The sequence below is a fragment of the Pleurodeles waltl genome, chromosome 6 (assembly GCF_031143425.1).
Source record: "Pleurodeles waltl isolate 20211129_DDA chromosome 6, aPleWal1.hap1.20221129, whole genome shotgun sequence".
In the NCBI taxonomy this organism is placed as follows: domain Eukaryota; kingdom Metazoa; phylum Chordata; class Amphibia; order Caudata; family Salamandridae; genus Pleurodeles; species Pleurodeles waltl.
In genome coordinates, this window is record NC_090445.1 from 767,095,972 (window position 1) to 767,240,150 (window position 144,179).

A 144,179-nucleotide genomic window follows, 5' to 3' on the forward strand; every position below is an offset into this window, starting at 1 on the left:
AGCTATTACTTGTGCTGGGCAGACAACTAATAATTCAATTTCCAGCAGGAGGACTGAGTGGGAAGCCCTAAAGGTTGTGATGGGGGAGAACCTCTCTAAGGTCTATGGCATTAGACGGAGCCTGGAATAGGACCTGGTGGAGGGTGAGGAGGTATTGACTAGAATATTACGACAGGTGGGAGGCCAGCAAACAGAGGATAGGGCACTCCTAGCAGGGCAATGTAGTGTAGCAAAATTGTGGGATAGACCGGACTGCTACACAAGGTAGGAATGTATGGACAGCAGCTTCATAGAAAGGGAGACAAGTCAGGTGAATATTGGCTTGGCTGCTTAAAAGAGAGAGAAACCTCCCCGTTGAATCTGTCCATCATTCGTGCAGATCAAACTTACGTAACAGGCAGGCTTGGACAAAACATGTTGCTATGCAACCACCTGATGGGGGTGTATGGGGTGACTACTTAGGAATGGAATGAATGGGATGTTAGCCTTCCTAGAGCAAGTAGTTGTGTCCAGATTACAGAGGCCCAAAGAAAAGAACTAGAGGGGGAATTCCAGATAGAAGAAATACAAATGCCCCTAGGCGACATGGCTTAAAGTAAATGCCCGGCCCCTGAGGGTTTCCCGGTGGAGTATTATCAAGATTACTCCATACACTGATTCCCAAACTCCCAGAGACTTTCTTGGAGGCTAAACGCTGAGGCACACTACTGTTACCTATGTTTCAGGACCTTATCATGATGCTCAATAAGCCAGATAAGGACCAAAGAGACCCAGTTTCCTACAGTACACTGTCCATACTGAATGTGGGTATAAAGACACTTGCAAAAAGTGCTCATGAGGAGATTGTGGCGTGTGGTGATGCACCTGGTAGGTGATGACAAATACAGCTTCATGCCAGGATGAGGTACCCATATAAAGCTCTGGTGCCTATCTCATTTGCAGCAATCTGACCAAGGGATGGACAGTGAAGCGTGCCTGGTGGTGCTAGATAGTGAAAAGCCTTTTGACACCCTAGGGTGGTAGTACTTATGGGAGTTGTTGACACATATGGGATTGGGGACAGGATTCTTATCCTGGGTGCAATTACTATACACAGTGTCAATTGCTAGGGACCGGACTGCGAACATAGGGCCTCATTATGACTCTGGCGGCCAACAGTACACTGGCGGTAACAATGCCAACAGGCTGGCGGTGTTCCGCCAGTGTATTATGACCGTGGCGCATTAGCCACAGCCATACTGCCGGCCCCTCCACTTGACCACCAGGCGGTCATAATCCCCAGGGTAGCGCTGCCCTGGGGATTATGAGTCCCCAATGGCCAGCCTGTCCATGGAAATGCTGGCAGTAAGGGGGACTCGGGTGGCCCCTGGGGCCCCTGCACTGCCCATGCACTTGGCATGGGCAGTGCAGGGGCCCCCACACACAGCCCCATCGCGCATTTCACTGCTGCACCCGCTGCACATCAACATTGCCACCGGCTCTATTATGAGCCGGCGGCAATGTTGATGTGACTTTTCCACTGGGCCAGTGGACGGAAACGCTGTTTCCGTCCGCTAGCCCAGCAGAAAAGTCATAATAGGGAGCCACCAATACCACAAGCACGGGTGGTATAGTGGCGCCTGTGGCTTCCGCAGGTCTTTTCGAAAGACCGATGAAGTCGTAATGAGGGCCATAGTGTTGGATGTTCTTTCTATAGGTAGGGGTACGAGACAGGGCTGCCCCCTGTTCCCTATCCTCTTTTCACTGGCCATGGAGCCACTGGTATTATGTCTGAGACAAGATCCTAGAGATTGGGGTGTATGGTTCTGGGATACCATTCATATCATGTCAATGTCTGCAGACGATACCCTCATTTATCTGAGTCAGCCGGAGGGCTTGCTGCCGGTGCTATCGGGAATACTGAAGGACTTTGGGCAGGTGTCCATTCTGCATATCAACAGACAGAAGACGATCCTCTTTCCCCTGGCAATCTTGGTGACCCGACCGAGGACTGACCTCCCCGAGGGTGGATTATCCTGGGAAACTGAGAAGTTCTGGTGTTTGGACATACAGGTAGTGCATGACCCGGGAGCGCTATATGACTTTTTAATGGGCTGAGTTGTGGACAACTTTAGCACTTCCCTATGGTTCTGGAACACACTGCCGGTGTCAGTAATGGGCATGGTTGCTTAGAGTAAAATGGTGCTGCTGCTCAATGTCTGTATGTGATGCAGGGCTCCTTCAGTGACCTTCTGAACTCCCTGTTCATGAAGCTCAATAGCCTCCTGGTGTCATTAGTGTGGGTGGGTAAGAGGAGTAGAGTTAGATTGGATGTCCTAAAATCAGACCCTGACAAAATCGGGTTAGGGCTCCAGATCTGCAGTTGTGTTACATGGTAGAGCTCCTGCAAAATGCAAGTGTGGACAGTAGCAACTTGGACAAGCAGAACCTGGCTGGCCTGGTGGAGTATGATGACCACCCCATGCTATTGATGTGCGGCCTTAGAGTGCCAGAGGACTGACCATATATGGTGGAGAAAGTAGCAAAGGTCTAATAACAAGCGGCCACACAAGCTTTAGGTAGATACCCGGATACTAGGCTTCTCCCCCTCTGGTGACTAAGGCCTTTCCTGCATATAGAGACACTGACTGATATGATCCAATAGTTGGCAGGTGGTGGTCAGAGGGAAGAGGCCTGTACCGGAATGGCACCTCTGTGACAGTGGAAGAGGTTTGACCTTTGTTTTGGGTGGGTCTAAGGCAATTCCTACAATACACCAAACAGGCTGGCTGTAATTACCGCCAAATTATGACCATGGCGGTGAGAACTCCCATAGACTGCCAATGTAGCACACCATCCACCAGGACGGAAACACCATGCACGCCGGCGGTCGCCATCAACAGCAGGTGGTAGACAAAGTACCACCCAACATATTAAGACCCTACAATCCACCACGTTTTCCGGGATGGTACCAACGCTATCAAAAGCCTGGCGGAAACACATCACTGAGAAGAAAAGACTCACCATTGGAGACACAGGGAAGAACAACGCCGCCATAGAAACCAAACTGCAGGTCTTTCCGAGGATCTTCTACATTATGCTCCACCTGTAACAACAACGCCAACAAAGATGACGACAGTGAGTACAGCTGCCTAGCACACAAGGGAGGGAGGGAGGAAAACGAGTGTGACACACATGCCCAACACACACACACACCATACACGTCTAGCTGCACATGAAAAACAATTTGCACCCGATACACAGCAGAATAATGCAAGGACAACAGGAATGCAACAAGACAAATGTATTAATATCAACAGCTAAAAAATAAACCAATTGTCCATGAAACAGATATGTACACATGTACACAAAGGGACACTGCCCATGCAATGTTCAAAGGGCCCACATGGCCACAGGGCACAGTCCAAGGCCCAACTCAAATCCTGACTTCATTCAGATAGAACTCTGCAGGGGCATCAGTTTGCAAGTGGGCAGGCACCTCAGGGGGATGGGGGGCACCTCAGCCCAAGTCAGGAAAAAGCCCACTGGTTCTGGAGGGGGCTCCATTCCCATTACTCTGTCCTGGGAACTGCAAGGCCACAGTCCTGGAGTGGGTGACTTTCCCACTGGTTCTGTAGGGGGCTCCATGCCCATTACTCTGTCCTGGGGAGTGCAAGGCCACAGTCTCTGGAGTGGGTAACTTTCTCACTGGTTCTGTAAGGGGCTCCATGCCCATTACTCTGTCCTGGTGATTGCAAGGTCACAGTCTCTGAGGTGGGTGACTTCCCCACTGGTTCTGGAGGGGGGCCCTCGTACAGCTGCCCCTGGAGGATGGCCTAAATGGCTACCGCTGGTGGTGATGGCTGCAGTGTGGTGGCAGATAGAGGTGCCTCCTTGGAAGCCTCTACAGGTGGTGATGGCTGCAGTGTGGTGGCATATGTAGGTGCCTCCTGGACAGCCTCTGCAGGTGGTGATGGCTGCACTTCCTCAGCTTGCGGTGGGGGCTCCGTGACCGGTGGTGGAGGTCTTACCCTGACAGCCTCCGCTGGAGTAGAGGGCTTTGTCCTCTCCATGACATGGGGTGTGGAATCCTTACCCTTCCTGGCAGGGGTTGATGGTTTCCTCCCCTTCATGGCAGGTTGTACGTGGTCCTTAGCCTTCCAGGCAGGAGTCAAGGGCTTCTTTCCCTTCAAAGAAGGAGGTGTAGGCTCCTTCCCTTCTTGGCTGGAGGTGTGGTTTCCTTCCCACCACGACCAGATAGTGCCACCACTGGACTGTTTGGCTGAGGTGCTGGGATGGGTCATTGGGACCCTGCCCTTACGGGAAGGACAGGGGAAGAGGTCAAGTTGGGTAAGGAAAAGCTTCTTAGGGACAGTGGGGCAGGGAGGAGGGAGGAGTGATGGGAGTGGAGGTTCAGGGACTGGTTGTAGGATTTGGGTGCAGGTGCATGGGCAGTATGCTGATGTGAGGTGGATGGCTGTTAGGCTTGTGAGTGCTTGTGTGTGTGTCCTTTAAGGGGGGATAGAAAGGGTGGGAGAGGACACAGGGGACGCATGCATGGATGTTGTGTAGGTATCTACCAGAAAGGTATGTGTGCTGTTTGGTGTGGTGATGCTGGTGGTGGATGTTGATGCAGTGCTTGCAGGTGTGAGTGTGGACGTGGCTAGGAGGGAGGTGGAGGAGGAGGGGGAGACAGTGGAGGCAGTGGATGTTGTTGTGTCTGCAACTGTCTGGTGTTTGCGTGAGTGCTTGTGGGATGAAGTGTGGTGCTTGTGTTTCCCTGTGCCAATCTTGTGTGTTGTCTTGTGTGGATGCTCGTCTGTATGTGTGCCTGGGAGGGGTTGGGGTTTAGGAGACAGGGATTGGGAAGTGGTAATTGGAGGGGGGACAGTAGAAACAGGGACAATAGCTGCCATCAGAGAGGAGGCCAGGGCCTGAATCGATCCCTGTTGGGCTGTCAATCCACCGTGAATGCCCTCCAAGAATGCATTGCATTGCTGCATCTGGGATATCAGTCCCTCTGGATGGCATTCACAATGGTTGACTGCCCTACAGAGATGGATCTCAGGAGGTCAGTAGCCTCCTCACTCAGGTCAGCAGGGCTCACTGGGACAGGGTCTGAGATGCCTGGGGAGAAGGAGATGCCTACCCTCCTGGGTGAGCGGGCACGGGCAACTCTGTGAGGGGATACTGGGAGGCTGGTGCTGGTAAGGGGGTGGTGGTTGTATCTGCAGCTGGGGTGGCCACAGAGGTGTCCGCCACCACCAGGGAGCTTCCATCGGAGGAGGTATCTGAGTCTGTGTTGTCACCTCCCGTCTCCGCCGTGGTGCTCCCCTCGCCCTCAGTCCCACTGGTTCCCTCGGCATCGGTGGACTCTGCCTCCTGGGTCCTGTAGGATGCAGCTCCCTCTCTCGCCTGTGCCCCTGCTCCTCCACCAGATGATCCTAATGAACACAAGGACAGGATGCCAGAACAAAAAAGGGGGAGAGAGAGAGAGAGAGACAAAGGAAACAATGGGTCAATGACTGCACCCCAGTTGGCATACACAGCACCGTCACACACAGGGAACAGGCTTAAGCACTATACACTGCACTGCCAGTGATATGGATAGATGCTAAAGAATGATGAGGGCCACACACCGCCAACTGCACCCCTCCTGGTACTCATGAAGCCCTGCCTGAAATGGAATGCTAACAAGCTAGGTTACCTGCATTTGATATGCACATATTACCCTAGAATTGACCCACGCTGCAATGTCTGGCCTGGCCTTAGGGGCACCTACTAACCCACATCCACCACCCAGATCCCACCCAACCTGCCACATTTTGGAATGATACCCACTGTACTCACCCCCTTGTGGCTGCTGTGATTTCCTCAAGCGCCCATCCAGCTCAGGGTAGGCCACCTCCAGTATGTGGGTCATCAGGGGGGTCAGCTTCCGACAGGCACCCCTTCCTCGTTGGGAGGCCATCCCCAGCTGGGCCTCCGCAGTCTTTGTTGCCTTTTGTCTCCGGTCCTCCCACCATTTCCGACAGTGGGTGCTCCACCTGCCATAGACCCCCAGGGTCTGCACGTCCTTGGTGATGGCATGCCATAATCCCTTCGTTTGATGGGCGCTGACCTGCAGAGGAAATACAGACAGAAGAATACCATTAAACAAACAGTCCAGCCTGTCACACAAATGGCCCACCATATCCGTTTCCATCACCATCGGCACACACATCGCCCGGTGCACAACATGTACATTACCACAAGACATTCCCCTAGCCCCCGATGACACGATGCTTGCACACATATCCCCATGCATCCGTCCCACATGCATTGTGCCCAATGTGTACTCACCTGTTGGTCTCGAGGCCCATACAGCAGTCCGTACTGGAGTAGGACCCCATCCACCAGTTGCTCCAACTCCTCCGAAGTGAAGGCTGGGGCCCTTTCCCCAGTCACAGGGGCCCTGGTGGGTTTCAGACACAAGTCACCGCAGCACAAGCAAGTGTAGGTGTTCTCCTGTTGAAGGTCGGGAAACAAGTGAGGAATCAGATAGGAAATGGCGGTCACATCTGCAGTGGTGTATGCCGTCACAGCCGGCACAGATCCCCATTGGCCACTGTACTCCATAGAGCCCCATATTATCCAATGAGGAATTGCATGGTGGTGCAAGACCACCTTCCGCCACGACACCCAACGTTGGCGGAATTACCTCACTTCCACCTGTTCCTACATACAGGACAGGCGGTCACCATTTCAGGAGGGGGACAATGGTCATATCGACATTAGCTGCGTCACAGATTAGATTGGCACGAACCTCGCCATTAACACTGTCCAATTACATAAGTGCACCAAGTACACTGAAGTAGTGGTTCTATTGTTCCAATTGTGACAGCCTATTCACTCTTGTGCCCCTTAGATATCTACTTCTGCAGATGAATAGGAGGTGGAGACATACCCCCATGTACAGACCCCTTGTGGACTTGGCTACACTGGAGGACAGGCACATTATCATCACCTATAGACTGGACAGGGCCAGAATCACAGAGCTGGGTGCTCAATTGGAGCCAGACCTGATCTCATCTATCCGTCATCCCACTGGGATCCCCCTTCTTGGGCAAGTGCTATCAGTGCTCCATTTCCTGGCAACTGGTTCTTTCCAAGTGACAGTGGCAGCAGGAATGTCACAGCCCATTTTCTCAATTGTGCTTGCAAGAGTCTTGTCTGCCCTGGTGAGACACATGTGCAGCTACATTTCTTTCCCAGAGGTGGAAGATTTGGCCACTGTGAAGGCTGGATTCTATGCAATGGGATATCCCCAATATTATTGGGGCGATTGACGGGACACATATTGCATTTGTCCCCCCGCCAGAATGTTTCGGTGTTCAGGACTCGTAAGAGTTTCCACTCACTGAATATGCAGATGGTGTGCCTGGCGTACCAGTATATCTCCGACATCAATGCTAAGTATCCTGGGTCAGTGCATGATGCCTTTGTTCTGAGGAATAGCAGCATCCCAAATGTGATGGCCCAACTACAGAGGCCCAGGTTGTGGCTAATAGGTGAGCCACTATGTTAGTGAATGCCTTGGGGTCTTTCCCTCCATAGAAGTGTGTGAGGCTAAATGTGGTCCCTTAATAGTTGCAGGTGACTCTGGCTACCCAAACCTATCATGGCTGCTGACCCCTGTGAGGAATGCCAGGACAGGGGCTAAGGAATGTTATAATGAGGCACTTGGGCAAACCAGGCGGATCATCAAGAGGACCTTTGGCCTCCTGAAGGCCAGGTTCAGGTGCCTCCATCTGACAGGTAGATCCCTGTGCTACTCACCCGGAAAGGACTGCCAGATAGTAGTGGCATGCTACATGTTGCACAACCTGGCCCTCAGACGACATGTACCTTTTCTGCAGGAGGAGGAGACTGCAGATGCCCCTCTGGCAGCAGTAGACCCTGAGGACAGTGAGGATGAAGAGGCTGAGGACAACAGAACATCAGTTATCCGTCAGTACCTCCAATGACACACAGGTGAGACAGTGCAACTGCACATTTCTATGACTATTGGTGTATTCTGTGTGGCTGTAGCATGATGGCATTAACTTCCTTTGCATCCCAACTTACTGTCACCTATGGCTTGTCATTTTACAGATGTTAGTGATATAACAAATGTGTACCGATGTGCTGACTACAGTCATTATTTCTATGCTCCCACAGTGTACAGTTAATTTGCAGTAGATGTGACTATTTCCATAAATGCACATTTTCAATTCACAAAACACTGGTAGTCAAGTTGTTTTCAAGGGTGTTTATTGTAGAGCTAAGAAATTGAGCGGAAAAGTGCAATCGAATGGGGTGATGATTGAGGAAAGTCCAGGGTATTGTTCCAGTCTGTTTGTAGCACAGGTGCAGTGTCCAAGTGGCCATAGGAAAAGAGCAAAGGCAGTTCAAAGTGGACAAGTTGACAGTGTGGGACAGAAGGGTGACAATCAGGAGAGTCTCATTTCCTGGTGGTAGTCTTGGCAAGTGTCTCTGGCTTCTGTCTGGTTTGTGGGGTGGTTCACCTTCTACAGGGGGACAGGTGCTAGTGGCCTGTGGGTCCTGTGGCGGGGCCTCCTGCCCACCAGGTGCAGCAAAAGTGGAGGACTGGTCAATGGACTGGCTAGTGATAGGGGCCCACTGGTGTGCTGTTGCCTCCCTCATAATGTTGGCCATGTCTGCCAGCACCCCTGCTACGGAGATCATCGTGGTGTTAATGGAATGAAAGTCCTTCCTGACGCCCTGAAACTGTCCCTCTTTCAGCCACCTGTTCTCCTGCACGTTGTCCAGGATCTGGCCCATGGTGCCCTGGGAATGTTGGTAGGCTCCTAGGATCTCAGAGAGTGCCTCCTGGAGAGTCGGTTCCATGCTCCTGTCCTCCCCCTGTTGCACAGCAGGACTCCCAGTGTCCCTGTTGGCCTCCACCCGTGTCCCCTGAATGCTGTGCCCACTGCCACTGACCCCAGGTCCATGACTGTCCTGGGTATGAAGTGTGGACTGGGGTCCCTGTACAGGTGGGCACACTGCTGATTGACGTGTCCTGGGGACAGAGGTGTGAGTACACTGGTTTGGTGCTGTGGTGTTGGATACTGATGGGGGAGGCTCTGTGGTGGACTTGGGTGACCGGCTGTCCAGTGGTCCCTGATGGGCCAGGTAGGTCATCCAGATCCTGAAGTCCAGAGTTACTGTCATCACTGGGGGCATCTTCTGTTGGGGGACTGGATAGTCGAGGCACCTCCTCTCCACTGACATTGGCTTGTGTACTCGTGGGGATGTAAGTGATGTATTATGCTTCATGTGTATGACATACTGTACATCCCTGGCTTCTCTCTATCATTGCTAGTGCCCTGCCACCTTTGTTTGTGTATGGTGATGTATTGTGTGATTGTTAGTTTCCCTATGCTGTGCATGCTTTTGTGATGGGTGTCCATGCAGGGCTGGGAGGGCTGTCCATGCATTGGTATAGCATGCAGGGCTTGGCACTGGGGTTAGTCATATGTGTAGGTGCAGTATGTGGGATGTGGTGGAGAGAGGATGAGGGTGTGAGATGGCAAGCAGGTATGGGGTGATAAGTGGTCATTGTTGACTTACCAGTGTCCAGTCCTCCGGCTACTCCAGCGAGTCCCTCATGATGCAGTAATGCCAAGACTTGCTCTTCCCATGTTGTGAGCTGTGGGGAAGTACATGGTGGTCCACTGCCAGTCCTCTATATGGCAAGCTGGTGCCTTGCTGCTATGGAACGTACCTTCCCCTGTTGGTCGTTCCACCTCTTCCTGATGTTGCCCCTTGTTCTTGGATGCTGTTCCACGGAGTTCACCCTGTCCACGATTCTCCGCCACAGTTCCATCTTCCTTGCAATGAATATCTGCTGTACATGAGCTCCATACAGCTGAAGCTCTACCCTGACAATTTTGTCCACCATGACCCTTAACTCCTCATCAGTGAAACGGGGGTGTCTTTGTGGGGACATGGGTGTTGTGTGGTGTGTGTTGGTGAGAGTGTGTCGAGTAATGTTGTGGGGTGCGTGAGGGATGTATGGGTGTAAGTGGTGTGTGTGTCTAGTTGTCTCAGTGGTCTTGGTGTCAGTCTGGTGGCAATGATTTGTATTTGTAAAGGGTTGTGGGTAATGTGGGTGTGTGTTTTATAGTGGTGTTGGTGTGTGGGTGTGGTGTGTGTATGGGTGTCAGGTGTGTATCTTTAGTATTGGCCAATATAGTGTTGTTTTGTATGTGGGTGTCCATTCTGAGCATGGGGGAGTGTACCAATGGTTTACCGTCGTTGAATGTCCGCCGTGGAGATTTGTGGGTCATAATGTGATGGGTGTTGTTTTGTTGGCATAACGGTATGGGTGTTGGGACCGCCACTTTAAAACTGACCTTTGGGCTGGCGGGTTTGTGTATGTGGCTGTATTCTGTCGGATTGGTGTGTGTGTGTCATAATATGGTGAATGGATATTTGCCACCGCGGTGGTATGTTGCCGGCCGTCACCGCGGCAGTAAGCAGGATTTACTGCCAATGTCATAATGAGGGCCTGTCACGGTCTGCACAATGCTTCTCACCTTTGACTGAAGAATTTGAAAGAGCACCCGGTCTTCTGCTGGTTCTGGACTGACCAAGATAAGGGCGACCCTTTCTAATAGCCATTGTGCTGCTTGACAGGAAACACCAAAGCAGGCCGTACCCTCCAGAAGGAATTCCAGAGGAAAAAAAAAAAAAAAATGTGGGAAAAACCTCGAAACAGGAACTCCTGACAAAGAGTGAAAAAAGGAAAAAAATTGAAAAATCTCAATCAGAGCAACAGGAACTGGAAAAAACACGACAAACAGGAGCGAGGATCACCACCAAGAGGAAGTGTTTGCAACGGAAAGAAGTCCAGGACTGAAAGGCTTATATACTAGGAGACAGGAAGTGACAAACAGGAAAAAAGAGGGACACCATCTTGGATTGGGAAAGCCACATAGGAAGAATGGGAAAAAAGTAGCAGTATAAAAGGAAAGAGAAAGAAGGCATGCTAGGAAAAAGGAAAACAACATGGACACCAGAACAAGAAAAAGAAGTGAAGGTGGAAAGAAAAAAAAAAGGAAGAAAGAATAGGATTCTGACCAGGTAAGTGAAGGAAAAAAGGTATTAGGTATGCAGGCAGAAAGAGCGGCACGACAAATCAAATCAAATCAAATCATTAACATTTATAAAGCGCGCTACTCACCCGTGCGGGTCTCAAGGCACTAGGGGAAAAAAGGGGGGGTTAACGCTGCTCGAACAGCCAGGTCTTTAGGAGTCTCCGGAAAGCGGAGTGGTCCTGGGTGGTCCTGAGGCTGGTGGGGAGGGAGTTCCAGGTCTTGGCCGCCAGGAAGGAGAAAGATCTCCCACCCGCCGTGGAGCGGCGGATGCGAGGGACAGCAGCAAGTGCGAGGCCAGAGGAGCGCAGGTGGCGGGTGGGGACGTAGAAGCTGAGGCGTCTGTTGAGGTATTCCGGTCCCTTGTCGTGGAGGGCTTTGTGTGCGTGGGTGAGAAGTCGGAAGGTCATCCTTTTGCTGACTGGGAGCCAATGCAGGTGTCTCAGGTGTGCGGAGATGTGGCTGCTGCGGGGTATGTCTAGGATGAGGCGGGCCGAGGCGTTTTGAATGCGTTGCAGGCGATTTTGGAGTTTGGCTGTGGTCCCGGCGTAGAGGGTGTTGTCGTAGTCCAGGCGGCTCGTGACGAGGGCGTGGGTCACGGTTTTTCTGGTGTCGGCGGGGATCCAGCGGAAGATCTTACGGAGCATGCGGAGGGTGAGGAAGCAGGCGGAGGACACGCGTTGACTTGCTTAGTCATGGTGAGAAGAGGGTCCAAGATGAAGCCGAGGTTGCGGGCGTGGTCTGTGGGGGTCGGTGCGGTGCCGAGGGCCGTGGGCCACCAGGAGTCGTCCCAGGCGGACGGGGTGTTGCCGAGGATGAGGACTTCCGTTTTTTCAGAGTTCAGCTTTAGGCGGCTGAGCCTCATCCAATCTGCGACGTCCTTCATACCCTCTTGTAGGTTGGTCTTGGCGCTGGCGGGGTCCTTGGTGAGGGAGAGTATAAGTTGGGTGTCGTCGGCGTAGGAGGTGATGATGATGTCGTGCTTGCATATGATGTTGGCGAGGGGGCTCATGTAGACATTGAAGAGTGTCGGGCTGAGTGATGAGGCTTGAGGTACGCCGCAGATGATCTCGGTGGGTTCTGAGCGAAACGGAGGGAGGTAAACTCTTTGTGAACGGTTTGCGAGGAAGGAGGCGATCCAGTCCAGGGCCTGGCCTTGGATCCCAGTGGAGCGGAGGCGGGTGATTAGGGTGCGGTGACAGACGGTGTCAAAGGCAGCCGAGAGGTCGAGGAGAATGAGGGCGACTGTTTCACCGTTGTCACAGGGAGCATGAACTGTGCTTACCCGACCGTGACAAAAACAAAGACAAGCAAAAATGCGGGCCACGGCGATGCCGCCGATCCGAGTATCAGAGCGTCAGTCCGATTGCGGCGCGCAGGAGGGATGCCACGGAAGAGCATGGCATCACAGTAGGTCCCCTCCCTGACGCCACAGGTTTGTCAGGAAAATGAGAATAAAAGAGGCGAACCAAACGGGGTGCATGGACAGATGAGGCATCCTCCCAAGATCAGGCACTGAGGGGATAACCCTTCCAGTCGCTCAAAAACTTCAGTCTATTCCAAGAAAATTGAGACTCACAGAACTCGTGCACCTCATATTCAGGATGGCCATCCACAGACAGGGGAAGTTGTTGAAAATGTCGGTTGTATGGATCAGGAATGAAAGGTTGTAACTGGGACACGTGAAAAACAGGATGAACTCTCCAAGTATGAGGCAGCTTTAGTCGAACAGCAACAGGATTCAACACTTGAAGTATCCAATAGGGCCCATGAAAACAAGGTTTTCATTTTTTTGAGAAAACTATGAAGGCAGAAATCTGGAGGAAGCCACACTGCTTGATACAAAGGTGCCTTCTGACATTGACGAACCACCATCTGTTTGCGGATTTATCGTGCAAATGAAGTGACTGCAGGAACAGACAAAGTTTTATGAGGAATAGTGGAAAAGGCTCTAGGATGGAAACCATAGGTGCAATAAAAAGGTGTTGCTCCGACTGCGTTATGTACTGTATTGTTATAGGAAAAATTAGCAAGGTATTGCGGAAGTTTCTGATTCACACGTTCAGTCTGACCATTGGTTTGTGGATGAGACCCTGAGGACAAGGACACATCAATGTTTAATAAAGCACAAAAGGCTCTCCAAAATCGTGACACATATTGTGGCCCTCTATCCGAAATAACCTCTTGTGGAAAACCATGGAGGCGAAAAATATCTAGCAAGAATATGCGACTCATTTCAGGGGCTGTGGGTGATTTCTTTAGGGGTGTGAAATACGCCATCTTGGTAAAGGAATCAACAGTTACCATGACGACCTGGTAACCAGAAGTAGCTGGTAGGGAATATATGAAATCTGTGGAAAGGGTGCACCAAGGAGCTGAAGGAATAGGTAAGGACATCAATAAACTGCTGGTTTGGGGTATCTTGGTTTGGGCGCATACAGGACATACTGATACATAAGTTTCAGCATCGTTCTTAAGGGAAGGCCTGTCAAGCTTTGGCTTACCGTCTAGACCAGAGGGAGATTGGGTGCAACCTCGGTTTTTGCAGGTCCGGCTCTGGCTGAGGTAGGGGCGACCCATTATGGTAGCCACGGTGCTGTTGACAGTATACGCCAATACAGTCCGTGCCCTCCAGAAGGAGTCCCTGAGGAAAAACCCCAAAGGGGAAAAAACCTCCAGATGGGAACTCCCTGGAAGAAAGGAAGACACAAAGAAAAATCAGAATCTAGAACCAGGCCAAACGCAGGAAAAAACAAGAGAAAAAAATGGATATCAGCGAGAAAACCAGCAGGAGCGTAATCACCGCAGAGCAGTGTTGCAACGCAAAGAGAAAAGAAATCAAGGCCCGTATATACCCCTAAACAGGAAGTAAGGAACAGGAAATGGAAAGTCAGCCATCTTGGATTGGGGAAAAAGTAATAGAACAGATAGGAAAAATTGCCACAGGAAGAAGGGAACAGGTGCATGCAGGGAACCAGAGTAGAGAAAGGTATGATGGGATAGCCGTAAGAAGGCTTCCCACCAGAAGAGAAGTAGAAAGATAATAGGAAGCCCAAGAAGAAACCCTAGGTAAGTGAGAGGCTGAGGGGGGGTGCCCAAGGGCCTCATCTATGTTGCTCACGCCACGCAAAATGCGCGGCGAGAACAGAAGCCAGATTCCGGGCTCCTGTCCCTGCTGCAGTGGCAAGGACAATGTAAGGCTGAAAAAATGGGGTGCAGCGGGCCCCGCGGTGCGCGAAATTGACCGCGGCCCGCCGAGACCCGACCACGCCGCCGAGATGCGCTGCTCAACAGTAGGTCCACCCTGAGGCCTCAGGTTTGTGAGGAAAAAGGCGGAAAAAAGGATGGACCAAGAGAGGGGCATGCACCGAAGTGGCATCCTCCCAGGAGCATTCACTCATAGGATAGCCCTTCCAATGGATGAGATATTGAAGACGTCCACGGAAATACTGGGAGTCACAAATCTCCTGGACTTCGTATTCCGGCACATTGTTAACCAATTGAGGAGGAGGAGGACAGGAGAATTGTCTGTGAAAAGGATCAGGTATGTATGGCTTGAGCTGAGAAACATTGAATACTGGGTGTATTCTCCAAGTCTGGGGTAGAAGGAGACGGACAGAAACAGGATTGATTTTTTGAAGAACGAGAAAAGGACCATAGTACCGGGGTCTAAACTTATTTTGGTTTAACCGTAAAGGTAAGAACTTGGAGGAAAGCCAGACCTTATCTTTAATTTGATAAGACGGAGCCTCACAACGTCTCTTGTCCGACATTCTTTTCATTTGTATCTTGGTGGCTTGAACTGTAGACTGTAAGACACGTTGTGTGGTGCGTAGTCGTAGAACAAATGTTGTGATGGCAAGAAGTGTAAATGATTCTCTGAGCACACTAGGAAAGGCTTTAGGATGGCATCCATATGAAACAGAAAAATGGGGAAGCCTTTGAAGCACTATGTAATGCTTTATTATCTGAAAATTCGGCAAGGGGTAAATACATGGACCAGTCATTTTGTGTAGCATTGCAAAAACTTTGTAAATACTGTTCAAGTCCTTGATTTAACCGTTCAGTTTGACCATTAGTGTGAGGATATAAACCAGAAGAAAGAGCCACGTTGATCTTGAGTGTTTTACAGAATTGTCTCCAAAATCGTGAGATAAATTGAGGACCACGGTCTGAGAGAATGACTTGTGGGAGTCCATGAAGTCGGAACATTTCTTGTATAAAGATTTGACTTAGTTCTTTGGCTGTGGGTAACTTTTTTAATGCAGTAAAATGTGCGATCTTAGTGAATCTACTGTCACCATTATTACTCTATTCCCCATTGACGGAGGTAGAGAACACATGAAGTCAGTAGATACTGTGTGCCATGGAGATGGTGGAACCGGTAAGGTACGGAGCAATCCCGCTGATTTATTATGGGTGTCTTTGCTTGAGCACAGATAGGACAAGAAGTCACATAGCTTTCAGTATCAGCCTTAAGAGTAGGCCACCAAAAGGAGCGCAGAAGGAGGTCTTGGGTGGTCTTGATTCTGCGATGACCTGCAATAGGGGAGTCGTGGCACATCCGCAGAGCTTCAGTTTGGACTGTTCTAGTAGGTAAGAACAACGCTTACTCATAAAATAGTATTCCTTATCCTTACGTAATAATGGACGTAATTTATTCATTTCAGGTTCTCCTAGATTGGAATACTCAGAGTGAACCTTGTCAAGAAAGGATTGCACAACTCCAATGATCTTATCAAGTTCAATTAGGTTTTGTGTGGTAGAATCACTACACACCACATAGCGTCATGATAGAGCATCAGCCAGGATGTTTTGAGATCCAGGGATATATGTGATGTAAAAATAGTATTGGCTGAAGAAAAAGGCCCATCGAGCTTGACGGCTATTGTGACATTGAAAGTTTCTTAGACATTGCAGATTCCGATGATCGGTTCTAGCCTCAAAAGGTTCTTTAGATCCCATGAGTAATTGTCTCGATTCAGTACAAGGCACATTTAAGGTGAGCAATTCCCATTCTAACACAGACTAATTACATTCAGAGTCGGAGAGTATGGGAGAGGTAAAATACGGGGTGTGCCAGTCCATCATCGCAGAGCAGACCCTATGGCTCTTTCTGAGGCATCAGTGACCACAATGAATTGTTTGGTGGTATCTGGATGCCGTAACATAGGAGCTTGAGTGAAGGCATGTTTTAGCATTTGGAAGGCTGTTTCCGCATCTTTGGTCCAATGAAAACCTATCCGTAGATTTCCTTTTTTAAGGGTTTGAGTTATATGTCTGGTCTGCGGGGCGAAATCGGCTGTGAATTGATGATAGAATTTGGCCAGACCTAGAAAACACTGAGTTTGTTTTATGGAAGATAGAGACGGCCAATTCAGAATAGCTTGAACCTTGTCTGAATCCATATTAATTCCTACTTGGTTGATATGGTACCCCAAATATCTTACTTCAGTCTGATCAAATTCACACTTTTCTGGCTTGCAGAAAAGATGGTGTTGTCTAAGCCTTTTTAAGACTTGGAGCACATGTTTTGTGTGTTGTTCAGGATGAGTAGAGAAGATAAGTATATCATCTAAATAGGCAACCACTGTTTGGTGTAAGAGATCAGAAAAAATGGCGTCCATAAATCTCTGAAATATAGAGGTAGCATTGGTAAGACCGAAGGGCATCACCCAATATTCAAAAAGGCCAAAAGGGGTTCTGAAGGCTGTTCTCCATTCATCACCTTCCTTTATTTTTAAAAGATGGTAGGCTCCCCTATAATCTAGTTTCGTAAATCTCTTAGCTCCTCAAACTGCTTCTAGAATATCCTTGATGAGGGTCAACGGGTAGCAATCTTTTATGGTAATTTTATTTAATCCTCGAAAGTCTTTCATCTTCTTGGGCACGAAAAAGAGGGGGGCCCCTGTGGGAGAAGAAGGAGCAATCAGACCGCTCTGAATATTTTCTTCTTGGTATATTCTCTGTGAGGCAGAAGTACAGGTTTATCAGGTTTTTGAAAAACATCAGCACACTCCAGATAATGATTGGGTACTCCTTGAAGGAGGTTGTTGGAACAGTTTATTTTCTTTGACACCATTTTCTTTGGGGACCAATATGTTCCTGCAGAATAACAATGTTGGCAGAAGTGGGAGGTTAGAGAGATTGCCCTGGTTTCCCAGTTGATGTAAGGGTTGTGCCGGGTGAGCCATGGTATATCTAGAATCATGAAGAGATTCGGTGAAAAGATCAAATCAAAAGAAACATATTCCTGATGCTTTCTGAATTGTAAACACAGGGTAGGTGTGGTATCAGTAACAGGACCAGAAGCTAACAGGGAACCATCTACTGTGTGGACTTGTTCTGGCATATCCCTGGATATCCAAGGGATCTTCCTTTCCAGAGCCCATGTTTCATTTAAATAGATTCCACTGGCCCCACAGTCCAACAAGGCTAAAGCTTTTTCTTCATGGCCATCTTCTAATAGAAGGGAGATAGGTAGGAAGAACAGCGCTGTTATTTCTTCCCGGGAAGAACAGATGGAAAGTATATCAAAATATCCCGTTCTCCCCCTTCTCACAGAGGACGGGAACTGGTGTTTCCCAAGGATCTTGCCGGGCGTATGGGACAAGCACAAGTTAGATGACCGGAAGCACCACAATAAAGACATAGGCGTCATTACAACCCCGGCGGTAAATGCCACATAGCGCCGTGCTGACTGCTGCCAATATACCGTGACTGCAGCAGTATTCCGCTATGGATATTATGACCCACACTAAGAAATCCGCCACTATAGAGACACCCACACAAGTCCGCCAGCCCAAAGGTCAGTGATAAACTGGCGATAGCAAAACCCACACGTTACGCCAACAGGAATACGCCCACAGTATCATGACCCACAAATCACTGCAGAGGTCTTTCAACCGCGGTAAACCATTAGCGGTACACACCGCCGTGCTCAAAATACACACACGCTTACAAAACACCACTACATTGGACAATTCATACTACAAACACCTGACACACATACACACACCACACTCAATCTAATATGAAACACACATCCCCATTAACCACAACCCTTTCAACGAAAAAAAGATAGCAAGCAGAGAGAGACAAGCCAAGAGCACCCACTCAATCGGAGGCACAAAACATCATCACCCATACACCATCCACGCACCTCCCAACACATCACCCCACACGTCACCCCACACATCCTCACACATATCATTCACACCACATCCATGGCACACCACATCCATGGAACCCATGGCAGGTTCTCAGAGGAGGAGCTAAGGGTCATGGTGGAGGAAATCATTCGGGTAGAGCCACAGCTATTCGGATCACAGGTGTAGCAGACGTCCATTGCAAGGAAGATGGAGTTATGGCGGAGAATCATGGACAGGGTCAACGCCGTGGGACAGCATCCCAGAACAAGGGATGACATCAGGAAGAAGTGGAACGACCTATGGGGGAAGGTGCGTTCCGTGGTTGTAAGACACCAGGTAGCGGTACAGAGGACTGGCGGTGGACCACCTCTCCCACAACTAGCAATATGGGAGGAGCAAGTATTGGCAATAATGCATCCTGAGGGCCTCGCAGGAGTGGCAGGAGAACTGGACTCTGGTAAGACAAACCTTTACTATTATATCCCCCACCCTAACTGCATGCCATCACAAACTCCTACCCCTACCCTCACCCCATCACTCCACCACCTCACACATACCCCACTATCACAACCCACCCATCCCAGTACCAAGCCCTGCATGCCACAACAATCCATGGACCCCCATCATAGACCTGCCTGGATACCCATCACCACAGCATGCCCATTAGAGAGAATCACCTTGCCCACAAAATCACCATGCACACAAGGCAAAGCTGACAGGGCAGTCACAACCATACAGGGAAACACACCCATGCACAAGATGGCACACGCAGATACAACACCACTGCATTTGCATCCCCACAGGACCCCTACTCAACATCACTGGAGAGGAGGTGCCAGCTACATCCAGTCCCCCCCGAAAAGAGGCCCACAGTGACAACAGCAGCTCTTGACGACAGCAGCTCTGCACGCCTGAATCACAATGACCAACCTGGCCCATCAGGGACCTCTGGACAGTCGGTTACCCTGCCACAGCCCCAACCCACCACAGAACCTTCCCCCTCAGGAAACACCAGCACAGCACCCACCCAGAGGGCCCCTGCCACTGTCCCCAGGACATGTCAATCAGCAGTGTGTCCACCACTACAGGGACCCCAGGCAACCCACAAACCCAGGACGATCAGGGACCTGGGGTCAGTGGGCACAGGACAACAGTGAAGCTGGGAGGACTGCTGTGCGACAGGGGGAGGACAGGCCCGGGGAACCCACTCTCCGGGAGGCACTCACCAACATCCTGGGAGCATACCACCATTCCCAGGAGACCATGGCCCAGATACTGGCCAAGTTGCAGGAGACCCAGCGGCTGCAGAAGGGACAATACCTGGGGATCAGGGAGGACCTCAAACACATCTACACCATCCTGGTCACCATTGCAAGGGTGCTGGCTGACATGGCCAACATGTGGGCATCTCCTTCGCCCCAGGCACCTCAGGCCCTGCCCCAGTCAGCCCTGCTGCCCTCACTTAGAAGGCTATTGACCTCCTGAGGTCCCTCACTGTTGGGCAGTCAACCATTCTGAATGCCATCCAGGGTGTCGAGAGGCATTTGCAACAAACAAAGGCATACCTGGAGGGCATTCACTCTGGCGTGGCAGCCCAACAGAGAGCATTTCAGGCTCTGGCCTCCTCCCTGATGGCAGCCCTTGTCTCTGTCTCTAGCCTCCCCCCTACAACTTCCTCTACCCAGTCCCAATCCCCTCAGCCCCAGCCTATCCCAAGCACACCTTCAGACCAGCATTCACCCAAATCAACACACAAAAGTAGCTCAGGCAAACACAAGCACCACACTTCCTCTCACAGGCACTCACACAAGCACCATCCCCATACAGACACACCGACATCCACTGCCTCCACTGTGTCCCCCTCCTCCTCATCATCCACCTCCCTCCCAGTAGCGTCACCACTCACACCTGCATGCCCTACATCCTCATCCACTACCTCCCTCACAGCACGCCCATTACAACACACCCTTCACGGACAGTCACCACCCCCACATCCGTGCACACGTCCCCTGTGTCCTCTCCCAGTGTGTCTGTGACCCCTCCTCCCAAAGTACACAAACGCAAGCACCCACCCACCCAACAGCCATCCACCTCACAACAGCATCCAGCCCATGAACCTGCACCCAAACTCAGCAGACAGACGCCTCCTACAACCAATCCCTTTTCCTCCACTCCCAAACCCTCTTCCTGCCCCAGTGACTCTAAGAAGCTTTTCCTGGCAAACATTGACCTCTTCCCTACCCCTCCCCGTCCTTCTCCTCGGGCCAGGGTGTCCAGAACTCAGCCCAGAACCTCAGCCACCAAGTCGACATCCGCTGCGGTTCCAGCAGCTAACAGAGGCTCAAAGGGGGCACCCGTCAGCCCAGCCAGTGTGCCACCAACCCCTGCCAAGGACAGAACCATTCCGCCACCTGCCAAGGTGAAGAGGGGGACAGAATGCAGCAAGGGGAAGGAGCTCCAACCACCCAGCAAGGCCACCCCAAAGACTCCAGCTACCATACCCAAGGTGACACCACCATCTGCAAAGGTGAGGAAGGGGCAGAAAACACCAGGCAAGGCACTTCAGCCGTCGGAGGCTGCAGATGAAGGCCTGGTGGCTACCAGCACAATCAACAGCCCCGCCAACTGCAACGCAGCCAGCACCGCCAGCAGCCCCGCCTCTAGCACCTCCACCTTCACCGCCACCTGCACCGCCGCAAGCACCACTACTGTCAGCAGCAGCACCCCCAGTGGGCAGCCGTCCGAGGCTGCAGGAGAAGGGCTGGGGCCTCCCTCCACCACTGGCAGCACCGGCACCTGCACCACACACCACAGCCAGCACTGCCACCGCCAGCACTGCCACCTGCACCGCTGACAGTAGCACCACTTCCAGCAGCAGCAGCCCCAGTGGGCAGCTGTCCGAGGCTGCAGGAGAAGGGCTGGAGACTCCCACCACCACTGGCAGCACCCCCACCAGCACCGGCCCTACCACCAGTTTGCAGCCTTAGCCAACGCAGGATAGAAGCTAGCCCTGTCTTCATGGACTATCATGCAACCTGGTCCCTGCAATCCTCGTGCCTCAGACACCCAGGTGAGTGACTGTGAACTGCCACACCCCAAGTGTTGCATCACTGGGCACAAGGCCCCCTCCAGAACCAATGGAAAAAGGCATCCACTCACCCTATCCTTGGCACGATGAAGCACACTGGGCACAAAGCCCCCTCGAGAACCAGTGGAGATATGCATCCACTCACCCAATCCTTGGCAGGATGAAGCACACTGGGCACGAAGCCCCCTCCACAACCAGTGGAGCAATGCATCCACTCACCCAATCCTTGGCAGGATGAAGCACACTGGGCACAAAGCCCCCTCCAGAATCAGTGGAGAAAGGCATCCACTCACCCCATCCTTGGCAGGATGAAACACACTGGGCACATAGCCCCCTCCAGAACCAGTGGAGAAATGCATCCACTCATCCAATCCTTGGCAGGATGAAGCACACTGGGCACAAAGCCCCCTCCAGAACCAGTGGAGAAAGGCATCCACTCACCCAATCCATGGCAGGATGAAGCACACTGGGCACAAAGCCCCCTCCAGAACCAGTGGAGAAAGGCACCCACTAGAGGGACTGTGGCTTTGAACTCACCAGGACCAAGCAGTGGGCAACCCTCCCACTTGAGAGACTTGAGAGACTGTGGCTTTGCACTCCCCAGGACCAAGCAGTGGGCAAACCACCCACTAGAGAGACTGTGGTCTTGCATTCCCCAGGACCAAGCAGTGGGCACACCACCCACTAGAGAGACTGTGGCCTTGCACTCCCCAGGACCAAGCAGTGGGCAACCCACCAACATGAGAGACTGTGGCCCTGCACTCCCCCGGACCAAGCAGTGGGCATGTAGCCCCCTCGAGGAGCAGTGGTGTTCTTCCATCGTCCGGCCGAGGTGCCCCCCCTTCCCAACCCCCTAAGGTGCCTGTGTGTTTTTGACCTGATGACCTTGCAGTGTTCTCTCTGTATTGAGGTAGGAGTCAAGTGTGGCTTGGCCCATGATTTTTGGCCCAGTGGCCCATGGACATTTTGAATGGACAATGTACCGCCTTATGTACATATTGTATATTTTTGTAAATACTGTTTCTCTATTTATTACATAAATCTGCCTACTTCTAAAATATCACTGATTTTACTATATTCCTTTTGTCCTTGCGTTCTTCCAGGGAGTAACGGGGTATAAATGTAATGTTGTAGCATGTGTTTGTGTGTATGGTGTTGGGGCTGAGGGTGGGGGTTGGGGTGTTGCGTGTTGCGTGTGTGTGCCACTCTCTTTTTCCTCCTCCACCCTCTCCTGTGTACTAGGTGCGGTACTCACTGTGGTCGTCGCCGCCGCCCTTTGTATTCCTGGTAGATGAGGAGGTAGACCAGCATGGGCAGGACCTGCAGCTTGGGCTCCATGGCGTCCTGGTTCTTCGTTTGTGTCAAGCGGTGAGTGGTTTCCATTCCAAGTCCTGTTTCCACTGTGCTTTTGATGGCCTTGGTACCACCCCGGAAAAGCTGACGGATAGGCGGGTTGTGATGGGGTGGGCGGTACATTTTCTTCTGTCTGGCTGCTGGTGGTTGTTGCAACGGGGTTTGTTGCTACCGCCATGGTGGTTGGAGTGTTACAGTGGCTGGCTGTTTTGGCGGTTTCCGCCGTGGTCGTGATCCCATTTTTTTTTGCGTGGCCTGTTGGCGGTATTACCGCCGCTTTAACACCGACCGCCAGGGTTGTAATGAGGGCCATAGTCCCTTCCTGCATCTGGTTTCACGTTCGCTAGCTGATAAGGGTCCACAAGCCATGTCAATTTGCATAGGTTCTTCCTCCGACGGTCCTTTAGTTTCAGAACGTGTTTCTTCATAACGATGAGGTGGTGCACAAGTACTTTCCGAGGATGGTATACGAGTTTTCTTCTTTTCCATTTTGCGTTCGTGAAGATGATATTCTATGGCTAGAGTTAAGTCCATTAAACTCTGAAGATTCTCTACTTTTGCAGAATGTACTAGTTCATCTTTGATCTCCTCCTTAAATCCCCTTCGATAAAGAGTGACAAGGTTACGTTCTACCCAAGAGGTTTCCACTGCCAGTTGTCTAAATCCTGTGATGTATTGTAAGACGTCCTGACTTCCTTGTTGGATGTCGTATAAGGCTTCTTCTGCAGAAGTTTCGAGTCCAGGACGTTCAAACATTTGTTTGAATGCAGTGATGATTGCGGGGTAATTTGACAGTCGGGAATCGTTGGATGTTACCAAAGGAGTTGCCTAGGCTAAAGCTGGACTGGAAAGAGCACTGATTAAGTATCCAACCTTGGTTTTCTCTTGTGTGACTTGTGACGGTCTAAATGCAAAATAAACCATGAGGGCATCTAGGAATTCATGTAACGTATTACGGTTCCTGGAAAAACGGGGTGTAGAGGCAGAAACCGTGGGAACATCAATGGTCCTGGAGGTCAAGGCTTGGCGTAGGGCCGTGTTTTCATTCCGTAGCTGTTGTAATTCTTGCGCTTCTTGCTGGATAGTCAGGAGCATGGACTGGTTTGTTAGTACTTGTTGAGGGGTCCTCCATGGTGCTAGACCACGACCTGAGTTTTTGGTGTTGCAATCTGTCAAGCTTTGGATTTGGCTTCCCGTCCAGACCAGAGGGAGATGGGGTGCACCTTGGCTCTTGCAGGTCCGGCTCTGGCCGAGGTAGGGGGGACCCTTTCCGGTAGCCACGGTGCTGTTGACAGTATATGCCAATACAGTCCGTGCCCTCCAGAAGGAGTCCCTGAGGAAAAAGCCCAAAGGGGAAAAAGCCTCCAGATGGGAACTCCCTGGAAGAAAGGAAGACACAAAGAATATTCAGAATCCTGAACCAGGCCAAAATCAGTAAAAAACAAGAAAAAAAACTGGATATCAGTGAGAAAACCAGCAGGAGCGTAATCACCGCAGAGCAGTGTTGCAACGCAAAGAGAAAAGAAATCAAGGCCCTTACATACCCCTAAACAGGAAGTAAGGAACAGGAAAAGGAAAGACAGCCATCTTGGATTGGGAAAAAAGTAATAGAACAGATAGGAAAAAATGCCACAGGAAGAAGGGAACAGGTGCATGCAGGGAACCAGAGAAGAGAAAGGTATGATGGGATAGCAGTAAGATGGCTTCCCACAAGAAAAGAAGAAGAAAGAAAAAAGGAAGCCCAAGAAGAAACCCCAGGTAAGTGAGAGGTCGGGGGGGACCCAAGGGCCTCATCTATGTTCCTCATGCCGCACAAAATGCGCGGCGAGAACAGAAGTCCTACTCCGGGCTCCCATCCCTGCTGCAGCAGCAAGGATGATGTAAGACGGAAAAAAGGGGCCACAGCGGGCCCTGCGGTGCGCAAAATGGACCGCGGCCCCTGCCGCGACCTGACCCGACCGCGCCATTGGGATGCGCAGTGCAACAAAGCCACCAAAAAGAAAGTTGAAGCAGCTCCTGGGTCTTCTTGACTCCTCAATGCCCAGCTACAGGAGAATCATGACACGGCTGTAATGTCTCAGTTTGTACCTTTTTAGTGGGTAAAAAAATGGTGTTTGCTGATAGAAGTACTCTTGTTCCTTTTGTAAAAGAGGTGTCACTTTATTCCACTCTTCAAGTGGAAGGAACTGGTACTCAGATTTAACGTGATCCAGAAAAGATTGAGTGACCCCAATGATTCGACTGGACTCAATGATGTGTGGAGAAGAGGTATTAGCGATGTCAGGATATCGATGAGATAATGCATCTGCTACTAGATTCTGGGACTCTGGTATGTAAGTTATCACAAAGGCCCATCTTGCTTGACGACTATTACGGCATTGGAAGCTTCGGAGACATTGTAAATTGCGATGGTCAGTCCTGGCTTCAAAAGGCTCTCTAGTGCCCATCAAGAAGTGTCTCCATGACCTGCTACCTTGAGAGCAAGTAATTCTTGTTCTAGGACTGAGTAATTGCATTCTGCTTCTGTCTGAGAGAGATAGAAGATGGGATGTTCCAATCCGTTGTTGTCTTGTCTTTGAAGGAGAACTGCTCCTATGGCTCGTTCTGAAGCATTGGTCACTACTATGAATTTCTTAGTAGTATCAGGATGTCGCAAAATGGGTGCTTGAGTGAAGGATCTATTTAGATTTTGAAAGGCCCATTCAGCACTATCGGTCCAGACAAATCCCTTCTTCATGTTTTCTTTTTTAATAGCCGGAGTGATAAAACTTTGATGGTGGGCAAAATCCTGAATAAATTGTTGGTAGAAGTTTGAAAGCCCAAGAAACCACTGAGTTTCTTTTACAGAAAAGGGAGAGGGCCAGTCTAGGATGGCTCTTACTTTGTCTGGGTCCATGGCTGTTGCTGTCTGACTGACGCAGAACCCTAGATACATTACTTTGGTTTTGTGGAATTCACACTTGACCAAATGGAGTACGGAAGGCTGTTTTCCATTCATCTCCTTCCTTGATGCGCAAAAGTTGATAGGCACCTTTTAGATCTAATTTAGTGAACATCTTGGTTCCTTGGATGGCGTCCAGTATATCCCTAATTAAGAGTAAGGGATACCAATCCTTGATTGTTATTTTATTGAGTCTACGAAAGTCGACACAAGGAAGCAGATCTTTCGTCTTCTTAGGAACAAAGAAAAGAGGAGCCCCAACAGGAGATGAAGAAGGAGCAATTAACACATTCCTTAAGTTGTCATCTAAGTACTCTTTGAGTACCTTCTTTTCTTGATCAGTCAATTAATACATTCAAGCTAATGGAACCACTTTGTCCGGAACCAAAGGAATAGCACAGTCATAGATATGATGAGGAGGTAGAATGGAATTGCTTGGTTTCTTAAAGATGTCAGAGTATTCCTGATTACAATTTGGTACTCCCTGAATCGTATTAATAGTGTTATCAGTATTCTTAGAAGAATGATAGAACCCCTTGGGAGACCAATATGAGTTGATAGAATAGCAATTTTGTTGACAAAACTGAGATGTCAAAGATATTGTTTTTGTTTCCCAATTGATATATGGGTTGTAACTGGTTAACCAAGGTATCCCCAAAATCATTGTGTGGTTCGGCGAGGATATGAGATCAAAAGCTACATGTTCTTGGGGACTTCCAAAATGCAAACAGAAAGTAGGAGTAGACTCCACCACAGGCCCTGCGATAAAAGGGGAGCCATCTACAGTGTGTACGGAATACGTGGAATACCTTTATCTTTGGCCCAGGTCTTGTCCAAATAGATTCCACTGGCTCCACAGTCTACAATAGCAAAGAGTTGTTCTTCCCGATCTTGTGAACACTGTAAAGTAACTGCTAAGATAAACAAGGTGGACATACTTTCTCTTGAGTAACACATAGATGGTACTTCAGCTCCTCCCGTCCCCTTCCTCCTTACAGGGGACGGGAGTTGGCCTTTCCGGAGGTCTGGAAGGAGGAACAGGGCAACTACGAATCAGATGACCAGCCTTGCCACAATAAAGGCAAAGACCCCTTCATCTTCTATCCTCCTTTTCAGAATCATTTAGAGGACCAAGGACATGATCAATCTGCATGGGTTCTTCCGTGGGAGATGGAGAGACTTCAGAATGGACGTTGTCAGATTGCCGACTGATGGTACGATTAGCTCCAGACTGATATGGTACTCGAGTTCTTCTTCTTTCCATCTTGCGCTCTCATAATCTATATTCTATATTAATTGCTTGGTCCATTAATTCTTTTAAAGATCGGGTTGGAGTGGAATGCACCAATTCATCCTTGATTTCTTCTCACAGTCCTCGGCGGAACAAGGTTACAAAGGTGCGTTCCACCCACGTGGTTTCGGCTGCCAACTGTTTGAAGCGGGTTTTATATTGTAAAACGTCCTGATTACCTTGCTGTATACCACATAAGGCCTCCTCTGCTGCTGCTTCCAACCCAGGCCTACCAAACATCAGCTTGAAAAGTTTCAAAAAAGAAGGATAATTATTCAGGACAGGATCTTCTGCGGAGACCAAGGGTGTCGCCCAAGTTAATGCAGGGCCAGACAAGGCACTAATTAGATAACCCAGCTTGGCATCATGGGAGGAAAATTGTAGCGGACGAAAGGCAAAGAAGACCATTAAGGGATCCAGAAATTCTTTTATTTTATGCGGATCCCCAGAATATCCAGGTGTCGAAGTGGACATGGGAGTTACATCCATTGATCGGGAAGACAGGACTTATCGTAGTGCAGTATTTCTAGCCCGCAATTGCTGTAACTCTTGAACTTGTTCTTGGACTGTCTGCAGCATGGCTTGTGCATTTTCTACTACGTCTCTCTGTGGTCCTTCCATTGTTGTGTCACAACGCTGATTCTTTTGGTGTTGCAATCTGTCACCGTCTGCACAATGCTTCTCACCTTTGACTGAAGAATTTTAAAGAGCACCCGGTCTTCTGCTGGTTCTGGACTGACCAAGATAAGGGTGACCCTTTCTAGTAGCCACGGTGCTGCTTGACAGGAAACGCCAAAGCAGACCGTACCCTCCAGAAGGATCCCAGAGGAAAAAAAAGCAAAATATGTGGGAAAAACCTCAAAACAGGAACTCCTGAAAAAGATGAAAAAACAAGAGTGAAAAAAGGAAAAAATTGGAAAAATCTCAATCAAAGCAACAGGAACTGGAGAAAACATGACAGACAGGAGCGAGGGTCACCACCAAGAGGAAGTGTTTGCAATGCAAAGAAGACCAGGACTGAAAGGCTTATATACTAGGAGACAAGAAGTGAGAAACAGGAAGAAAGAGTGACACCATCTTGGATTGGGAAAGCCACATAGGAAAGAATGGGAAAAAAGTAGCAGTATAAAAGGAAAGAGAAAGAAGGCATGCTGGGAAAAAGGAACACCAAGAGGAAAACAACATGGACACCAGAACAAGAAAAATCAATAAAGGTGGAAAGATTAGAAGAAAAAGGAAGAAAGAATATGGATCTGACCAGGCAAGTGAAGGAAAAAAGGTATTAGCTATGCAGGCAGAAAGAGCGGGTGTGACTGGGAGCACGAATTGTGCTTACCCGACCGCGCAGAAAACAAAGACAAGCAAAAACGCGGGCTGTGGCGATGCCGCCGCTCCGAGTATCAGACCCTCGGTCTGACCGCGGCAGGCAGGAGGGATGCCACAGTAGAACACGGCGTCATAGGGCCTTAGCCCCTACTCTGGGGGGTATCTATCTAGGAGGCCGTCAAGCACATATTTGAAGTCTTCTGCCCAGATGATGGCATAAAGTTAGCAACTCCTCCTTCTAGCGTACCAAAGAACTCACCATCATCCACATTCAGTGCATAGACATTAAGGAAGCACAATAACACCCCATCCAGCACACCATACATCAGTACATACCTCCCTTCCACATCTGCCAGGCAGCTGCACAGTTAGAATTGGATATTAGGTGCCACCCAGATGTTGACCCTCCTAGTGTAGCTTGAGTAAGTAGAGGAGTAAAGCTGGACCCTCCAATTATTTTCCAATTTCTGTGCCTCCCCGTCCACCAGATATGTTTCCTGAATCATTGCTATATGTGCGTGCAGCCTTTGCAGATTTGCAGATAGGAGTTCTCTCTGTATCGCTTGACAAAGGTATTCAGTCCCCTCACATTCCAAGTGACCATATACATAGTTCCTAACATTATGTCAGTTCATCTTCCCAGTTCCTGCTGGCCCAGACCAGTCTCTCCCTCGTCCCCTCGCCAGGCACCCACAGCAACCGGGTAACCCTTGCATGCCCACAGTGTTATCATTGGACTACATAACGTTGCATAAACCAAAAACTACCAAACACCCCACCCTGGATAACCACTTGCTAACTAGAACTGTGTCTCCCCACCCATTCCAGACACCCACAGCTCTTGTAACTTATCAATGAAGTGAGCATGACCTCTATAGCATGTGGCGGAACCTAGACCGTAGACCCCCTAAATATCTAAAGAGTATTGTGGGTGGCAGGTGCACCTCAGGAATGACTACACGTGATCATCCACACTATTTGACTGCTAACTGCCCTCCACTACAGCTGCACACACACTCCTAAACAGGTAGTCACCATGCATCTCCCGGTACAAACACCACTACCTCACAATACACTTCACTCCACACTCACCACTCTAACAACAAGAGGAGGGAAGATAGAAGGTAATAGGAGTAGGTAACTAAAGGAAAGTAAGTAAAGGAAAAGAGAGTGGAGTGACTCCTGGGATCAGTCATTGCCCTACCATTAATTGCAGCTCCAAGAACTGCCCAGCATATCAATTAGGCATCATTTACATATCTCTGTAAGAGTCACTTTGATCCCCTGTGGACCACTGCATTACATGGTCCATTGCTGGCTTATCCATTCAGCTTTCACAGCGTCCCCTAGAACCGCACCAAACTGCTGACTCATTGCCTCCATCCATCATCAGCTTACCATCTTAGGGCCTATGTGGTAGGACGTTTCAGCAAGGCTTCCACCATGTCCAAGCCACTCTCAGCATAGGTAACATCCATCATGTCCGAGCCACTCTAAGCAGAGGTAGCAGAGGTAGCGGATGTAATCATCTCCACCAAGGCTCTGGTCTCCACCCTCTTCTGCCACTGACATTCCACATTCTGCACAAGCATACCATCTTGTTGCAAAACCTACACAGGTTTCCGAGGCCGACCTTGTCCTGCGTCTGCCCCATCGCCTCCACCGCCCATCCAGTCTGGCGTGTTCACTGGGGCCTAGCACGGGCTCAAGCGGAGAAGTGTGCTGAAATAGGTTCATCCCGATGAATCTCTAGCCAATCCCACACTTTCTCTGGCTTTGCCCAAAAATGTGATTGCCCCTCGGACACTACTTTTAATTTTGTAGGGTATAGGAACATGTATTTTAGTTCCATGGCCTTCAGCTTCTGTTTCACTCCCCCAAACTTTTGTCTCTGCCATTTCACTCACAGTGTATAATCAGGGAACATTCAAATAACGCAGGCTTCCTGTCTGAAGGATGCATCACTATCCCTGTAGTTATGGATCTTTGAAATTATTGTCCACAGCACCCCCTCCCGACTACAGAGGCAGCACCAGGGCCCTGTGGATGCAGTCCACCACAAAGACAGATGACAAGTCAGCCTCCAGCAGCCTTGACCTAAGCCATCATTCCAGAAAGAGTTTTGGACCTTTCACCTCCTCTGGGAATCCCACAAAGTGCAACTTACATCTCTGGGAGTGGCCCGCTGCATACTCTGTCTTCATTTCCAGCTATTGCGTCTGTGCCATGATGGTGGCAACCTTTGTCTTGAGGGCAGTCATCTCCTCTTGCAGCTTATTAACTTGCCAAGGATCTCTCAGCAACCTTGTGTAAGTCCACCAAGAGCAAGTTCACATCCAGGGAGACGATTCAACCTTTGCTTGCACATTAGCACTGGAGGCCCTAATCGCTGCCAGCATGTGCATTCTTGTGGAACCCTGTGGATCATGTAGTCCTCCCTCACTCTTAGCGATCAGGGCACCACTTGGACCAGAGGTTGCATATTGATTGATTTTTGTCTGATGGACACTATGAAGCACTCAGTCCTTGAACATTTTTTATCCATGGTACAGTCACCAGTGCAAGTCACAATGCTTGATAAGGTCCAGAAGTCAATCAGTCTCTCTGTACCTCAGTGCGCTACTCCTGTCCACCCAGCAGTGTTCAAGTGTGTATGTGAGAACTGGGGGTAGTGTCCAGATGCCCCCTGCACATACCAGCCTAAATCTGCAGTATCACCAAAGGCAGGGAGCCATTTTGGTCCACAGCTCCTGTAAACCTCATGTCACATGGGGGGCCCAGTTCCTCACCTCAAGTCGACATCCTAGGCCCCTTTTTCCACCTTGAGCTACCAAGCCCCAGGGGCAGCAGTAGGACTATCTCATTGGGCCCACTTCCTGCCTCAGGCATCTTCAGTGCAAAATGGATGGCACCTATCCGTGGGGCTCAGGTGGACGATTCACACAGGGACAAGTACCCCAGCAAGGTCAAGCAACAGCTCCTCTCCCGGGTGCCCGGCAGCCTTGTGGAGCCCTGCCCAGAGCTCACTGCAGCATGGACCCCATGGGGCTCTGCACACTAGTGCAGCTCCTCGCCTCTTCTGACTTCTCCGTGGAGTATAGTAGGGCAAGTTCAGGGCCAGCACATGCCCGCCATAGTGTTGTAGCCTCTGCCAACCTGCACTGTCGGCTCCTTCCCCTGATGATGAGCCTCATGTGCCTGAGGCATCCCTCCACTCAATACCCTTTCCGCCAGCTTTCCAGGCTCCAGAGCCCGTGTCAATTGGCTTTCGAGCAGGGCCCACCACTCGCTGTGCATGCAGGCCATATAGTCACTGCAGGCACCATGCGGGGATACCACTCAGTCACAGACATCCCAGTGCTTATGGTGGCCCCAAGAGTGATCAACAAGTGCCTTAACTTTGTTTGTGTGCAGCAGCGCACACTGTGGGTTTTGCCACTGCCTCAGAGTGGCAGGATGCTAGAGGATTCCTGTCACAGGTCAGGACCCTCCTACTAGTGCTATCAGTCAGCTATCTTGCCAACCACACCATGAAAACAGGAGTTACATAAAACATTAGATATTAGAGTGCAGGGAGTGTCCTTGATATACTTTTCTCACCTGATGTGGGGTAGTGAAATTGTTTAGCTTCTTACGGTTGGTGAAGGTGTCTGAGAACTATTCTGATGGTGCCTGGTGAGGGGACAGAGTTACAGTGGAGGAGCAGGGAGATCTAATGTTGACATGTCAGGCAGGTAAAGTGCCTGAATGTAAAGGCAGTGAAGTGATAAGGTTGGCGGTAGTGAGGAAGCGTTTGTGCTGTCGTTCACTTAATGGTTATTAGGAGAAGTGGAGGTAGTCTGGAAGATCAAAGATGGTGCATGGGCAAAGGTGTGTTTAGGCATGACCACAAGTACTAAAAAGATAAAAGCCAACCGTTTCAAACTCGGCATTGACAAGACCAAAGCAACTCACCAGAAGACCACAAATGATCAGTAATGTGGCAGCCAGATTGATTCTCAGCCTCCCACATATATCTAACATCACACCACACACTCATTTCAAACTCCTCACACTCATGTTGAAGGCACTACACACTTTTGGCCCCACTTACCTGACCAACCGTATCTCCTTCCAACAACAACCCAGGCACTTATGCTCTGCAGGACTTTGACTCTCACATGTTCCACACATACTCAAACCGAGAACAGGAGGCAGGGCCTTCTCTCGCTTTGCTCCTAAACCATTGTATGACCTCCCACTTCACTTTCCCTCTGTTTGTGAATTCTGGAAGAAGCTGAAAACCTAGCACTTCAATTAACCTGTGCTCCTAGGCTGGGTTAAACACACACACCTGCTCAGTGCCAGGATACTCTCATGGGTCAGAGTGTGCCATTCAAATACATATCACTGTTCTAGGGGAAGAGGTTATAACATAGGGGGGCCGAAACAAGCATGCAGAATTAATACAGGTCGCCAAATTTTTGTTAGGATCTTGGTAGAGTGCAAATGTATTTATTTACTTATTCATTTTTTGCATTTATTTATTTGCAGTTTTATATAGTATGAACAACCCCAAGACGAACACCAGAGCAATATCTAAAGGTAGAAGTAAACATGTTTTATCCAACAGAATTAAATATGCAGTCGTAGGTTTAGTGAAGGAGATTAAACAAGATCCAGCAGGACACATTATGCAAATCAAAATACATGAAAAGTGAGATATCCGTGTTCGCACTCTTTTAGATATTTATCAGATTAACAGTTATTAAGTCAAAAATATCGACCTTTGCATATGTGCGCCTGGAGCATTGGTTTTGTTGTGCAAAAAGAGACAATTGGAATGCAGCTCAGATTCCCCAGTGTGGCGGTTAAAGTCCCCTAGAAGCAAACTAGTTTTTCTGCTACGAGTTCCATCTGTTGCAAAGTGGAAAGGGGATCATTCTTTTTTTTTTTTTTTTTTTTTACTTTCATGAACTCTTGGTATTGGCAGATGATTAAATACCCAGCGGAGACCAGCAGTCTAATACCCGCTGAGAGAAGTCAGCGAACCATGTTTCAATTAGAAACAGATCCATAATTCACGTCGATATTTAACCAATGATCTGCAACAAAAAGGAGTTTACAATGATGGAGATTTATCATGAGGTCAAGAGGGTGGTAGCAGAAATGGTGTTGGTCAAATACAAGTGGAAATCCTAATTTCACTGACAAGGGCAAATATTTCAGATGAAGCTAGATAAGGACAGAATTGTTAGGAGAAGGAATACCTTGGAGGGCAACAGAAGAGAAGAAATAAACGATTCATGTTTTGAAGGATTAGTTATTAATCATCATCTGACATCTATCTTTTGATGGAGCAAGTGAAAAAAGTTTGGTCTCTGAGTAAGTGGATGGAAAAGAGCATTTGGTTATTGCCATGAAATCAAGGCACAGACAATGCAAATAAAGTTTCTATTCTCTGAGCAACGGAACTTTCCACTGAGACTCATAACGTATCTGGTGTGAGTGCAGGGAAAGCTTACACCTTTGTAATGTATGTGGTATCTATTCTGTACGTGAGGGAATCCTGCACTGCTGAAGTCTAGATGGTAGTTGTCTTTGTGAGGGCCGCATGCACTTATAGTGCACTTGCAGTAATTATTCTCTATGCCTTCCTGAAGCTTGATAACATTTTGTGCTGTGTCCAACATTTTCTCTGTATTAAACAGTAGTTAATCTATTTAATTTACGTGGTCCATGATGAATATCACAATCTGGAGAAGAGTCCAGTTCTTCTGCAATTACATGGCTGGTCAATGTTCTTCATAATTGAAAGAAAAACACGATAGTCTGTTTAAAAAAACGTGAATGCTAGTTAAAGAACATGCAAACAAGGGAAGATGACAAATTCTCACATGGATGCCCGCAAATATCAACAATCGAAAAATTAACCACGAAGTGTAGGGGTCACAAATCCTATATGCGAGAATTTCAAGATTGCCGATGTGGAGGGATAAAATGTGAGAGAGGAAAACATTCTAGTTGCTGTAGGCAGGACAGGAAAATGCACGAGCATGGCAGAAAAGGCAGCAGTGGAGTTGGGTGTGGTGGAGAAGGATGTGGAGGTGACAAGTGCGACGGGAAGAGCAGCAGTGGAGACAAGCATAGTGGCTGAGGTTGTGGAGGTGATGAGTGCTGCAGGGAGAGCAGCGGAGAAGACAAGCTGGAGGAGGAGGACAAGCAGGTGTCGAGAATGGCAGGGGAGAGGAGCAGTAGAGCCAGGTGTGGAGGAGGAGAACGCAGAAGCAGGGAGTCTGGTGGAGAGGGGAGAGAAGGAAGACCTGGAGAAAGCACAGAACTATAGCAAAAAAGGGGGCTAAACAAATAGCGGGAGGTTTGGAAACAACGTCCTGGTCCTGTGTATACTACTCCCAACAAACCTATAAATCAAAAATATACACACAGTTCCTCTCCTAAAAAATATGTAACCATAAATCACAGGTCTCTGGGAGTCAAAATATTTGAAGCAAAAGCCCTCACTCACCATTCGGTGACATGCTTCATCATAGGTCTGTGCTCCTCGTCAGGCCGGTGCTGCAATGCCTGACGGGCCCCATGGGGGGGCTCTTTGCCGGAGATCTTTTGCAAATGATAACAAGCCGGTCAAAACGAGTGCTGATCAAGGATTGGTATGGAAAAAAGAAAAAAGCAGTTAAAAATGACTAGAGGTACAATGTAATCTACTTAGATGTCTGACCTTTGACATGATTAAAAACAGAAGTTGGGGAGAGAATGGAACAATGTCTAAACTCCCCAAAAAAACAGGAAATGTTCTTGGTAGTCACTAAGGCGGTCATTACAACATTGGCGGTAAAAGCTGCATACCGCCGTGCAGAAGACCGCCAACACACCGCCGCGGCCGCGGAAAACCGCCACAGTCATTATAACCCACAGCACGGAATCTGCCAAAATTCAGACACCCACACAAGTCCGCCACACCAAAGGTCAGTGATAAACTGGCGAAAACAAAACCTCCACCGTCATGCCAACAGAAATACGCCCACACTATCACGACACACGAATCCACGCGGCGGTCTTTCAACTGCGGCATTCCATTGGCGGTACACACCGCCGCGCTCAAAATACTCACACTTTTACAAAACACAGCCACATTGGACAATTCTAAATACACACACCTGATACACATACACACACCACTCCCACACACCCATTACAATATAAAACACACACCCACATCACCCACAAACCTACGACCAAAAATCACGAATGAAGGCCAGAGAGAGACACCACCATCAACAATACTAGCATCCACAGGCACACAACACCATCACTCACATAACTTCCACGCACCTCACACTACACACCACTACATATCAGCACCCTTATCACCCCACACACCACCCCACACATCACCTACACCACCCCATGGCACGGCAAAGACACCCCGGGTTTTCGGAGGAGGAGCTCTGGGTCATGGTGGAGGAAATCATCCGGGTAGAGCCACAGCTATTCGGATCACAGGTGCAGCACACCTCAATTGCAAGGAAGATGGAGCTATGGTGAAGAATAGTGGACAGGGTCAACGCAGTGGGAGAGCACCCAAGAAAGGAGGACATCAGGAAGAGGTGGAACGACCTACGGGGGAAGGTGCGTTCCGTGGTCTCAAGACACCACCTTGCGGTTAAGCGGACTGGCGGCGGCCCTCACCTCCTCCCCCACAACTAACAAGATGGGAGGAGCAGCTCTTGGCGATTCTGCATCCTGAGGGCCTCGCAGGAGTCGGTGGAGGAATGGACTCTGGTAAGTCAAATCTTAACTATTACATCTCCCACCCTACCTGCATGCCAGCACATACCCCCACCCTCACCCCCATCACTCTAACTCCTCACAAATGTCCCAACATCACAAACCACACATCCTAACCCCAAGCCCTGCATGCAACAACAAATCATGGACACCCATCCCTAAAGCATGCCCACTGCACATACACCCCCCTAAACCATCATCATACAAGGTCACACACAGGAATGCAAGCACTGGGGTACATGGTCACCCACCCATTGCACACCATGCCACACACTGATGTAATAAACATCCTTTTATACTCCTGCCGGACCCCAGCCCAATGTCACCGGACAGGAGGGTCCACACATGTCCACACCACCAACCAAAGAGGCCCACAGTGATGACAGCACCTCTGTCCAACTGGATCTAGATGACCAGCCTGGCCCATCGGGGACCTCTCGACAGTCGGTTCCCCACACCCATCACAGGCCACCACAGAGCTTCCCCCCTCTGGAAACACCAGTACAGCACCCACCCAGAGGGCCCATACCTCCGTCCCCAGGACACGTCAATCAGCAGTGTGTCCACCACTACAGGGAACCCAGGCTAACCCACCACCACAACAACAACAGGGACCTGTGGGCAGTGGCAGTGGGCACACGGTCCAGGGGACGGAGGCCCAGGAACACAGGGGAACTGGGAGGGCTTCTGTGAGACAGGGGGCGGACAGGCCCAGGGAACCAACTCTCCACGAGGCCCTCTCCTATATCATGGGAGCCTACCACCACTCCCAGGAGACGATGGCAACGGTACTGGCCAAGTTTCAGGAGACCCAGCGCCTGCAGGAGGAACAGTATATGGGTTTCAGGGGGGAACTCATAACCATCAATTCCACCCTGGGCACCATTGTAGGAGTGCTGAAGGAAGTACTCAACACCAGGAGGGAAACTGTGGCACTATAAGGGGCACCTGACACTAGAATGGACGATGAACTGCCCACCACCTCCGCCGGCGCTAGTGGACAGGAGGCACCGCTACAGGACCACCACACCAGCACCCCACCCCCTGCAGAGGGAGTACCACCTCGCAAACGGTCCCTGAGATCCAGGAACAAGACAGAGAACGATGCCCAGACCCCGCCAAGAAATGAGACCACCCTGATTGTCATCGTACTGTCCCACTTTGTCACCCTGTCCATCCATAAACTGCCCCAGCTCCACTTCCTATGCCCATTTGGGCAATGCACCTGTGAGACTAATAGACTGGACTCTGCCATGGACATTCCTCCGCCATTACCCCTCACCATTTTGCTACCCCCTCCAATTTGGAGCACTAAAATAAACACCCTGAAAGGTACAAAACAATCTGGAGTCAGTCTGTGATTTCGGAATACTGTATTAGCAATTACTGTGGCAAAAAGCTCTTTCATTTGTAATGTCAACATACCTATGTCACACAGCTCTAGTCCATGAGGAATCAAAGCAGATGTCACACTGTGGGACCCAGATCTGTGAAATCGTAAGGGAAAGTGACAACTCAGTGACCATACACTGGGTGAAAACGACAGACAGTAGAGAGGTAGTAGTGTTTAAGTACATGTAGTAGGCAGGAATGTATTCTCACCTGTGTTTCACTGGAAATATTGCTGGATCACTGAGTCCCTGTTGTCCATGTCTTCTTCCTCTGCTTCCTCGTCCTCTACTGTCCACAGGCTCCACAGCTGCAACAACACCACCATCTGGACCATCCTCCTGCAGAAAAGGCTCCTGTCGTCGCAAAGCCAAGTTGTGAAGCATACAGCAGGCCACGATGATCTAGCACACCTTCTTTGGTGAGTAGAATAGGGATCCACCTGTCATATGGAGGCACCTGAACCTGGCTTTCAGGAGGCTGAAGGTCCGCTCGATCACCCTCCTAGTTCACCCATGGGCCTCATTTGTAGCGTTCCTCTGCCCTTGTCCTGGGATTCCTCACTGGGGTCAGTAGCCATGACAGGTTGGGGTAACCAGAGTCACCTGCAAATGGCGAGGGACAACTGTTAGACATGCACTACCCTGGAGGGATATCCCTAGACCCAGACAACCATTCCCACTGTCTTGCTTCCAGGTGCTCACCTAATAGCCACACATGGTGCCTCTGGAGTTGACCCATCACATAAGGGATGCTGCTATTCCGCAGGATGTAGGCGTCATGCACTGAAAAAGGGAACTTAGCATTCACATGGGAGATGTACTGGTCGGCGAAACATACCATCTGTACATTCATCGAATGATAACTCTTCCGGTTTCTGTACACCTGTTCACTTCTGTGGGGGGGTACCAAAGCCACATGTGACCCATCAATGGCACCTATGATGTTGGGGATATGTCCCAGGGCATAGAAATCACCTTTCACTGTAGGCAAATCCTCCACCTGAGGGAAAATGATGTAGCTCCGCATGTGTTTCAGCAGGGCAAACAACACTCTGGACAACACGTTGGAAAACATGGGCTGGGACATCCCTGATGCTATGGCCACTGTTGTTTGAAATGACCCACTTGCAAGGAAATGGAGTACTGACAGCACCTGCATTCGAGGGGGGATTCCTGTGGGATGGCGGATAGCTGACATCAGGTTTGGCTCCAACTGGGTACACAGTTCCTGGATTGTGGCACGGTCAAGCCTGTATGTGATTATCACATGTCGTTCCTCCATTGTCGACAGGTCCACCAACGGTCGGTGCACCGGAGGATGCCGCCATCTCCTCACATGTCCCAGCGGACGGTGCCTATAAAGGACAACAGCGAGCGCAGAGTCAAACAACTCAGAGGTACGCACCCACAGCTGACACAGAACATCAATCATAATCTAAAAAGTGGCCTGTATGTGTGTTGAGTCTAGGCCAAGGTATGTTTGACGCAGTTGAAAATGAAGCCATGTGGGCCCATGAAATGGCTGCTGCCTGACCTGTAAAGTAGGACAATGGGATGTGAGGTAACTGCGCTGGCGTTTTACACCGTCACGGTAGGCGGTCGAAGACCGCAGTGCAATGCTGCATTGGTTAACATTGGACCCTATGGGTCCAAGGAGCCAATGACGATGTACGCCGGCGGTGACGGTATGCAACGCTGCGGACGTGACCGCCATTTTCTATCTGTTCAATCACTCGATACCTGATCTTCGACAGGAGAGGACCTACACTGCAAGTGCTGCTGTGACCTCGGTCTGGAGACAATGGCATGAGTGTCTGTGGAAAGGGCCCCTGCCTTCACATCGGAGGAGTTGGAAAAACTCGTGGATGGGGTCCTTCCCCAGTACACGCTACTCTACGGTCCTCCAGACAAACAGGTAAGTACACTGGGAGCATGCTGTAGGGGCTATGCCTGTGTGGCGAGGGGTGGATGTAAGAAGGAAGGGGGGAAGAGTGCGGCGTGCATGAAACGACGGTGAGTGCATGTGCCACATGGCAAGGGTAGGGATGGGGGCCAATCACTTTGACGGTGCGGTTGGTAATAAGTTTCTCTTCCCCCGTACAACTCATGTAGGTCAGCGCCCTCCAGAAAAAATATATTTGGCGTGCCATCGCCAAGGACGTCCGGACCCTGGGGGTCTACCACAGACGGAGCACCCACTGCCTGAAAAAATGGGAGGACATTCGCCGCTGGAGCAAGAAGACGGCGGAGGCTCAGCTGGGGATGGCCTCCCAATGTGGGAGGGGTGCCTGTCGTGCCATGACCCCCCTGATGTTCAGGATCCTGGCGGTGGCGTACCCGGAGTTGGATGAGCGCTTGAGGGCATCACAGCATACACAAAGGGGTGAATACACTCTCATTCTGCTGATTTAGTGCGCAGTGGAGGGGTCTGGGTGGGGGAGGTGGGCTGTGGGTTTCCCTAGGCCAGGGCGAGTTCCGTAGGCAAGGCCCCTCCGTAAGGCAGGCCATGTGGCACCCCACCGGTCCTCTGTAGAGTGCCAACTACACCTAGTCATGCCCCTGTGTCATCCATGTGTGCAGATGTCATCCATAGCCTAATAGGCCATTTCCCAGGAATTGAACATAGGAGCCCAAGAGCGCGGCGTAATGCAGGGGGCTTCTGTTTCTGCTGTGTCCGCCAACGGTAGCAGTAATGCATGCACTCAACATGTCTTTCCTTGGTCGTCCCCCCTTTTTGTGGTCTCCCTGTTCTTGTGTGCATTAGCATCATCAGGCGGAGGAGCAGTGGCACCGGAGCATGAGAGGGCTGCATCCCACATGGCCATGGAGGGCCACACTATGGAATCGGACTCCACCAGAGGGACGGAGGGCGAGGGGAGCTCCACGGCGGGGACAGGAGCTGAGATTAGTGACACAGACTCGTCCTCTGATGGGAGCTCCCTTGTGGTGGCGGCAACATCTGTGCCCCCCCCATCTACAGGTACAGCCGCCACCCCCCCTTCCAGTACTGCCCTCCCAGAAACCCCTCATCCTTTGCCCCGTGCCCGCTCACCCAGGATGGTGGGCATCACCTTCTCCCCAGGCACCTCAGGCCCTGCCCCAGTCACCCCTGCTGCCTTCAGTGAGGAGGCCATTGACCTCCTCAGGTCCCTCACTGTTGGGCAATCTACCATTTTGAATGCCATCCAGGGTGTAGAAAGACAGTTGCATCAAACCAATGCATTCCTGGAGGGCATTCATTCTCCTCAGGCGGCCCTTCAGCAAGCTTTTCAGACTCTGGCCTCAGCACTGATGGCAGCCATTGTCCCTGTCTCTAGCCTCCCCCCTCCAACTTCCTCCACCCAGACCCAATCCCCTGTACCCCAGCCTATCCCAAGCACACCTCTAGACCAGCATGCACACACGTCAACACACAAGGGAAGCTCAGGCAAACATAAGCACCACACATCCCACAGGCACTCACACAAGCATCATACCCATGCAGACACACCAACATCCACTGCCTCCACTGTGTACCCCTCCTCCTCGTCTCCCTCCTCCCTCACAGTCTCATCTACACTCACACCTGCATGCACTACCTCTACAGCCACTACTGCCATCACCAGCACACCCACCACCACACCCCGCTCACGTGCAGTCACCACCCCCACTACCATTCACACGTCCCCTGTGTCCTCTCCCAGTGTGTCTGTGACGCCCCCTCCCAAGATACACAAACGCAGGCACACACCCACCCAACAGCCATCCACCTCACGACAGCCTCCAGCGCATGAACCTTCACCCAAAGTCAGCAAACGAACACCTGCTACAACAACAAACTCTTCCTCCACTCCCAAACCCCCTCCAGCTACCCGTCCCAGTGTCTCCCAAAAACTTTTCCTGTCCAACCTTGACCTCTTTCCCACACCTCCCCCACCCCGTCCGTCTCCTAGGTCCCAAACTAGCAACTCAGCCACAACATCTCCGGGACCAGTGGTGCCTGTAGTCACCGGAATCTGGAGTGCACCGGCCACCAGAGCAGCCAGTGTGGCATGGAGCCACAGCACAGACAGTCCCCCACCTGTCAAGCATTAGAAGTTGGGCAGTGCCCGGCGGGAGAGGGGGAAGACTCCAGCCACCAAAGCCGCTCCCAGGGGTACAGGTGGGAGTGTGGAGTCAGTTGCGACACCTTCCAAGGTGGGGAAGGGGCACAAGAAAATCTGCAAGTCTGGGAAGAGCAGCACAGTGGAGAAGACGCTGGGCTAGAGAGGACCGCCAGCACAAGCCCCGCTGGGCTAGAGAGGACCGCCAGCACAAGCCCTGCAGGGACAGAGAGGACCGCCAGCACAAGCCCCGCTGAGCTAGAGAGGACCTCCAGCACAAGCCCCGCTGGGCTAGAGAGGACCACCAGCACAAGCCCCGCTGGGCCATGAAGGACCGCCAGCAGCTGAGTCACTGCAAAGGAGCCCGCCGCTCCAAGCACCGCTGAACAGGGCACCGCCATCTCAAGCACCGCTGGCCCATGAGCGCCAAGGGCACTGACGCTACTGAGTCTGTCACGGGCAGGATGAAGCCCCCTCCAGAACCAGTGGAGAGATCCATCCACCTCTGTCCTTAGCAGGATGAAGCACTCTGGGCACCATGCCCCCTCCAGTACCAGTGGAGAGATACATCCACAACCTCTGTCCTTAGCAGGATGAAGCACTCTGAGGACCATGCCCCCTACAGAACCAGTGGAGAGATGCATCCACTACCTCTGTCCTTAGCAGGATGAAGCACTCTGGGCACTATGCCCCCTCCAGAACCAGTGGAGACTGTTATCCACTTGAGAGACTGTGGCTTTGCACTCCCCAGGATGGAACAGTGGGCAACTCACCCACTGTAGAGACTTGAGAGACTGTAGCTTTGCACTCCCCAGGATAAAGCAGTGGACAACCCACCCATTGTACAGACTTGAGAAACTGTGGCTTTGCACTCCCCAGGATATGGCAGTGGGCAACCCACCCACTGGAAGGACTTGAGAGACTGTGGCTTTGCACTCCCCAGGATATGGCAGTGGGCAACCCACCCACTGGAAAGACTTGATAGACTGTGGCTTTGCACTCCCCAGGATTGAACAGTGGGCATGTGGCCCTCTCCTGGATTTGGCGTCGTGCAATCAAGCGGGTGAGGTGCCCCCCCTTTCCTTCCCCCTGAGGTGCTTGTTTTCATTCTCTCTGATGCCCCTGCAGTGTTCTCTCTGTCATGGTCAGGGATCTTGTGTGGGCCTCGCCCATACCGTGTGGGCCCAGTGTTCCACGGACTTAATTGGAGCACTACCTGGACTACTATGCTTGGTGTCTATTTTGTTAATAGTGTATATATATATATATATATCTATATATATATATATATATATATCGATATTTTTGCCTACTTGATTTTAATATATTACAATGGTTGCACTCATTTTCTATTGTCTTTGCATTCTTCCCAGGGGGTTGGGGGGTGTAACTGTGATGTATCAATATGTATTAGTGTGTGTGTTGTCGTGGGTGAGGGTGGGGGTGGGGGTGTTGCGTGTTACGCGTGTGTGTCCCTGTTTTTTCCCTCCCCTGTGTCGTAGGTGCAGGACTCACCGTGGTCTTTGCGGCGGCGTTCGTGCTCCTGGTAGAGGAGCAGGAAGACCCTCGCAGGGAGAATTTGGAGTTTTGGGTCCATGGTGTCCTAGTTCCTCGTGGGGTGTGTAGAGGTGAGTGTTTTCCCTTTGGAATCCTGTTTCCACCGTGTTTTTATCCGCAGTGAATCCTCCCTAGAAAAGGTGGCGCATTGGTAGGTTGTGATACTGTGGGCGGTACATTGTCCTCTGCCTGTCTGTTGTCGGTGACCACCGCGCTGTTTGTTTGTACCGCCGTGGCGGTCGGAGTGTTCAAGTGGCTGTCTTTGTTGGCGGTTTCCGCCACGGTTGTAATTGCAAAATCTTTACCGCCGGCCTGTTGGCGGTCTTACCGCCGCTTTAACACCAACCGCCAGGGTTGTAATGACCACCTAAGTCTCTCAGTATAGAGGTTAGTGAAAGTAGACACAGGATCCCATGTACTACTCATGCATCTTGGTCAACATGTTTTTCGCTAATAGTCAAAAGATGATCTGGTACGATTCTTCAGGACCGAAAACACCTGCCTAATCCTTCAATACTTAGTAGCCCGTAATAGGGAATATATAATTAACAGGAACCCTCCATATATTAGAGGATGGACCCCCTTGGGAAAAGCACCAAGCTTGCGTGGTCCGACATGGTTTGTGGGATTGCCACGAGTCACGGTACCACCTACATCTCCTCAGTGCTCCCGGAAAGCACAGAGCTCCCTGGAAGCCCAAGAACAGAAGCATCCAGTACAAGGTCCCAGAGACCTGAAGGCGTCATGGTCAAGAGTGCTGCGGCCCAAAGGTGGGACTGCAGCTTCAGGAGAGTGAAGCTTATTTTTAAGTCACTAACATTGTTGGCACCTGTTGTATGTATCGAGGGGGAAGACTGGTGAAGAAAGCATGGTAGCCTACTAATGTTGGGGGAGACTACCTAGGCAGCTGGAAGGTGGCCTGAGAAGGAGGAATACACAGCAGGCCAGATGTACAACCGCTTTTAGCAGTTGCAAATGGAGAATCGGGCTGTTTGCTACCACTAAAAAGGATTGTAGTATGTATCACTCTATTTTATTAGTTGGTAACCTGTTACTGACTCACAAACTAGGGTTTGTGAGTTGCTATTAGGAAGGATCGTGCCAAGTGCATCCCTTTCTAATAGCGAGTCGTGGGGGGGGATGTACGTTTGTTTTACGACCTGGGATGTGATTGCAAAACAATTGCAGTAAGCACTGATTTCAAATTGGCGGTAACCCATTTGAAAACGTGAAGGGACCCCCAAGGGACCCATTCCCCTTTGTGAATGAGGGCACCAACATTTTTTCAGAGTAGGCAGTGTTCCCACAAAGAAATGGAAACATTTCTTATTTTTTGGGGGGGGTAATACATCCCGTTTCCCTTTAAGGAAAATGTGCTGCATTTCAAAAATACAACCTGCTTTATTCAAAAAGCCCTGTGATGTCGCGCCGCGTGGTGCGGCGCGAGCCGAATGTTCGGCACAAGCCGGGCGTTCGGCTGGGGCCGCACAGCGCGTTTCTAAAACGCGGCGCGCCCCCAGCCTTTCATGCACTTTTCGAGGCCCCAGGCATTGCATGGGGCCTCGCTCTATCGTTTTCCACCGCCTTGCTGGGGTCTCCTGACCCCCCGTTCCTGTTCTTCTTTCTTCCTTCTTGTCCTCTTTCTTTTCTTCTTTCTGGGGTCTTTTTGTTGTACTTTTTTTATGTCTTCTTCCCTTCCCAGGTTACCTTTCTCTTCCCAGCATTCATTGTTCCCTATTCTCTATGGTTTCTATTCTGTTTTGTTCTATGTACCTCTCCCTGTCTAATATGGTGTCCTTTTACTTCCTGTGGGTCACTTCCTGTCCTTTGGTATATAAGGGCTGTGTTTTCTTCATTTCCTTGCGCTGCAACACTTTCTGCTCAGTTAGTGTCTTCGCTCCTGATTTCCTCCCCTTTTGGTTCTGGATTTCAGCATTCTGTGTTTCCTGACTTTTGCTCCTTTTGGATTCCTGTTTGTTTGTTCTTGTTTTTTCCAGGAATCTTCCTGTTTGGAGGTTTTTCCCCTTTTCCTAAGGGTTTTTTTCCCTCTGGCGCTATTTTCTGAAGGGCACGGTCTGTTCTTGGCGTCTCCATTGCCTACAGCACCGTGGCTACCAGAAAGAGTCGCCCCTTTTTGGGCCAAAGTCGAACATTGAAGATCCACGCCACCAGATCTGCAAATTCCAGGCGCAAGCAGCACGTGAGTCGTGACAGATTGCAGCGCCCAACCATTCCGACGTCCTCAAACACCATGGATGACTCAGTGGCGGCTGCTGCAGATCCGGAACAATCTCTTTTGACCACGATTCAGCAACAAGCTCAGGAATTGCAACAACTACGCAATGAAAATGCTGCGTTACGACAGGCTTTGGCTCTCCGCACCAGTGATGTTCCAACTATCTCCGCTTCCACCCCTTGTTTCTCTGGTGAACCAACCAAGCTTCGCGAGTTCCTGGATGCATTAACAGTGTACTTCGCCTTCCGACCTACCCAATTCTCCCACGACAGGACCAAGGTGGGTTATCTTATCAGTGCCTTATCCGGTCCAGCCTTGGCCTGGGCAACCCCAATGGTGTCCTCCAACGACCCGGTATTGTCGGACTATTCCACCTTTGTGAGTCGCTTCAAACAGATGTTTAGCCGTCCTGGATTGGAAGCCTCTGCTGAAGAAGCCCTATGTGACATCCAACAAGGCTCGCAAGACGTCCTGCAATATATAACCCGTTTTCGTCAGCTGGCGGCAGAGACCACTTGGGTGGAACGTACTCTGGTAACTTTATTTCGTAGAGGACTCAAAGAAGAAATAAAGGATGAACTAGTACATTCTACCAGAGCAGAAGAGCTTCGTGGCCTGATGGATCAAGCACTGTCCATCGAATATCGTCTTCAGGAACGGAGATCGGAAAAGAAAAGGAGTAGAGGGTTTTCCCAGCCAAGTAGCTCACGAGCTTGCCTACAGCGTTCCGAGGAACCTCGCACTCCTGCTAGAGACATCGAAGGGGAACCCATGCAGGTGGATACTACCCGAGGTCCGCTCTCTGCTAGTGAACGAGAAGACAGACGCAAGAGAGGGTTGTGCCTGTACTGTGGTTCTGCTGGTCACATGCTTCGTACCTGTCCTGTACGTCCGCCCAGGCCTTCGGGAAACGCCACCTCCCGTCCTCTGTAAGAAGGGAGGGGACGGGATCTACAGCTATACCTTCCATCAGCTCCTTTAATGACAATACAACCGCCTTGTTCATTTTTCCTGTCCTGTTACAACTTCCTGACGGTCGTCAAGAAAAGACTATGGCATTACTAGATTGTGGTGCTAGTGGTATATACATGGACAAGACGTGGGCTGCTGCTCACCAAGTTCCTACACAAGCAAAAGAAGTACCCGAACAGGTACACACCGTGGATGGATCCTTGATATCCTCGGGTCCTGTAGACACCACTACCCTGATGTTAAGTCTACAGGTGGGAAACCATCAAGAACACATTTCCTTCGATCTTATCACGTCCCCCAACCATACCATCATTCTTGGAATTCCGTGGTTCATCAGACATAACCCGTATATAAATTGGGTAACCCGGACAGTTTCTTTGTCTTCGCAATTTTGTCATGAGAACTGTTTTACTTCCGACAAGTATTGGTCTCCGAAAAGATCCTTAGATACTGAAGGTGCCACTGGTATGTCCATTAATACGGTCCAAGGGGTCCCAGACCACTATTTGGAGTTTCAGGATGTTTCCCAAAAACCGTCGAAACCTGTGCTACCTCCACATCGAGAATATGATTGTGCTATTCCATTGGAACCCGGCACAATTGTTCCTTTTGGGAGGATGTACTCTCTCACGGAACCCGAAAGAGAAGTTCTAAAAGAGTATCTGGCCGAAAATATACAGAGTGGTCTTATTGTTCCATCGTCGTCTCCGGCTGGGGCTCCTCTCTTTTTTGTGCCCAAGAAGACAAAGGATCTTCGTCCTTGCCTGGATTTTCGAGGTCTGAATAAAATAACAATTAAAGATCGTTATCCTTTGCCTCTCATCAGGGACATACTAGAAGCTATCAGAGGGGCTCAACGTTTTACTAAATTAGATTTACGAGGAGCTTACCACCTTTTACGCATAAAAGAAGGCGACGAATGGAAGACAGCTTTCAGGACTCCATTTGGCCATTTTGAATATAGGGTTATGCCGTTTGGTCTCACTAACGCCCCCGCAATCTTCCAGAGATTTATGGACTCAGTGTTTTCAGACCTTCTGAATCAGACAGTCGTGATCTATCTAGATGATATTCTTATTTATTCTAGAAATCCTGAACTCCATTCTTCCCATGTGAAACAAGTTCTTCAAAGACTTCGTGCTCATCAACTATTTTGCAAACCAGAAAAATGTGAGTTCGACATGACGGAAGTCAAATATCTGGGCTATCATTTAAGTCCCACTGGCATAGCTATGGATCAAGAAAAGGTACAAGCTATCCTAGAGTGGCCTTCTCCTTCTTCCATAAAAGAAACACAATGTTTCCTAGGGTTAGCAAACTTCTATCGACAATTCATTCTAGACTTTGCCAGACTGACTAGCCACATAACTCACACCTTAAAAAAGGAAAATTTAAAGAAAGGGTTTGTCTGGACTGAGGCGGCTGAAGCAGCCTTTCAAGAATTAAAGAGAGTCTTCACCCAAGCCCCCATCTTGAGACATCCAGATACCACCAAACAATTTATAGTCGTTACTGATGCTTCTGAGAGAGCCATCGGAGCTGTCTTACTCCAACGACAAGAGGATGATGGTCTTGAACATCCTGTTTTCTACTTGTCTCATATCCTTTCCACAGCTGAACAACACTATTCTGTACCTGAAAGGGAATTATTGGCTCTGAAAACAGCCTGCCTTGAGTGGAGACAGTTTCTGATGGGTTCCAAGGAACCATTTGAGGTGAGGACAGACCACCGTAACCTACAATGTTTATGAAATTTTGTATGCCAGAATAGTCGTCAGGCCCGCTGGGCCTTTTTCTTCAGTCAGTACGATTTTTTTATCACATATATTCCTGGATCTCAAAACATTCTGGATGATGCTCTGTCTCGCCGATATCCAGAGTGTACTCCTTCCTCATCTCAGTATCTTCTGGAACCCCGTAAGATCATTGGAGTGGCTCAGTCTTTCCTGGAAGAAGTACAACTGGAATACGCCAACCTATCGGACCACGACATTGAAGAACTAAGACCATTAATACATAAGAAGCAAGGATATTTTTATTATCAAAACCTGATATTCCTCCCCACTAACAAGGTGCAAGAAAAGGCATTACAAATGTGCCATGATTCACCTGTAGCTGGTCATAGAGGCATCAAGGCCACACAAGAACTTCTTTCACGATTTTTCTGGTGGCCTACCTGGAAGCTGGATGTGGAAAGATACGTTCAGGCCTGTCCCATATGTGCCCAAATCAAGATACCCCATACCAGACCGGCAGGATTACTACAGCCTTTGCCTGTTCCACCGGCCCCATGGCATACCATCTCTACTGATTTTATGTGTTCACTCCCACCATCAGCAGGAAACCGGGTCATCATGGTCACGGTGGATTCTTTCACGAAGATGGCTCATTTCACTGCCCTGAAAAGGCTACTCACTTCTCAAGAACTAAGTCAAATATTCATTGATCATATCTTCCGTCTCCATGGACTTCCACATACCATAATATCTGATAGAGGACCTCAGTACATTTCCCGATTTTGGAGGCATTTTTGTAAAACACTAAATATTAATAGAGCCCTGTCTTCAGGATTCCATCCTCAGACCAACGGCCAGACCGAGCGTCTGAACCAAGGACTAGAGCAATATCTTCGATGCTTTTGCAATTCTACCCAAAGTAACTGGAACACTTACCTCTCTATAGCAGAATTTTCCTACAATAACTCAGTCCATAGTGCCTCCAAGGTCACTCCCTTTTTCTGTTCATATGGTTTTCATCCTACCTCTTTTCCTACTTCTCCACAATCCAACTCTCCTCTACCCGCTATTACCTATTTCTCCAAACGCCTTCTCCAAATCCATAGACTAATTCGATCTAATTTGTTACATACCAAGAGATATATGAAGAAGGCTGCTGACAAGAGACGTGCTACCAATCCAGACTATCATCCGCAAGATAAAGTCTGGCTCTCCTCCAAATTCTTACCCTCACGTCTTTCTCAAAATAAGTTCACACCTCGTTACTATGGGCCTTTCCGTATTCTTCAGTTGGTCAATCCTGTCACTGTCCGTCTTCACTTACCTCATACATGGAAGATTCATCCGGTCTTTCATGTTTCTCAGCTTAAACCTTATGTGCCTGACCCTTACTCACGTCAGTTTCCTTGTCCACCTCCTGTACTCGTGGATGATGTTCCTGAATATGAAGTACAGGAAATTTGTGACTCTCGTCTTTTTCACAAACGCCTTCAGTATCTGATTCATTGGAAGGGTTATCCTCTCAGTGAATGCTCTTGGGAAGATGCATCTTCTGTTCACGCTCCTCGCCTGATTCAACGCTTTCACTGTTTATTTCCTCTCAAACCTGGCCCTTCGGGAGGGGGACCTACTGTCGCGCCGCGTGGTGCGGCGCGAGCCGAATGTTCGGCACAAGCCGGGCGTTCGGCTGGGGCCGCACAGCGCGTTTCTAAAACGCGGCGCGCCCCCAGCCTTTCATGCACTTTTCGAGGCCCCAGGCATTGCATGGGGCCTCACTCTATCGTTTTCCACCGCCTTGCTGGGGTCTCCTGACCCCCCTTACCTGTTCTTCTTTCTTCCTTCTTGTCCTCTTTCTTTTCTTCTTTCTGGGGTCTTTTTGTTGTACTTTTTTTATGTCTTCTTCCCTTCCCAGGTTACCTTTCTCTTCCCAGCATTCATTGTTCCCTATTCTCTATGGTTTCTATTCTGTTTTGTTCTATGTACCTCTCCCTGTCTAATATGGTGTCCTTTTACTTCCTGTGGGTCACTTCCTGTCCTTTGGTATATAAGGGCTGTGTTTTCTTCATTTCCTTGCGCTGCAACACTTTCTGCTCAGTTAGTGTCTTCGCTCCTGATTTCCTCCCCTTTTGGTTCTGGATTTCAGCATTCTGTGTTTCCTGACTTTTGCTCCTTTTGGATTCCTGTTTGTTTGTTCTTGTTTTTTCCAGGAATCTTCCTGTTTGGAGGTTTTTCCCCTTTTCCTAAGGGTTTTTTTCCCTCTGGCGCTATTTTCTGAAGGGCACGGTCTGTTCTTGGCGTCTCCATTGCCTACAGCACCGTGGCTACCAGAAAGAGTCGCCCCTTTTTGGGCCAAAGTCGAACATTGAAGATCCACGCCACCAGATCTGCAAATTCCAGGCGCAAGCAGCACGTGAGTCGTGACATGTGATTGTAGCCATTCCATAATGGGTTGCAATTTGCGACATGTCTCATGAATATTAATGAGGCAGGTCCCTTGGGACCCATCTGCAAATCACAAACATTGTCTGAGACATTGTTGGACATCAGATTTTGCGACTTGCAAATTGTGAATCACTAAAAATCGCAATTTTCAAGTCGCAAAAGTTGATCATTGTACATCTGACCAAGGGTGATCAGATCACCTATTTGGTGGAGGAACAGGTAAACGCTCATCAGAAGGAAAATAACAGCTTCACTATTTTGATATTGATGGCGGAAATCTAGAGAAGATAAGCATTGGTTTTCAGATATATTTTGTATTCTCCCGAGGGTCACCAGTGGGTGATAAAGGAATTCACAAATGCAAAAACATGAGAAACGGTTGCTAAACTGTGAAGGGAGGATTCCTGAACATCATTTATAATGTTTTCTTTAGTTTTTTACTTTATTCACTTTGTAGTTATGGAAAGATAAAATACCAAACCAGAAAACAGCCCAGTACAGTCTGAGCTGTGTAGATATAGGCCCTGATTCTGACCTTGGCGGACGGCGGAGGCTGTCCGCCAAGGTACCGCCGCCAAATGACCGCACCGCGGTCAGAAGACCGCGGCGGCCATTCAAACATTTCCTCTGGGCCGGCGGACGCTCTCCAAAAGAGCGCCCGCCGGCCCAGAGGAAATGCCCCTGCAACGAGGACGCCGGCTCAGAATTGAGCCGGCGTAGTTGCAGGGGTGCGACGGGTGCAGTTGCACCCGTCGCGTATTTCAGTGTCTGCAAAGCAGACACTGAAATACTTTGCGGGGTCCTCTTACCGGGGCCCCGCGGCACCCCCTACCGCCATCCTGTTCATGGCGGGTTTCCCGCCATGAACAGGATGGCGGTAGGGGGTGTCAGAATCCCCATGGCGGCGGAGCGTGCTCCGCCGCCATGGAGGATTCCCCCGAGCAGCGGAAAGTTGGCGGGGGACCGCCGACTTTCCGCTTCTGACCGCGGCTGAACCGCCGCGGTCAGAATGCTCGTGGGAGCACCGCCAGCCTGTTGGCGGTGCTCCCGTGGTCGGTGGCCCTGGCGGCCACCGGCCACCAGGGTCAGAATGACCCCCATAGTCTGTGAACCTGTAACACACAAGTTCTGACCAGAAGCGGGTACCACAGTTTAATAAAGGGATCACGAGTTTTTTACTGAACATCTATATAGCTCCAAGAACTGCGATCGATGTTCAGTTACCTCTGCCTCCCTAGTCACTTGGCAGCCGGCCTCCAAACTATAAATCAGTCCTTAACTTTGTAAGTTGGTCTTTAAGTGGCACATTTCTATTTGATGCAATGTGTGCTATGCAGGGTGACTGATTCAGTCTTCACAGTATTTGTATTATTTAGGGCTAAAATTACAAAGAAAAGGAAATCGTTGTGTTTCCGTCTGCATAACACCTTGATGCCATGTTTGTCATGCAGAAAAATAAACATACGAAACGTTCCTACATAAATAATTAAACCTTTAGGTATTTCTACTTACAAGATTTACAGTATTCCTAGCACGAGAGCACCAGGACTTGAAAATACCAAGAAAACAAAAACAGTCTATGGAACATTATATTTTTTTCTATATCTCTGTGGATTGAAACAATACCTTTAATGCCAAAGCCACTTGAAATGTCACCAGTGACAAAAAATGTAAGCACTTAGTACTACAAAAATTGTCGACTGTTTCCTTTCCCAGAAACATGAAAGTGTATTGTGTACTCTGATAATAATGTATGATAAATGGCAACTCTTCAGGTCGACCATTGACATAGACTTGTATATGTTTTCTATTACATGCCATCATGTTGTCAACAGCATTGCGTTCGGTTGGACTTCTCTACCAAACACAATCAATAAGGAGCACAGAACATTGAGGGAAATGTAACAATTTCCAGGAAATCATTTATGAGAAAGATATTTACTTTCACTCTTTCAAAACAACGTTTTTTTTTTTTTAAAGAAAATGCAATCCATGGATCGTTATACTGATATAAATGTGTGTGAATGAGGAATTGCATTTTTCGAATGCGCACTTCTCACAGTAATTTTTCGATGTGAGTCGTTTGTCAAAGAATGCTAGTTGACATTTATGTAACTGATATCGTTGCTGAAAAATCAATATAGCAATACGCAAGACAATAAAGAATGCTAGTTTGTGGTGCAATACATTTTAGAAAATACTTTAGCATTTAGGAAAGATACTAAACAATCTCATTGACTACGAACTCTAGGGTACAGTCTGAACCTACAGCACCAAAACCTAAAATATGTACTATTTACTTGGTACATATTAATGGGTCAGTCTCACATGTCAATCTCTTCCTTGACTATGTCGGCTTTATTTCTGTTTTGTTAACAAAACAATCTTCGGTAATGTCATCCGAATTTAGTGACGCATTTTGCCTGTGTACTTGACAGTATTATTTGAATGGCTGCCAATAATGTATTCCTGCCTGTGGATTCTCAGGCAATGTGTGGCTGTTTTTTTAGTTTGAATCTTGGTTTAAACCTGTAATTAAAACTGTTTGCAAAATAATTAATCATGACATTTGTCTGTTAATTTGTTTAGACTGCGTCCTTGTTAACAGGTTATTGGTAAGTCTGATTGCTTGCTTTTCTGGTGTTACTGATTGTTTTTTAGGGTCGAGCCATGACATCGACCCTGTTACATAGTTAATTGTACTTTTGCCAGTTACGTAGATAATTGCACTTTTACCGATAGTTTTCACTAGGAGCGAACTGTAGCAGCGCGATCGCGCTCTTTTTTTCCATTTAATGTGGCAAGAAAAGTCCAGTTGAGAGTTTACAACTGCTAATAGCTCTAACTCGGAGAAATGCGAGACCCTTTGCATTGCAAATGCTCTGTTGTCATCTGTGCTCCTGATCTCGTCTTGCTCTGTGAGTCAGGGGATGATTTCACCTTATTATCAGCGAAAGTGTAATTCATTCGCTGTGTAAGGGTACGTTTTTAATGAATGTTGGTCTTGTGCTCACTTTGAGACGGATTAGTGTGCTTAACGTTACCTAAATGCTCCTCACGACCACGTGCGTACACTACCATCTACTTTAATGTTATAACGTCACCATCTAGAACTTTGCACTTTCGTTCCTTATTACCATGTGCATTTGTAGAAAGTAATGCGCCTTGTCGGACTTTTTTTCATCTGTTAGCTGGTGGATATTATATCTGCATTAACAATTAATTGCCATGTTTTATTGTCTCACTTTGCTCTAGATAGATACATTTTAGTCAGCGTCTGTCCCAAAGTTCCAGTACTAGTACAAACACGACAAAAGCTCTTCGATTGCATACATTAGGCTATAGCTAAACTGACAAAAAAAATGTGCGCTTGGGCCTACCTGTTGGATTGTTGTAAAAGGTATCTCAGTGTTATTGGTGCCACATTGATGTACAGAACGTTAATCAGAAGGCATTTTCGGCCCTGGGGTCTATCTGCACATTTCCTTAACTCTTTGAAAACTTTCTGGTTGTTGAAGCTCTTTTATCCACATCAGACAAGTGTATTTGTGATTGTGTTTTGTGTTTCTCTAAATACTGGTGAGAAATTGGGTTACTGGTTGACTAGGGTATGAATCCAGGTCAAGCAGCAACCACTATCCTTGTCAAGGTAAGGCACAAGTAAACCCAAATTAACCTATGCTCAGCCGCTTGGCGGCCTGGCACAGAACAGTCAGGCTTAATTTAGAGGCAATGTGCCAAGTAGTTGTGCAAAACTTCAAACAGTAAAACAGTGAAAACACCACACACAAATATTCCACATCAGATTAGAACAATAGAGCAAAATGTAATTAGTCAAACAAAAGCAAAAAACAAAAATCTAATCAGTAGAACAGTTATGATTTTTCAAAGAATTACATGTACAACAGTGCTGTGCAAAATTATGCCTAAAAGCACATAGCACCAACTACAATTATGTAGTCACGCTGGACGGGATTAAAGTCAAAAGTTCAGGCTGATCACAATGGAGAATGGGTCGGATGCAGTCCCAAATTAGTCCTGCTGAAGTTTTATCTTCTCAAGTTTTGTGCTAAAAGCCCTGTTGTGTTGTAGAGGGCGTGGAGGGGGAAGGGGAGTGTCACAGAATGCTGTTGGTGTGGTGTGGAGAGCAGGCCTGGAATCACAGACAGGTGGGCTGGAGCTTCACATTGGCGATCCCTCCCTCCTGGTTGAGAGGGAGGGGCTGGTAGCAGCTCGCACTGATTTTCAGTGCTGTCTTAGTGAAAACGGGCCTGCTTTCATTCACAAAGAGCCCAAAAGCTTGATTAAAGCTTGCTGAGCCACACCAAGGGTCCAGGATCTGAGGGGCACCGTTTGGGGTTCAGGAACTTTCCACAGCTGGATCCAGGAACTGGTTGGGAAGCCTTTTCTGTCCCTAAGGCTCGGACTAGGAGACCAACAGACTAGCCCTTGGAGTCACTCTGGGATCCTGGGTTCAAGATGACGTTGCAGGTCAAGTTCTTCTTTGTCAGGTGAGAGGGCAGCAGGCAGCAGGTCCACACAGCAGGCCAGCAGTTCCTTTAGCGCAGCAGTCCAGGACATTGGCAGTCCATGTAGCAGTATAGCAGTCCTTCTTTCTTGCAGAGTATCCACAGGGCAGAAGTGTACTGAAGAGTTGGTGTCTGAGGTCTAGTGTTTATACGCAGTTGTGCCTTTGAAGTGGGGAGACAGTTTTAGAGGTATGCCTTTGAAGTGCACAGGTGCCCTGCCTCCCCCCTCTACAGGAAGTATGCAGCCCTTTGCATGGAGGCAGGACACAGCCTCTTCAAATGTAGATACGGCTATGCCCAGCTCCTCCCTCCCATTCTTCCAATGATGGCCCATTCAGCTACACTTAAGCACCCCATTGTGAGTGACTGTCTATGAGAAATATGAAAAGCCCAACTGTCAACCGTACCCTTCCGTGTGATCCAGAGACAGGCTGCACACCACAAATGGGTAAGGCAAGAAAATGCCAACTTCCTAAAAGCAGCATTTTCAGAAGTAGAATTTAAAATCTAACTCAACCATAAGTTAGGATTTTAAATTGTGATTCCAGAGACATCAAACATGAACTGGTCATCTACTCCCATTTGGAAATTACACTTATTGAATTTAATAAGGTAACTCCAATGTTCTTCTATGGGAGAGGAAGACCATGCAGTAGTTACAAACAAATGTCATAGTTTTTCATCCCAGGACATGTAAAACTTACAAATACATGTTCTACCTTCTCAGTACACTGCACCCTGCCCCAGGGCTGTCCAATGCCAACCTGAGGGTGACATATGTATAAAAAGGGAAGGTGCTGTGCATGCCCCTCAGTGCCCTTACGTCAGTATATTAGGGCACAAGGGGTAGCCACTTCAGTACAGTACTTTCAGTGCCCTTACAAACTTATGTAAGGACACCGCGGGTATGCAATACACCACAGTGCAGTGCATACCTCTCAGTGTCCTCGCATAGTTATTTAAGGGCATCAAAGGGTATGCAGTAGGGGTATGTGATAAATTCTGTTCCCCCGGTGGAGTCTGCAGATTTTTGGCCACTCCACATTACGCATGTAATGTGGAATTCAGCACAAGTTCCACCAACCACCGTGTGACAGAGTTTTTTCTTACATGCTACTCACCAGTAGTAAAATGGTGAGAAAGATTAGGCATCCCTTGGCATGATTTTTGGTCTCTAGGAGAGCACTCAGGGAGGTTTCCTCAACACAGATTGTTGCGATTGTTCACAGTCAAGAAGCTGCCACTTGAGTAGAAAATCTACTCAAGCAACAGCAAATCAGCTCGAGAAGCAGTGCCTTTTAGTGCACCACGTGGTGTAGTTTGTGCTGCATGGATTGAGCTCCCGGCACTAAAAATCAGCACGAGCAGCACAAAACACTTCTGCCAGTTTGCAGAACTCCACTGAACCTCCTGGGGTTTTCATGTGACTCCATGGAATTCCATGAAATGAAAGTCTGTGAGTTCCATCCTCCACCAGCATGAAGTGCACTACAGTGTAGAGCATAGAGCAGGGCATACTCCTTGATGCTCTTTACATGAGTAATGCTGAATTACTAAATGATTCCAATTCTGCTGACAGAATAAAAAATTCCACCCACACCTAGAAGATACTTGCTGCAGAAGCCAAACTGAAAGGCATGCACAAAAACCTGTATGCTCTAAAGGGTGTAATGAAGGTTGTTAAATGCTGGGATTCTGGGGCAACAGGAGTCTGGTGATAAGCTGATCTGAGATCCAACTGGGAAAAGAATTTTGATTCCCTCCAAGTTGGCCAGTATACTTGTGCACTTTGGGTAAAGCATTACCATCAATAATAAGGTCCACACATAAACAAATCTTCCCCGTTTTTTTTCTTACTATGACTAGACCCAGGTGGTAAAATTCACTCCGTTTGTGGAATTTGCGGAATTCTGGCACTCCACGCTACGTAGAGTAATGTGGAATTCCTAGGATATTTTTTCCCTGTAGATCGCATGAGAATTGTTTTTTGCACTCACTTGTGAGCACCACAATAGTCTCAGGCCACTTTTGCAAGTGCGTGCAAGATTTCGCACCCGCTTGCTCGGCTTCTGGCCGCAACAATGCCATTATAATGTTATGTGTAAGCAACTGCGGGTGCACCTCAAGCTGATTATCTACTGGAGAAGCAGCTAAATCAACTCAAAAATATTTGTTTGAGTGTATTTCCTACTCCACTGGACCATTCAAGTTGTTTTTTAGGGGGGGAAGCTTTATTTTTTACTTTTTTTTTCCAACAGGAAGGACGTGCCCCAGAGGCTCCTGTTCCCTGTTCTTCTCCAGAAGGCTCCACCCAGTGCTATATTCATCTCCTTGTCACTTTTCACTTTGATTTTGAGTTGAAAGGATTACTCTCTTTGTCTGCTGAAGAGATACCTTTGGATTTAAGGACTTTGTTTTTGAGATATCACACAATTAAGTTAAAAAAATATTGTATAAAGTTGTTGTTTGCATGCACCAGTATCTCTTTGTACTTTTATTAAATTTTTACATTTCTTTGTGGTGGGTGGCCTGTATTATTAGTAGGGGCCTAGTTTTTATTTTGCTTTTCATTTTTCACCTTTTGTAAAATAAAAATGATGCACAGTTCAGTTCCTTTTCTCCATGCTTGTTACATTTGCAATATTCTTTTATTTTACAATGTAGCCTAGTCTGCCAATGGGCCATCCAGCCAGTTGGCCCAGTACTAATGCATGGCAGTGGTGTGTGCTTTTTAAACATCATTTAGGGCAGGGATGGCACTGAATTAAATTAAAAATATTGGTTATTGTTTGTATTTCATGTTTTCTCTGAAAAGAGTGTATATGTGGGGTAATATTTGATGCCATAGTAGAATGTGTGTTGTTGTAAAATTATAATAGCTCGGTTAATTGTCATGTTTGGCGTTGCTGCATTAATAGTTGTGTTTCCTTGAGTTTTACCATGTCTCCGTTGACTGACCAGTGTGTGTGTAAACATGTTTGCAATAGGATACCATTTGTCTTTTTTCTCAATGCCATGTGGCAATTCTGTGTTGTCTGTGTCCATAGGCCTTAATGCGTTCTTTGTTTTTCATTCCTCCTTGTTCATTGTCTGACCATATGGTTGGTGGCCATTTTGTTCTGCCAGCTAGTGTGCTTTTTGACATAGGCTTGTATTTGTTCTTTGCTCTCCATGTCTCTATGCTTGCTGTTGTTGTTTGACCATGTGGCTGGTGGCCATTTTGTGCAGCCAGCCAGTGTGGCTTTGCCATAGGCTTGCACATGTTCTTTCTTCACCATGCCTTCTTGCTGCAGTTGTTGTTTGCCCATGTGGCCAGAGGCTATTTTGTGTACTCAGCCAGTGTGCTTTTGCCTTGGGCTTGCATGTGTTCTTTGATTTCCATGCCTCCTTGCTTGCGTTGTTGTTTTACCACTTGGCTGGTGGTCATTTTGTGCAGCCAGCCAGTTTGCTTTTGCCATAGGCTTGCATGTGATATCAGTTTGATAATATGCTTCAGGATCTTACTAGTATATGTATATTATGAATGTGATTATGATGAATGGTGCTTTAAAATATATTACATGCAGTGTTTGCATTTTTCATCTGCACCTCCTTGCCTCCCATAGGTTTCTCATATTCCGTAGTACAAACATCAACAATTCATTTCCGATTTTGTCTTCTAATCTTTTATTTTTATTTTTTATTTTAATCGTTTCTTTTAATTTTTTAATTTTGCCTTTTTATTTTATGTTTTTATTGCTTATTATTTTTATTTTTTAGATTTTTTGATTTCATTTCATTTTATGGACTTTTTTTCTTCTTCATTCTTTTTTTGCATATTTCCTCGAATCGATCCATTCACCTCTTGACTACCATAGGCACACGGCCGCACAACAGCATTCTTTTTTTTTAGGAATTATTCCATTTATCCCTTGACCCCCCGACTGCCATAGAGTAGGCCACCTTGCCTGCCATGGGCGCACACTAGCCTTAATTTTTTAAGGGTTATTCCATTTACCCATGCACACCCCTGACTGCCTCAGGGTGTCCTTCAGAGTAGATGCACATAAAGCAAAGAGCTATAACTGTATTTTGTATTATCCTGATTGGATATGAAATTTTATGTTATGTGGTGTGATTTGACTTTACAATGGTTGGATAAATTGTTGTTAATTTTTACCTAAGTAATCAACCACACTAAATTATATTGTCTTTGTCTGTACGAATTCAAACTGCAACAATGCCACATTTCACTAAATGTTATTCTTGCTTGTTTGCATTTAGGTGCACAGGAGAAGAAGATACATCACCCACAGTACTGCCAAATAGAAGACCTGTACAAAAACATGTGACATCAGTCCTGCAAATTTTCCGCTTGTGCAGCTTAGTGCCACAGCAAACTGACAGCTTTAAGTTGGCCTTAAAGAAAGGTGTTACCAAGAAAGTGACTAGTGAGAAGAAGCAGCTTTCCACCACTGGTGTGCTGACCACAATCTTTTTTGGGAGACTTGTGCCTGCAGCACCAGCCTCTAGGTAGGAACCAGGGAGCAGCACTCCGGCATCAATGGCACTACCCCAACCTAAGCCCAAGCACATGTCTGTCAACAAGGCAGCCACTGCAGTCATGGCAACGCTGACGTACAATGACATTGAATTGGGTTTGCCCCTTTCGCAAAGTAGTACCCAAACATTTCAGGAAACAGGGCAAAATGGACAGCAAACAGCAATAGTAGATCTTCCTAAAGTTGGAGCAGAACAGGAAGTTGAGCTTCCTGCTGATCAAGAACCTCCTCTATTAGAATCATTGACTCCCAGATCTCCAGCAAGAAAAAATGAATGGTACTCCCCCATCTTCTCCAAGCACCTCTTCTGATAATGATGATCTGGACATGGATTGGACCCCAACTGAGTCTGAGAGATGGTAGGAGAGGCAAGGGAAAAGAGAAGTTCCTGGAAGTGTTAGAATTATGAAAGGAGATGATGAGGAGGATGGTGACAAGCCAGTCATTGTTATAGAAGCTGACACAGAGGAGTCAAACATTACTCTTCCCATTCAACCTGCTCTGAGGGATGTGGCACTGGTACCACCACCGGCTCCCATATTAGTAAAGCCCCAGCTGAAACCTGCACCATTCCCCTCTTCAGTAGAGGTATGCACTGCTGAGAGACAATCGCCGACACACCTACCTACCTCCAGTTCGTCTTCAGGCATTGGCACTGGCACTAAAAGAAAGTACTCCTCCCCAGTTAGGGACTTTTTTACACCTAGCAAGCTAGAGGAGAACATTGCAATATGTTCCATTTGCCATGCGAGTGTTCGTGGAAGTAAGCCTAGTTCACACTATGGTACTGGAGGCCATTCAACCCATATGAAAAAATATCACGTAATCCGGTGGGAGAAGCACCTTAAATAATTTGCTGAAAATGGCGGTGGTGAATGTAAGGAGAGCTGGAAAACATCAGCCCCAATCACAGTGGGAGTTCATTAGGAAGAAGAGGGTAACACCTTTACGCAAAGCAGCCCTGTCCCCAGCAGTGCACCAGCACTACCCGCCTCAGTGACCTCAAAATGGCAGTCAAATCAGAATCAGATGAAGACACCATGGCATCGAGTGACTGCCCCAAGACATACACTGAGTTTACCACCTCCTACTTCTCGGAAGTCATTTGCATCAGTGGCCCCTGAAAAGAAGAAAATTCAGGCTACTATTACGGGATTGTTTAGGCAAGAGGGGCTCTTTGTGCAGAACCACCCAATGGCACTTTGTACAATGGGAAGCTGGCAAAAAGTTTAGAGCTGGTCCCCCTCCTTTTTTCTTTTGTGGAAGGAGTAGGATTTGTAGAATTTGTGGTGGCAAGCTGCCTGAAATGTAAGGTTCCATTTGGACCTATTTTGCCAGAGTTGATATTCCATTGCTCATCACGATGTGCTGCAATTGGTTGGACAAGATTTGCAGCAAAGTGCTGTTCACACTATTCACAGACATGTAGACCAGTCGTCAAGCGACTGAATACATGTTTATCCGTGAAATCTGGATCTCTTTTGCAGGGGTAAGGCAACAGCTATCTACAGGTCTGAGCACTGAATATATTTTAAGGGCATTCATTGGCATGCACCAGTAACTATGTCTGCCATCGAGAAATCTCATACAGCTGCAAGCATTTTGGACAAATTTAACAGCAAAGTATGTGAATGGCTGTGACCCAGAGGTCTCAGAATTGGATTTGTTCCAATGGACAATGGCAGTAATATAGTCAAGCTCATGGTAGATGGTGGCTATTTTAGGGTCCTGGCACATTGCATCAACCTGGTTTTGCAGGAGTTTCTCAAAAAAGAAGACATGGTCAGCAACATACTGACCCCCTGCAGAATAATCTGCACTCATTTCAGAGGTGCTAACATGTTGAAACTAGACCTATAACATGTTTCAATGTCTGTTTGAGCAGTACAGACATATCAATGACTATGGGGGTCATTCTGACTTTGGCGGGCGTCCCGCCGTCAGAATACCGCTGCGCGGTCAGAAGACCGCCGCGGTAATTCTGAGTTTCCCGCTGGGCTGGCGGGCGACCGCCAGAAGGCCGCCCGCCAGCCCAGCGGGAAAACCCTTCCATGAGGATGCCGGCTCCGAATGGAGCCGGCGGAGTGGAAGGGGTGCGACGGGTGCAGTTGCACCCGTCGCGATTTTCAGTGTCTGCTTGGCAGACACTGAAAATCTTGGTGGGGCCCTGTTAGGGGGCCCCGCGACACCCGTTACCGCCAGCCAGGTTCTGGCGGTCAAAACCGCCAGAGCCAGGCTGGCGGTAAGGGGGTCGGAATCCCCATGGCGGTGCTGCCTGCAGCGCCGCCATGGAGGATTCCCCAGGGCAGCGGGAAACCGGCGGGACACCGCCGGTTTTCCGTTTCTGACCACGGCGGTACCGCCGCGGTCAGAATGCCCATGGATGCACCGCCAGCCTGTTGGCGGTGCATCCGCGGTCGAAGGCCTGGCGGTAGTCTACCGCCAGGGTCAGAATGACCCCCTATGTCATTTAAGGAGGGGGTGGATACTATTGGGAAAGCTATGACCATGGAGGCAGACAAATTTGGCCTAGTCAAATGCCTGACAGAGCCTACTGCCTTTTGAGGTTTTCAAATGGGAAGTTAACAAAGAGGACAGTAGAATGGGCCAACCTATCCCATTCTTGCATCTACAGCAGGACCAGCTAAAGAAGGAGTCTGAAAGGTTCGCAGACACAGGTGTGAATGAAAAAGCAGAAGTGCATGCCTTGGTTGAGAGCTTAATCCTTTGCTTGGCTTGTAATGGAAGGCTGCAAAATGACATCATGTTGTCCAAAGAGTGCAACGCTACTTGATACACGGTGCAACAAATTCTGGCCACTTTCATTCCTTTTTCTCATGGAAACGTTTCAAAATTCAAGAGGTGAATTGTTGAGCAAGCCGGAGACCTGGATGAAGAACAGATGGAAATGACAAGCATCCCAATCCTGGACAGAAGTTCTGGGGTGTGGCATTCAACATTCAGAGAGGCCAGTCTTGTCTCACAGCAGCCAACACCAGCAACAAGAACACCAGTAACAACCGGAACAGAACAATTGCACCCAACCTCTGCATTACCTTGGTTTCAAGTGGCAGGTATTAAGTCCAGTGCAGAGGCAAAGGCAAAAAAGGTCGAGCAAGTGGCAGCACAAAATTACCATTTAGAGGATGTTCCAGGAGTATCTGGATGACCCAGAAGAGGTCTATGTGGATCAGAACCCATAGGTGGCCCTGGGATGCAAAGATGCACCAATGACCACTGCTCAGCAGGCTGGAAATAGAGTATCTTGCTTGTCCTGTAGCCAGGGAGTGTTCAGGGCAGCTGGTGCAGTTCTCAGAGTGAGATAGACCAGTCTCTCATCTCAAGATGTGGTGAGATTGACCATGATCAAAATGAACCAACATTTCATACTATACAATTACACTGTTACTAAAACCGCACAGGAGGAAGAGGAGGATGATTGGTCGGAATCAAGTGTGTTAGCTGACCAACATCTGGGTGAACCACCTGCGTTTGAGGATGAACTCTACTTCCCTAACTGAGTATGCCCCCATAGTACTTTTTAATTATGTATCAGTGAACTTATATCTTTGCCCAAAAAAGAATTAGCTAGTGGACCATTATCTTTGGGATTTATTTATGCTGCCCCACCTTTAGTCATATGTATGGCCGGATTGGAGTTGGACCGATGTGCAGTGAAGATGCCTCCACATTCCCTTCAGAACATTGGAGACAATGCCTGCCTCCCTCACCTAGCAGGGCTGCCTCAAAAGATCATTGATTTACAAGACTGACAATGCTAAATTTCAATGTGTTGCTTCCATCAAAGAATAGGTACAATTTTGTACTGACCAAAATGCTTAGATTGGAAGAGGTAACTTCTAACTATTGCACCAATGAGTGATGATATATTATTGAGTGATTGTGAGTGATGATTGGTGATCTATGTGGTGGCAAAGAGTGAGGGAAGGTGTTCAACTAATTAGTAAACTTGATTTCAATGATTTGCAATGTTTAGGGGCTGATGGCTAATCAATGTTCGTGAAGGTGATTGACTCTTTAAAACTTAGTGAAATTTACCTGCAGGTTCCACTCTTTTTTTCTGGTTCTTCGGGGATCAGACTAGGTCACTTTAGGTAACACACACAAATCAAGACTACTACACAACAAAATACTCTAATTCTGTTTCTCTACAGTGTTCTTCAACAGCAGTACACTACAGTTCTATCTCGCACAGGTTGGGACTGGTACGCAGTTACTCAGAGTCAGGAGGAAGATGGAAGGACTTAGGGCAAGACTACCTCAACATCCAGAAGAAGGACGTTATCGACTGCAAAGGGAAACAATGATGATGCTCATTCTGAGGTCTAGTGTTCAGCTCTGTGGAGTGGAGCAAGGTGCGTTGATTTGGGAAATGCTGCTGAGTGTGCATGATGCACTGCTGGCTCAAACATGGAACTCCTCTAATATTCTTGCTCTGTCTCCGAGTCTTCTTGGTACACTTCTCTTCAAGCTCAACTTCCTTCTGTCCTTCTTCTTGACTCTATACCAAAAAAGGTAGACAAAGCTAGGGAGAATTATGTGGTCCAGTGCATCAATCTTCCTACATGAACCTATAACTGAAATAAGATGCACTGTTCTAAATGAACAGACTCCATTCCACCAATAAGGGTAGGGGGTCTTTTCAGTTCTTTTTAAGAAGGAATACCCCTCTCCCACCCACTAAGAAGGAATGCCCCTCTCACACCCACTCACTACTGGCATTCCTTCTTAAAAAGATCTCCAGCAAAGAACCGTCTAGTAGGGCCCATCAGGCATTGCACTGCTGACCTGAGGAGGAGTATGGCCCGATGATGAAGCATGTCACTCAATGGTGAGTGAGGGCTCCTGTTCCTGTAAGACTAATGCATGTGGTGACTGAAAAGACCCCCTACCCTAATTGGTGGAATGTAGTCCGTTCTTTTGGAGCAGTAAATCTAATTTCAGTTACATCACTCTACAATGCAATTTCTATTTTACAATCCACAGGCTTTCTCCTCTATGAATGCAAGGCAAAAGCGCAACACTCCTGCTTACCTACCAGACGGGAGTAAGATGGAAGGACTTAGGGCAAGACTACCTCAACATCCAGAAGAAGGATGTTATCGACTGCAAAGGGAAACAATGATGATGCTCATTCTGAGGTCTAGTGTTCAGCTCTGTGGACTGGAGCAAGGTGCGCTGATTTGGGAAATGCTGCTGAGTGTGCGTGATGCACTGCTGGCTCAAACATGGAACTCCTCTAATATTCTTGCTCTGTCTCCGAGTCTTCTTGGTACACTTCTCATCAAGCTCAACTTCCTTCTGTCCTTCTTCTTGACTCTATACCAAAAAAGGTAGACAAAGCTAGGGAGAATTATGTGGTCCAGTGCATCAATCTTCCTACATGAACCTATAAATGAAATAAGATGCACTGTTCTAAATGAACAGACTCCATTCCACCAATAAGGGTAGGGAGTCTTTTCAGTTCTTTTTAAGAAAGAATGCCCCTCTCACACCCACTAAGAAGGAATGCCCCTCTCACACCCACTCACTACTGGCATTCCTTCTTAAAAAGATCTCCAGCAAAGAACCGTCTAGTAGGACCCATCAGGCATTGCACTGCTGGCCTGATGAGGAGTATGGCCCGATGATGAAGCATGTCACTCAATGGTGAGTGAGGGCTCCTGTTCCTGTAAGACTAATGCATGTGGTGACTGAAAAGACCCCCTACCCTAATTGGTGGAATGTAATCCGTTCTTTTGGAGCAGTACATCTAATTTCAGTTACAGTACTCTACAATGCAGTTTCTATTTTACAATCCACAGGCTTTCTCCTCTCCTGTATGAATGCAAGGAAAAAGCGCAACACTCCTGCTTACCTACCAGACGGGTTCAGCCAGGCAACCAAGAGTGACAGACATCCTGAGAAGACTGCAGATGCACCACCCACTTTGATTATACAGTATCATTTTTTTTTAACAATCATAATTTTTGGAACTGGGCGGGTTCACTTCAATCCTCCATAATTTGTATATTTCAAAGCTAGATGACAGAATATTTATATATACAATGTCCTGGGTCTTTGGGACTGAAGGACTGCTTACAATGCATTCAACTGAACTGCTTCATACTCATTCCTTCATTTCCTTCCACAGCAAATTGATGATGGTGTGCTGCTCAGCACCCTGCTGAATATTGTCATGTAGTGTTTGTCTTTGTAACACCTTTCCCCAAATTCCCTTTTCCCATTCATCAAACCCCCACCCATCTTCCCCCAGGCTGTGTGATTTATTCAGGCGTGACCTAATTTTACACCATAAATGGATCACACACTTGGTGGAGCAGATGTGGTGAAAGCGACACCAACTTACTGTGGAACTTCAATTAGCTGAGCAATAGTCCACACATAATTCGTCAACATCATAATTCTGGCTGTGTTTTGCATTGCATAAATGCCTAACCTTATCCACTCCACTCCTGAGTATACCTCTCATGACATAAGGATTTCCTAAGTTTGGTTTTAATTAAACACTAGCTCCTCGTTGCTAAGAAGAAGTTACTATTGCTAGCTTTTGTTATCATTCCAGGTCTTCTTTGTTGTCTCGTGGTGGTTGTCTGGTCTTAGTCTTTCTAAAGTTCTGATCTAATTAATTTAAGCCACCAACTCTGTGTTTTATTTTAATTTAGTTGCCTGTAATGGATGATCCTTTGATAAGTCCAACCAGATGAACCTAGGTGGGAGTGGAACCTCGCTTGTGATGTCTTCCCTGTTAGCGCTCGAGCCTGCTGCTACTACCACCACCAAGATGGCACCTTCCGAAACCCTGCAGTAAGAAGACTGAGAGAGGTTGCAGCCCTCACTTCATTTATTCAGGTAAGAGAACTACGGAGTGAAGTGAACTAGTTTAGTTAGTGTCCCGTCTTGGACACTGTATGAGATGTTGAATCCAGATATAGTCAAGCAATAGACTGAAGGCCATGTTTCCTTTTATTGGATTTCCTTTTTGTTTTGCTCTACCTTATAGGTTTCTTTCACATAATAAGTATAATGGCAATCATCTTCTTCTCTTCTTTGTTTCAGGGTCAGTGGGATCAGACCACCACAGATGAAACACCCCTTGAAGGAGAGAGAAAAGAGCCACAGGTAAGAATTATGTCCTGTTTTCTATGTGTTTGTAATGGAATTGGGACTCATGAGGGATGTCACCACTTCTTCCTATCCCACCACCATGTGCCATATCCTCGATTGTTTGACAGCTAAGCAATCCACCCTACATGTCAGGAGCCTGATGGTCTTACACAGGCGACCCCTATATGGACCAATCACTCTCAGTCACCACCTGTCTCCAAAATCCCGGTTGTCCCCAGTATATGTTCACGTACCTGGGTTAGCCACGTTCCTGCTGGTACTGGCCTCAAGGCATCTTCTTTACTGCTCCGTCCAGCTTCCCAACCTCATTGTCAACAGGGACTCTCAGTGGTAGGACCTCCCTCGGAACTCATCGAGCTTTGGTGGCGGGTTTCCCAGTTGGGTCCTTTTTCATCAGGGGACAGCAGATCTTGATCCCCACAGAGCGGTCTTCTTCCTCCCTGTTTGCTCCTCCCTCCTCAGATAGCCAACCAGAACAAAGCTTCGAAACCCTAGAGTCAGGTTCACATCTGCCTTCTTCCTGAGTGAACTTTGGGGCCTTAAAGGCACAGGGGTCCCAGGTAGCCTAAAAGGAAAGTAAAGGTGCATTGCGGGATGCAGAAGAACAGGGGAAGGGCCAGGGTATTGACCCACTAGGGGGAAACAGGAAAGATAGTCAGCATTATCTTCGACCTGCCCTTTATATAGTGCACTTCAAACCTGAAGGGCTGCAGATACAAAAAAACAACTCAACACTCTGTCATTATTCCTGCTGTTATGGTGAAGCCAGGTAAGAGGCTCATGATCGGTATACAGGACCTCAAAGTAGTAACAAAGCTTCTCAATGCTCCACTTCAGAGCTAGGTCCTCCTTCTCAATGGTGGGGTAAACCTGCTCACGGTTAAATAGTTTTCAACTGGTTTAAACGAAAGGCCTTTTCTGTCTTCTGCATCCAGTTAAGGCAAAACTGCACCAATACCGACATCTGAGGCATCAGGTAGCAGAATAAAGGGCTTGCTAAAATCAGGGAAAAGCAACACCGGAGCAGTGATGAGGGCTCCTTTAAAGTCTTGAAAGGCTTCAAGTGCTGCAACAGGGGAGTGCTTGAAGGGGATATGCATTTCTTCAGCATGCCTGTCAGGGGGACAGACTGTTCATAATAGTAATGGATAAACCTTTTGTAGTACCTCAAATGCCCCAGAAATGCAAATAGTTCCTTTTTTGACTTTGGGGACGGAGTGTCAGTGATACCCCTTATCTTTTCAATCTGGGGTTCAATAACATTCTCCCCTGACTTTGTGGTATGCAAAACTTGTTTTTTTTTGGTATGAATATGCCACAGCGGTAGGTGGTAAAAATAAAGGACGAAATAGAAGAAGGAAGGAAGAAAGGAAAAACTAAAAAAGTAGAGAAAACCAAAAATAAAGTACCAAATGTCATGGAAATCACAAAAAAATTAAAAAACATTAAATGCACAAGCACAAAGACACACACTGATACAATAAAGGAATATGAGGGGTGGGTGAACCAGCTAGTGAAGAACTGAAAAGATTAAGGGTGGACTCCTTGCACGGAGCAGAAGAAATCAAAACGGCCACGCACATGTGAACCACGTGGTGTGTTTGGTGCACAGTTTCCATCGTGACCTATATGTCAAAAACATAGCAGCTCTGCTTGCTCACGCAATTCTGCAGAATCTCACAGAGTTTTTGGGATACTCTGCAGAATTCCCCATAGAAGAACTCCACGAGCTCTGCTCAGGCCTAACCATGACTACTAAGCTAACCCAGGGGAAGAGCTGGTAGACTGAATAATGCCTTCTGAACATAACTCGCCCAGACTCTTTTGAACTTCTGGTCTTGCACTAAGTGGGACAGCCCTGAGTTTGTGAATTACTGGGACAGCACACATTTTGAGTTTAATCAAGTGTTCAAATTTAGAAATGTTCCTATCTTTTCAGAAAAATTCTAAGGAAAAATTCCAATAACCCTTTCCACACTTAGATCAACGAATGGGAATCAGCTACCACAACATTATTATCTGAACCCAGTACAAGCATTAAACCAAGTCTGGTTAGACCTTCCCAGTCAATAATATTTCTAACCTTGAAGGCCACGTATATCTTGATTACAGTACTTATTTCCAAGCGAGTCACAGAATCTACAAAATGGTCCAACATGTTGCTATTTCGCTCCCCAAATGCCTTGAAATGAATATCCATTTTGTTGGGAGGAGTTTCATTCCACCTGTTAAAATATGGAGTATCTGAAATAATGGTGATGGGCGCTTGTTATTCAGCCATCATTAATACTTTCTCACTATCTATCACTACATCGCACTAAGGGCCTTTAGCTTTCTCAACAGTGCCATCATCAGAGTTGCTGTTGAGCACCACTTTGGATAAGTCACTGATGAAGCTCAATTCTGTTGACTTTGATGGGCACCTTGAACTCCCACAAAAGCTATGAAAATGGCAGAGTTGGACATTCTTATAGCAGGGTTTGTTCACGGAAGGACAAGCAGGAGTGTGACTATAAAACACACAACGGGGTACTTCCTTCGCCCAGATTTAGATCTATTGTCCTTGATGGCAATTGCACCAATAAAATCCGCTTCTGATTCAAAAGTAACACCTGCAATCACATGTCCATAAGTCTCTAAAGCCATTAGTGTGCAGGATATTATAGATCACTCAATGTATTTTGGTTATCTCACTGACCTTAGAAATCTTTTTTGACAGACAACAGTAAACAAACTGATCCCTGATATACACATCAAGTGAGTTGCCAAAATTGCATGCCGATGATATAAGCCTTAAGGCTGGAATATACTCCTCTACACACTCTTCAGTGGTTTGCTTACTCCAAGGAAATAACATTGTTCAAGCAAAACATTGGGGTTCTCTGAGAATTTATTTGAATGTCTTGTAAAGGCCTCTGAATATTCATTCCATGTTCCAAAATGTCCAGGGGAAGCATCTACCCAGGAATTTATGTATTTTATGAGACAAAGATGTATTTTATGTAAATGATCAAATATATATATTGAATAAAATCACTACTACCCATCTGCCCACTGTAAATTGTCATAAATCTGTTCACCTTTCTGTCCCAAATGACTAAGAACCAACAGATTCGAAAAAATGTGCAAATAAATACATATTATTTTGAATTCTTACTTTCTTGTCTCTGTGTGAAGTGTGAAGCAAAGTTTCTCTCCAATGACTAAAAATCACTGAAAATCAGTGAAAGAATTGCCAATGAGGGTCACGTGTAGCTCCCCTCATGCTCCATGACTAAGAGCCCTTGCTGACCGGCAAGATGGCGGGTGGAGCGCGCTGACGACCACGCTGCCGTTTTAGGGAATATGAACTTTCTTGGCTTTCTCCGTCTAGGGGGGACACTCGGCTGTGGGCTATCGGAGAGCCCGTCGGGAGCTGCACGGTTTGCCACTCGCCTGATGTACTGATATAGTGAAGGGCTGAGGGCGACGGAGATGGCTGAGGTGGCTGGCACCGGTGGATCCTGGTGGCGGATGGCGGACGGTGGACAGCGTGGACGGCAACCAGGATCGACTTGTACTTTGCCAGGTCGGAGGACCATGGTATCTCCCCCCCCCCCTCCTGGAGGCCTAGTATGTGATACAGAGACAGCTGTAAGGAAGAAAAGATTACGAGATAAGTGACATTGATAACTGGGGCAAAGGGTTGGAGTGATTTAGTCATAAGCACCAAGGATTGTCTCCCGTTTCTTTTTTGGACACTTGAAATGGCATTTTACAAAGGGGTTGCCTAGAATCAGATGCTGTAAGGAACAAAGAGCCTAAAGAAGACACGTAGCTGTCATTCTACTGCTGTGGGGCCAAAACTAGCTACAAGTGAGGAGACTGTTAATTGGCTTGCTTGTTTGCGCAGACAAGGATGTGACAGAAGCAGTCTGAGTTACACAAATGTGGCTTGCGGCTTCCTTTTGTTCCCTTATCAAGGTGTTTTTTTAGTCTGATCTAGGTTTTCTTTTTGCACTCTCTTTGAATTCGCTTTCTTCCATCGCTAGCCTTATAATTCATTTTTATGATGAAACATACAGTACAGGACAAGAGTTATAGGGCATGAGCAATGGGGAAAAATGTCAGGGGGCCCAAAACCAAGACTTTAACTCCTGCCGCAGGAAGACAAAGATACAGCCCGAACAACAGAACTTAGTGGGGTCACTGAGGGAGTCCACAGGAGCACAGGATATACTGCAGTATATACCACAGGATCCACCACTTCCCTCGATCGCCCTCCCCGTGTCATTGGTGTCCAGTTTGGCAGTAGGCCATGAACAATTGGCACTTCAGCCAATACAGCTAACTGAAGTACTGTCTCAGTCCTCCATAGGAAGCTTCCCCATCCGCCCCCGCCATTTCTAGTGACTCTCCCCCAGCAGCACCTATTATTAATTTGCAATATAAGGAGATACATACTTATCCTTTGTTCTCAATCATCAGCAATAATACTAAGGGTGCGCTGAAGGCATCGGAAAGGGAGAATGTCAGTGAAGCAGGACAAGAGGAAGCAATCTTACTGGTTAAAGAAGGTGCAACAAACAGTGCTCCGGTTCCCGGCAAGACTCTAAATTCTGTATTAGAAGGTTCCTGTTTTGCTGCGTCCGACTTGATATCTTCTAACAGAAGGGCTAGTGCTGGTATAGCCCCAGCCATAACCCCAGCAACCGTACCTTGACATGCAGGGCGCCTAGCACCTCTTCAATGGAGGAATGGATGGGGCAGATTTTAGAGGAGCTGCAAGCTATAAAGCTATCTCAGGAAGCGGCTCATAAGGAGACCAAGGACCAGCTCAGTCAAGTGAATACTCACCTAACCCACCTTTCTACAAGATTAACCCAAATGGAACATAGAGTTTCGGATTTAGAAGATGTGGGGAATAAAGCAGAATCGATAATACCTCGGGTTCAATCAGAACTTGAGAAACTGCAATGAAAGTTAGACGAGAAGGAAACCGGTCTTGGCATTTGAATCTTAGTTCCATAGGGGTTCCGGAAGAAATAGAGGCAGCTTCATCCGTAACAAAAGTAGTTTCTGATCTTATCTGCAACTGCATTCTTCCAGACAAGGCAAAAACTGAAGCAAATCTCTCAATTAGGACAGCGCACAGGGTACCATTTGCACGATCTGCCAGCTCAGAATATCCTCGTACTATAGTAGTCAGTTTTGGAGACTACAGGATCAAAGAGCAAATTCTTTCACAAGCAATAAAGAAGTGGAACTTTAACTCCTGGGACACCTTCAGTTTTCGTGTGTTTTCTGACATGTCTATTGCCACGGCCCATCAGCGCAGTGAACTTATTGGGCTAATAGATGACTTTAAGGGTCTGGGGGCTTCGGCTGGTATTGTACAACTAGCCAAATTTTAAGTGCTTCACAAAGGACAAGTGCATGTTTTTCAACGCGTACAGGACACTAAGGATTTTTTGTATTATTAAAGAAAGGTTGATACGGATCTTGTAAGAGGATGGGGGAGACGAAAGGACAGAAAACATAAGAGGGGAAGGAGGAGAAGAGGTTTGAAAAAGGCAGTACGACAAGAAGCAAAATAGGGGGAAGAAGGTAAGGGGGAAGAACAAGAAGAGTAGGAGGGAAAACCAGCAAATAGACATCTTGTTGGTTTGTTGTCTTGGGAACGCCACCTTTTTTTTCTCATTCAAATCGATATATTATGCATTTCCCTTTTTTATCTCTTTGGATTTCTCCGCCCAGCTATCTTGCAGATCTTCTGGGATCTGGCTCTAGGAGTGCCATGCCAGTGCACTCTTCTTTGGGTTGTTGGGGGGAGGGTCATGGTGACAGAGGGAGGACAAGAGGGTCAAGGGAGGGTGAGATCAGGACGGGTGAGGCCTTCGATGATGATGGGGAGGGGAGGGAGGCACAGGGTGGAGTTAAAGTAGAAATACAGGTGGAGGTCAGCCAGAAATATCCCTTACTCAAGGATAAGTTACAAGATAGGAGTGCATTTAAGAATGGTAAGAACGTAATTGAAACACAGTTGGCTATGGAGGCGAGGGGGTGGAAGATTAAGAAATGAAAGAGTATACACTTAAAATTGCTTCATGTAACTTAAATGGGGCTAATAACAACGTAAAATTTCAAGCAATACTTAACTGGTTTGAAACATCTCAATTCCAAGTTGTTCTTTTGCAGGAAACTCGTTTGAAAGTTATTGTTAAACCACCTAAACTTCCTGGACATATTTCCCATTCCTTCTTTGCATCAGCTGAAGCTGTGGTACGAGGTGTGACAGTCTTATTTTCCAAACAATTGTGGGGAAGATAAAGGGAGGTTTTAGAGAATCACAGGCTAGATGGATAGTAGTTACTACCATGCTGGCCGATAAGGTGATCCATTTTGTAAGTTTTTATGGCCCAATAGAGGACACTGTAGCATCAATGCAGGCCCTGTATGTGCATTTGTCTTTACTCTCAAGCTATTTTATAATAGGTGGAGATTTTAACATAACACCCAATCTCCAATGGGACACATCACGTAAAAACAAAGCGCAAAACAAGCCAAGAACCTGCCAAGTGCTGTCCAAACTGATAATGGATTTAGCATTGGTAGGTATGTGGCAGGCTGATCACCCTCGGGAGGGAGAATTTATATGCTATTCAAAAAGGTACAATACCGCATCAAAAATCGATTATATTCTAATCTCATTTGCATTGATGTGGCAGGGGTCAGGAATATTCGCGAATCCTTTTTCGGATCACTCCTCTCCTAGGGTTAATATTAAATAATCAGGAAGCTATCAGAGTCGCCCGCAGTGGCAATTGGATAGATCTCTTTTGTCAGAAGAGGGCTGGGTAGCAAATCTTAAGGTATTAGTTACGGAATTCTTGGAGATAAATAAAAACTCAGCATCTCGCTTTGATATTTGGGGAGACACTAAACCTCATATTCGAGGGGAGGCAATTTCCTTTAAAGCCTACCTAGGGAAAATTGCTCTCCAGAAAAGTAATCTACTTCAATGAGACCTAGAGCAGGCTTTAAAGAGAAATCAACTATCACCCAGTCCGGAGGAGGATCCAATACTGGAAAGAGCTCAGGTTAAATTAAGAGATTTCTATCTGTCCCGGGAGATACTTAATCAACACACAAGCTTTCAGAGGCAATATGAAGAGAGCGAACATGCAGGTAGATTCCTGGCATGGTCAGTTAAAAAGAAATCTAATTCTAATTTAATAAAAACTATACTCGATGAAGAGCGGGGTACAATGATTAGTCGGCCTAAAGAGATAGAAAGAATATTTCTTTCGCATTACAGTAAGGTATATATTGAGACAAAACAAGCAAATCTTCTACAAATTGAACAATATTTGGATTTAGTGGAGCTGCCTGGCCTAGATCAAGAAGCACAGAATACACTAACGTCCCCTATTACGCTTATTGAAGTAGTGGAGGCAATACAGGGAGCTTCCAGTGGTAAGACCCCCGGAGACGATGGTCTCCCGGTGGAGCTTTATAAAGTATTAGAGGGTCAAATTGCCAAAATATTAGTAGATCTTTTAATCAAAATATTAGAAGGAGCAGAGATCCCTTCCTCATTTTCTAGGGCTATAGTGGGTAGCTTTGTAAAAAAGGATAAACCACCGGAAAATCTGAACTAATATCGTCCGATTAGTCTCCTAAATCAAGACTATAAATTATTTACGCAAATACTCACAGTTCGCACAGCCCAGGAGGCGCAAGGGGTAATACATGAGGATCAATGTAGGTTCCTACTTGGCAGACTACTGTCTACCAATACCAACTTTTTGGTCCAGGCGATGGATTATTTATCTGATAATCATTATACGGCGGCAATCATAATGCTTGACTCTGAGAAGGCATTCAATCTAGTTCACTGGGAAGCATTGTTTGTGATCTTAGACAAATTTGGCTTTCCAGGAAAGTTCACTGAGACACTACGAAGACTATATGCAGGGGCCCAAGCTAAGATTTCTATAAATGCACAAGTAGCAGGACTGATACATATATCATGAGGCATGCAGCAGGGCTGTCCTTTGTCCCCAGTGTTGTTTGCACTTTTTATTGAACCATTGGCAGCAGCGATCCGACAGGATCAGCATATACAGGCTCCACTTCCTTTAGCATCCAAGGTGAAACTATTCGCCGATGATATGATCTTATATCTCTGTGCGAATTTAAATAATATAGATAAAGCTTTCTCAAAGATCAAGGCCTTTTCGGATTTGGGTGGATATAAAATGAATCGGTCTAAATCATAGGCTCTTTTATACAATGTCGATATATCAGTTTTACTGAAAGACATTTGGGTGCTTTCCTCATATTCTAGCCCTATTAATTAGCTATGTATTTATGTGTCTGATAATTTGGCAGATTTGCTCCAACTGAACCATATAAGGGTTTTTTAAAAAGATTCAAGGATTACTTTTGAAATGGCAGGAATCTAATATGACAATTATAGTTAGGACTGCATTGATCAAAATGATGATTCTCCCCTATTATTTGTTTTTTCTAGTATATTACTAAGAGTCCCTTTTTTTTTTCGAGACTTAGATTCATTAATTAGACAATTCATAAGAAACCTCATCTACAGATAGAAAAGCTAACGTTTACAGTGGAAGATGGGGGGCTGTCAGTTCCCAACCTCCAGATTTATTATGAATCTTCGGTATTATATTGGGCTTCAAGGGCAACGTAAGTACCAAATGCTAATTTCTATCTTAATTATATGTTGGCAGAAGCAAATATACAGCTTTCACGGTTTCTTAAATACCCCGCCTCCTGAAATGGGTAAGGTACAAACTACTAGCAATGATTCAGGCTAGTATATTGTTGATAGAAGCCAAATATCAAATTAATAGGATCCATCTGTCAATTAGACTTCGGGATGTTTGGATGGTGGGGCTAAATCTTGGCCAAAGATTTGTTCAGAAGTGGGAACCAGCAGGGGTTAGGACTTTCGCTGACTTTTTAATAGGTGATGATATCAAAACATGGGCACAATGTAGAACGGAAAAAATATATATTTCAGAAAGCCTCAGATTTTCTCATTGTCAGATTCAACACTTTTTACAAACAATGGAAAAAGTAATTGAAGGTCCCAATCAAGTTATTTTTAAAGCCTTTTATAAGAGCCAATTAGGGATTTGGCAAGTGGAATAGAACGTTCCTGGGAGGGTATTCAACCAAGGCAATTTTTCAACTTTTGCCTAAAGTGGAAACACTTACTGGATGTAGAGTAGAGATACAACAATGAAGAAAGCATAATGAGGTGTCACAAAAAGCAGTTGGGGGGGCAAATTTTAAAACAAAATTCATTTTATTCCAGATAGCTGCTTTATTATACCCCCACCAAAATAAAATGAATGCCTTGCCAAACGATTCAGGGGGATTGGCTCCATATGTGCTTTTCCTGCATACACCTGGCAGGATATTGGGAGAAGATCTTTCAAAGATCAGTGGCATGATATCGTATGAGGTAGCCCTAAGTCCATTAGTGACATTGTGGGGTATTTCACAATGTATAGATCTGTCTATTTCTTCTAAATAAATCATATTTGCAGCTGCTTTGATAGCCAAATCATTGATTCTCCAGGTGTGGCAATCACCAAAAACCCCTACGTATGAGGCATGGGAGGCAAAGATGAAGACAACAAGTCAAAAGGAAAAAATGTATGCTCATTGGGTAGGAGCTATGCAGAGGTATCAGAGTATATGGGAGAGGAACATGGAAGTTAGGGAAGGATTAGACTAGGACTGAAGAAGAAGAGGTTGGAGCATAAGACCCCTTATAGAACTATAGCTGGATAAATATTATTGGGATATGTGCATTTGAGAGAATTGTGACACATGGAATTATTTCATAGAAATTGCATGTTAAGATGAATTGTGATTCTGTTTTGATATATGTGAACGTAATTTCACCGGTGACAAAAAAAAAAAAAAGGAAAATCAGTGAAAGAATGGCTTACTTCCAAGAAGTGTTTATACATGCTTTCACATTTCTATTTAGCTCATTGAAAATAGTCCTGATCCAAGATAATCACCCGCGACATTGCTCAACGCTACGACATTGCACAGAATCCCTCCTTGATTTTTGCCTCCAGCCTGTACTTCTCCCATGGTGCTTCATCTTGCTGTATGTTGTCCTGCCTCGCGCTCTATCTCTGAATTCTCTGACTCAATCTCCCTGGCCTCACTTCTTGATGGTGGCATTGCCCAGTGCGTGACATTGTTGTGGCTATCTAGTGCGCTGAGACCGACAGTAGCGGGGGCCTATGTTGCAGCCATAAATTCATTCATTATTACATGCATGACTGGAAAGGAGTATGCTCAGTTGCTTTGGGAATTAGCTTTTTTTATGTTCATTGTGGTGATAAAATTGGAGAAGGTTCCAGAGATAAGGGCCCTTGATGGTTAAGAGATTTTCTTCCAAAACATTTCACTTTAGCTGGGCATAGTATGAAATGAATGAGGGAGGTTTACCTTAGACTTCTGGTCAGGCAATTTGTTGCAAATAATTTGAAATGGTAGTCTGGAGCTGTGCCATGCAGGGATCTGTGTACCAAACACATGGTTTTGAAATCAATCCTTAGTCTGAAACATTTGATGGCACTTCACAGTGCTGCTATTGTGCGGTGGAACTACTGCCAAGAACAAATAAAAATGCAAAGTGGCTTTTGTCATTCAGGTGAAAGCACTTTCTAGGACTTGAGGAACTCAAAATCAGATGAATCATCCTGTTAATGAAGCACACATGTTGTGTCCACTACAACAGTGACTAGAGTCTTACACATCTTTCCCTGAATTGGGCTACATCTAAGCTACACCAGGCTCACCTTTAATGTTTTCCATCAGGTTTATCGCAGCAGTTTGACATTTACTCTGTTTGACATTTTTTGCATAACATTTTGCCCTCAGTGACATTGCTTTTCAGTAGAACCACACTGACATTTAAGTATCCTTTTTTCCTTCTAAATGGGCATTTATTCAAATAGAAACAAGTACAGCAATCCGTAATGTAATGCATTGTTAGACCTAGCATCTTGGTGTGGTATCTCCTAAAGTTTGCCTCTGCTTCTCAGGTTGTTGCTGTGTGCTGGACTCTGTTTCTGCTGTTTTTGATGCTCTGGGTGCTTTACCACTGCTAACCAGTGCTAAAGTGCAAGTGCTCCCTATGTGAAATTTCATGTGAAATTGGCTTTTCCATGATTGACGTATTGGATTTACTAGTAAGTCCCTAGTAAAGTGCACTAGAGGCACCCTGGGCCTGTAAACCCAATGCTACTAGTGGGACTGCAGCACTGATTGTGCCACACACATGAGGAGCCCTATAACCATGGATCAGACCTGCCAATGCAGTGTCTGCGTGTGCAGTTTTTAAACTGCCAATTTGACCTGGCAAGTGTACCCACTTGCAAGGTCCAGACCTTCCCTTTTCATACATGCAAGGCACCCCTAAGGAAGGCCCTAGGTAGCCCTATGGGCAGGGTGCAGTGTATGTTAAAGGTGGGACATGTACTGATGTCTTTTTACACGTCCTAATGCCCAAAGTCAGTTTTCACATAGGTTAAGATAGGAGCTGCCTTTAAATATCCTTACAGTGTAGTTTCCCTTTGGGAGCAGACAGCAATTTGGAGTTTGGGGTCTCTGGACTCACAATTTAAAAATAGATTTGTTAGTGAAGTTGGTTTTTAGATTGTTAATTTGAAAATGCCACTTTTAAAAAGTAGGTCTTTTCTTGCTTTAACCATTCTGCAACTCTGTCTGTTTGTGGATTCCCTGTCTCGTTCAAACTGACAGTTGGGTTGTTTGTGAATCTCCTCTAGACAATGACACATAAGGAGCTGGGGTGTAGCTTATATATCCTGATGAGCCATCTGGGCTAGAGTGGAGGGAGGAGTGGTTGCTTACGCCTGGATGGGCTGTGCTTGACCTCACACAATGCAGTCTCCAACTTCCTGGTGTGTTACTGGGGCCTGACCTGGGCAAGTCAGGATCTTGTGAACAACAAAGACTTTCCTTTGAAGTTTGCCTACTTGAAAGTCAGAAAGGGGTATAAGTAGTGGACCCAAAACCCCAGACTTTAGATCACTTCTAGAACCAAGAGGAACCTCTGCCAAGGAGAAGAGCTGCTCCTGCCTGTGACTGTGCTTTGTTGGGCTATCCTGCTTTGTTGCTTCTGCCTGTGAAAGGGGACAAAGACTGGACTCTGTTGTGCATTCCTGTTTGAGAAGAATCTTCAAGGGCTTGAACTGAGCTTGCCTCTTGTTTTGAAGTCTAAGGACCATCAAAGACTTCCTCTGCCAGCACCTGGACTCTCTGCTGAGACTCCTGCCCTGCCAAGTGGTGCCCTATCGAGTCCCTTGGACCTTGAAAGCTGAAGTTGGCAGAACAATTACTGAAATCCATGCACAGAACACCGTGTGGGGAAATTATCCACAAACCGCCTGCAATGTGGTTGAAAACGATGCGCCACCCGCTTCGCGGCGAAATTGACGCTCCACCTGCATTTCGGCTGGAAGATCGACACATTGTGGCTGAAGAGACAATGCAACACCTGGTTGCGGCTACTGATAACAATGTAAACCCCAGGCAGTGCATTTTTCAACACCGTGCGACTGGATTTTTAACGCATCGTCGATGGATGTCAAAGTCATTGTGAACCTGCACGGATCTGAGGTGTCCTGACTGTAAATCAACGCATTGCTCACTTGCAAGGGAGAGAATTACCACATCACCTACCCGACTGAAGAAGAAATGACACACGGCCTCACTTGCGAGTAAGGAATTGACGCATCACTGACTTTTCCAATGCACGTTCGCCTGTGCAGCTTTATTTTTGCCGCAAACAAGGTACTTTGTTTAGTAACAACATTTCCATTGTTTTCGATGGAGTAAGTCTATTATCCTTTTGAAAAATCAGATCTTGACTTGGTATATGTTGGCTTTTTGTCATTTTGGTCTTGTTTGATTTAAATAAATATTGCCTACTTTTCTAAACTGGTGTGGTGTCCATTTTGTAGTGCTTTCACTGTATTACTGTGTGTGTTGGTTCAAATACTTTAAACATAGCTCCTGGGTTAAGCCTTTCTGCTCATGCCAAGCTACCAAGGAGGTGAGTGGGGGTTAACCAGGTATGTTTCTCCTTTGCCCTGACTAGAGTGAGGGTCTTTGCTTGGACAGGGGGTAACATTCACTGCCAACCAAAGACTCCATTTCTAACATACATATGTTTCACGTAAGGGCATGGAACGTGATTTCTCTACATGAAACATGTTTTCCATGTGGAGACAAAAAAGGAAGACAGTGTCAACATATCTGCTTATTCTAATCCTCTGCCTTGAATACTCTACCAACATTTTGCAGTGATGAGCTGTTACAAGCATACAATATAGAAAGTATCCCAACCAGATTTGTGAACTTCAAACTCTTGAATAGAGTAAAATAAACACAAATCATAGGTGCATTTCTACACCAGTAAGGATTTAGACCTTTTTTGAGACTAGGCTCCTCATCATTAACTAAGATAATTCAACACATAGCTTATCTAGACACACAGCCTTTTCAGTGGTCAAGAGTGAAATGTTCTATATCTGTGAGGGAGTCCCTCAAAGAGCTCTGTGCTGGGAGTTAGGAAGTTAGATGTCTTGTGTTAGAACTTCTAGGGGCACATAACCAAATCTCACAGGGCCAGATATCATTTTTGCATAAACGCACCACTACCACCTTCCTTAAATGAAATTGATATACCTTTTCATATGAGGGCTTTTTATGTTATGTGGAATATACTAAATGCTAATTTCTCCTCGAAAACCACAAAAAGAAGTAGTAAGTCCACACACTCAGATATACTTTTATGTGCTGGTTTACATTTTTTGCATTTAATAATTCGCTAATTCCTTTTGCAATAAGCATTAAAAGCTGTGTCTAGTGCAGGTTTTGGTGTGAATTCAATTGAGAGCATGTGATTCTAATCTTTTGTTTACACTACTTTGAGACCAATAAATTCATACAGTGGAAATAGATTCCATTGTACCTATGGACTTTTCCTCCAAGAAGAAAATCAATGGGAAAAATACATAATCCTTCCCAGCCTAGACAGAGAGTGCCAGCCCTGAGCCGTAGTGAATCTCATTCCATTTCCAAGGTAAGAATGGGTCGTAGTTTGGGAATCCCAACAAACTTCCATGTTTGTTGGTGTTCCCAAACATTTAAGGCAAGCTATGACATGACACACATATTTTCCCACTCCCTTAGTAGTTTCATGGCTGTAGACATATCCACACTCCTGGTAGAGATCTTTGCCCTCTTTTTATAAACTGAATTTCATTGATTTTTGAAGCACTCGAAAGCCCACAATATATCCACATGCCAAAGTATGGAATGAAACCACCAATTGTACATCGGCAAACCACATAAGAACACATATATAGCAAGCATCCTATGATATGCCATCCACTTTCCCCATATCTTTGCATGCTTAGGGGCATCCCTTTGCAATATAAACAGATCTCTTCTGTGTGGCACACCAATCCATCACCTGCTTCCAGGGAGCTCCCAGAGGAGTAGAGGCAAACCTCCACCATTTATCAATATCTCTCTTTGCCAATGCCACTCCAACCCTTCACAAAAATCCTATCCCCAATAGCGTCACACACCCCCTCCAAGACTCCCAACAGAACAAGTACAGAGAGCAATCAGTAGACATTCCAAGCACCCTGGACAGGATGTCAAGCATCCTACCCCAAAACCCTGTGATCATTGGACACTCCCACACCATGTGGTAGAAGTGAGCAGGTGGTAGCACGCTGGTGACTCGAGAATGCCCACGCGTCAGAGCCACTCTGGTGTCTTATATGTGATGTGTAGGTAGTTGAGCAGAGCCGTGAAGAGTAGGCCTTTGCAGAAATATCATTCTGCTTGTGGAATTGGCAGAATTCTGTAACTCTGTGCTAAACATACAAAGTGGAGTCCCCACTAAATTCCATCATACCGTGCATGAATGGAATTGTTTTTCTGTTCGCGTTTGCAAGACTTGTTTTAGTATGCACTGACTAGTGCAATGAGATTTGCCAACAGCTAGTGAGTGTTTGTGAACGTTTCTAGTTGCTTGTGTAACTTTCGGTTGCTGCAGAGCCTTCTGGCACCATTTTTGTGACACTGACAATAAAGGATGCTTTTCAAGCAGGATTTGTACATGAAATGAGCTACATCTACTCAAAAAGGCCTTTTTGAGTGAATATTCCACACCAATGGACTGTGCAGGGTGTATTTTAGTGCACATTATTTTATTTTACTTTTTTTTCAACAGGTAGGAAGTGTCCTAGATACTCTAAATTCCTCTACCTGTACAGAAGTCTCCATTAAGTGCTCTGTCCATATCCTGGTCACTTTTCACTTGGATTTTTAGAAGGAAGGATCACTCTCCCTGTCTGAAATTCCTTCTGCATACATACCATTGGTTTTTAAGGATTTTGAGCTTGAGATGTCACAAGTAAGTTGATAAACATTTGTATAAGGGTGTTGTTTATTTGATAAAAGGCATTTAGTATGTATTTGTAATTTTCTTCAATTTTTAAATGTGATTGTGGTGTGGTGGGTGGCCTTGTGTTTCAGTAGGGGTCTAGTTATTATTCTGCAATTAATTCTTTATCTCATGTAAGGGTAACAAGTTGCACAGTTCAGTACATTTTCTCCATGTTTGTTAAATTTGCACTATTAATGCATTTTACGATTTGGACTAATCTGCCCTCAGGCCATCCAGCCAATACCAGTCATGGGTACATGAAACAACTGTTTATTAGGTATATGTTGTTTTAAAACATCATTTAGGCCACAAATGGCACTGGATTTAAATAAAATTCGTTTTCTTTTGTTTATCACATTTTTGTCTGCAAAAATGGTATGGTGGTGGAGTAATATTTGATGCCTTAGGATGTTGTTTGTTGTAATTGTTTATATATAGCAACAATGGTCCTGTTAGAGGGTAGAGTTATATTGCTTCAAACAGTTTGCATTTTATCTTCAAACTTTGACATATCAATAAATAATTTTAAATATACAAGAGTCTTGTTTCCTTCATATATTGTTAGTCATGATACGGAGGTTTACAGAAAAAGACATTAGGCAAGGCTGTCTTTGAAAGTGACATTGTTGTGTAGCCATTTTAGTTATAGCTCCATGCGTGTTATTTTAGCACACTAGGCCTGCTGCTGTGCACTTTAACCTAGATATATTTTATTCAGCTTTGTTTATTATTTTAGCAATAACCACATTTGCGGTCTTGTTTGTTTCTCTCTATCTAGCTGTTCTTTGTCTAGGCCAGCACTGTGTTTTTAAACAAGACGTTTCTTTCACTCTGTGCTTCTCTCAAGGCTGCAGTAAGATAGGCTGCTGGTAAACGTGGTAACATTTTGTCTCTGGTATTCATAGAAATATACACATCCTTATGTAGGGACATTTTCTTAGAACATCAGCTGTTTTATTATAAAAACACTTCCCTGTCCCATACATGTTAGAGGGAGATTCCAGCCAGATGACCACAAATGTATGCTCATTGCAGAATGCTTTGCTTTTGCTACAGCTGCTTATGCAGACTTCAGGCCTTTGCTCAGGTATGGGGGATGATGTCTTCCCGTTGGAACCTGAAGGGCAGATCTAGAGCTTAACATGCTGTGCTCTAATATAGCCTAGGTAGGAATTAGTCTATTGACTCTAGTGACAATATGGTATCGTTAATTCTATGCTTTACTCTCCTTCTCACAATTTTAATCCTGTCAAGCTTTATTGTCCTGGTTATTGCAATACATGCTTTATTATATAAGATGAATTTGCTTCATTAAAACCTTACTGAAACATTTACTGCCTCTGCTTGTCATTGTATATGGGAGACTAATGTAGCTGGGAGAAACGGATGAGATCTGAGTGCCCACGATTTCCATGAGGAGTCACTTGTGTCATGTGCTCGGCTGCCCAATCATTCCAGCTCTTGGGTAGAGATAAGGCACTGCTCGTTAGCGGGAGCAAACCCTGTAGTGGGTTAAGACTCAGGGGGTCATTATGACCCCGGTGCTCGGCGCTAATGTGGCAGTAGTTTCGCCAACAGGCAGGCGGTACTTACCGCCCCATTATGACATTAGGGGGTTGGCTGAAGCCAACCCGCCAATGTACCACTATGACCACCATGGCGGTATCAGGCGCTGGACTGGAGATAACCATCTCCAGCCCAGGGCCGCATTGTGCCGCGTGCGGGATTATGACCCCGCCTACCGCCATGGTTTTCATGGCATTCATGGCAGTAGGCCCTATCAATGACAGGAATTCCTTCCCTGTCACTGATAGGAGGCCCCCACCTCTCATACCCCCCATCAAACCCTCCCCTACATCCACACCACCATTCACACACACATACTCATTCACCCATACATACACGCATGCATACATCCTATCACACACACATCTGCACCCACTTCAAAACAGACACGCAGACACGCATTACGATTTCTATACATACACGCACTCACACTTCCATACATTCACACATACAATCAACACTCAACACACACCTGCAATCATGCACACACATACATGCACACACACACAACACCTCCCACTCCTGTCGGAGACCCGACTTACCTGGATCCAGGGGGTCTTCCGCCAGGAGACGGGACTGGGCGCTGCTCCCGCCAGCAGTGCCTACAAGCAGAACACAGGCCTACCATATTGTTTGTCATAATACGGCTGGTGGCGGTCTACTGGCGTGGCGCTGCTGGTGGTAGCAGCACCACCTTACTGCCATTTGCCAGTATGGCCACAGCCAGATTTCTGCCCTTCTTGTGGCGGAAATCCAGCTGTGGTCATAGTATGGCGAACGGCTGGCAGCCGCGGCGACTGTCTTTTGGTGGCCGTCACTGCGGCGGTAGGTGTTTTTTATTGACAATGTTATAATGAGGACCTCAGTCTCCCACACCGCAGGTAATTATGCAGCTCAAATCCAGTAGTCTCATTAGAATATTGAAAGCCTATGCAACATGGCGCCACCAACGTTTGGTCAGGCTCTAATTTTTGGATCCTCCTGATTATGTCTGTCTCACTACATACAAAAAGTATTAAATACGGAGACGTCCGTGTTATTGAGGATTTCATCCTCAGCTAAGTAGGGAGTACCTAACTAACGCTGTTGGTTGTTCAAGCTTGAACTCTAAAAGGATGATCCCCATTTGGTGTGCATATCCCTGAACAGACTTACCATTCATTATGACAAATCCGCTACAGGTAGCAATTGCAGTCAATATGCGACCACCCCTTACTGCACATTTACTGTGACATGGCCTAACAGCCCAGGGGGGTCCAGTCACATTTGTTGTTGACGCTCACCCAGCCTATAGAATAGAACTTTTGTATTCTTCAGTTACATTTCCAGCAGTTGATGGAAACACAAATACATTTCATCACTATACACCTCCAATCATACCTGCACAATACAGAGCATGTGTATATCTAGAAATACCTCTATCTTATCAAGAACACAGTAATTGGCTTGATGGTGCCCTACCCCACACAATTTTACACGTTAGGTTAGGTCCTCTAGGAAATGATGGTCCTACCTGGCCTTTATTGGCCACTTATACACCTCAACCTGCTGCAGCAAACGGTAGCTCAAGTCCATCGCCTATACGCTGATCTGACAGCAATATACAGACGCTTAGTACAGTTAGTAATGCAAACATTAAACACAAACCCAGCACATGCTGCTCCGGCGCAACTGCATGCAGTAACGCCAGGCATTAACCCTGCAACTGTACATTCAATCTTGGGTAAAGTACCTGCCAAACGAGAAGAAATACCTTTTTGCTTAGCTCAAAAAATAAGTGCACTGGAAGCAGTATTTCCCCATATGGGACGTAAGGATAAACATAGAATATTAACAATGTGCTTGCCATTTGGGATGGTTCCCAATGTGGATAACTGTATACATGGAGCACGGTATTTGCCACACTCTATACTACCACACACAGTACACCGACACTTGCCAATTTACCGGAAGTGTTGAAACAAATTCAAGATGAATATGGGGCTGCCCCGGCCCTGGACTCAGGGATGCAGCTTTTGGGCAATTTTGCCACAGTATCCTCGATTATATTAAGTAACCTTAAAGGGGAAGCGATCAGTCTCGCTGTGAGTACGCAGTTCAGGGACGTTCCTCCACAGGATCAAGAATGCGAGCTACCAAAGATTATTGCGGAGACCTACTCTAGTATTGGTCGGGATAGCCTGTGGGACAGACCAACAAAACCTACATTTCAAGGTAAATCTAATAAAGATTCTACCAAGCAAATTCCTGAGAGTATTAAGAAACGCTGAGATAAAAAATAACAAACACCCAAAAAAAGAAACAGGAGAATCTCCACATACGGAGACCCCACAGAATAGATATTATCTCAGAAACAGAGATAATATAAAAAACCTGACAGATATCAATAGTCTGATACACACCAATCTCGTTCCTTTCAGGACACATCGGAAGTCAAATCTTAACTATTACATCCCCCACCCTACCTGCATGCTATCACATACCCCCACCCTCGCCCCCACCCCTATCACTCCAACTCCTCACAAATGTACCATTATCACAAACCACACATCCCAACACCAAGCCCTGCATGCAACAACAAAGCATGGACACCCATCACCAAAGCATGCACACTGCACAGAGCCATACACCCCCCTAAACCATCATCACACAAGCTCCCACACAGGAATGCCAGCACTGGGGTACACGGTCACCCACCCATTGCACATCATGCCACACACAGATGCAATAATCATGCCTTTCCACCCCTGCAGGACCCCTACCCAACGTCACCAGACAGGAGGGTCCAGACATGTCTACTCCACCCACAGAAGAGGCCCACAGTGATGACAGCACCTCTGTCCAACTGGATCTAGATGATCAGCCCGGACCATCGGGGGCCTCAAGACAGTCGGTTCCCCTCACACAGGCACAGGCCACCACAGACCTTCCCCCCTCTGGAAACACCAGCACAGCACCCACCCAGCGGGCCCATACCTCCGTCCCCAGGACACATCAATCAGCTGTGTGTCCACCACTACAGGGAACCCAGGATAACCCACCACCCCAACAACAACAGAGACCTGGGGGCAGTGGCAGTGGGCACACGGTCCAGGGGACGGAGGCCCAGGAACACAGGGGAACTGGGAGGGCTGTCGGGTGACAGGGGGTGGACAGGCCAAGGGAACCCACTCTCCGCGAGGCCCTCTCCTCCATCATGGGAGCATACCACCACTCCCAGGAGACAATGGCAACGGTACTGGCCAAGTTTCAGGAGACCCAGCACATGCAGGAGGAACAGTATATGGGCTTCAAGGAGGAGCTCAGAACCATCAGCTCCACCCTGGGCACCATCGTAGGGGTGCTGAAGGAACTACTTAACACCAGCGGGACACTGTGGCACTCCAAGGGGCCCCTGACACTAGCATGGACGATGAACTGCCCATCACCTCCGCCGGCGCTAGTGGACAGGACGCTCCGCCACAGGACCACCAGACCAGCACCCCAACCCCATGCAGAGGGAGAACCACCCCGCAAACGGTCCCTGAAATCCAGGAACAGGACAGAGCACGATGCCAAGACCCCCGCCAAGAAATGAGACCACCCTGATTGTCATTCCACTGTCCCACTTTGTCACCCTGTCCATAATTAAACTGCCCCCGCTCCACTTCCTATGCCGATATGGGCAATGCACCTGTGAGACTAATAGACTGAACTCTGCCATGGACACTCCTCCGCCATCACCCCTCACCATTTAACTCCCCCCTCCAATATTATGCATTTAAATAAACACACCTAAAGCACAAAATGATCTGGAGTCTGTCTGTGATTTCGAAATAGTGTATTTGCAATTACAGTGACCAAATGTTCTTGAAATAGTAATGTCAACATACCTATGTCACACAGCTCTAGTCCATGAGAAATCTAAGTAGATGACACACGTTGGGACCCACATCTGTGAAACCGTAAGGGAAAGTGACAACTCAGTGACCATACACTGGGTGAAAACGACAGACAGTAGAGAGGTAGTAGTGTAAAAGTACATGTAGTAGGCAGGAATGTATTCTCACCTCTGTTTCACTGGAAGTATTGCTGGATCACTGAGTCCCTGTTCTGCATGTCTTCTTCCTCTGCTTCATCCTCATCACTGTCCACAGGCTCCACAGCTGCCACAACACCGCCATCTGGACCATCCTCCTGCAGAAAAGGCACCTGTCGTCGCAAAGCCAAGTTGTGAAGCATACAGCAGGCCATGATGATCTGGCACACCTTCTTTGGTGAGTAGAATAGGGATCCACCTGTCATGTGGAGGCACCTGAACCTGGCCTTCAGGAGGCCAAAGGTCCACTCGATCACCCTCCTAGTTCGCCCATGGGCCTCATTGTAGCGTTCCTCTGCCCTGGTCCTGGGATTCCTCACTGGGGTCAGTAGCCATGACAGGTTGGGGTACCCAGAGTCACCTGCAAATGGCGAGGGACAACTGTTAGACACACACTAACCTGTAGGGATAACCCCAGACAACCATTCCCACTGTCTTGCTTCCAGGGGCTCACCTAATAGCCACACACGGTGCCTCTGGAGTTGACCCATCGCATAAGGGATGCTGCAATTCTGCAGGATGTAGGCATCATGCACTGAGCCAGGGAACATGGCATTCACATGGGAGACGTACTGGTCGTCCTCACTGGGGTCAGTAGCCATGACAGGTTGGGGTACCCAGAGTCACCTGCAAATGGCGAGGGACAACTGTTAGACACACACTAACCTGTAGGGATAACCCCAGACAACCATTCCCACTGTCTTGCTTCCAGGGGCTCACCTAATAGCCACACACAGTGCGTCTGGAGTTGACCCATCGCATAAGGGATGCTGCAATTCCGCAGGATGTAGGCATCATGCACTGAGCCAGGGAACATGGCATTCACATGGGAGATGTACTGATCGGCCAAACATACCATCTGTACATTCATGGAATGATAACTTTTCCGGTTTCTGTACACCTGTTCACTCCTGTGGAGGGGGGACCAAAGCCACATGGGTCCCATCAATGGCACCTATGATGTTGGGGATATGTCCAAGGGCATAGAAGTCACCTTTCACTGTAGGCAAATCCTCCACCTGAGGGAAAACGATGTAGCTCTGCATGTGTTTCAGCAGGGCAGACAACACTCTGGACAATACGTTGGAAAACATAGGCTGGGACATCCCTGATGCCATGGCCACAGTTGTTTGAAATGACCCACTTGCAAGGAAATGGAGCACTGATAGCACCTGTACTTGAGGGGGGATTCCTGTGGGATGGCGGATTGCTGACATCAGGTCTGGCTCCAACTGGGTACACAGTTCCTGGATTGTGGCACGGTCAAACCTGTAGGTGATTATCAAATGTCTTTCCTCCATTGTCAACAGGTCCGCCAGCGGTCGGTACACCGGAGGATGCCGCCATCTCCTCACATGTCCCAGCGGACGGTGCCTATGAAGGACAACAGCGACCACAGAGTCAAACAACTCAGAGGTACGTACCCACAGTTTACACAGAACACCAATCATACACAAAAGGTGGCCTGTATGTGTGTTGAGACTAGGCCTAGGTATGTGTGACGCAGTTGGAAACTAGGCCATGCGGGCCCATGAAATGGCGGTTGCCTGACCTCTAAAGTGGGACAATGGGATGTGGGGTAACTGCGCTGGCGTTGTGCACCGTTGCGGTAGGCGGTCGGAGACCGCGGCGCAATGCTGCATTGGTTAACATTGGACCCTATGGGTCCCAGGAGCCAATGACGATGTACGCTGGCGGTGATGGTACGCACCGCCGCGGACGTGACCGCCATTTTCTGTCTGTTGAATCACTCGATACCTGATCTTCGACAGGAGAGGACCTACACTGCAAGTGCTGCTGTGACCTCAGTCTGGAAGAGAAAATGGCTCGTGCGCCTGGGGAAAGGGCCCCTGCCTTCACATCGGAGGAGTTGGAGAAGCTCGTTGATGGGGTCCTCCCCCAGTACGTGGGGGGGTGCCTGTCGAACCATGACCCCCCCGATGTTCAAGGTCCTGGCGGTGGCCTACCCGGAGTTGGATGGGCGCTTGAGGGCATCACAGCAGAAACAAGGGGGTGAGTACACTCTCATTCAGCTTACTTTGCACGAAGTGGAGTTGTCTGGGTGGGTGAGGAGGGCTGTGGGTTTCCCTAGGCCAGGGCGAATTCTGTAGGCTAGGCCCCTCCGTAAGGCATGACCCTGTGGCCCCCACCCCACCTCTGTAGAGTGCCAAGTACAGCTATTCATGCCCCTGTGTCATCTATGTGTGCAGATGTCATCCATAGCCTTGTAGGCCATTTCCCAGGAATTGCACTGTAGAGCCCAAGAGCGCGGCGTAATGCAGGGGGCTTCTGTGTCTGTCTTGTCCACCAACGGTAGCAGTAATCCATGCACTCAACATGTCTTTATTCTGTCCCCCCCCCCCTTTTTGTGGTCTCCCTGTTCTTGTGTGCATTAGCATCATCAGGCGGAGGAGCAGTGGCACCGGAGCACGAGGGAGCTGCATCCCGCATGGCCATGTAGGGCCACACTATGGACTCTGAATTCACCAGTGGGACGGAGGGCGAGGGGAGCTCCACGGCAGGGACAGGAGCTGAGACCAGCGACACTGACTCATCCTCTGATGGGAGCTCCCTTGTGGTGGCGGCAACATCTGTGCCCCCGCACCTACAGGTACAGCTGCCACCCCCCTACCAGCAACGCCCTCCCAGCAGCCCCTCAGCCTTCGCCCCGTGCCCGCTCACCCAGGAGGGTGGGCATCACCTTCGCCCCAGGCACCTCAGGCCCTGCCCCAGTCACCCCTGCTGCCATCAGTGAGGAGGACATTGACCTCTTCAGGTTCCTCACTGTTGGCCAGTCTACCATTTTGAATGCCATCTAGGGTGTAGAAAGGCAGTTGCAACAAACTAATGCATTCTTGGAGGGCATTCATTCTGGTCAGGCGGCCATTCACCGAGCCTTTCAAACTCTGGCCTCAGCACTGATGGCAGCCATTGTCCCTGTGTCTAGCCTCCCCCCTCCAACTTCCTCCACCCAGACCCAATCCCCTGTACCTCTGCCTATCCCAAGCACACCATCAGACCAGCCTGCACACACCTCACCACACAAGGGAAGCTCAGGCAAACATGAGCACCACACATCCCACAGGCACTCACGCAAGCATCAGACACATGCAGACACAACAACATCCACCTCCTCCACTGTGTCCCCCTCCTTGTCGTCTCCCTCCTCCCTCCCAGTCTCATCTACACACACACCTGCATGCACTACCTCTGTAGCCACTACGTCCCTCACCAGCACACACACCAGCACACCCCGCTCACGTGCAGTCACCGCCCCACTACCATTCACACGTCCCCTGTGTCCTCTCCCAGTGTCTGTGACGCCCCCTCCCAAGATAAACAAACGCAGGCACACACCCACCCAACAGCCGTCAACCTCACGACAGCCTCCAGCGCATGCACCTGCACCCTAAGTCACCAAACGTACACCTCCTACTACCACCACCTCTTTCTCCACTCCCAAACCCCCTCCAGCTACCCGTCCCAGTGTGTCCAAAAAACTTTTCCTGTCCAGCCTTGACCTTTTTCCCACACCTCTCCCACCCCGTCCATCTCATAGGTCCTGAACTAGCACCTCAGCCACAACATCTACGCGACCAGTGGTGCCTGTTGTCACAGGTATGTGGAGTGCACCGGCCACCAAGACAGCCAGTGTGGCATGGAGCCACAGCACAGCCAGTCCCCCTCCCCTGTGAAGCATCAGAAGTTGGGCAGTGCCCGGCGGGAGAGGGGGAAGACTCCAGCCACCAAAGCTGCTCCCAGGGGTCCCGGTGGGAGTGTGGACTCAGCTGTGACACCTCCCAAGGTGGGCAAGGGCCACAAGAAATCCGGCAAGTCTGGGAAGTGCAGCACAGCGGAGAAGACCGCCATCATCCCCGCTGCCAAGAAGGCCACCGCCAGCCCCAGCCCAGCTGCCCAGGAGGCCCCGCCAGCCCCATCCCAGCTGCCCAGGAGGCCACTGCCAGCCCCAACCCAGCTGCCCAGGACGGCCCCGCCAGCCCCAGCCCAGCTGCCCAGGAGGCCATCGCCAGCCCCAGCCCAGCTGCCCAGGAGGGCCCCGCCAGCCCCAGCCCAGCTGCCCAGGAGGCCACTACCAGCACAAGCCCCGCTGGGCCATGAAGGACCGCCAGCACAAGTCCCGCTGGGCCATGAAGGACCGCCAGCACAAGCCTCGCTGGGCCATGAAGGACCGCCAGCACAAGACCCGCTGGGCCATGAAGGACCGCCAACTCAAGCACCGCTGAACAGGGCACCGCCAAATCAAGCACAGCTGAACAGGGCAGCGCCAAATCAAGCATTGCTAGCCCATGAGCGGCAGGGTCACTGATGCAACTGGGGTGAGTGATGCACTCTGGGGACCAGTCCCCCTCCAGAACCAGTGGAGAGATCCATCCACTACCTCTGACCTTCACAGGATGAAGCACTCTGGGCACCAGTCCCCCTCCAGAACCAGTGGAGAGATCCATCCACTACCTCTGTCCTTCACAGGATGAAGCATTCTGGGCACCAGTCCCCCTCCAGAACCTGTGGAGACAACCATCCACTGCCTCTGTCCTTCACAGGATGAAGCACTCTGGGCACCAGTCCCCCTCCAGAACCAGTGGAGAGATCCATCCACTACCTCTGTCCTTCACAGGATGAAGCACTCTAGGGCACCAGTCCCCCTCCAGAACCAGTGGAGACTGTTATCAACTTGAGAGACTGTGGCCTTGCACTCCCCAGGATTGAACAGTAGGCAAACCACCCACTGGAGAGACTTGGGAGACTGTGGCTTTGCAATCCCCAGGATGGAACAGTGGGCAGTGGCTTTGCACTCCCCAGGATTGAACAGTGGGCAAACCACCCACTGTAGAGACTTGAGAGACTGTGGCTTTGCACTCCCCAGGATGGAACAGTGGGCAAACCACCCACTTGGGAGACTTGAGAGACTGTGGTTTTGCACTCCCCAGGATAGAACAGTTGGCAAACCACCCACTGTAGAGACTTGAGAGACTGTGGCTTTGCACTCCCCAGGATTGAACAGTGGGCAAACCACCCACTGTAGAGACTTGAGAGACTGTGGCTTTGCACTCCCCAGGATTGAACAGTGGGCAACCCACCCACTGTAGAGACCTGAGAGACTGTGGCTTTGCACTCCCCAGGATGTAACAGTGGGCAAACCACCCACTGTAGAGACTTGAGAGACTGTGGCTTTGCACTCCCCAGGATTGAACAGTGGGCAAACCACCCACTGTAGAGACTTGAGAGACTGTGGCTTTGCACTCCCCAGGATTGAACAGTGGGCAACCCACCCACTGTAGAGACTTGAGAGACTGTGGCTTTGCACTCCCCAGGATTGAACAGTGGGCAAACCACCCACTGTAGAGACTTGAGAGACTGTGGCTTTGCACTCCCCAGGATTGAACAGTGGGCAAACCACCCACTGTAGATACTTGAGAGACTGTGACTTTGCACTCCCCAGGATTGAACAGTGGGCATTGAGCCCCCTCGTGGATCTGGCGCTGTGCACTCATCCGGCTGCGGTGCCCCCCCTTCCCTTCCCCCTGAGGTGCCTGTTGTATTTCTATCTGATGCCCCTACAGTGTTCTCTCTGTTTTGATCTGGTATCGAGTGTGGGCCTCGCCCATGCATTTTGGGGGGCCAGTGGTCCACGGACTATAAATGGTGCAATACCTGGACTTGTATTATTGGTGTATATATTTGTTTATAGTGTATATATATTTTATAGTACTGTATTTTAATAGATTACAATGGTTACAATCATTTCCTTTGGTCTTTGTATTCTTCCGGGGGGCATGGGGGTGTAACTATTATATATAGATATGTATTAGTGTGTGTGTTGTAGTGGGTGAGGGTGGGGGTGGGAGTGTTGTGTGTGTGTGTCCCTGTATTTTGCCTCCCCCTCCCCTGTGTCGTAGGTGCAGTACTCACTGTGGTCTTCGCTGCCGGTGTTCGTGCTCCTGGTACAGGAGCAGGAAGACTATCGCAGGTAGAATTTGTAGTTCTGGGTCCATGGTGTCCTCGTTCCTCGTGGAGTGTGTAGAGGTGAGCGTTTTCCCTTCGAAATTCCTGTTTCTGCCGTGTTTTTAACCGCGGTGAATCCGCCCCGGAAAAGGTGGCAGATTGGCCTGTCATAATAGTGTGGGCCGTACATTGTCTTCCGCCTGTCTGTTGGCGGTGACCGCTGCGCTGTTTGTTTGTACCGCCGTGGCTGTTGGAGTGTTAAAGTGGCTGTCTTTGCTAGCGGTTTCCGCCACGGTCGTAATTGCAAATCTTTTACCGCCGGCCTGTTGGCGGTCTTGCTGCCGCTTTAACACCATCCGCCAGGGTTGTAATGAGGGCCTTTGTCTATGGTATTCATAGAAATGTACACAAACTTACGTAGGGACGTTTTCTCAGAACATCAGCTGTTTTATTATAAAACACTTCTTTGTCCCATACACGTTAGAGGGAGATTCCAGCCAGATGACCACGAATGTATACTCATTGCAGAATGCTTTGCTTTTGCTACAGCTGCTTATGCAGACTTCAGGCCTTTGCTCAGGTATGGGGGATGATGTCTTTGCAGGGAAACCTGAAGGGCAGAACTAGAGCTTAACATGTTGTGCTCTAATATTGCCTAGGTAGGAATTTGTCTATTGACTCTAGTGAGAATATGGTAGCGTTATTTCCATTCTTTATTCTCCTTGTCACAATTTTAATCCGGTCAAGCTTTATCATCCTGGTTATTGCAGTAAATGCTTTATTATATAAGATGTCAGTTGCTTCATTAAAACCTTATTGAAACATATACTGCCTCTGCTTGTCATTGTATATACGTGAGACTAATGTAGCTGAGAGAAACAGATGAGATCTGAGTGACCACGATTTCCCTGAGGAGTCAATTGTGTCATGCGCTCAGCTGCCCAATCATCCCTGCTCTTGGGTAGCGATAAGGCACTGCTAGTAAGCAGGAGCAAAACCCAGTAGTCTCATTAGAATAATGAGAGACTACGCAACAACATAAAAGTGTAGTGATCATGCAGTGTGATCAAGTGCCTTCGAACAAAACAGAATTGATGACTTAAAACAATAAAAATCTTTTATTTGCAGTTTTTCACCTTGGACCTCTGTATAACAATAGCTAGTTTTAACGTGAATACTTTTCATCGTGTTCTGAGTAAATTTGTGGTACAACATATATTGTTGACATACTGACCCTCATTAGTTGTGTTTTCTTGTGATGGGGTGAAAAATAAGCATCAAAGTGATGTCCACTGGGCAAAGCATCCTATTTGGGAAATGAATATGAAATTAGGAGCACTTTACACATTAGGATACTTCGCATTCAGTTTCCAATTAGGATACTTTGCCCTATAGACAGCACTTTGAGTCAACATTTTCAATGTTTGAGTTGCCTTTACATTGAAATAACATTAGGCTAATAAGGGCATTTATTCCCTTTCATAGGACTGTTTTATATTTCTATGCACATTTCCTGTGGTCTCTGATCCATGATTTGCTCTGGATAAGCAAACGTCTTATGACTCCAGGTGACTAGTGATTCAGTCAAATCATTATAAAATGTATTTCATCCTACACACAAGGGGCCCGATTCACAAAGGTAAACTTAGATGTTTGGCCCTGACTTAGACCAAACATCTAAGTTTACAACTTTGGGAATTCACAAAGGACATTTATGAGTACTATCTTTAGATCCGCACTCGGATCAGATTTTGTATAGGCAGTCAGTTTGCTTTTGCCATGGGTCTACATGTGTTGTTTGTTCTCCAGTGACCCTTTGCTTGCTGCTGTTACTGTTTGACCATATGGCCAGCAGCCATTTTTTATAGGCAGTCACTGTGATTTTTTCCAAATTTGTGTTTATTATTTCTCAACAGCAATTGAGGTGAAGCCAGTTAAATTGCATACATCGCAGATCCATATGTATATCATACACAGTCACAGCACAAGTCGCTAGCAATACACATAGATTAATATACAAACAGTTCCCTTGGTATCTACGTTATAGGGGCACATGTGGAGTAGAGTGAGTAAAAGAACCACTCATTGGGTAGTGTGGTGGGCCCGAGGTGTATCAAGTATAAGCAAAATGGGAATACAGAGCTAAGCATAAACATCCATGAATGTCATGGGCCTACTTATACATCTAGGCCCATATTTATACTTTATGACACAAAACTGCGCCGGCACAGTTTTGCGTCAAAAATATTACCGCCGGCTAATGCCATTTCTGTTCGCCGTGCGGGCATAAAATTTATACTTTGACGCCTGCCGGCGCAAACCACAGGTGTAAGTATTTTTTTTTTACGCACACCGCAGTGTCAAGTCGTAAGGCAAAACAACGTTAATGCAGCGGAAATTACTGTGGGTCGATTTACGACACCGCAAACCGGATATGTGGCGTTTTGTGATGCAATAGCGTCAAAATTCCCCTCGAACACAGCCATTTCAGCAGAGGAGAGCCAAAATGGATCCCAGATACCTGTACAGACCCCAGGAAGATGACAACAGACCAGGAGCCAGCCAGGAGTACCCACACAAGACCCAGGACAGTTTTAAGAAGAAAAGAAAGTGTTGGTTCAGTGCAGAGGAACAGGAAATTCTGGTTAAAGAGGTGACGGAACACCAGCACCAACTGTTTGTCCCCTCAAAGTTGCCAATCAGTAGGATAGAGGCAATATGGCAACAAATTGTTGACAAGATTAACAGTGTGGCAGAGGTATGCAGAACACTCATCGAGTGCAAGAATTGCTGGCATGACTGCAAGCGCAGGACCAAGGAAAAAATGGCCGGGAACAGGAAAGCAGCACTGCAGACTGGAGGTGGGAGTCCAGCACACCAGGAGGCCCTGGACCACATGGAGGAGATGGTCGCAGCCGTCATCCCTGAGGAGATTCTCACAGGAATTCAAGGACAGGACAGCGCAGACTACCAGGAGACAACGCACATGCAGGGTAAGTCACATGGGGAATTAAAATGCACTAATGTTAACTGCAACCGGGGGGGGATACGAACCACAAAATGCATGGAAGTCATCATATACATGGAGTGGCATGGGTAAAGGGGTATGACATGGGGGCATGGCCTGCACAGAGAGAAGCTGGGGCACTCCATTACACTACACCAACAACAGTCCCATGGGGGCATACTGCCATGCCACCAATGGAGCAAAGGTAAAGCCATGACAGGAGGGAAGGGCACAACATCAAACTGACATCCCGGCACACGTCAGCCACTATACCCCCTACAATAACTAGGGCCCTATTAACAACCTCTAGTCATACAGACAACTGGAATGTAACAGTGACAACAGTTGCCACTACCACCTCCGCTCTGTGTGTGGTCAAGTAGCCAATGGCAGTAACGTTCCCATGGATCATACACACCTAAATTTGAGGGTTGACGATGACAACTTTAACAATCCCCTGAAACAAGTCAAATGTTCCAGTCCTGTCAATTGTGAATGCCCATAGTTGCCGCAAACATCAGACACTGTCATCAACAATAGGAGCTACACAGCACTAAGGTCACACCCATGCTGCATTTGTCAGTGTCCATCCTGTGCCTGAGTCACAATGCAACATCCCAAATGTCATACTGCTCAGACAACAGTATTGAGGGGGAGGACACATGTAACTCGTCAGTGATATACACCTGCACAGTCAGAGGAGGAAATAGGACACTGCTACAACTATCAGGGCAATCCAATGTACCACCCATTACCCAACATCAGCTGTACACATTACCAATGCTGACATCCATATCGTGCCATAACAATGCTATGCATAGTATACGCTACATTTCAACTACATATAAGTGGATGTGAAAGATCAGAGACTGGGTCAGGTCCAGATTGTTAAGTGTGCTGCTAGTGCTATCAGAACACCCACAGCCAGTGAAAGTTCTCACCATGAGAATGGATGTAGACGGAGGCTTGAGTATGATAAGAAGGTGGCAATTCATTATTTGGCCTAAAACAACACTAGAGGAAATGATGCTGACAAGTCTAATAACTTAATACAATACATGTGACATGCAGGTGGGCCATAGGCCTGGGAGAATGCCCATCTGAAAGACTGGAGCAATGAACAGGAAACAAGATCACAATATGAATTCATCACAAGGCAGGCATGTCACATCAAAAATGCCACAACACAGACACACTAATTGTATCCTATTTCATTGCAGAGGATGATGGATATCCTGCAGATATGCCTGTCCAGGAATACCCTGATGACATGGATGACGAGCTGACAATCATCCCACAGCAGACCATCCAAGATGTCCTTGGAACCCTCCAGACCCCACCTTCAGTCACAAGGAGGAGCACTGAACAAGCAGCCATCGCAGAGGATCCACCCACCACCCCAATTGTAAGACCTGCCAGCTCCAATACATCTGAGGACTCAGACGACACTGGCACCAGCTTTGAGAGAACTGTAGTTGGAGTACAACGGGAGCTGTCCAATGAGGTGCGGGTGGGGATGCAAACTATGGCAGCCAGCCTGGAGGGGGTGCATTCATGCATGATGTGACTGAAGAACAGGCAGCAGCAATGCAAGGGCGAACAACTATCTTGCAGGAAATAGAAAAAAAGGCTGAAGGAAATCAGCACAGCTGTTATACAGTTGACTCAACACCTACAACAGCAATCCTGTCAACGCGTGCACAAATGCAACATTGAACCCCTCAGGGCCGACCTGGCTGCCTACCATCGTGATGTGGCTGCTATTCTTAAGAATCAGCAGATCCTCCTTGCAGCAGTACTGCCCTTAAGACCTTCACAGGTAACAGCGACAGGGATGTCTGACTCTGCGTCTTCTAACACTGAGGTGTGTGTTGCCCCTTCACAACCACCACCACCAAGAACAGAGGAGGCAACACACACATCAAAAGAAGAAGACATGGAACAGATCACCTTCACACGGAAAAGTACCCGGAAGCACTAGTCCCTGCCACATGGCCAACTATTACCAAGGTCCAGCACTTTGTGACATGCCAGTCTTACAATAACTGTACTCAATGACTGTTCTGCAAACCACTGTTAATCTTGCCATCCTGCCCAGTGACTGTCTCTCACTTACTCATTGGCAAATCCTGCCTATCAGCACTGTCTGACACATCACCCCAGCATGTCAAAAGCATTTTCCTTCAGCACTTGTGTAGGATCACAATGGAAGATGTCACTATAATGGACTCACAATCATGGACAATGTACATATAGACCTACAGCACTTTTCAATAAATAGCACTTACACAGCCACTTTGTCTCTGTGTAATGTGACACATCAACTGTGCAGTAGATCACTGAAATGTGCATCCTGTCAAATTACGTAGCTTGTCAATACAACTGCCCTGAAATTATGTAGTCAGATAACTTTGCACAGTGGCCAGTATTGCATCATACTCTGCCCTTCCTGAGGGTAATATCTGAGGAAGTGAGAAAACATACACCATCATGCTGTGTTGGACAGAATAATGCTTCCTCAAGGGATATCTAAGTCAGCAAATAGTGGCAGCTAAATGTTGTCACCATGCAATACTAACACATATAACAGTGCCCACAAATCTAAGCAAACACTACAAAAACTGCATGAATGAAGGTGTCTGAGTTTCCATACAAATAAGTAATCATGCTGAACAGTGTCACAAATGATGTCTGTGAGTCATGAAGACGATACTACAAGAGTGCTTACGACCACTCACCTTACAAGGGTGTCCTTGAACATCACACTGTAGTCAGACCTAAAACAGTTCCCCCAATATCAGATCTGGAAGCGCTGTTTGTGACTTTGAAAACATACTTATTGACAAAAACACGTTGGGATCCATATTAACTGTGATTGGTGGTTGCAATGAATGGTGGAATCTTTGCAAGGTAGCTCTGGGGTAGCTGCCAATCTTACAGCTCAGTTGTGATTTGTTCGTAGCATAGGACACAAATGCAATAGAACAAAATTCATGTACACTTATGCCAAGGCCCTGATCAACAAGCATTTCACACATACTGTAAAGGGTTCACTATATATTTATTAAACGGTAATAATAGAAGAGGCAACTCGGGGAAAAGTCTTACCTACCCAAATCTACCCTAACTACTCATTACCCACAACTGTCCCTAACTAACCTAAGCTAAACTTACTTATCACATGTAACAAAACATTCTAAACATCAGCCCCCCCCACCCACGTTATGAGACGGGACACATGGAGGACAACAGATACTAACCTAAACACATACTATACTATCCTGAACAAAATTATATATTGTTTTGTATTTTTTTATATTTTTTTAATTTTTTTACATGTTTTAATTTTTTTTGTAAACACACAAGAACCACAACATAGCCCTGCACCCACCCACCCACACACTCAAAAAGAAAAAATAGAAATAATCAGGACCCCCCACCCACTTACACTAACTAAACTAACCGCCTATACTTACCTAACACTAAGCCCTCTAAGCCCACTAAGTATAAGAACAAGGAAAGAGGAGGGAGGGGAGGGAATCATGTCCATTTTTAAAAGTCTAGAGGTTGGACACAGTCCATTTTTCTTTCCATTGCCTGAAAAGCTGCAGGGTCAACTGTAGCAGCTGGGGCAGTCTGGGTACCAGCTGAGGATGTCAGTGGGCATGTAGAGTCTATGCCTGTGGGCTGCCCTGAAGGTGCGCCACTGCTAGGGCCTGGAACAACTGCAGATGTTGGGACAACAGTCCCAGCTGTGGGTGGTGCCACCAGGGTGGAAGTGGTGGTTGTGCTGGTGGTGGCTGTGGTGGGCAAAGTAGGGCCACCCTGTGGGAAAGCCCTCCATGCTCCGGAGGCCCGATCATTCCGGTATCTCCGGGCCATCCGTCTGAACCCAGACTCTACCAGCAGGATATTCAGGTACCTCATAGCCCGCCTCTGGCACTCACAGACCTGGATGGGTGTCATGTTTGCAGCTGTGAAGACAAAGGCAAACAATTTTCATTAGGAACTGCATTGTGTGAAATGGCACAAGAAGTAAATCAGACAGTACATCTACTGTACTTGTAACAGCTCATATCATCACACAGATCATTGAATGAGGAAGTACATGGCAGGGCAGTCTACAAAGGTCATATCACACATAGCACATCCAAACCCTACAAGATGGGTAACAACTGGCATTAATTTGGCATCAGAGTTCTGCCAGTTGTCAGCTAACAATCATGCTGCACATCCTCTGCCAATGCCAGGGCAACAAATGTCAGTGTACGGGATGAAAAACCAAAGCCATATGGTCTGCAAGTTGTAAATGGACTTGCTAGTATAGTACTCATGTGCTATACCTGAGTGTGTGTATACTAGTTCCGACCAAACATTCACTGATTTACATGTCTGTGTGACATACTGGTAGCATCAGTCCTAGGTACACTATTCACAAACCCATGCCAGTGTTTGAGGGTGGGGGGGGGTGGAGAAACAACTAACAATTCCAAACAACATGGACACCTAGGAGTCTATAGAAAGCTGGACATGTGTTTGGCTCAACACACACACCACAGGTAAGGTGTATCTACAAATAGGAGACAGCAAACCCTTGACCAATCCTAGCACCACACATGTCAGGAAATGCAGACCTTTGTCCACATCATATACTTCCAGTAAGGCATGACTTACAACAGACACAGAGATGCAATAACACCCATGATCATGATTTGCATGTACACCTAGGCCATTGCACTCAAGTCCCACATACTTGTAGCACTACATGTGGAGCTACATGCTGCTAGGAAGTTCAACCTACAGTTTAATAAGTACCTTGGTGAATAGGGAAGCTGAAGTCTATGGGTAAGCATTTTGCAGTCCCAATCTGGGAGAATGGGGGTCTGACAGGCAGACTAAATCTGAGATAAGTTCCAGTGCGACTCTTGTTGATACAAGTGTTATCCACATGACTCACCCCAGTTCTCATTGCAGGGCCTATAGGAATGACCTAGAATCCCTAGATAAGACAACAAGATAAGCATTGGCCAACTCAAAAATGTTGAGAAAATGAAATCCCACTCATGGAACAAGACAAATGATGGGCCAGTGCTTCATACCTTGCTATGTGTTCAACACACGGGAGTCCATCACACATCACCAGCAAACACAACACATAACAGACATATCAACACTTACTGGAGCTGTCGGGGTCCTCAAATGAAGCCACCTCTCCCACAGTGTAGGGTGCCGGTCCACCTGTAAGGCATGGAAGGAAGAAATGTGCTCAAAATCTGTGCACTGACCAACAATTCCAAAGACAGAAACTATGTTTAAGATGACATAAGTAATTAAAGCCATTCAGACATGATGATACTGCATCTGATATAGCACGGCTAACATGTACATAGCAAGGGTCTCCTGTGACAATTACACACATATCTGTACACATGCAGTGGCCCTAACTATCATGTGGTGGCAAACATGCTCCTTCACTAGTGAGCAGAAATAATAATGGAGTGTAATCCTCTCATCATGTGCATCCAAGAGAGACATCCAAAGCCTGGTTACTTGAGGACTGCATGACCAGTCAAAAAGCCTATGTGGCCATGACACATTTATGACACATAGGTACAATGTACAGAGGGCCAGGGACTTTTGTAAGCCCTCATGTTGTTACAATTTCTTCATTTGATGTGGCCCAGCAATGGTGATTTGCACCAAACATAGAGATATGAACCCATGTGCATACCTTTGGACAGCCATCCCTAATTGGAATGTGGCACTACAAACTCCAAATACCAATGTAAGATGTTAGCTAATGGCGCCTTACAACTTTTCCCGATGTTTTCAAATCCAGATCTGACATGTATCCAAAATGATGAAGGACCACAATAATCCCTAATATTCATAGAACTTCCAAAAACGCTTTCCTTACACACTCACCAGACACATATGAGACATATGTCTGGGGCACATTGCTATCATCAATTGACGTGAAGCCAGCACTCATTTTCTGCATCCTGTAGTGTTTTTAAAGTCAGTCTAGCCATTGCGTCAACAAAGGCTGCCAATATTTTAGTAAATCTATACCTCACTGCCAAATGTGACCTATATAGACATGATTGGCTCCTATTTTGTGCTGGTGTCATAAAGTTTTTATCGTTATGCGTCATATTTTTTCAAAAGTATTCTGTAAGTTTGCAGATCACATGCTTCCTGACAACTAGCAATTGTGGGCCTTCACATAGTCCATCAATGACCCTGTATGTTTCCGCAGCATTCCACGCAGTCAGCAACTTAGCCAGCAGATATTGTACAAATCATCTGATGTCACTACAGAGCTTTTAATTGTGCAGATTTACATGATTTGTACTCACCAACAGGGCCACCAATCACTATTCCCAAGTGGTCCAGCAGATCTTGCTGCCTGATGATGAGGTCAGCCCAGTGGTGCTTCCGCTGATGGTCATTCCTCTGGCTCCCATACATGCGCTGCAAGTGATGCAGCACCTTTCCTCACCCGATTTGTCACGCCTCAGTGTGATAACCCTGTATCACCCTACCCCCTGCCTCGATCAATAGTGGGAGGAAATGGCACACCAGCCATATAAACCCCCCAAGCTCCTCCTCACCCATCCTCCCAAGATGTTGCCTACCCAACATCTCAGCAACAAAAAGGGGAATAGGGGATAAAGAAGAAAAAAGGAAAAAAGAGGGAATGTAGAAGTACACAAAATAAGTAAACTTAAGAACTAAAAGAACCCAACTATCCCCAAACTAGCACTACCCACAACAGACTCCCACAAACAACAGATACAATACAATACTGGACAATTGTAAACAAAACACACTCAGACAGTATACAACAACAATATTTATTTCACAAAGTACAAGTAATGTAGCACACAGGACACAAAAGCACAAAATCACTGGACAACACTCTGAACACAGCCACACAGTCTACAAGAATCACAGACTGCAAAGTGAAAGTGAAAGTACACCCACTGTACATAATCTTAAAACAGGATATCCTATTACATCACTTCCTGCATAAAATGGCCGCCGTTTTTATCGTTATGCGTCATATTTTTTCATGCATACAGATTGTACGTCATATTTTTCGATGCACATGAGTGAAAATTAGGCCGCATCCAAATAATTATAAATAGTCTTTACAATTATTTGGATGCGGCCTAATTTTAACTCATGTGCATTGAAAAATATGACGCATAATCTGTATGCGTGAAAAAATATGATGCATACCGATAAAAACGTCAACATTTCAGGCCATGAACTGGTTTTAGGTATTTTTTCCATTTTAATGTAATGTTACATTTGGGACACAACTGAGATAGGCTGATTGCACCCACTTTGGTGTTGAGGGTGTATGTTCACATGTGAGACATCATACTGCAGCGGACCATGACCCGCTACTTCCTTAACAGGATTTTGACGCTTGGCTGACGCACTAGATGGCCATATGTGTGGCCTACATATATGTATGCACAATTTGGGCATGTTTGGCATCAGGAGAGGATTGCAAGGTGACACACATTAGTACCTCAATGCCTATGGCTCAATGTGTGCGCAGTGGCTAATAATGTATTAGTCGACCCAGTGTGTGTGCATCACAAGATGCATTTTTGCAAATATGCTTGTGAGTATGTAAAGTCAATGTGTCCAAACCTTAGATGCAAGTCATTGTGGAAATGAGAGAGAACATGTGCTAATCATACATGTAGCAACATCTGTTGTGTGCACTTCCAAGATTGTGGGTAATGTAGACACCACAAATGACAAAGCATGCACCAGATAGATGGCAGAGGCTTGTTCATGTCAATGGTCCACAAGTTGCCCATCCCATGTCCTAGAGTTTTGGTAACTGCTTCCTAGGCATTTGTTGGTGAACCCACAGTGAGTCAGGCACATGCATAGATGAAGTGGGTACCATGTCATTGGCCCAGACAGCCAAAGGTGAACCACAAATGTAAGATGACACCACAGTTGTGATAATATGACGGAGCCACAACTCTCCAGTGGCTGTGGTGGACCAGCAGACGAGGCAGCACATGTCCACATTTTTCCAGTGATCAATTGCACAGAGGTGTCTTGTTTGTATGTGTGGTCCAATGTTGATCCTGTATATTTTTAGGGGTGTATGTTGTCACAGTTACGTCCAGGTCTCATCATGAGTCAGTGGCAGCTATTCCTGTATCTACTGAGTATCCTTCAGAGATCATTGTGAGTAAAGTCGATGATGAGGACATGAGTACCTACATGGGGATGGTCCCACCCTGTCACTGAAGACGTGTAATGAGACTGTCAACAGGGCAACCTTGGTGTGCTGAGTGAGATAATGTCTCAGGTGTCATGTTCCGGCAGGTGTCATTACAACATTTGTACACGGATTGGCCTCTAAAATTCCCACTGCATCTGGGAACATCATAGCCTCTGTGCTGATTATTCTCCAAGGTATTCACCTCGCATGGCCTCTCAATATGTTGTGGGCAATGTGATTCAGCATGTGAACTGTCAGGGTCCTAACATGTGTGGACTTTTCATGGACATTATCAGCGGTAGCTGGTTCTGCTGGAGGCACCGTACCCAATCCCTGCGTACGGCACTGGTACACTGTCACACTTTGTCGTTCATGCATACATGAGACCCAGACAAGGGATGGGCCATGATTTTGGTATTCAAAGACAATTTAACAAATATGGTACAATTAAAAGGCAGATGATGCTATACAATGTATTTGGGTATGCATTGATGACGCACATGACAAAATACCCTCTGAGGATTATGAGGTTTGGTAAAGCAAGTGTGGTACATATGTAGCCACAAGAAATCTTTAGGGTAATGCACAGACAGGTGCCAGTCAGGCTGACAGGATGGAGGGTATATCTGGATCCAGCAATTTCACAAGTTACATATTCAGTGGTCTGACTAAGACTGGTCGGAGGAAGAACAAGACAGTTGACATGGAGAACTGTGTATGTCCTTTGAAGGTGACACATGAACCCAAGGGCTGTGTTACACGGCTTAATTACTAGCAATGCATAACGGTGTATTTGACAAAATGGCAACTTCTATGCTGTTCCAGGCATCAGTAGGGGCAGTGCATGTTCAGATGGGTGGTGTGCATGGGGGTGATCACAGGTGTGTGCTGCATCTGTTTCTCACAAGTCCTGCATGTGAGTATTGAATTCAATTGGCCAACAGTACCTTTCAAATGGGAAGCAATCTACAGGTGCTAACAGGGCTTAGTAACTACAAGCAAGCATATTAATTGGCCTGATGTCCATGCAGTCAGATGTACTGTGACAATGGCATAACATAGGAAAGGTTGTAGCACACAGGATTACTATTGTTTGTGTGTGTAGAGGAGGGAATATCGGGGTACACAAATGACTATTTCAGGGACCTCTTCAGACAGGTGGGTTGTGACCAGGAGAATGGGTGTGTCAGGAGTTAGGCAATGGGCTGACATGTACATGGAATGTCATGTGCGCAATGCTTGTCATATGTGTGGCACTTGTGCTGTCTATGTTCTGCTTATATGGAACTCTAGTCACAGATAGTTCTTGCAAAGATTGGATGCAGTTGGACTTACTGCTGTCAAGGGTCTGGTCATACATTCCTGTTACCAATGCAATATCACATCAACTGCCTCATGTATGAGGCTTGTTTTTCTCTTTTTGAGTGATGGTGTCTTAGTTGTGTGCCATATGCTGTGATGAACCATGTTTCCAATATGTATGTGTGAAATAGGTGGTCCTCTGCTATTGCCCTTCAAAGGTGAAATGTACAGGATATATGTCATTTACAGTGTTTGTGTATGTGACTGTTGTATGACATGCATCACAATTGCTCTGGGAATTTCTGTGTCCTAATCGGCATATCAGCTATGCTCCATGAGGCTACACTCTTATTCTGATAGTTAGAGATAAAGATGATTAGCCAGACCATGATATGGTGATTATTATCGATGTTTATTTACATTAGTTAAGACAGTGATTATTATTTTTAAAATAAATTGTTCACAATATGTTGGCGCCTACGCAATCCAGCAGCCGTGTTTTGTTGTTCCCCCTCATGTTGCAAGCCACCATCCTCCTCTTCCTCCTCTTCAGGCATGTGTGGCTCTGGTTCCAAGAGGGGAATGTTCCTTTGTATGTTGTGTAGGATGGCACATGTTAGAATGATCTTACAGACCATTTCAGTGGAACATAGGAGGCTACCACCAGTGATGTCGAGGCACCTGAATCTCGACTTGAGGATGCCGAAGGTCCTCTCGACTTTGCTGCATGTCCTCCTATGTGCCTCATTGTAGGCACGCTCTGCTGCAGTGCTTGGGTTGCCAAATGTTGTCATTGTCCATGGCTGGATCCCATACCCCTTATCAGCTGAAAGAGAAAATTATTGTGATCATGTTGATGTAGCTTACCCCATTAATATCACCTTGCATGGCAGTGGTTGTCTTGTGTTGTCTGTGACTCTTTTGTGTTATTGTGTTCTTCTAGGATGTACTATCTGCATTGGGTTGTTTCCTTGGCTGAACGAGTGTTTGGCTGCTGACTGGTTGTCAGCAGTATGTTTTGGGATTTGCAGTACAGTGCGCACTCCCTAGCATTGTGACTTGTGATACAGGGGTCCCTGTGTCTTCGCTGGGGGTGAGATGATAGTTCCATACACAGATTCATTTTGACAGTGTTGTAAACACATTCACATCTATGTACCTTTAGACTTATGCAATGGATTAATTTAAACATAATTGAGACGCTTACATTTTGCAAGGTGACAAATAGGCAAACCACTCCAAACGTTGTGATCATTGACGTCTTAACATTAGACTGTACACTAATTTCAGATGTGTGACAGGTTCAATGCTGACCTGTGAAACATGGCTAGAGATGTCATGACCTCAGTGTGTTCCTTTCAACATGTTGCTGTTGTGGTGTATGTGTTGTGTGTCCTAGAGGGTTGCTGTGCAGCGTGTATATGAGTAGGTTTCTGTACTTACCAACAAGTAGTCCATTGCCATATCGTCCATCCTGGAAGTGTTGATTGATGGTAGAGTAACGGAAGATAAATGAGTCATGGACACTCCCAGGATATTTTGCCACAATGTTGGTGATCAATCCCTGGTGATCGACAATGGCCTGCACATTGATGGAATGTGTGTGCTTCCTGTTGCGGTAGAGGTGTTCAGTTGCAGCACGTGGCACAAGGCGTACATGTGTGCAGTCGATTGCACCAAGACGTGTGGGAGGCCACTAATGAGGTAAAACCCCTGTTTTGTTTCCTGATGCTTCTGCAGTGTGTTAGGGAAGCAGATGTGGCGGGGTGTGAGTCCAATGATGGGATCCAGTACTTTGGGCAAAAAGGCAGAGAATGATGGCTGTGATATTCCGGCAACCAGGGCACCAGTTGTTTGAAAAGAGCCACTTGCCAGCATGTGAAATACGGCAAGCAGCTTGGTTTCTGTTGGGATGGTGCGGGATGTCAGCAAGGTGGGTGCCAACTGTGGCTCTATGTTGCGCAGCAGCTGCTGAATGGCTTGCCAGTTCAACCTGCACCTCTGGATGATGTGTTGTTCCCTGAGGCCATGAAGGGTTGTTCTGGTGCAGAATATCCTCTCCTGCATTCTGCTCTGCCTTTGGGGTCCCTGCTGGTGTTGTGGTAGCTACTGTTGTTGTTGCTGGGCTTTGCGTCTGCGTGCATGCTAGATGAGAAGCACCTCCATGTCTCCCTTTCGCTGCTCTGCTGCTCTGCTGCTCTGCTGCTCTGCTGCTCTGCTGTTGCTTCTGTGTGTTCTGATTAAATACAGGTGTGTTTGCCCCATTTTAATGCCTGCCCTGACCCAGGCATTAATTTTTTACGCAAATCGGGCTGTGTGTCATTTTCCTGACTCCGCCTCCCGGCCGTGAGGCATTTTTGCCCAAAAGCATAAATACGATGCACGGCCGTTTAAATAATTTTTTGGATGGGAACGCCTTCCTTGCATGTAATTAACGCAAGGCGGGTTGCCACATCCAAAAAATTACGCACACTGTGGGATTTTGATGTCCGAGGGCTCGGGCGTCAAAGTTTAAATATCGCCCACTGGGTTTCGACAGTGCAGGACGCCATGAGTCGGATATATATCTCTTGTACAGGGACAAGTCTGTAGCTGCATAGTGCTGCCTTAAATGTGGGGGCCTATCATTCTTGGCTTCAATATTTACAATGTATGTGTCCCAATCGTCACCTCTGCCATTCAAGTAGCACTCAATGTGCGCAGCATGCTCAATTCCACACATCCCCATTGCAGTAGTATAGTAATTTTGCAGTGTCTGGGACGTCAGGTGCTTTCAATTGCATTGCGATATTCCATTTGTAAAGAACAAATACAAGGTTGATAAACGGGTGTAAATACTTATGCCCTGTGTCTTTGAAACAGAGCCCAAGGAGGCAGGACATAGTGTGTGATCTGACAGTTCCGCTGTAGTGGTCGTTATTTCCACCCATGCTAATTGTAGGGGTGGACATTCCCAAACGATGTGGTAGAACCCTGCATCTAAAAACTTGGTCCTGCCCAACCACGACCAGACAGCTGCCCATTTAGTAGTCGGGGTCACGTCCAGCCAGCACAGCAGCCATTGCAGCTGCGCCACTGCATAATATAATATGAAATTAGGTGCGCCCATTCCTCCTTCAAGCAATGGCAACTGCAGTATGGCTAGGACCACACGTCGACAACCCACACCTCTCATCAATGTTAGGAGAAGTCTATTTAGTTGCTGGAAAATTTATCTTGGCTATTGTCACTCGACCCATTGAAGACAGAGACAACAAGCAATAGAAAAGGAGGGAGCCATGCATCAACCGTCCATGTTACCCTCTCTTAGGGCCCTATCGGTGTGGTAGATTTCTACACCCAAATATTTAAACATATTGTAGCACCATTTGAGTCAGTGCTCCAGGGAATAGTCCCTGTGTGGCTCAGGGGTCGGAGTGAGAGGAAACAGGTAAGATTTGGGGCAGTTTGACTCTCAGGTCCGAGATAGCTCCAAAGTCATCTAAGAGTCATCTCAAGGCTGTTAGAGAGGGCCCAACTTCACATAGGAAGATTAATGCATCATCTGCATCGAGGGGCACAATGTGGTAGATTTTTAGTTCTTGAATCCCGCAGTCCTGCGCCTGCATCTGCAGGCAGCAGGCAAATGGCTCCATGGCATGGCTATCACAAAGAGCAATGGCAACAGCAAACTTCCCTGTCTAGAGAATCTCTCAATTAGGAAGCTGATATCAGCTTTGAGTTTGATCAGGTTTGAGTATAATGTGCGAATCCACCCCAGAAACCCCGGCCCAAATCCCATGTGTTACAGTGTCATCCCAATGAATTCCCAACTTAGGGTATCGAAGGCTTTCTCGATGTTGAGACGCCACAACCCTGCCATGTGCCTCCAGGGATGTATGATGAATGATCCGCAAAAGTTGTTGTATATTGAGGTAAGTACTATGCCCCGGTATAAAACCAGATAGATCATTGTGGACCAATGTCCCAATCAATGGGAGTAATCTATCTGCGAGGATTTTACCTAGGAATTGCCAATCAAGGTTGAAGAGGGCAATGGGTGGTATAACCATACATCCAACAGATAATGTTCTGGTTGGGGGTGGGCCACTTTTACGGACTCTTGTTGCAAGTCTGGGAGCAGGCCACACCATCTGGTTTCGTTAAATACATCCAGGAGAGACTTGGCAAGAAGAAGAAGAGAGAATGTGACATAATATTCAACTAGCAGCCCATCCATGCCCAGAGTTTTATTTCTGGCTATCTGGGCTAAGGCTTCTTCCGGTTGAATGGATTCCTCTAGCTCAGCACTCTGGAACTGGAACAGGTGAGGTAATGAAAGTCCAGTCATAAATCCATGTGGCAGTTTGTGGCTTCTACTGCTCCATGTAGAGTGCTGTAGTCAACTTAAAATACTCCATTAATATCGGTCTGGGTAGAGGCCACTGAGCCATCATCACATTTGATTACTCCAATGGGGGTGTGTTGTTGATCTTCCTTGACCAACCACACGAGCAGTCTGCCAGCTCGATTACCCTCTGCATGCATCATAGTAAGTCAATGTTTGTAATTGTGCCGCCCCCATATTAATCTCTGCATTCTTGCACTGTCCACATAAGAGTGGGATATGCTCTCACCCTGTTTCTTGGCAGCCACTGCTCTTTCTCTAAGGGGTGTAATTCCATCTCCATTGTCAGTAATTTGTCATGCAGTGGTCAACAGACCAAGTGGCAGCCATGCAGTGAACCCATACCTCTACTTTGTGTGCATCCCACTCGATGGTCCTGAGATGGGTGGCTCCCTTTTTAAGTTCAAATTACTGAGTGATGCATGTAGAAATACCTTTCCTTAAAGTACGGTCTGAAAATGCATTGCTCTGGAGGTTCCAGGTGGGGATCCATGTGCGTGTTCTGCCTCATTGCAGGACTACCTGCAGCAGGCAATGGTCCGAGGGCATGCAGACCAAGTACTCAGAATGGATAATCATTGGACCCAGTTATTCAGTGCAATGGATCAGATTGAGCATGGTATGGAGGTCATGAACCTTAGAGCAGAATGAGTAGTTTACAGTCTGCCAGGTGTCAAAGCCACCATACATCATCTAGGCACCTTTGCATAAACCAAGTGTGAAAGTGCTGTGCCATTCGAGCACCCACCCACAGGGGAGGAGTAAAACATACAAGATCATATACGGCACACAGTTGAAGTCTCAACCCCAAAGGCCTTGCGTTGCAGAGTCAAAAAAGAGCACAGGAGTAAGTGCATCAAAAAAGTCTGTTTGATTGGATTTGGGTGCATAGATCTCGACAAATGTTCCTCTAATACCACATGCCTATTCCTTGCATCTGCACTATAATGAGACACCACATATGGGATCCCTGGTGTGATCCATATCAGCACACAGTGTATAGAGGTTCTACCATAGAACTGCCCTCTCCATTTAGCACAGGCTTTCTGGAGCTATGAGATATGTTTCTTGCAGCATGGCAATATGTGTGTGATGACTCTTAAGGTATGCATGGATCCTATATCATTAAACAAGCGTTGCAATGCCTCACACATTCCATGTTACCACATAATAAAGTGGGGTATATTGTCAGCAAGTGTCCTCATGATGTTTTACTGTAACGTGTGTGCCAGGTGACAGTCCGTGCACCCAGGGTGACCCGCATCCCATATTGATGATGGCCTGTAGATAAGTACTGCGTCCATCTCCCACCAAAGTGCACGCCACAGGAATTGGTGTATGTACAAAGGCTTCATATAAACAGACCTCAAACAACAAACATAACACAACAACTGTGCCCCCCCGCACCCATGGTCAATTGACAATCAAGTCTGCAGCCAAACACCCCTTAACAAGTACCATAAAACAATGAAACAATGTGATGAAAAACAAAAACATTTCCACTTTTGAGTTTCTTTGCGGGGATTGGAATTATCAGTGTCCGCCATCCCCATGGCTTACGATCAGATTGGAGGAGCCAGCATCCTGCCCTCCCAGGCATGACAGGTACCTGATACCACCTGCACCTCCTCCACCAACACCTGATGGTTTTGTTCCAATGGATCTTCGCTTGCATCACGTAGGTCTTGGCACCAACCATTCCCTGGCATTTGATTCTGCAGGTGAGCCCTCTGTCAGTCCTTTAGCATGCAGCCAGGTCTACACGTCTTCTGGGGAGGGAAAACATGTGGGTCTTAAAGTCAATTACTCTAAGCTTCAGTGGAAAAAGAAGTGCTTATTTGAAGTTCAGTTTACAGAGGCATTGTTTGACTTTCGTGTAGGAGCATTGGAGTCACCGCACTTCATTGTGACGTTGGGGTACATTGTGATCATAGCATTATCATAGTGCCATGGACACTACGCATGGAACTGCTGCAGCAGTAAGTCACGGTCCTGATAATTAAGAAGTCGTGCCAGGATGGGACTTTGTGGGGCACCTCGGGGAGGCGATCTGCTTTGTACCTGCTGCACCCTTTCTATGGAAAATGATTTAAGCACCTTATCTACCAGCACTGTTACCATCAACCAGTTTTCGAGAAACACCTCCACACCAGGTCCCTTGGATCTTTCAGGGGACCCCAGTAGATGGATGTTGTTGAGCCTAGAACACTCTTCTGCATCTTCTGCTCTGTACTGCAATCTGGCCACCTCATCCCCCATCATCTTCAGCTACACCTGCAGCTCCTGCTCCGTGGGTCTTATCTAAATCAGGGTGGACTACCAGGAGTGTTGGTGGCATACATCCACATGTCAGTGTGGTTGGAGCAGGTAGTGATGTTCCATCTGATCTCACCAATATGTATTTCCTGAGTACCACCAGATGTGGTCAAAATCAGTAGTTTCTCCCCTCACGTCCAGGCTTGGGCAGGAAGGGCAGTGCACAAGTCTCTTAGAAGGACACATGGTACTTGGAGCTACAAGGCAGGCACTGGTGAGTTGTGCTGAGTGAGCAATAGTGAGGTAAATACTTTAGCTATTGCCAGGTAGCACAATCCTGGGAGCTGTTTGGGCAAAACCACAGTGCATTATATGTCCCCACAGCCAGAAAGAGGCAATCAGGGGGTTTAAAGTCCAGCGCTATCACTTCAGCTGGCAAAAATCAAGGAGTCTAAGTCAGTGATTGGGGACACATAGCGGCCAGTGTTGGAGCTCTTCCACATGCATTGCCAGTATCAGGAGTGGTGTCATATTCACACTCAGGAGGGAACAAGCAGTCCTCTGGGTGCACACGGGTAGTGAACCTTCCCTTTTTATCTGGTGGTTGTGGTGGCTGCACAATGCAGTTCCAGCTTTGCTCCAGGTCTGTGTCCATGAAGGCCCCATTCTAGGCCTCACCACTGATCTCCCCTGTGGGCCTCCCAGGCATCAAAACTGTGGCAGCTCTTGCCCACCAGCCATGTAGTCAGCAGGCCACAATAGCGGAGACAAGCACAGTAGTCTTAAGCAGGAAAAAGAGGCTGGATGGGGAGAATAAAAGAAGGATATTGTTTGGGCAGGCCACACAGGGAGTGTTTGATTCAGTTGCCATCTTGGTCACTCCCCCTGCTTAAAATCTGCTTGCTGGTGTTGTTATTCTAGCATGTGGCCAGCAGCCATTTTGTGCAGTCAGCCAGTGTGCTTTTGCCATAGGCCTGCATGTGTTCTTCATTCTCCATGTTTTCTTGCGTGCTGTTGTTGTTTAACCATGTGGCTGTCAGCTATTTTGTGCAACCAACCAATACAATCTTTTTTTCCAGTTTTCAAAGCAATTTCCTAGGGAGATTTTTAGGAGAGAGTTGTGCCTATTTGTTTTTGTTAAATTTTTATTTTTGTTTCATTTTATCTGATATCAGTTTAACATGCTTGAGGATCATTGGAGTATATGTATGAACAGTGTTTAACAATATATGCATTTTTATCTATTTTTTACCTGCACCTCTTTGCCTACTAAATCCCAATGGGTCCCTCTTACTCCCCTATTATACCACCAAATATTTATTTGTGTAATTCTTTATTTAAGTTACCTTTTTATTTTTTTACATTTATTTTACATTTTTGAAAAATCAAACATTTGTATTTGTAATTTTGTTTTTTACTTTTTCCCTCCATCCACCCCCTGCCTACCATAGGTGTCTGCCGTACACCAGCATTGCCATTATTCATTTTCCCCTGTGCCCCTACCTGCCATAGGCCTACTGCCACAAACAAACCAGCATTAATTTTTAAGGATTATTCAATTTTCCCTGGAATACCCTGGCACCAATAGGTACACACCAGAATTAAATGTTTACGAATTATTCAGTTTTCCCCTGGACCCCCTGCCTGCCATAGGCAGGAATATTCCATTTTCCCATTCCATAGGCAAACACCAGCATTAATCTTTTAAGGATTAATCCATTATCCCCTTAACACCCCTGCCTTCAACAGGTATCTCCCCTTATATGCACGCTACAGTTATATCTCTATGTTGTTATCCTGATTGAAAGTGAAATATTTGTTATGGTGGCATGGTTTGACTTTGGAATGGATACACTAACCACACAAAGTTATACTGCCTGTACTATGCATAGTTAAAATTGTAAAAATGCCACATTTCACTAAATTATTTTCTTGCTTGTTTGCTTTTAGGTGCATAAGAGACATCATCCCGAGAGTATTGTCAGACAGAAGGCCAGCACAAAGTGAAATGGTCACAACCCATGAGTCCTCCAGTCTCTTCCGCTTGTGCATTAAGTGGCACTGCCAACTGACAGAGTTTGAAGATGACCCCAAAGAAAGGTGCTGCCAAGAAAGTGGCCGGTGAGGAGGAGAAGAAGCAGAATTTCAACACTGGCGTGCTGTCCCAAACGTGTGCCGTCATTACACCATCCTCTGGCAAGCAAGCTGGGAGCAGCATTCCTGTATCAATGACACCATCCCAACCAAAGCGCAAAACAATGACTCATATTTAAGAAAAAGTGGTGCTTCAGATCTGATGCACCACTTTTTCTGTGCCCACCCCCCTACCAGCACCTCCTGACACCATGGCAGGTATAATGCCAAAAATGTCTCAGTGAAATCTGTTAAATTTCACTGCGCCATTTTTGCAGGCCTCCTACCGCTGGAGCACCCCCTTGCATGCATTATGCCTGGTGCAGGCATAATGTGGCGCAAGAGTTTACAAAGTGGCATAACGCATGCATATCACCACTTTGTAAATATGGCACTTGGAAAAAGCAACTTTAGCGCCACATTAGCATAAAAAAATGATGATATGGCTGTGCTTAGCTGGCAGTAGGGACTCTTAAATACGCCCCTATGTCTCTCAGCAAGGTAGGCACTGCATTCATGGGAACTGGTGTTGTCTCAGACGCAAACTGTATCAGTGGTACCAGAAAATAAATCATTTTAGGTTACTGTCACAGGCATGTTTACGCAGGAGGAGCCCTACGAGCACAACCAACAAACACCACATTTGTACAATGGGTGGCTGGCTAAAATGCTAGCACTGGCCATCGTTGCTTTTTCTTTTATGAAAGGAGTGGGATTTTTAGCATTCGTGGCAGCCATCTGCCAAAATGGAAGGTTCCCAGTCAAACCTATTTTGCCAGAGTTGCTGCTCCAGCACTCCATGACAATGTACTGCAATTGGATGGACAAGCTCTACAGCATAGTACTGTTCACACTATACACCTGATGACAGATGTGGACCAGTTGTCAAGCAACTGAATACACTTGACACTGGATCTCTTTTGCAGGGGTTAAATAACAGCTGTCTACTGGTCTCATTGCTGAAGAAACTTTTAAGGACATTCAGCAGCATGCAACAGTAGTTATGTTCACCATGGAGAAATCCCATAAAGCTACAAAAATCTTCAAAGACTTTATCAGCAGGGTATTTAATGAGGGGACCTTGGGGGCTTACAATTGGATTTGTTGCCACAGACAATGGCAGTAATATAGTTAAGGTCATGGCAGATGGTGGTTATTTCAGTGTTCTGTGTTTGGCTCTTTGCATCAACCTGGTTGTGCAGGACTTTCTAAAAAAAAAACATAGTCAGCAACATACAGACCATCTGCAGAAAAATCTGCGCTCATTTCAACAATTCTTTTAAAGCTCGGAAGCAGTAGAGGATAATTCAGCATGCTAATAGAGTACCGATTAAAGCCCTCATACAGGAGGTGCCAAATGCAGGACCTCAACCTCTTAAATGTTACAACATCTGTTTGAGCAGTAGAGACTTATCAATGACTGTGTCCCTCAAAAAGCAGGGATGCAATTGGGAAAAACATGACCATGGATGTGGGCAAATGGGGCCTAGTCAAATGCTTGACACTGATGCTGCTTCCTTTTGAGGTTTTTGCACAGAAGGTCATCAAGGAGGACAGTACGATGAGCCAAGTTATCCAGTTATTGCATCTGCTACAGAACCAGTAACAAATGTGTTGCAAAGGTTCTCCGGTGTGAATGGTGATAGAGAAGCGCATGATTTGGTTGAGAGCTTAATCCTTTGTTTTACTGATAATCTAATGTTGCAAATAGAGACTGTGTCCTCCAAAGAGTGCATGTTTGCTATAATACTTGATCTATGGTACAAAAATATACTGCTGTCTTTCATTCCTTTATCCCTATACAAGACGTGAATTGTTGAGCAAGTAGGATACCTGGGAGTGGAATGGCTGGAAGTTAGAGGCATTGGCAGAAGTTCTGTTTTGCGGACTTCAACCTTGAGAGAGGGCAGTGCTGTTGTCTCACAGTAGCTAATACCAGCAACAAGAACAGCGACAACAACAGCAAAAGAAGGGTCAGACCCAACCTCTGCAATGGCTTGGTTTTAAGTGCAGAGGGGAGGCAAGAGAAGGAAAGCAAGTGGCAGCACCTATGACCATTTAGAGGAGGTTCCAGGAGTGTCTGAATGACCCAAAAGAGGTCTATGTGAATCAAAACCCTTTGGTCTTTTGGTATGGGAAGATGCGCTAATGGCCAGAAATCACGAGGCTAGCAATAAAGTATCTGGCTTGTCCGTTAGCCAGTGTGTTTGCTGAGCGTGTTTTCAGTGAAGCTGGCACAGTTGTCACAGTGAGAGGGAGTAGTCTCTCTCACCAAATTGTTGATCGATTGACCATGATCAAAATAAACCAACACTTCATACAACACAACTACCCTGTTCATGAAATACCATGGGAGGAGGATGAGGATGACAGCAATTGTTCAGACTCAAGCAAGTTAGCTGGGTGTACCACCTGAGTTTCAGGACAATCTCTGTTTCCCTGACTTAATTATCTATCAATGACCCACTTTGTGCTTTGCCAAAAGGTTTTTATACATCTAGAGGAGAATTGTATATTTTGTTTGTGCCTGACTTATGCAGCCGCACCATTTTTAAGCACATGCATGGCTAGATTGCAGTTGGATCTTTGTACATTGAAGAAGCCTCCCCGTTCCCTTCAAGGACATTGGAGACAATGCCTGCCTCCGTCCCATGCCTATCTTTTTTTTCATTCACATGCAAAGATCCCCAGTAAAGATCATTTGATTTACAAGACTACCAAATACCAATTTATTGCTTGTGTGCATCAAAGAGGATATTAAATTGTGTACCACCATGCTTGGATTGACACACTTAACTATTGCACCATTGATGAGTGATATATTATTGAGCAATTGTGAGTGATGATTGATAATTCATGTGGTGCCAGACAGTGAGGGAGGGTGGTCAACTAATTTGTAAATTTGATATCGATAATTTGCAATGTCTGGGACCTGATGGGTGATCATCTTTCCTGAAGGTGATTGGCCCCTTAAAATGTAGTGAGAGTTACTTGCAGAGTCCACTCCTTTTTTTTGGTTCTTCAGAGACCAGACCAGTCACTTTAGTTAATAAACACAAATCTACTCAAAATACTCAAATTCTGTTTCTCTTCTTGTTCTTCAACAGCAGTGCACTACAGGTATTTCTTGCTCAGGTAGGGAAACAGTTGGACTGATTTTTTACTAATAGTCAGGAGGAGGATAAAAGAACACAACGCAGGATTACCTCAAAGGCCAGAAGGATGAAGTTATGGACTTCAAAGGGAAACCAACCAACATGAGGATAACTCTGAGGCCTACTTAGCTCTGTGAACTGGAGAGTGGTGTGTTCATTTGGGAAATGCTGATGAGTGTGAGTGGTTCCTCAAATGTGAAACTCCTCTTATGTGGTTATGGTCAGGGGGTGCCTGTTGTTTATAAATGGAGACATACTTTTGATGCCAGATCATCATCACATGATGCACACACTCACTCAGCTAAATGTTATGATGACAGTTGTGAGATTGATCAATCAGATACATGCAGCTACTTGTGTGTGATTGGTTGTAAATTGCTCTCACTTCTCAGTTAATCGATTGCACATGAGTCATAAAATGAATGATTGCAGCAGCTTATGCTCTTTTTCTGCCTCTGAGTCTTGGTACACTACTCATCAAGGTTACCTTCTTTCTTACTCCTTGACTCTACAATATTGTTTATGTGTTGCTATCTGCAGGCCTTCTCTTGTCCTGCATGAAAGGTGAAAGCTCCATGTTAGAGCTTGGGGCCCTAGTTAGCTGAGGTATGCAACCTTTCCAAGTAGGGACCATGATCGTAGTCAAGGAAAATCAGATGCACAACCTAAATTACCTTGTTCTCTGCTACCCTGGCACAGAGCAGTCAGGCTTAACTTTGAAGGCAATGTGTAAAGTATTTATGCAACACTTAATTAACGGAACACAGAGAAAGACATCACAAAAATTATGCAGCATCAGGTTAGAAAAATAGAGTTTATCTGTTCAAACAAGACCAAAAGAACAAAAATCCAGATATCAATAGATCCTGAGATATGCAATGTTAAAGATTTAGGAGAAAATAGTGCATAAAAGAGCATGACTCGATTTGACCCATAAATAGATCACACACTTTGTGGGGTATATGTGTTGAAAGAGACATCAATTCACTACGGGATCTTTTATTACCTGCACAATAGCCCACACTTGCCCCATTTACCCACTCACGCATAAAAGGAGTCCATATTTTAGTTATCTATTATTCATCAACATCATTATTCAGGCAACATGTTGCGTAAATGCTTAACCTTGTTCACTCCTGACTCTGAATCCACTTCTCCTGATTTGAGGATTTTGTACGTTTAGCTTTAATTAAATACTGCCTATACATTGCTCAGAATAAATTACTATTGTTAGCTTTTCTTACAGTATCAGGTATTCTTTGTTGTCTCATGGTGGCAGTCTTGTCTCAGTCTCTGTAAAGTGATGTAAAACATACTCAATAAATCTTTTTTTTTCTTTCTAGTTGCCTTTGATGGATAATCATTTTGATTATTGCTACAGATGGAGTTCACCTTGGTGGGAGTGGGTCTTCGCTTGTGATGGCTTGCCTGTTAGTGCGCTAGTCTGCCACTACTACCACCATCATTGAGAAGGGATCCTGGGAAACCGTGCAGTAAGGTTTTGGAAGACTGAGAGAGGTAGCAGCTATCACTTCCTCTATTTTGGTAAGAAAACCATGGAGTGAAGGAAACTTGTTTAGTTAAAAAGTAACTATCTTCCACTACAGGTAAGTATGTTCTTGTTTATCTAGGTTGTTGTTGTAGGCAATATAGGCAATTGCAGCATGCCCTCCCAATGATCACTATATTTGGACAAGAGTATAGGACAAGGGTATAACTAATTATAATTAACTAGTATACACTTTGATAAGTGGTTTAAAAAACATGCTGCCCAAAAAGGCAGCAGTGCAAAGTAAAAGTAAAACACAAAAACTATTTCAGTCACAAGGTATAAGAATAATATTTCTTTTACTTGTTTTTATTTTCCAAGTTAACAATATAAAGAAACCTTACCCTCTCCACCCACAACAGGCCCACCCCTCTCTCCAAAAATCACCCGTCCCCAACCAATGTCCTAAAAAATGTCAAAAGAAAATCAGTCCAAACTCCAAAGGACTGGACCTCCACAATTGCTACCCTCTCCACCCACAATAAAAGTCAAACCCACCAAAACAAAAATATAAAAAGAGGTTCAGAGGAGGGCATGATCTATCCAGATGAGGAGTCTTCCCTATGTCCTGCTCGGGCTTGCCACCTGCTGGCAAAGCTGTGCCAGCTCAGCATTGGAAGTGGTCTGACTATGAGCAGGAAGGGTGGTTCCCAGCTGCTGGCTGCACTGGCAGTGTGGCTGTGATGGAAACACAGGAGGTTGGCTGGAAGAACTCGATCCCAGGGCAGATGCCACCTCAGCTTCCTCCTCCATAACCACCAGCCGATGGTATTCTGCATGGATGACCTCCATCCTCTGCTGCTGTAGCCATGCTGCTATCTTCTTTTGAGTAGGTTGTGGTGGACAGGCAGGAGTTGCTATATCAGATCAAGAATGAAAAAAACAAAAAAAAACAAATTGTAAACAATGCTGTGTGCAAACACTTGTTTAAAATTATATAATAGCAGAGTGGTAATACATTGCTGGTCCCGTAGGGCTATTGGAATTTGATGTGGTTAGGAAAGTCACAGGGCCATTTTTTACCCACACATGCCTCATATAAAAACACTGACTGGCTGCAAGGAATTAAGCTACAATATAATACCAACCAGATTAAAAAACACAATGTGATTTTTATCTTTTAAAGTAATTCCTAGTAAAAAACTAAACAAACACTTTGGTTGTAAAAAGAAAAAGAAATGACCTCCCATAAATGAGTAAAGTATTATGCATTATGCATTACAAGTATTCCCATTGTGATAAATTATTGGAGCCATGCTACTGCGTTGAGCACTCTGCTACTCTCTGAAGCTGGGGCAGCTGTAATGGACTATTATCTCACTTTAATTTCAATGGCCTTGCTCTTCTACAAAGGCCTTTAAATTCTACCCTGACTCCAAAGGAGTAGATGAATATAAAAATGATACTATGTCACACACATCAGATATAAAATGTAGATATCCTGTGTGCCGTAAGTAGATGGTGACAAAAATGATGTGCTGCAGTACAGTGAAAGGAACAGGATTTAGATATTATTTGGTGCATTAGTTAGAGTATTCCATCAGCAAAAACGAGAATCAGGCACTTAGTCCTCCTTTACTCCCTGGCCTCACACTCCACCACAAATTATTTACAACAAATAAATTCTTTGCAATAGACAAAGGAAACCTAACTTACTCTACAGTAGTGTAGGTTAGAAGGAGTAGGCTGGGAAGGTAGAGGTTTTGCTATAGAATAGTGGGGTGTCACTTATCATAATGTGCTAAGCTTTGGCGTAGTCACTGTAGTTGATAAATGTTGACATTAGAAATTAGAAAGAGAAAGAGAAAGATTTGAACAGATGTAAATCTGTTATAGAAGCCATGAAATATATGTACATTAACCACTTGGCCAAACAAATGTGGCACATGCCAAGAATGGATTTTTCATTCTTTTTGACAGGCTGGGACAGAACTTAGGAAACTAGAAAAGATTGAAGTACTAGTAGGTGACTGAGTGCGCATAGAGAGGGAAACACACCTTGGTTTCGGTTCACAATGCATTGAAAACCTTATAAATTACCTGAATTGGACGCACATTGCACAATGAACACTGCAATGCTGAATTGAACCATGCTGCAGCTGGATCAGGGATGGAAATGATATGGGCAGGGAAGTGGTGAATGATGATGAGTGGGCCACATATTTGCCTCACTTAACCCCTTTGCTGATGGGTCTTCTCCCCACCCTTCAGTGCTAAGCCCTTTTTTGGCTATTTGGGGTAGTTTGTGCTTAGGGCTCCATACCCTTTTTTCCACATAAGGTATCCATGCCAAGTTTGTGTCCCTTTTTTCAAACATCCTGTGGATTGCAACTTCACCCAGGGTTTGTAGATTGCCCTGCGGGGACCTGAGAAAATAGGCAGAATATAGCAAACTTTTGAGGTTTTTGAGAAAAGTAGGGCAAAGTGTTCCAGATAAAAGTATCTGTTTCTCCCTAAGAATGGCATCCATGAACATTTTCCTACTGAAACCACCACCTTCCAGCTTTTTGGAGCATGCAGAGCTGAATCCAAAAAACTAATTTTGTACCATAGTTGTTGCATTTTTCTAAAAGTTAGCCTGTGGCTAGTTTATTGTCCTATTAATCTGCTTACAGTTTGTGGTATAAAACCAGTGTGGAACTCATGGCTGATCCAGAAATAGATTTCTGAAAAGTAGCCAAAATTCTGAATTCAGCAAGGGGTCATTTGTATAGATCCCTGAAGGTGAAAGGAACTGTTGCAGGGATATATAGGGTTTGTAGGATCTCTAAGAACCTAAGGTACCAAGAGCCAACAACTGAGCTGATCCATAAAATGGTTTTTCATTGAGTACTGCCTATAGACCAACTCTTACAGCAAAAAATAGGTATCAAGGAAACCTATGTATTTCTAAAATGGGCACAAGATATGGAGTTAGGAGAAGTGGTTACTTCTATAGCTCTGAATTTGTGAGTACCCATACTAGCGTACGATTTGGAGGGTATGTTTCAAAATGTCATATTTCTTATACACTGGCTTACATTTGAAAGGCACAAATCCAGTGAAATGCAGTAGGTAGTAACAAATGTTCTACTATTCTATGCCCCCACAAATCCCATGATAGAAATAGTACCTCACTTGTGAGAGTAGGCCTAATGCCTAAGAAAGAAAATGGTCCAAAATGCAACAAGGACGCAGCACATTTTTCTACTTAAAACTGACCCTTTTTCTCCAATGTGGGTAGTTCGAGATTTTGGACACTCGCTCAGCCAGCACCTAGGAAAACCTAGCCAACCTGTACATTTTCCTAAACTAGACACCTAGGGATATCCAAGGTGGGCTGACTTGCATGGCACACACCAAGATTTTTACCCAGAATCCCTTGCAAACCTCAAACTTTAAATAAAAACACATTTTCTTTACATTTCTGTGATGGAAAGTTCTGGATTCTGCAAGGAGCCACAAATTTTCTTCTACTTGACATTTCCCCCAGGTCTCCTGATAAAAAAGGAACCTCACTTGTGTGGATAGGCCTAGTGCTCGCAACTTGAAATGGCCCAAAACGCAACATGGACACAGCTCCATTTCCCACTGAAAAGTGACAATTTTTTCCAATTTGGGTAGCTCAAGATTTTGGACCCTAGCTCAGCCAGCACCTGGGGCCAACCTGTAAATTTCTAAAAACTAAACACCTAGGGATATCCAAGGTGGGCTGACTTGCATGGCTCACACAACGTTTTCAGAGCCAGAATCCCTTGCAAACCTCAAACTTTGACTAAAAACAACATTTTCCTTACATTTCTGTGATGGAAAGGTCTGGAATCTGTGGGGAGCCACAAACTTCCCTGCACCCAGCATCCCCTCAGATCTCCAGATAAAAATGGTACCTCACTTGTGTGGGTAGGACTAGTGCCCGTGACCAGAAAAAGCCTCAAACCCAACATAGACGCAGTGAGATTTTCCACCGAAAACTGACCCTTTTTCTCCAATGTGGGTAGCTTGAGATTTTGGACCCTACCTCAGCCGGCACCTAGGGAAACCTCATTAGGGTGATCCAAGGTTGGCTGACTTGCGTGGATCACACCACGTTTTTTTATGCAAAATCCACTGCAAATCTCAAACTTTGACTCAAAAACGGAAAGTTGTGGAATCTGCAGGCAGTTACAAATTCTCTACCAGACTTCTACCAGCCAGCGTTTCCCCAAGTCTCTCGAGAAAAGCTGTACCTCACTTCTGTGGGAAGGCCAATTCCCACGACAGGGAAGGGACCAAAATGTATTGTGGTGATAATGATAACTAAGGTACTAATTAGACCTGGAATCGGGAACCCAATGTCACCCAGACATTTCTGAAAAGTAGACATCAGGGGCTTTGCAGGGAGGTATCGTTTGTATGAATCCCCTAAAGTTTTCTTACTCAAATTAACCTGCAAAGGTTAAACGTTTAAACAAAAAAACATTATTTTTCCTTGCATTTCTGTGATGTAAACTACAGTAATATGAAGGGATCCACAAACTTCTCACCACCCAGTGTTCCCCAACTTGTCCCAGTAAAATTGCCACCAACTGGTGTGCCTGGGCCTGGTGCCTGCGACAGGAATGGATCAAAAAAGGGTCAATGGAAGCCCTGTATGCCTTCCGAGGCCTATCCTCGAACTGAGCGAGCATATCTACAGTTGAAACTAAGGCAGATATGCTTATCCTAAGGGCTCTGAAGTAAAAAGCCAATCAAATGTCTCATTCACCGACACCTCTACTTTTGCTTTGAAAGTGTGAAAACTCAAATACTAACGTATCATTCCCAATTTTATTGAAAAATAGTACAGGACACAATATCTTGTAGGATGATTGTTTTTACAAACACAGCTGCCCGAGACCTCTACAACTGGATCTTAGACTGCGCCAACACCTTAGCCCCCATCATCAAACCTTCCAACAGACGCACATCAATTAAATGCAATTGGTTCACCTCCGCCCTCAAGGAGTCCAAACAAAGCTGCAGATGCCTCAAAAGAAAATGGTGCACCAACAAGACCCCCACCAACCACAAAGCCTTCAAAAAAGCCATAAACACATACCACCAACTCGTCAGGACCACCAAGAGAAACGCCTTCCAAGAGTGCATCAACAACAATGCACACAAAAGCAAAGAGCTCTTCACGATCATCAGCGAACTGACCAACCCCAGAGCAAACTCAACGGACATCCCCCCTCTCAAGAACTCTGCAACAACCTCTCCACCACTTCCACTGCAAGATAGCAGACATCTACAAGAGCTTCCTGACTCACGACCATCCCACGCCCACCACCATCATAATCACCACCAAAGCACCTCCAAACCCCCACCACGTACTCTGCTGGGCCAACATCTCAGACGAAGAAACCCTCAACATCAAGAACTCCATCCAGTCCAGCTCTCCCTCCAACCCCTGCCCCCATCACATCTTCAACAAAGCAAGCAGCACCATTGCACCAAAACTCCTGGACATCATCAACCGCGCCTTTGAAACCGCCACCTTCCCAGAAATCTAGAAACATGCCGAAATCAAGCCCTTACTGAAGAAACCCACTGCAGACCTAGATGACCTCAAGAACGTGCAACTCATCTCTCTACTCCCCTTCCCAGCTAAAGTCATCGAAAAAGCTGTCAACAGACAACTCACCAAACACATCGAACTCAACAACATACTGGACCCTTCACAGTCTGGCTTCCCACAGCACCGAGACCACCCTGCTTGCCACCACAGATGACATACAACACCATCTCCCACCACACTCTACGGACTCTTCTCCATGATGCCGGCATCTATGACAAGGCACTAGAACGGATCACCTCTTTCCTCTTTGACAGGACCCAAAAGGTCCGACTTCCCCCTTCTACTCAGAGGCCAACAAGATCATCTGCGGTGTCCCACAAGGCTCCTCTCTGAGCCCCACTCTCATCAACCTCAACATGGCCCCCCTAGCTACCATTGCCAGATACAACCCACTCAACATTGTCTCATAGGTCAGGGACACATAGCTGATCATCTCCCTCACCAACGACCCGCACACAGCCAAAGCCAACTTCCGCAACGGAATTAAGGCAGTCGTCATCGGCAACAACCCCTCAGCCTGGGTCATCTCTTGGTGGCCCACTGCCCTCGAAAGCATTCCGGCCCCCACTGACCACACAACAACTTTGGCTTCATCCTGGATTCGTCTCTCTCAATGAACTGTCATTACATCCTGTACCCCTTTTCAATTACATTGGTTTTGATACAAGTTACTAACTAAGTTTACACACTTTCAAAACAAATAGAAATGTTGGTGAATAAATCCCACTGGACTTTTGTTTGATTCATTACATTTACACTGGTTCTCGTCTGCCATCAGGGTGGTCCTTGTGTAGTATACATAAGTTCCCTAACAAGCTCTTTAAAATAAATTCACACCTTTAACATTTTGCCACACAGGGTATTCTGTGACAACATGGCATATGTTCTGTCCACCAGTATCGGCAAACAGAACACCTACCACAATCTGATGATCGGATAAAGGTATCGAGCAGAACATAAAGAAGTCCATGATTTGCTGAAGTAGAGGAGTTAAAATTCTGTGACTGCTTGCAAAGTAGTGTCCCATGGACATTAGGTATCCATGCACAGCCATTGAAAAGTTTACTCAACGGCAGCTCCACCTTAGTCAATTTCCCAGAAGATGGCTTTAGTATGATACAACATAAAGCAAGTAGGAAAACACAGACCTGGCTGAGAATGGGACTGGGGGCAGTATAAGCGATTCTGCTGCCTCCTTCCATGCTTCAAGCACACTTTACAACAACAACATGGTCGATCCTTTTTGGGTGTTTTAGAAATGTGATCAGCAAAGTGTTGCTCCTGCAGCCTGGCCAAATCCTCCAGAACATATGAAGTGGAGGCTGCACCTTCTGATCAGCATGTAGACTTTCAATCACAGACAACTGAAAGTCAAGGATTGACAAGTCTTCCTGTGGTTGTCTGATGCTAAACAACATACACATTGTATATTGCCATCTGGATCAGGTGAGTAAAAAGTTTCTTGTACCAAGTGCAAGTTTTATGACTCGCTTTGTATGGTTGAAGAACCTGTTTGTTCCTGTCCACTCTGCCAATGTATTTGTTATAATCAAGTATACAGCTGGGCTTGTGGACTTCTGCCATCTGACCCCAAACTGTGGGAGGTGAAATGCTCTCATCATTAATTGTAGTGAGCATGTACACATCACGCCTTTCAGAGAACTTGACTGTGAGCAGTTTATTGAAAAGCAGCACAATGCTCTGGGATTTCTGGAGCTTCTTGCAAACAAGCTCCTGTAGGAATCCTTTAAAATAACAACAAACGTACCGCAGGCCACAGTTCCAGCTTTTTAGAGCTCGCTGAACAGCTGTACTCACATATATTGTGAAGGAGTGGCTGAACAAGCTCCCCTAATACTTTCCTGTGACCCTTACCATGGAAGTGCAACCTACAGGGTTTAGAGTCAAGTCCTTCCCTGTATAGACTCTCAAGTTGTAGACAAGGCCAGTGCAGCTCTCACACAGCATGTACAGCTGGAAGCAATAGCAGGTTCTTTTGCTTGCAATGTAATGCCTGAACAGCAGCCACCCTTTGTACAGGATCAAGGACTCTCCAACTGCTATATTCTTTGCAGAAGTATAAATCTCTGGAAACCTGCCAGACAAATGTTCCGCGACAGGCTGCATTTTGAACAACTTCTCATGGTTTGGATGGTCCTGGGGCAATGCAGCAGAACTATGATTGAATTGTAGAATGCAAAAAATTATCTCTGCTCGTGTACAGTGTGAAGATGGGGATTCCCAAGCCAAGTGAGTCAACCAGCAGGACAGCAAGGTTGGTTTCTGCACCAATGCCATTTTAAGCATAAGGCTAAAAAATATCTTCAACTCCTCCTGCGAAGTGGGAGTCCACTTTTGTGCCCCAAAATTTGTTTGCATGGTGAGTGATGTAATATATGAGGTCATATGCAGTGCATAACGGGAGAGCAAATTATAGTTAGTTCAGGTAACTATGCTGCATTTCTACGGATTTGTATTGGTAAATTCAGAACGTAACTGTAAAATCCATATAAGCTTTGTTTTTTTCAGTGAATTTCTATGTTTTTTAATTCTAATTCCTAACTATAATGTCCCTGTAACCTTTGTTTTTTGCAGTGTATATATATATATATATATATATATATATATATGCTTGTGTCAGGAATAATATGTGCAAGAGGACTGTTCCGGTGCTGGTAGGCCCTCAAAAATGGCTCAGTGAGATCTACAAGATTTCACTGCACCATTTTTTGCATCATTTTTAATGCCTGCCTAAGTCAAGCACTAAAATGACTCACCCATATTAGTCTATGGGCCTCCAGTTACTTTGCGGAATTAGCGCCATCATTTTTGGTGCTAATCCTGGAAAGCACCACATTAGCATCAACATTTTTGACGCTATTGTTCTAACATGCACCATGGTGTGCCGTATTGTAAATACGGCGCACACATGGTGTTGTTAGAGTGGCTGAAGGCAATGTAAGAAAAGTGATGCATCTGGCGTGATGTGCCACTTTTTTGCAACTATGCCCCTATCTTTCTCAGCCATATGAGAATGAAGTCTGATATTCTCTGTAAAATGCACTTCCAACAGGAGCAGCCCGTCAGTTGATTCACCTGTGTTCTACTGCAGTCTTCCATAGTGTTGTAAAGAGTAACTAGAGAGCTAAGAGTCTAACTTATGAGAACAAAAGTGTGGCACACCTGAACCCATCTTGATTCAATCAAAATGTTAAAACTTTAAACATTTAATTTAGAAAGGAACAAAATGAGGTTTAGTGCTGTAGAAAGAATAATTAGGACACATTCTAAGAAAGTTCTAAAATATCTTCCTGTTCTACTTGCAACAGGAGCAGCCTGTCAGATATGCCATGCACTGCTGATTGCCCGAGATATTACATCACTCATGACAACTTTTTTGACATCTTTTATAATATCACTGTAACATTTTAAGTAAAATTATTGATGAGAAAAATGTGGATGGTTAGGGTGCAAGTTATAGTTACCTTAGGGCACGAGTTATAGTTACTTGAGATAAGTCTTCAGGTTTTGTAGTGGAAAAAAATATATATACCATTTTGATACATGTGTGGTTTTGTGGTTTCCATGGTGGCCGATCACGACCTGCAGAAAAACCACTCATGTATAAAAAATTTAAAACATGTCCCCACAGGTGGTCGGCCGATATCTGGAGGGCCGACCCCATCAGTTTCCTTTTTATTTATTTTTTTGTATATTTTTCAACCCCCCTAGAAAAAAATCATTTAATTATTATTAAAATAAAGCCCTCCAAGGGGGACAGGCCCCTTACATGAGGACCAACCCCCCCCCTTTTTTAAATCCCTGGTGACCTAGTACCATTTCCTGGCTGTGATCTATGGCTGGCAAATGGTGCCAGGAAGGCATCAACAGAAAGGGGAGATTCTCCCCTTTCATTGATGCCTACCTGGCATCTGGAAGGCTGTTTTGGTCTTTTGACATCACAGAAGGGCGGGAGGGGTTTGGGAAGAGAGGTAGATTCTATTCTGCATCTCCCCCCAGAGGTTTAAAAAAAATCCTCCGGTGCTTTTCACTGGACGATTTCTTTCATCGCATATAATGACTTTTGTCCCATGCAGCACATAGAGTGAGCAAAGTTCTTAAAGACAATATACTTTAGTCTTTCACCAAATCTGGGCTACTGTTTCTTCACAGCAGCCAAGAAAGTCTTGGTTAACAATAACAATCAATTATTTTTTGAAACATATAAAATCAGGAATCTTTCAAGAGTCAATTGTCAACACAAAACATTAAATTGAAGTGCTCTGGGTTGTGGTACTACTCACTCTTTCTTGCAAGGACTTCACCAAAAGATTAATGTCTGTTATGCTGTTGATTGTTTTTCCTAAAAAGGACCAAATAAGCCATACCGTGTTCATGCTGGTTAGTTGTTCAACAAACCGTGCACAATGTGAGTCCACCTATTTGTTACAACTGAGCTGTTATCCCTTTTCCTTTACCCTGCAGATTGGGAGGCACAGAGCTGAGGCTGTGTGGAGGATGGTTGCCGGGAGATGCGTCACCCAGGGAACTGATGCTGAAGAGGGACGCCGGTCAATGGAGGAAAAGTCAGTTGCTAGGCTTCTAGAGGGATGAGTCATCCTGTTTTTGCAGTATGTACATAACAGGTGCTGATTATTAATCAAGGATGAGTCATCATGTTTTTGCAATATGTTCATAACACGTGGTGATGATTAATGAAGGATGAGTCAGGTTTTCTTCTGCTTGTTGTGATTAGTCAGGGATGAGTCATGTTTTCTTTGCTTTGCTGGTGTGTACCTAGGGATGAGTCATCATGCCATATGCTCATAGCACTAAGGGCCAGATGTAGGAAGCTGTTTGCATGGTGCAAACTGCGAAAATCACAGTTTGCGCCCTGCAAACAGCCTAACGCGATGCTCATTCACAAATTGCGTGTCGGTACCGACGCGCAATTTGTGAATGCGACTCGCAAATAGGAAGGGGCGTTCCCTTCCTATTTGCGACTCGCATCGCAATGCAGAATTGCTTTGTGACCGCGAATGCGGCCGCAAAGCAATTCGCAGTTACCACCAGTGTCACACTGGTGGTAACTCATTCGCAAAAGGGAAGGGGTCCCCATGGGACCCCTTCCCCTTTGTGAATATGGGCATAAAGGTTTTTTCAGAGCAGACAGTGGTCCAATGGACTACTGCCTACACTGAAAAAACGAAACCAAATGGTTTCGTAATTGTTTTCATTTTGCAACTCGTTTTCCTTTAAGGAAAACGGGCTGCAAAATGAAAAAAAAAAACTGCTTTATTGAAAAGCAGTCACAGACATGGAGGTCTGCTGACTTCAGCAGGCCACCATCCCTGTGAGTGCAGGGACTCGCTATGGGGTCGCAAAAAGCGACCCACCTCATTAATATTAATGAGGTGGGTCTTTGCGACCCCATAGCAAGTCGCAGACGGTGTCTGAGACACCGTTCTACATCCTGAATTTGCGAGTCGCAATTCATGAATTTCGTACATCTGGCCCTTAGTGATTACTTAGAAAACAAAACAATGTTCTTTCACACAGTTTGGTTCAGCCAACTGTGATTTAAAATCTCAAACAAAGTGAACCATAAATACATACACCCTAGGGCAAAAGGACACCATGGAGAAACACTATGACATGACTCCATCAAATGCACGCATCCCTTAGTTCATGAACATTACAGGCACATCCCATTGTACTGTAGCATTGCTCATGAGGGTGCTGTAGCTCAAGGGTGTAGGGTAGTGACATAAACAAGGCAAACTTATTCCAAATGGGGAGAGGTAAAAGTTAGGGAAATAATATAATAACAGGACTTCTACTTGCAGTGGCACTGGTGGTGGCAGCCCCCTCACCCTGACCCACCTTCGATGGAGCTATCTGTAGCATTTTTGCCAGCCTGGGTACCCGCCAATGAATACACCACACATGGAGAGCTGCGTTACACACCTTAATTCATTTTTGTGTAATTCCGAACTCAACATTCTTAAACTGAATTTACTTCACGTTCTAACATTTACCTCATAGCTATACAGAGTTGTTCAGGAGGGAAAAGGGTTCCATCATTCATGCTCACATGACACTACATCTCCTTCTCCATTAAATAAAAAACAACAATTTTTTACAGAACATCATAGCTCTTTGATAAGCCTTCTTGTTGCTTTGATTACTCAAACCAATCATGTCTTCAGAAACTGGGAATCAGTAACAGGAGTGTCCATGATCTGCATTGGCAATGTAGGAGCAACCGCAGCTTCTAGTTTTCCATTTGTCCTTTCTGAACCAGTCTCTATGTTGACAACAGTATCTTATGAATGATAAGCCGCATTTCTGAAAAGCGAGGAATTTTGTGCAATGGATTTCCCAGGACGTTGGGCAGTCACCATGCTTCCTTTGCTGGTTACAACATGGAATGGTTCAGCATCAAATGGAGCATCAGCCTTACTTTCTCTCTGCTGATGGATGAGCACTTGATCTCCTCTAGGGAAGACATTGGCCCTCATTACAACCTTGGCGGTCGGTGAGAAAGCGGCGATAACACCGCCAACAGGTCGGCCATAAAAAAAATTGAATTATGACCATGGCGGAAACCGCTCAGACAGACAGCCACTTTAACTCTCTGACCGCCACAGCAGTATCAACAAGCACCACGGTGGTAACCGCCAACAGACAGGTGGAAGACAATGTACCACCCACACTATTATGACAGGCCTATCCACCACCTTTTCCAGGGTGGTACCAATGACATCAAAAGCACGGCGGAAACAGAACACAGAAGTCAAAGTACTCACCTCTGGAGATTCAGGGAACAACCACGACCCCATGGAGCCTGAGTTGCACATTTTCCCCGTGCTCATCTGCCTCTACATGCATGTCGAGGAGCAACGCCGGCGAAGACGACCACAGTGAGTACTGCTGCCTAGCACACAAGGGAGGGGGGAGGAAAAGAGAGTGACACACACACATGCAACACGCAACACCCCCACCCACAACACCAAACACACACCAGATGCACAAACATTACATATACATCCCGTACCCCTCAGGAATAATGCAAGGACAAAAAGATTTGAAGAAAGTGAGTGTAATACGATTTAAGAACATGAATAAGTGCATCAAAATACAAACGTATATACATATCTACAAATGGAGGGACACTGTCCAGTCCTCAGTGTTCATGGGCTACAGGGCCATATCACATAGGGCAAGGCCCCACCTCACTCCTGCAAGATCATGGAGAGAACACTGCAGGGGCATCAGGTTGAAAATACATAGGCACCTCAGGTGGATGAGGAGTTTGGGGGTACACCTCAGCCGGAAGATGGTACAACACCACTGGTCCTGGAGGGGCCAACATGCCCTGTGCGATGTCCTGGGGAGTGCAAAGCCACAGTCTCTCAAGTGGGTGGATTGCCCACTGCTTGGTCCTGGCGAGTGTAAAGCCACAGTCTCTCAAGTGGGTGGTTTGCCCACTGCTTGGTCCTGGGGAGTGTAAAGCCACAGTCTCTCAAGTGGGTGGTTTGCCCACTGCATGGTCCTGGGGAGTGCAAAGCCACAGTCTCTCAAGTGGGTGGTTTGTCCACTGCTTGGTCCTGGGGAGTGCAAGGCCACAGTCTCTCAATAGGGTGGATTGCCCACTGCATGGTCCTGGGGAGTGCAAGGCCGCAGTTTCTCAAGTGGGTGGTTTGCCCACTGCATGGCCCTGGGGAGTGCAAAGCGATGGTCTCACTAGTGTGTGGTTTGCTCACTGCTTGGTCCTGGGGAATGTAAAGCCACAGTCTCTCAAGTGGGTGGTTTGCCCACTGCATGGTCCTGGGGAGTGCAAGGCCACAGTCTCTGAAGGTGGTTTGCCCATTGCTTGGTCCTGGGGAGTGCAAGGCCACAGTCTCTCAATAGGGTGGATTTCCCACTGCATGGTCCCGGGGAGTGCAAGGCCACAGTCTCTCAAGTGGGTGGTTTGCCCACTGCATGGTCCTAGGGAGTGCAAGGCCACAGCCTCTCAAGTGGATGGCTTCTCCACTGGTGCTGGAGGGGGCCTTGTGCCCAGTGTGCTTCATCCTGAGAAGGATGGGATGAGTGGATTTTTTCTTCCACTTGTTCTGGAGTTGGCCTTGTGCCCAGTGTGTTTCATTCTTGGAAGGATGGGGTGAGTGGATGGCTTCTTCCACTGGTTCTGGAGCTGGCCTTGTGCCCAGTGTGCTTCATCCTGGGAAGGATGCGGTGAATGGATGGCTTCTTCCACTGGTTCTGGGGGTGGTATTGTGCCCTCTGATGCAGATCTTGAGGAGTGCAAGGTCACAGTCTCTCACCTGGGTGTCACACCTACAGAATTTGTAGCGTCCAGGACGCACTACAGCCCATGAAGACAGGACTACACACTGCCCGCCGGTAGTGACGGCTGCTCAGTGGTGGCAGTGGCATTGCTGGTGTCGAGGCTGTCAGCGGTGGGCGGAGGCTCCTGCCCATCCCATGCAGCCTCGGACAGCTGTCATTGGGGCTGCTGCTGCCGGTGGTGGCGCTGGCAGCGGTGCTGGTGGCGGTGCTGGCAGTGGTGGGGAAGGCTCCAGCCCATCCCCTGCAGCCTCGGACGACTGCCCACTGGGGCTGCTGCTGGTGGCAGTGCTGGTGGCGGTGCTGGTGGCGGTGTTGGGGGGAGGCTTCAGCCCATCTCCTGCAGCCTCAAACGGCTGCCCATTAGGGCTGCTGTGGCGGTGCTGCTGGCGGGGCTGGCAGTGGTGGGGGGAGGCTCCAGCCCTTCCCCTGCAGCCTCAGACGGCTGCCCACTGGGGCAGCTGCTGCTGGCAGTCATGCTGGCAGTAGTGCTGGTAGCGGTGGTGCTGGCACTGGGGGAGATGCTCTTCCCTTGCAGCCTTGGACGGGTGGACCGTCATGGTTGGTGGTGGGGCTCCGAAATGTGTCCCAGCACCAGGCCTCCTGTCCTTCCTTTAGCAACACAAAAGGATGATGGACGGAGTGCTGAACAATGCAAACACTCACCCCAGTCACAGATCTGGGTTTAATTCATCGTTCTTTTGCTCACCGTGCCACCCCAGTTTGGACCCAGCCATATGCAAATCAGTTTTGACCCTGTTCCTCATGGGAACAGTCCCCAGACTCCTGTCCTTCCTGCCTGCTGGGGCTGGCACCTTGCCCTTCCCTTTGGCAGCTGGTGGTGCCTCCTTCCCCTTCCCTTTGGCAGCTGGTGGTGCCTCCTTGCCTTTCCCTTTCGCAGCTGGTGGTGCCTCCTTGCCTTTCCCTTTGGCAGCTAGTGGTGCCTCCTTCCCCTTCCTTGATGCACCTAGTGCATGCACACTTCCAGTACTGCTGGCTGGTTCCCGGGATCCTCTCCCACCTGCAGTAGCTGTGGACACTACTGTGGCCATGGACTGGGTAGCTAAGGAGCTCGCCTGGGTTCTGACCACCCTGGCCTGATGTGAAGGACAGGGGAAGGTGTTGGGAAGAGGTCAACGGTGGAGAGGAAAAGCTTCTATGGGGCATTGGGGCAGGATGAGGATGAAGGCTTGGGAGTGGAGAAGGAGGAAGTGGTTGTAGGAGGTGGCAGTCTGCTGGGTTTGAGTGCAGGTGCATGGGCCGGATGCTGTTGTGAGGTGGATGGCTGTTGGGTGTCTTAATGCTTGCATTTGTGTAATTTTGGGAGGAGGGGAAACAGACACAGTTGGAGAGGACACAGGGGACGTGTGCATGGATGTGGGGGTGGTGACTGCCAGTGAGGGGTGTGTAGTGATAGGCGTGCTGGTGATGGAGGTAGTAGATGAGGATGTAGTGCATGCAGGTGTGTGTGTGTAGATGCTAATGGGAGCGAGGCAGGTGAGGAGGAGGAGGAGGCCACAGAGGAGGCAGTGGATATTGGTATGTCTGATTCTGGATGGTGTTTGTGTGAGTGCCTGTGGGAAGATGTGTGGTGCTTGTGTTTGCATGAAACACTCCTGTGTGTTGTCTTGGGTGCATGCTGGTCTGCCTGTGTGCTTGGGATAGGATGGGGTTGAGTGGAATAGGACTGGGTAGAAGATGTTGGAGGGGGGAGGCTAGAAACAGGGACAATGGCTGTCATCAGAGAGGAGGCCAGAGCCTGGATTGATCCCTGTTAGGCCGCCATGCCAGAATGAATACCCTCCAGGAATGCATTTGTTTGTTGCAAATGGGCTGCCAGCCCCTGGATGGCATTCACAATGGTTGACTGCCCAACAGAGATGTATCGCAGGAGGTCAATAGCCTCCTCACTCAGGGCAGCAGGGCTAACTGGGGCAGGGCCTGAGGTGCCTGGGGCGAAGGAGATGCCCACCCTCCTGGGTGAGCGGGCATGGGAAACTCGCGAGGGGCTGCCGGGAGGGTGGTGCTGGTATGGAGGGTGGTGGTTGTACCTGTAGTTAGGGTGGCCACAGAGGTGTCCGCCACCACCAAGGAGCTTTCATCAGAGGAGGTATCACTGCCAGAACTCTCTCCTTCTGTCTCCACCGTGGTGCTCCCCTCGCCCTCCGTCCCACTGATGCCCTCACTGTCGGTGGATACGGCCTCCAGGACCCTGCGGGATGCAGCTCCCTCTGTCGCCGGTGCCTCAGCTCCTCCACCATATGATGCTAATGCACAGAAGGACAGGGTGACAAAACAAAAAGGGGGGGAAGAGACAAAGGATACACTGAGTCAATGGCTGCTCCAACACCACAGTTGCTGTACACAACACACACACACACAGGGAACAGCCCTACGCATTAGGCAATGCACTACCAGTTACAATGCTAGTCACCAAGCCATGGACAGTAATACCTAACGCCACTAACATTATACCAGAGACCCACAGACCCCTACCAAGTAGAGGATGTCTACTAGCTTGGTTGGAGGTGGTTCTCATCATACCCTGCCTAACATGGGACCTACTCTGCAATGTCTGGCCTGGCCTAGGGGCACCCACAGGCCCACATCCCCCACCCGGAGACCACCCCACCACGTGCAAGTAGTATCTTTGGAAACTGTACTCACCCCCTTGTGGATGCTGTGATGCCCTCAAGCGCACATCCAGCTCCTGATAGGCCACCACCAGTATGTGGGCCATCAGGGGGGTCAGGGTTTGACAGGCACCCCTTCCTCATTTGGAGGCCATCCCCAGCTGGGCCTCCACCGTCTTCCTTGCCCAGCGTCTCAGGTCCTCTCACTGTTTGCGACAGTGGGTGCTCCGCCTGCCATAGACCCCCTGGGTCCGCACGTCCTTGGCGAAGGCACACCATATACCCTTTTCCTGATGGCTGCTGACCTGTAGAAAAATGCACATGGAAAAAAGGTATCAGTCAGACCGTCCAGCCTGTTACACTTATGCCCCGCCATAGCCCTCCCATCCCCTTATGCACAGACATTGCCCACCATACATGCAGCACGCTGCTCAGGACCCTTCCACCAACCACTCCCCCTTACACAAGGCCCTCACACACAGCACTCCATGCATTCATGACCCATGCATCGTGCTCACAGTGTACTCACCTGTTGGACTGGAGGCCCATACAGCATTCGGTACTGGGGTAGGAACCCATCCACCAGTCTCTCCAACTCCACAGCGGTGAAGGCAGGGGCCCTCTCCCCAGTGATATGAGCCATGGTCGGTTCCAGACACAGGTCACAGCAGCGCTTGCAGTGTAGGTCTTCTCCTGTTGAAGGTCAAGTAGCAAGTGGGTGAACAGATAGAAAATGCCGGTCACGTCCGCAGCGTCACCACCGGCGTACATCACCATTGGCCACTGTAACCCAGAGGGCCCAATGGGATCCAATGAGGAGTTGCACGGCTGTTTTCGACCGCCTCCCGCAACGGCACACAATGTCAGTGGAATTATATCATTTCCACATGTCACTCCATACAGGACAGGCGGGCGCCATTTCAGGGAGGGCAGGCCATAGCACCTAACTGCGTCACAGTACACATATGCACCATTTGGGCTTATACAACAATCTTGTGCTACAGTCACAACATGCACTGCAGTGTAGTGTTTTGAATTATGGGGTACTGACCAGCTACTCACCGTTTGCCCCCTAGATTGCAACTGCTGCGGATGAATTGGAGATGGAGACATCCCTCTCTGTACAGGCCCCTAGTGGACTTGGCAACAATGGAGGACAGGCATATTATCCTCACCTATAGACTGGACAGGGCCACAATCGCAGCTGTGTGCTCAATCGGAACCTGACCTGATATCTGATATCCGTCACTCCACTCCCCTCTTGTGCAAGTTCTATCAGTGCTCCATTTCCTGGCAAGTGGCTCCTTCCAAGTGACAGTGGGCTTGGCAGCAAGAATGTCTCAGCCAATGTTCTCAGTAGTGCTGACCAGAGTGTTGTCTGCCCTGATTAAACATATGCGCAGCCACATTGTTTTCCCCACAGGTGGAGGATTTGGCCACAGTGAAAGCAGATTTGTATGCAATGGGACATATCCCCAACATTATTGGGGCTATTGATGGTACACGTATTGCATTTGTCCCCCACTCAGAGAAATGAACAGGTGTTCGGAAATCGAAAGAGCTTCCACTCCATGAATGCTCAGATAGTGTGCCTTGCGGACCAGTACATCTCCCATGTCAATGCAAAGTATTCTGGGTCTGTACATGATGCATTTATCCTGAGGAATAGCAGCATCCCATATGTGATGGCTCAACTCCAGTGGCACCGGGTGTGGCTAATAGGTGAGCCCTGGTTCCCACCCAGTGGATGCTGGTGTATGGGTATGGTGTGGGCCCTAAGGGCTAGTATGTATCTAACAGTTGTACCTCGATATTTTCAGGTAACTCTGGTTACCCCAACCTCTCATGGCTACTGACCCCTGTGAGGAATCCCAGTACAAGGGCAGAGGAACGTTACAATGAGGCACATGGGCGAACAAGAATAATAATAGAAAGGACATTCGGCCTCCTGAAGGCCAGGTTTCATTGTCTCCATCTAATAGGTGGATCCCTGTACTACCCACCCAAATAGGTATGCCAGATAATCGTGGCATGCTGTATGTTGCACAACCTTGCCTTACGTCGCCAGGTGCCTTTTTTGCAGGAGGATGAGGCTGGAGATGAGCGTGTGGCAGCAGTGGACCCTGTGGACAGTGAAGATGAGTAGGCAGAGGATGAGGATGAGGACAACAAGGGTGCTATTATAAGACAGTACTTCCAATGACACACAGGTAGGACAGTGTAATGACACTTAACATTGACAGTTTTGTATTTGACATTGTCACTGGCAGGCTAATTTTCATGATTCAATGCCCACTTACTGTACCATTTGCATCTCTATTTTCAGATATTTGTGTCCCACCATCCCTCCTGGTGTGTTGACTGCAGCCAACTACAGGTCATTCCTATGTATACAATACTGTACAGTTATATTGCAGTGTTTAAAGCTTGTAAAACTAATACATGGTTAAATTATTTGACAGGTTCCATTATTGTATTTATTCAAATGGTGTTCATTGAAGTGCTAATGATTAGAGGGGGATGTGCAATGGGCTGGGGTGATGACGGAGGAAAGTGCCAGGTGTAGTCCAATCAATTTGTATCACAAGTGCATTGTCCAAGGGGGCATAGGAAAGGGAGCAATGACAGTTGAAGGTGGACAGGGTGACAGAGTGGGACACAAGGGTAACATTCAGGAGCATCTTATTTCCTGGGGGGCGGCTTGGCAATGTTCTCTGGCTTCTGCCTAGATCACAGGGACCATTTGCGGGGTGGTTCTTCTTCTGCAGGGGGTGGGGTGCTAGTGGCCTGTTGTTCCTGTGGCAGGGTCTCCATGTCCACTAGCGGCTTCGGAGGTGGAAGGCTGTTCATTGGTTTGGCTAGTGTCTGGGGCCTGGTGGTGTGCCACTGCCTCCCTCATGGTGTTGGCCATGTCAGCCAGCACCCCTGCAATGGTGACCAGGGTGGTGTTTTTGTTCTTCAAGTCCTCCCTGATACCCAGGTACTGTCCCTCCTACAGCCGCTTGGTCTCCTGCAACTTGTCCAGTATCTGGCCCATCGTCTCCTGGGAATGGTGGTATGCTCCCAGGATGTTGGTGAGTGCCTCCTGGAGGGTCGTTCCCTGGGCCTGTCCTCCCCTGTCACACAGCAGTCCTCCCAACTTCCCTGTTGTCCTGTGCCTCTGTTCCCTGAACCATGTGCCCACTGCCACTGACCCCAGGTCCCTGATCTTTCTGTGTTTGTGGGGTGGCCTGGGTTCCTTGCAGTGGTGGACACACTTCTGATTGACGTGTCCTGGGGACAGAGGTAAGGGCCGCTGGGTGGGTACTGTGCTGGTGTTTCCTGATGGGGAAGGCTCTGTGGTGGTATGGGACTGTGCCTGGGTAACCGACTGTCCAGAGATCCTTGATGGGCCAGGTTGGTCATCTAGATCCATGGGTGCAGAGCTGCTGTCATCACTGTGGGCCTCTTCTGAAGGTGGACTGGAAGTTTCTGGCACCTCCTCTCCGGTGACGTTGTGTGAGGGACCTGTGGGGATGTAAATGTAGTGTTATTGTTTCTGTGTGTGTCATATTGTGCATGGGTGTGTTGCCCTGTATGGTTGTTATTGCCCTGGCAGATTTGCCTTTGAGTGAGTAGCTTAGCTATTTGGCGAGCTAGGTGATTCCCTCCAGGGTGCATGCAGTGTAGATAGGTGTCCATGCAGGTCTGTGAGTGGTGTCCATTGATTTCACAATGAAATATATGTAGGCTCCAGCTGTCTTAGAAGGGTTACCTTAACACTGAAAAGACACTCTGGAGAAGTACTCGGCAGGGTTTTGATCCTTCCCTGGATGATGCACAATTGTGTAGTTGTGCTCTTGTAATTGTAGACCCCAACATTCAATGTACAGAGGTATCTTGTACTTTGGATTGCCAAAGATGGTCAGCAGTGCTTGATGATCTGTCACATCAGTTGAAGGTTTTCCATATAGAAACGTGTGAAAATGTTCACAAGCCCACACAACTGCTAAACTTTCTTTTTCAGGTTGTGATTAAGCATGTTTAGCTAGGACAAACTATTGCTTTCATATTCCACCATATGTCATTGAGCATTTGGGTGTCCATTGTGCGGTGCAACCCGACATACTACTAGCACCAGCAACAACTTCTGTATGTAGCTTGATCAAAAATATTCCATTTGAGTAGCTTCTTAAATAGCTTATTTGATTCTCTTAAACCTTTTCTTGCATTCATGCGGCATTCTTTTTCATCAGCTGTTACAATAGAGCACTCACAGTAGCAAAGTTTTGAATGTATCTGGAACAGTATCTGGATATGCAAAGAAATTAGTGTAACATGGAAACATCTTGTTTGGAGACTAGCCATATACAGTGCTTGCGCTATAACTGGATCTGGTCTCATGCTCCCATCAGAAAAAACATGGCCAAAGATTTTTAGCTTTGTCTTACTGAATTCACATTTCTCAGCATTCAGCGTTAAATCTGCATCAACATGTAAATCACACACTTGCCTGAGACTTTTATCATGCGCCTTCTGTGTAGCTGCAAAAACCAATGTCATCACTATAGTTGAAAGCATTCATGACAGGCTGTATGACACGTCTAATGATATCTAAAAAAATCTCTTCAACTTATGATGCACTGAAACTAAGGGGCTTATTTACAAGCCCCTTGCGCCACCAGTGTGCCACTTTTTATATGGGAGAAAGTGATGCACCAGTGGCACAAGGGCTTGTCAATAAGTCTCTGAGTCTTTTGTTTTGAAACTGAACAATATGTGTAGAAAAGTTTGTAACATACCTGCAATTCTTCTCAAGTTTCAACCGATGATATCCTTTAGTTAAATCAAGGTGAGAGAAGACTTTTGCACCAGTCAATTGTGTTATCATTTCAGCAATGTGTGGACCTGGATGTCGTTCTCTATCAATTGCCTTGTTCACTTGACGCATATCAATGCAGATGCATACAGCTCCTCCACTGTCCTTTTTAGGCACTACCCCGATGGGAGTAACCTATAGGGTCGGACCAGTAGAACGCTCAATGGTATCCTGCTTAAGTAATGATCCAAGTTCCTTTTCAATATCTTCTTGAAAATGAAATACAATTCTTCTGTGTATTTGTTTAACAGGACGGACCTCCTCATTAATATGCAACTGTATTTTCATAGCCTTAAATTTGTCTAACTCATGAAAAAATAACGGGAACTGAATTACTATTTTGTTGTGAGCATTCATGTTGTTGTTCACTGAGATCACTCCCATATCAGCAGCCATGCTGAAACTGAAGATACAAGACTTGTGAGGTGCAGGCCTCTGGGTCATCTTAGACAGTCTGTGAAACTGTCACCTCTTTCATAGTCTCCACTGGAGCCCTTCACTTTCTGTAGACTTCTGGAGTTGTGCTGAGCTCTACCCAGCTCCTTAGATGGCGTGTCACTTCACACATTGGACAGTTCTGTAAGCACAACCCGCGTGCTTCTTCTTGGGTCTCCTTGCCCCCTGATGAGGTAGTAAAGCTCTTTTGCCCCAGGTTCCATTAGGTGTAATGACAGTGTGCTTTGTTATCAATTAGTCTGTCATGTAGCGCTCCTTTCTGTATCTGTTTGTGATCTCTTTTAGCATTGTTACTCCGTTGACTGTATAGCTTTGTATTGCGTAGTAGCAAAGTACCTCTCTGTATGACCTTGCTAGCAAGTTCTTGGCCAACAACGCATAGACTTCTCAGTGATGCTTTCTTTATCTTCAAATACGTCACACCGGCTGGAGTAGTGCTTTGATCCCACTTATGCCAACTGTTGATTCTGCACTTTGACGAAGGCACAGCTGGCATGCCCAAGCAGTTTGCTTGGACCACAGCAAACTCTCTGGGAGAGCATTGTCGATCTTTGGGTTACTTATCCCCTAGCTTGTTGCCAGTTGTAGCGTCCTCTGCGGCCTAGGTACCAACCAATAAATATGCCACACACACAGCTTCTTATTATGTATGTATTCATCTTCATTAAGTCAAACTCAGCATCTTAAAGTGTATTCACTTCACCATGCTCTAATATTTAGGTTACAGCACTATGGAGTTCTTCAGGGGCCAAAAGGGTTCCATTATTTATGCTCATACAACACTATACTGTCTAGTTGCCTTTGGGTGCTGATGTAATAAATAAAAAAAGATAAAAAAATAGATTAGTGATACAGTTATTTCCCCCCAAACTATTTTGATAGGGAAAGCCAAATGCAGTAACATTGTACTTTTCTAAATCAGATTGTCTATGGTACTAGTATTGTGTTGACCTATTCCTACTTTCCTACACCTAAGCCCTATTCCTAATTTCCTTAACCTAAATTACATTTGGAACTACTCTGCATTGTAAAGAATTATCCTTGAGTCCCATCCCCTTTGATGGGCCAACTCAGTCTCCCTTTTCAATGCAGAGATGCTTACTATCCATCACTGGGAGATTGGGACTGTATGAGTTACATAAAAAGGCACTGAGAAAGCTAACTCACTAATATTACTACCACTGTCTTAGTGACAGTAGGACAGAGGCGTCAACATGACTTCTTAAATAATAAGCCCAAGCTGGGGCCAATGAGTATGATTAGGTAGTGCCGGGCACCTGGCTAGCTTAAGCTGGATCACACATTACTGGTAACTTTATGTAAACTTATTTTACCCCTAAATGTGAGGAGCATGTTATTTGAAAAAAATAGAGTTTTAGAAAACAAACAATAAATAATTACTGACAGAGCCCCGCAACCCTGACACCCAGCAGGTCGAGCAGGTCCTGTTCATGGTTGATGTTGTCTGCCCAGCTGTGATTCAGCTGTTGCATTGTGTGCTGCACCTCATTGTTCAGGTACACACAGCAGTGCACTCTCCCCCACAGCAGCTCATGCTCCTGCAGGCCTGCCTGCAAGTCATGCTTCCAGGCCAACCAGCAGCTGCTAGCATGGACGGGAGGCGGTGCATCACATAAAAAATAAGCGTGTCACCTCTGCCTCAGAACAAAATGGGGCAGGGCTGCACCCCTTGGTAGCACCGGCTTGCGCAAGGTGTGTGGCTTGTAGCAGCTGCACTGCCACTGCTGGTTTCTCCCTGGTTCTCCTCAGATACTGTGTTGAGTTATAAAAACAGCAAATAGGAAAAAGAAGAAGCAGAATGGAAGAACTAAACAAAATAAAAAATGAAAACAAAAAAAATACGAAAAGTCACAGAAAAGTAAATAAAAGACAAAGACATAAAATACACAAACACAAAGATGCACACTGAAAAAAGAAAGGTAAATGAGGAGTGGATGACTGGGATGGGGAGGATTGAAATGGATTCAAAAGTTAGGCCCAGCACCTAATTTTTGAGGGATGAAATGCGGATCATACTACTTGCCTGTAAAAAAGCAGTGCAAACGGATGGATGAGCACTTCCACCCGCTCGCAGAGTTCCCCGGAATCTCACTAAGTTTATATGCCATTCAGCAGAATTTTACAGAGCAAAACTCAGCAAGTTTATCCCTGGCCTAGTGAGGACATGACCTGCACCCTATGGGCCATACGAACATCCCTCCAGTCAGACTCATCCAGGGGCCCCACCCACTGTTCCCATCTGCCCTTGAGGGGGCTTACATAAATCAGAGGAATGAAGAGTGAGAGATTTATAGATCTGTGAAATCACCTTCTCTTCAATTGGTCCCATAAGATTCTCTGACTCCCAGGGGCTGCATTTAGAAACATTCCCCAGGGAAATACAATGTTGCTCCAGGGCATGGCGCGACTGC